The 142548-nt window shown below is 46.6% G+C and overlaps 5 protein-coding genes and 2 long non-coding RNA genes across 17 annotated transcripts in view; 4 read left to right on the forward strand and 3 right to left on the reverse strand.

The window, feature by feature from the left end:
* Positions 1 to 1511: 1511 nt before the first annotated feature.
* lrrn3b (leucine rich repeat neuronal 3b) lies at positions 1512 to 5245 on the reverse strand. The gene has a single exon (XM_084702083.1). The coding sequence runs from the start codon at positions 4911 to 4913 to the stop codon at positions 2787 to 2789; it is 2127 nt and encodes a 708-aa protein (XP_084558209.1). The 5' UTR covers positions 4914 to 5245; the 3' UTR covers positions 1512 to 2786.
* An 18331-nt stretch (positions 5246 to 23576) lies between these two features.
* Positions 23577 to 33070, reverse strand: LOC146276384 (uncharacterized). Its single transcript, XR_014762477.1, has 3 exons — positions 28571 to 33070; positions 24766 to 24861; positions 23577 to 24078 (listed from the first exon to the last, which is right to left on the reverse strand). It is a non-coding gene; the product is annotated as an uncharacterized LOC146276384 (long non-coding RNA).
* Positions 33071 to 70508: 37438 nt separating this feature from the next.
* LOC146276385 (uncharacterized) lies at positions 70509 to 73403 on the forward strand. Its single transcript, XR_014762447.1, has 2 exons — positions 70509 to 71214; positions 73121 to 73403. It is a non-coding gene; the product is annotated as an uncharacterized LOC146276385 (long non-coding RNA).
* Positions 73404 to 75105: 1702 nt separating this feature from the next.
* Positions 75106 to 78110, forward strand: tnni4a (troponin I4a). The gene is made up of 6 exons (XM_084702007.1): positions 75106 to 75135; positions 75597 to 75638; positions 75733 to 75864; positions 76635 to 76724; positions 77194 to 77361; positions 77556 to 78110. The coding sequence occupies exons 1-6, from the start codon at positions 75106 to 75108 to the stop codon at positions 77634 to 77636; spliced, it is 543 nt and encodes a 180-aa protein (XP_084558133.1). The 3' UTR covers positions 77637 to 78110.
* Positions 78111 to 81057: 2947 nt separating this feature from the next.
* cald1a (caldesmon 1a) lies at positions 81058 to 117337 on the forward strand. 8 transcript variants are annotated; one of them, XR_014762467.1, is made up of 17 exons: positions 97415 to 97564; positions 98409 to 98491; positions 104282 to 104425; positions 105387 to 105762; positions 105867 to 105911; positions 105991 to 106326; positions 107332 to 107444; positions 107691 to 107961; positions 108425 to 108565; positions 109932 to 109975; positions 110141 to 110216; positions 110331 to 110471; positions 110663 to 110755; positions 112327 to 112395; positions 112615 to 112662; positions 114206 to 114242; positions 115487 to 117337. XR_014762467.1 is itself a non-coding variant. In XM_084701631.1 (16 exons), the coding sequence occupies exons 2-16, from the start codon at positions 98418 to 98420 to the stop codon at positions 115498 to 115500; spliced, it is 1974 nt and encodes a 657-aa protein (XP_084557757.1). In that variant the 5' UTR covers positions 81059 to 81462; positions 98409 to 98417; the 3' UTR covers positions 115501 to 117337. The 8 variants fall into 8 exon arrangements, 7 of the variants coding, with proteins under 7 accessions (XP_084557760.1, XP_084557757.1, XP_084557758.1 ...); XM_084701631.1 differs by lacking the exons at positions 97415 to 97564; positions 112615 to 112662 and adding an exon at positions 81059 to 81462; XM_084701632.1 differs by lacking the exons at positions 97415 to 97564; positions 112615 to 112662 and adding an exon at positions 84830 to 85011.
* A 17056-nt stretch (positions 117338 to 134393) lies between these two features.
* Positions 134394 to 138420, forward strand: tnnt2e (troponin T2e, cardiac). Of its 2 annotated transcripts, XM_084701404.1 has the most exons (11): positions 134394 to 134411; positions 134525 to 134539; positions 134751 to 134772; positions 134855 to 134918; positions 135021 to 135137; positions 135265 to 135342; positions 135430 to 135543; positions 135746 to 135858; positions 136074 to 136164; positions 137104 to 137141; positions 138227 to 138420. In XM_084701404.1, the coding sequence occupies exons 4-11, from the start codon at positions 134856 to 134858 to the stop codon at positions 138267 to 138269; spliced, it is 657 nt and encodes a 218-aa protein (XP_084557530.1). In that variant the 5' UTR covers positions 134394 to 134411; positions 134525 to 134539; positions 134751 to 134772; position 134855; the 3' UTR covers positions 138270 to 138420. The 2 variants fall into 2 exon arrangements, with proteins under 2 accessions (XP_084557530.1, XP_084557529.1); XM_084701403.1 differs by lacking the exons at positions 134394 to 134411; positions 137104 to 137141 and adding an exon at positions 136450 to 136490.
* Positions 138421 to 139204: 784 nt separating this feature from the next.
* The window catches only part of LOC146276389 (dynamin-1-like protein), a 6251-nt gene continuing 2907 nt past the window's right edge, over positions 139205 to 142548 (reverse strand). Inside the window, exons 10-19 of one of the 3 annotated variants that reach the window (XM_084701236.1) lie at positions 142205 to 142325; positions 141952 to 142107; positions 141552 to 141641; positions 141366 to 141458; positions 141194 to 141247; positions 140910 to 140984; positions 140247 to 140378; positions 140041 to 140150; positions 139697 to 139856; positions 139205 to 139517 (exon numbers count right to left, since the gene is read on the reverse strand). In XM_084701236.1, coding sequence (XP_084557362.1) covers positions 139461 to 139517; positions 139697 to 139856; positions 140041 to 140150; positions 140247 to 140378; positions 140910 to 140984; positions 141194 to 141247; positions 141366 to 141458; positions 141552 to 141641; positions 141952 to 142107; positions 142205 to 142325 — 1048 coding nt within the window. In that variant the 3' untranslated portion in view covers positions 139205 to 139460. Of the gene's footprint in view, positions 139518 to 139696; positions 139857 to 140040; positions 140151 to 140246; positions 140379 to 140909; positions 141028 to 141193; positions 141248 to 141365; positions 141459 to 141551; positions 141642 to 141951; positions 142108 to 142204; positions 142326 to 142548 lie in introns of those variants that run through there. The other 2 variants (XM_084701235.1, XR_014762432.1) reach the window with 2 other exon arrangements.

Genomic DNA, 142548 nt, shown 5'->3' on the forward strand with positions numbered 1-142548 from the left:
AGAAACCCCTCTTTTTCCTGGGTATAGATTAAATGGTGACAACTCACCAGGTCTTTTCATGTAGGATTTCAACAAAATCCTTTTTTTCCCCCCTATGAAGGTAGCTTTAAATGTACAAATTTGCAGTAAAAAGCTATCGACAAAATTCATGAGCGCTCCAGTGGAGGGTGGCAGGGAGGGGAGGAGGGGTGTGAGGGAGGGGGAGGGTGGCAGTCAGATAGATGGAAACAGGGAGAGAGGGAGAAAAGGGGGGGGGGGGGGGGAGTAGACAGCCACAGAGAGGGAGGAATGAATTTGAGGATAACATTCAGCTTATTCACCCAAGGATGTAATCAAATCATGACTGTTCTAATAAGAAACAATATTTCTAATACCCATGACCATGAGCTGCTCCCTCCAAAATACCCTGCCCTTTTTCATTTGCTGTTATTTGAATGTAGAACACACTGTCTGAATAGACCACCTTTCTGTTATCCAGGTTAACAAAAATTATAACAGTCTTGTCGATCTGGGTTTGTGTGAAAGGCAGGCAGGAAGACAGACAGACAGACAGACAGACAGACAGACAGGGTAATTGGCAGGCAGACAGACAGACAGGAAGGCAGTGAGGCAGGAAGGCTGACAAACAGATAGTTAGACAGACAGACAGACAGACAGATATTTGATGTGTTTGCGACCACACCAGACAGCATGCTCTGTGAACTGGGAGTACACAGGCGCCGTCTCTGTGAGCGGTACCTGTGGAGGGGCCTAGTCATCCTCTGAGTGCCTGGGTCTCTGACAGATGGTCCCACTCTAAAAGAGGCCTGTCTGTTGAGCAGAAGCGCTGGCCTGATGAATGGGCCCTGCCCCCTGCCTGATAAATCCACCGTGTCACCCTGCTGCTGACTGACATCCATCATCTCTCCCCGTTTCTCCGCACACCCTCCTCTCATCAAACTAACAGAACGCGACTCCGGGGCTCCGGGGCTCAGGGGCTCCGGGGCTGGGCTTGGACAAGGCCTGGCCCACTCTGGAGGCTGTGCGCGTCGTAGCCGGGTGACTTTGCGACTAATTCTGGAGCGCTGAGAGAGTGTCTGGAGGACGAACATGTCCTTAATGAGCCGGCTAATGAGCCTCTGTCTTTGGCTATATCTGGGACAGGCAATCGACCATTGTACAACACCTACACACACACACACACACACACATACATACATACAATATATACTGACTCGTTTTTTTTTCTGATGTCTTACAACCTCATTACACACATCTGTGTGAACAGTGAGGTGGTTGTTCACAACTGAGTGAACGTCCTTGAACTGTAAAGGTTACCAATACTGGGGGTTGACAGGAAATGGTACATTATCTGCTAGGTAGAGCAATCACTAGATACATCTGAAGCTATAATCACACCAGTGGTTATAATTCCAACAGCAAAGGGTAAGAAAAATTGAAAAAATACTGCCACCTCGTTATTACAAAAAAAATTGACATTTATTCTTTTCTTTTTTTTTTATTCAGCACGTTGTTATTTATTTCATTGTGCCCACTTATCACAGATAGTACAGTCAATATAAAAATGGCTTTTAACTTTAACACCCAAAGCAAGAACATAATGGTTTTTTTTTAATGTTTATGCTAAAAATACTGCAAATATATTTTCACTAAAAGTACTGGAGTTTAGCCTGTGACTCTGTAGTTATGACATGGCTGTGTTCTGCGGTTTGTATGTGGTGATTCTGCCGAAGCTCTCCTGTCCTCTGAAGTCGTTTATGTAGGCACTTACCGAGGCTGAATAGACCCATGGCCCCTCCCCCTTCCTCTCAGCGAGATGCCACAAAGGACAGCACTCTACCCATCCGCACAAAAAATCAATCCAACATTTACGTGGGTCTGTCAAACTTCTGTCAATCATAGTCCTGTCTCATCCCCTTAGGCTCTGCCCTTTTTGAGAACTAAAAAAAAACAACAACATCTTCTTAAATGCCCTCTTGAGATACTGAGCTGTAGCTGAATTGTACTGAATTACTTTGCTTTCGTGAACTTGATCTCACAAGAATGAACGGTGTCTTTTCTTAGTTGCCACCAGTCAATACTGCCCATGTATTATGCAGACAGGTTCTGTTACATATAAAGAATATAACAATAAAATCATCTCTGCTTTAAATAGAAAAGGGGGAGAAGGGTATATTTCATCAAAAGTTGTACACCATAGCTCACTGTTATTGTCTATCCTACTACAGTAGACTTGCTCCCTGCTTGGACAAGTGTCACCTCTATCTCGTCTATGAATGTTGAACTGCACAGACGGTATTGCTTAGGACCACAAGGACAGTTCCACTACGCTCAACACATTTAACAGTCAATAACAAAGAGAGAACACCTTCATCATCGCCTTCTGTGTAGTCCTCCTTCACCCCTCTTCATCGTCGATACCATCGTCATCTTCGTCCTCGTCGCCGTCATTTTCACCATCTTTTTAATGATGTACTTCTCTGTTTATGACCCAGGGGTATGTCCACGAGTGTGTTTTTAGCCTGGTGAATTTAACTTGATGCAGCTGCTACCAGGCAGCAGCTCCTGACAGACTAGGTTCTAGCTGGGAGAGTGAATGTCCTGCCTCCACACGCCTCTCCTTCCCAATCCAATGATTTAGCATAATTATCCCAGAATGTTACAGTCAAGGCATAAAGGATGCACATGTTAAACAGAGTCCTGCAGGTTTTCCCTTTTTCTCAATGGCCTTGTCTGTTTCTCCGTGGTTGGCGCGTGTTTCTCCACAGGAGGGGGGAGCGTGGCTGTTAAAAGGCGTTGTCGGATACATTTACGACTGTGGTTTTCACCTGTACAGCACTGGGCAGCCCTCTCCCAGAGACCCACAGTCTGGTGAAGAAGGGAGGGGACAGCCCTGCGTTCTCAGGCGTCAGGGACAGCTTGGAGGGGCACTCCCCCGTATCGCTGTAGAGGTGATGGTTCCTCAGGGACGCGTAGACCAGCAGGCAGGCCACGCAAACCGCCGTCAGCAGCACGCCAAACACCGCCACCACCGCCGCGTCCCAGCGCTCCGATGCCTGCACCGCCAACTCCAGCCCCTTGGTGGTCACGTAGACACACTTGGTGTCGTGCTGGTAGTGGATGCTGCGCACGTCCACACACACCTCGTACCGCGTGTCCGGGCTCAGGTGGGTGAGGTTATAGACGGTGATGTCAGAGGGGACACGGGCGGTGAAGGCCATGGTTGGCTGGTTGACGTCTGTGGCGACGTACCACTTGATGTTGGGGGCCATGCTGCCGCGGGCTGCCTTCCAGGACACCAGGACCGAGTTGGTGTCCACCGATTGGATGTTGACCTTGAGAGATCCGTTGATAGGCTGGGGGAAATAGCCGTTCACTTCCACGGAGACGGACCTCAGGTCCGCCCCCACGAGGTTGTGGGCCACACAGGTGTACAGCCCCGCCTCTGCTTCAGTGATGTCATAGATGTCAAAGGTTCCTTCCGGGTGCATGTAGAATTTATCAGAGACGGTGTTGGGCAGAATCCGGGTTCCGAACGGGGTGATCCAGTAGATCTCCGGTTCCGGTTCTGCGAAGGCTCTGCAGTGGAGCGAGACGGAACTGCCCGTTTGGGCGCTGACGTGTCCAGGCATGCTCTCCGGGGAGATGAGGGGCAGGCAGATCTCCATCATCTCTCGGAAGTGGACCTGCCTGACGTGCTGCCCCTCGTACTCCGGAGGCTCCACGCAGAACAGGGAGTCCGGCTCCATGAAGCGCAGGCTGGTCTTGTTCATGTTCATCCAGCGCACCACGCAGTCGCAGCGGATGGGGTTGCTGTGCATGCTCACCTCCCGCAGGTTGGGCAGGGACTCCACTGTGATCCTGTGCAGAGCGCTGAGGGCGTTCCCGTTCAGCATGAGCGTCTCCAGTCTGGGCAGCTTGTAGAAGGCGTTGGGGTGGATGTAAGAGAGTTTGGGGTTGTTGGTGGCTTCGATCTTGGTCAGCTCGGGCAGGTTGCTCAGGGCAAAGCTGTCGATGGACACCAGCTCTGGCATGCTGTTGATCCCAAGCTCCTTCAGATGGAACATGTCAGCAAAGTCGCCCCGCTGGATCCTCCCAATGGGGTTCTTGTTCAGGTCCAGAAATTTGAGGTTCTTCAGGTTCCTCAGGGCGGCGTGAGGAACCTCGGGGAACGTGTTATCGTAGAAGGAGATGCTCTCCAGGTTGTCCAGGCCAGCCAGAGCGTCATCAGACAGCTGGGACAGGTTCATCCTGGTCAGCACCAGGCTGCGGAGATTAGTGAGGGCGTTGAAATTCAAGTCCTGGATGGAGACCACAGGGTTTTCCCCAATCATCAGGATCTCCAGGCCAGGCGTAGCCTCGAACCAGGCTCTGTCGATCACCTGCAGCCTGTTGGAGTTGAGGTGCAGACGCAGCAGTTTGCGGAGGCCCTGGAACGCTGTGGCGGAGATGAAGGAGAGGAGGTTGTGGTTGAGGTAGAGCTCCTGCAGGCCAGCCAGATGGTCCAGGCAGCTGTCTGGCAGCTCTCGGATCCAGTTCTCCTCCAGGTGGAGAGCCTGCAGCTGAGGCATCAGCCCCAGCTGGACGTCCCGGACGGACGACAGGTTGTTTTGGGACAAGTCGATCTCAGTGACGTTGGCCAGGTAATCCAGGGGTTTCTCGATCTTAGCGATGTTGTTGGTCTGCAAGAGCAGCACCTGTGTGTCGGCGGGTAATCTCGCCGGCAGTGAGAAAAGTCCCAAGTCATTGCAGTCGATGGTGGGGGCTTCCATGTAGATGGAGTTGGGGGAGAACCAGGGCCTGGTCTCACACACGCATAGCTCGGGGCAGTCCTGCCTCTCGTCAGAGCCCAGCACACAGGAGACCATGGCTAGCCACACACACAACCCCTCCACAAACCGCACGGCCTTCATATTGGCCAGAGACCTCCAGTAAATAATTGGTCCTTGTAGAATAAGTTGGCTCAGCTGTATAACTTCACAAATAATGAATCGTTTGTCGTGGCTGAGGGTATTGACTTTCCCCCCTCCCGCCCCACTTGTGTGGGCTTCCCAGGGAGCTGTGCCTTTACGGGAGAAGAATCCTCAACGTAAGGCCCTTCAGGCGGTGACCACCGTCAGCGATTCCTCCAGAGGCTGCGGTCAAACAGCGGTCAAGCTGACCCGGAGCGATGAGAAAGGGATGTTCGGGAAGTCGCGTCCAACTCAGCAAACAGACGGCCGTCGCCCAGCGTCGCCATGCCGATCCATTCCCATCTGCAAAACACAGCAGGAGAAAACACAGTGAGCGTGACGTGATGAAAACAGGGAAATATGACGTAGGTAAAAGGGCAGAAGGGATTTAGGTCTATTGACATTTGTTATGGGCATACTGACGCATGTTGACATTTATATTGCAGAGCCTTCAAGAAACCACCCTGGGTTTATATCTGATTGACCTTACAGGGTACCTCCTGGGACATCCCTGGTATTAAACTGACATTAGGGGGATGAGTATGTTTGGACTTAAATAGATGTCTTATTAAACTCATAAATGGCAGCTATTTGCGCTTTAAGCGTATATCTCAAGGGTCAAAACTCCTCAAAGTTTGGATGGCCTTCACCAAGGTGAAATGGGCAACCGATCAGTGCAAAATAAACAGAGTTCAATATCCACCAGAAAACCTGGTATGTGCGTGTTCATCCCAACTTGCTCGTCAATTCCTCCCTCAGTGAATGTGCACAATGTGCAGGTTCCATGTAGCATGCCGTTTGTTTGCTATTTTTCCACAGTCAGCCAGCGGTGTCATTTGTCACACATAACAACCTTTTACTGAACGGATGGGTGTGATGGCGACTGCCTGAACTTGAGCTGCACAGCGCAACGACAAACACCAGAACTGACAGATGAAAAAGAAGAGAGACTGAAAGGTGGGAGGTAAAAAACAAGGAAAGGGGAGTGAGAGATGGAAGGGTGGGCGGGCGAGGGGGAGAGGTGATGGATAAAAAAAGAGAGGGATAAGAAAGAGAGCAAGCTAAAGCGACTGGCTCGTTCCATCACCCTCTCTGTTTCCACTCGAGCAGACAGAGTGAGATGAAAAAGTGAGCATGCAGCAGAAACACTGCAGTCTGGTCCACTAGCAACACCAGGCCAAGAGTTCATTCCTCAAGCCCCTGACAGAAGGAAGGGAAAGGGGGGAGGGAGGCGCTTTGAGATGAGGCATGCATTGAGGCTGAGGAAGGAGCAAGCGAGGAAAGAAGAGGGAGAGAGAGCGGTGGAGGATGTAAGGAGGCTGGGGAGGAGAGCTAAAGGGAGAGAGGGAGGTGTGGGGGGGGGGTTATTTTTCAAAGCACCTGGCACTTTAATAATAAGCCGAAACACCCAGAGCATTCTGATAAACGTGGTTAGCCTCTTTCCCCCCTACCGCAGCCTCTTCCTGCCTCTCTCGCTCGCTCTCTCGCTCTCTCGCTCTCTCGCTCTCTCGCTCTCTCGCTCTCTCGCTCTCTCTCTCTCTCTCTTTCTCTCTCTCTCTCTCTCTCTCTCTCTCTCTCTCTCTCTCTCTCTCTCTCTCTCTCTCTCTGTCCCTCCCCTCAGCCTCTCCTCATTATAGGGCAATGCAGTTTAATCTCTGTTCTAGAAAGCAAGCTTAGCACTGTTATTCAGTTTGCTCGGTTCAGATCCTCAACCAGGCTCACTTTGGCTTCTGTGTTTAGCAATCACAGTTACACACACCCTAATGTGCTCAGGTTAACTCTTATTGCCTCCCACTCCAACATCAATCATGGTAGGCAGCCATTTTGTGTCCCTAGGGCCTGCATTCTGTTGTTTTCTCATCTACTTTTCCTGCTAATAGTTTAAATGGAAACAATCTTTGGGTATAACTTCATGTCAGTAAACAATATCTCTTATGTGATCAATACCTTTTCCTGCGGTCACAAAATTATGTCAAAAAAATGTATAGGCCTATTGCAGCGAGTATGAGAAAAAAAAGGTTCTATAAACGAAAAGCTACTGCTTTCTGAAAGCACATTTTTATTGTATTGTATGTACCTCCAGATTCAGCCAGGGTCTTGAACAAACAAATGAAATAACCAATTCACTTCAGAGGTGTTTCACAGGTTTAGGATGTGATTTATACTTTCATTACTCACGATTAATTCATTGTTTCCCTGCCAGAGCCATGCTAATATGATGTACTGGGTGATTACATCAGCATTGTAATCAGATGAGACAAAGCCATGTTTATGCTGCTTCCTAGTGTTGATTGCCTACTCTTAAGTGAATAAACTGTGGTTATGTAAATCCAGACTTGATTAATAAAAATGGAAAGTTACCATTTGTTTGTGGCAGAGTTAACACGGCTCCTAATTTCCCGGACTGTTCAATCCACTTATATTAACAACAGGATGTCCTGAACTGTGTCTGCGAATATACTGTCTTCAGACCTACAGATAATGTTGTAGATCTCTACAGTTGATGTAATTAAATATGGATATCCTACCATTCTTGCCTTCTACTGAACAAGGTTACATGTCACTGTATAACATTCAACACATTTCTACAGCAGCACAAAACAGCCCTCATTCTGGCCAATATCTGTTGGATCTACGTTGGATTTACACAACCAAGCTTCAACACTAGATCTTAAATTTGCCGTGCTCATTCAGAAACATGTAGGGCACGTCCTTTTCAGGATGTTTAATTCATAATCCTGCATTCTCTGAGCTGGACTGGTCTGGTCCGGGAGGACATTATGGGCTGTTCGCCCACTGACACCGAGTGAGACAACTGGATGAGGCACCTTGTGAGGCTGAAGTGTCAGATAGCCCAGGGCCCCTGTGCTGCGCTGAGGAGAACAGGGTGAAGGCACTGTTTAATTATGGGATGAGAGTGAGCAGGAGGACAGGAGCTAAGGGATAATACAAGTTCCCTGAGCCGGCAAAATGCTAATGGAATTTCCTATTTGGATAGGCTAACATCTTTCAGAGACCATTGGTCCATGTCTCTATTGTCACAGCATGGCGATAGAACGACCCATTAATGGTTCTAATACCTCAGTGAGGGTCTACATGTCTTTGATAGCATATAAACTCTTAAAAATGGCATATTACATAATTCATATTTAAATTACATGAATTAACTTATAAGAATAATGAGTTCAAGCCATTTCAAAGTTTGTGTGGCATACAGTGTAAAGTATAGTATAGAGAAGTAGCCTACAGCACATTGGTTCAGTGCAGTCATGCCCTATGCTCAGGACCTAGCACAGATCCAGTTCCATCAACACTAAAGACTAGCCTAACGTGTTCACACCCACCAGATTACCTTCGCCAAATCATTTGTTCAATTACCACTGAACATAGACCAGTAAGAGAAGATGGAAGGGGGAGGAGGGCCAGAGGACGTGCTTTGGTATCAATACCGGCATATTAACCTCTGTCACATGAAGGAAGCATTCATGGTCTGCTTTTAAAACCTCAGCCAGGAGATAAAAGAGGAAATCAACCATCTCCCAAATAAAGCTGAGCTGAAAACTAGAAATCTCTGTATAGTAGGAAGATCAAAATGGGAGAAAGGAAACCATCGGCAGAGGAGAAGTGTGGTTTGTTGGCATTAAGTGACAATAACTAGCATTTGGCCTGTTGTCGCCTGGACAGAGAGCGATATAGACAATCCACAGGGCAAATGCAATCACAACTAGATGGATGCTGTTAATCAGTAAGACGATGCAGCCCAGTTTGAAATGGCATAGAGCGAGATGTGGAACCAGATACTGTTCGGGATACTGCTTGTACTGTTACAGACTGACCTATAGCATTCAAACTCAGGTCTCGTGTGCACCACAAGACTGTATTAAACTGCCAAACTAAAGCCTGGGCTATAAGACAGGCAAACTCGCACGCGCACACACTGACATTCACACACAATCTAACTCGCTCACATCCACAGGCTGTGTATTGTGTATAATTGGAACAGTGAGATATGAGGACGTGAAAGCTGGTGTATTAATGTGTGTGCAGAGAGGGTCAGCCAGCTGCAGAGAAGTGTGACAGCGAGGCGGTAACTCTCCGACCAGCCGGCTCTGTTGGTTTAGACCAGAGGCTGCAGGGCTGGAGTGGACAGTAAATCCCTGGTCACAGGGTGGGGGGGGGGGGCGTGCGGGGGTCGAGTGGAGAAGAGAGGGAAACGATGATACTGGTTCAGTAGATGGTCATGCCTCCCTAACCACTTTAGAGGTTATGTAAAAATTGACATTTTCACATGAGGAACAAAACGTTTTTTGGTAAGGGGGGGCGGGGGGAGAGTGGGTGCAGAATACAGCTGTGCCATTTGGTACAGTATTGTGCCTCAGGGCGGTGATTAAGTAGTCTGTAAGGTTTCAGCTGGTGACCCGGACTGGTGCTCCATCCTGCAGAATAGTAACCCTTACAAAGCACAGGCTCGGTCTGCTGGGGAGACACAAAGGTCACAGTAAAGTGGAAAGCAGGGCAGCGGGAGAATTGCCTCTTCTTTCAGGAGAAATGGCCCTGTGTGTTGTTCAAATGGTTCACGGGGAATTTTGATCCATTGGTAATAGGTCTGAAAGGTCTTCTCCCCTCTTCCCTGACTCCCCCTCCCCCTCCCCCTCCCCTTCCCCATCCCTTTCCCTCCCTCTCTCCCTCTCTCTCTCTCTCCCTCTCTCCCTCTCTCTCTCTCTCCCTCTCTCCCTCTCTCCCTCTCTCCCTCTCTCTCTCCCTCTCTCCCTCTCTCCCTCTCTCTCTCTCTCCCTCTCTCCCTCTCTCTCTCTCTCTCTCTCTCCTCTCTCTCTCTCTCTCTCTCTCATCAAACCCATTCCTTTTCATCACGCTCTCTCTTTGTTCGTTCTGTGTCGATCAAAACTGTGTGGAGGACTCATCTCCTCCTATTCCTCTCTTCTCATAGAACACCCTGTATTAACACGTACGTCAACCAGAGATGAGACTACCTGTCTGTCTGCCTGCCTGCCTGCCTGCCTGCCTGCCTGCCTGCCTGCCTGCCTGCCTGCCTGCCTGCCTGCCTGCCTGCCTGCCTGCCTGTTTGTCAGCCTACCAGCCTACAGAATCAGCCTGCCTGCCTGTCAGACCACTAGCTTGTCTTGCTCCAAGCTTCCAGCTGCCAACCTGCACCCCCCCCCCCACCCCCCCACCCCTGTCAGAGTGCTGAATCAGCTCCTGGGTGGGTGGTGCCAGAGTGAGGGGGCCAGTGTACCTCCCCCTGCCCTTCACCTCATTGATTTACCATTACACTTTCTTCAAGGTAGGACCAGAGTCCATTAAACAGAAGCCACTACGCAGAGTGTATAATGAGGTAGGGTGCGTGGCAGGCGGAAGCGTTTCCCCTTTACACCTGCTCTTGCATGGCCGTAGATTAGCCCAGAGTCAACTGTTAATGCACAATCAATGTTGCAAATGAACCCCCCACCCCCCGCCACCCCCCCAGGCCTGGCCTAAGCTCTCTCCAGTCTCTGCGTGACATTGGGTTAAGTAAAGGGGAACAAACATGAGTTCACACACAGTTGAAAGTTCGCCAACATGGCTTACCGTGCAGGCATGCAGAAAAAACACTACAACGTTTGACATGAACACTATGCAACACACACACACACAAGAATACATGCATACATATGCATTTTGAAGTGCATTATAATGTTTGCATATCAGATTTTGAGGCAGCTTTTGATAGGGTCAAAGACATGGCAAGCATGCAAACATCTATTTCTCCTCCGACACAATCTTCCTCCCACCCCCCTCTCTCCTTTCCCTCTCTTCCTCTCTTCCTCTCTCCCTCTCTCCCTCTCTCCCTCTCTCCCTCTCTCCCTCTCTCCCTCTCTCCCTCTCTCCCTCTCTCCCTCTCTCCCTCTCTCCCTCTCTCCCTCTCTCTCTCTCTCTCTCTCTCTCTCTCTCTCTCTCTCTCTCTCTCTTTCCCCCCCTCTCTCATGCATAAACTCACACACACATACTGTAGTCACAAACTCTCTCTCACACACACACACACACACTTACTTAAAGGCATCTGCATAATGCCTCCTGTAGCTGTTCGGCAGAAGCAGAGGGAGGGGGAGGAGGAGACATATCCTTCAAAGTCACAGCCAAATTGAATGAGCAGGTGCAGATGTATTTGGTGTGCAGGCTGGGAGACAGACGTCCTGCTATCTGGATGAATAATATATGACTGGTCAAGGGGCCACATGCCTGCAGATATACGCTTCCCCTCTAACTGACACAATCAATCCTTATATGCGACTGGAAACATTTACCGGGAACACGGATCTCTTTATTATAATTTCATGGGTCTGATAATGCCGTGTCTCTCTCCAATTGTTTTCAGTAATCGGTGTAGAGCTGAGGCAGGTCACAGGGAAAGGGCTACCTGACCATGGAACAGGGGTCGGCCTGGGGCTCATTTTTATTTCATAGATTTTTGATTGAAGTGTAATATGGTGTGTGCCTATATGTGTGTGCGTGTGCGTGCGTGTCTGTATGTGTGTGTGTGCACTGTATGTGTGGTTATGTGTGTATAGCAAGTTTCCTGGAATCGCTAATGGTTTCAATCTGCCTTCGACTCGCGACCACCTCCTATAAACAATGTCACTGAAAATCTAGTGGATGCTGCCAGTGCACAGCATAAACTGGCGAGCGAGTCTAACCAACGTAACAAGGATATGAGTGTGTCCACGCATCTTGACAGTGCATCTCATTCTTCAGGAGAAGGTCTACCTGGCTTGGTGTCAGCATCAACACCCTGTTCATCTCCCCGATCCAGCAGCTCTACCGTACAGTAGAGAGGGCTGTTCAGAGCATATGAATGTGAGCCCAGAACAGATGGAGAACACAGCAGGTGAACCCGGGCAGCAGGCCTGTGACGTGTTCACCAGGTCAGGCTGGAGAGGGCCACTGCTCTACAGCCTGTCCCCTCACAGGAGCCTCCTCAGCACCCAGGCCCATCTCCACCACACTCACAAACTACCTCTGATCGGATGAAAGATTTGGTTGATGAATCCATCCAGTGACCCGCACATCTCGATTAGACACACATCAGAGATGCTAGAGCCAGGTAAAGAATACTTGGATGGTAACTGTTCAGGAACAGGAGTCACACAGGGGGTTTGTGCTTGACTGAGCGAGATTCTTCCCTTTGGCTGTTCCTGAGCTCCTATCACATACTCTCATTCAGGTATAACAGCCGATGCCACGGAGAAGCTTGTTACTGCCATTATGCAAACTAAAAGGAATTGGTTTGGAGACGTAGAATCGAGTTTAGTGAGTTCCGTCTGATAACCCGTTCCATTCTCCAGCGTAAGCAAACACACATCTTTAAACCGCAAATGCTACACACGTAAAACGGATGACATCATTTGAAAATCTAAAAAACGAACCGGTTCCCACGGACGCAGATCCCTCTCAACAAGACAACCATCGAGGAGGAAACCAAGCTCCAAATACCGTTTATCTTATAAAAGTGCATGCAGGATCGATTAGACTACTCACAAAGGAACACATTATACTGTAAGCCTTGCTGTGGAGAAATGTTTATTGATTCAATTAGATCTACCCTTAATGGGATGGGTGTTTGGTTGCATCACCTGTGTCGTCACTTTAGATGACGCATGATAAGGTGCAGAGTGAAAGGCACAGAGTCCAATAAGTACTGAACAAACAGCTGCTTTAATTTCAGAGGTTAACGTCAGGGTTACTTGAGGACTAAGCCATGTATTGACTACATTTACATTTAGCAGACGCTCTTAGCCAGAGCGACTTACAGTAAGTACAGGGACATTCCCCCGAGGCAAGTAGGGTACATGTCATTTGGCATGGGCGGGAATCGAACCAGCAACCTTCTGATAAATAGCGCGACTCGCTAACCACTCAACCATCTAACCCGCCTCAGACAACTGCACAAGCATTCCCAGATAGTCTGTTGCATCATGAAACTTCCCAGTATTCCAATGTGAGGTCTACAACAACACAATAGAACATTACAAACCATATTGAAAGCTTCCGAGCCTGTCGGATCTAAGCCCAGCTTTAAAAGATGCTCGTCATTGAAGAACAAGACAAGACTGTCACCCTCTCGTGTCTGTCGGAAGGTTGTGAACAGGGTCGTGAGTGGTCAAAGCTACATGTGGACGACGGCCTGGTCCAGTGGCGATCCCAAGCGGAGCCGGCAACAGAGGACAGAACAGCAGCTTCCCGTTCCTCTTAAGGCTCTCAAATGGTCACATGGAGTTTTCAGGCTGCCATTTTCTCACCATGACGACTGCCTGTGACCAGGCATGGATATGTTCATTTATTTTGTCTGGGTGTTAGTATACTGTAGATGTACATATGTGTGAGTGTGCGTTTGTGTGGCGTGTGTGTGTGTGTGTGTGTGTGCAGGGAGGGTGGGGGTCTGGGCTAAGACTTCCAGCTGCAGAAAGATCTAGCAAGACTATGGTCTTCCTCCTTACACCCCTATCCCTATATCTGTGTTGTTGAATGTGTTATGCACTGCACAACGTATAATGCCTCGTTTGCCTAATTATGCAACGGCCAAGCGCGCCTACGTTATGCTGGCAGAATGTATCAAAACCCTAATGAAAGTGTGTGTGTGTGTGTGTGCGTGCGTGTGCGTGTGCGTGTGTGTCGGTGTGTATGTGAAATATACTAGGCAATTCGACGTGCTTTCGTGTCAGGTACCGTGAACCAGTACTCTGACTGCAACAGGATGATTTAACGGAGAGCAGAGAACGGTGGGAGTGAAAATGAGAGGTGTTATTGAGGGAAAAGAGCTAATCTTTCATTATTTTTCTTCTAGACGCGCGCTGTATGCGTTCTCTAAACAGCGTAGGCTTATGGACCATGACAGAAAAAAACGCATATATGTCCATCCCAGTCTATGATGTTTGTATTTCTCATATCCGTGTGTATGCAGTACACTTTGCTTTAAAGGCGCATCTTGCACAGTTGCGCATATGCTTCCCTATCCAGGTTCGAAGATTATGTGTTAGCTGGGTAGGGTACAGTCCTGTCACAAAAAACATGTTCACGTTTAGAACAATTGCCTGCCTAATGTTGGCTATTTTACGTTGCTAGACAAAGCTATACCTACGGCTGGTGGCTGGTCTGAGCTGAGTAAAGACCCTTTAAAAAAATAAAATGTATATTAACGTTAATTTAGAATGACAAAATAACAGCTCGACATGAACAGGTATATATATGGTACTGACATCGATCTAGAAAACTTACCCGCAAAAGTCGTTTTTCCCCAATGATAGATAGCGTATTCCCTATGCTGTTTCCTGATAGTGCGCTGGTCCGGTGAGGAGCGAGAAAGAGCGCAACACCTCCAACCAACAATCAGAGTATTCTTGCTTTTACGCAGTTGGAGATAAAGGTTTTGTTTGTCCCTCCTGGCAAGCAGCTGCTTTCGACTTGTCGAAAAACGAAAAGTCCTTAACCGAGAGCAGTTGGAGAGTCCTCTCTCAGTCCCCCTTGTCCTTCTCCACGGTTGTTAACGGCGCATCTCGTCCTCGACCAGCTGTCATACGGAGCACATAGACACGCCGCTGTCTCCTCAGCAGTCGTTAATATCAGAACAACCCCGACTCTCTAGAGAGACAGCCAATAGCGTCACAGTTCCAACCACGGTGCTCGAAGCATTCGGCGTCTGGTTGGCTAAACAAAGCCGTCAGTCATCTGTCGAACCAGCCCTTTTCTCCGAGAGTCTCAACCAGCGAGGAGGATAAGGATGAGGGAGAGAGAGGGGAGTATGAGGTGCGGGAAATAAAATGGATATCTGTTCCCATTAGCGCTAGAGCTCGGATTGGGTCCCAAGAGAGGCTCGAACACATTGTTCTGCTAACTGATGCCTCTAAGGGTCAGAATCCTAAGACAGGGGTCAAACAGAGACACACAGCCTGTCCTCAGACAAAGAGACACATTAAAACGTGTACCACACATAACCACACTTCACTGGTGGGGTTGGGGGTGGGTCATTCAGATGTTTGGAAGGTTGACCGCTAACACCCGTTTAGACCGGGAGCAGTTTCAGGATCTTTCTTTCTTCTTGTTAATCCTCCACGAACATTTTGTTTCTTAAGTTTACCCTCCTATCACCATCCCTTCAGTGCTGGCCCGGATGACTGAACACACCATACAGTAGGGTCCAGCTGTCCATAAACCTCTCACTGTCTGGGCTCCCTACAGCAGGACACAAAGACCAAAGCACCAGCCCGCATGAAAAATGAGCATCAAATTATAGTGTGTGTTACTGTATGTGTGTAGGTGTCAGCAGGCCCTGCGTTTACTAAGTGAATTATTTATCGTCTGCCTCTGGCTCCTTTATTTAAGGACTGGCTAAATATTCCAGGGGCATTTCTTTTGTGGCTTTTCCGGCACCTTCTAGAAGAAAAAGGGGGGGGGAAGGGCATCAGAAGGCCAGTTGAATTCACTGACTGCATCTTACAGTTATAAACATCTTTACTGCTGTCATAAAGGAAATATGTGAGGCAGGGATGTGAAGCTGTCAAATCCAACAGCTGTGCTGCCAGGATCAGAGCAGTGTACTGTTGTTCAAACTGCCACACCTGTCAAAGTTATTCTGTTTTACCAAGTTACCTAGCTTTTGCCCTCTCGCTGATAGACATACAAATGTAAGACCTATATACATTGCGTGGGTGGATCCAGTGTGCGCTGAAAAGGTGTTGTCTGGAATTTTAAACGTTTGTAAGATGAGAATAGATTTTTATGGGTGTTAGTTGATGGGAAAGGTTAGAGTTACTGCATGGATTGAGTGAATAAAGTCTTCCACTAAACCAGTCATGCTTATATATCCGGCTGTGATAATGGCCATGCAGGCTTAATACAGCTTTGCTGTTTCAGGTTGTCAGAAAGTTCCAACTGCACTTTAAACACAGACTCAGCCATCTCCGACGAGGGTTCACAGCCGGTGTGTCTAAGATCTGCGCAGGTGTGTTTTGGTTAAAGCCCTAAAGAAATGACAATCCTGGCGCCCGCCAGACGGCTCATTATACTCTCATTCCCCAGACATCAGCTACCCTGAGCCAAGATAAAACACACTTGGTGGGTGAATCCTCAGTTTTTTTTTTTTTTTTATCCTCAACTATCTGTCAAAATCTGTATATATTAAACTAATGGCTCTTCATAAACATACGAAAAGAAAACTCTATTTCCTCTCTATAATTATGGTAATTTATTAAACAACACAGGGAATATTCACAGTGGATGTGTCCTTGAGAGTGATCGGAAGTAACATATGTATATGCAGGCAACATATAATTAGAATTTGTCGTGTATTATTTTAACTATAGTAATGAGGATTCAAAAAAAGCAGAACTGGTAAAATCCGGAACATGTCTGTCCTCAATACATGTGAAGAGGGGACATGAAACTCACATGCTTCACTCCAGGCCTTTTATATGAGAGCAAGTCCTGTGCTGAGATGGCCGAGAGTAGTGAGTCAGAGCAGGGGGGGGGGGGGAAATGAGTCATTACACCGCAGTGTGTCCTGAACCTCAATCTAAAACACATTTTAGGTCTTTGTGTGTGTACCAACTCAATTAATCTCATTGTGACACAGAGAAAGGGATGTGTGTGTGTGTGTGTGTGTGTGTGTGGGGAGGGGGGTGTTTGCAAGGGGAGGTTAACTGAATTATACACACACGTGCACACACACGTTAATCGTCTAAAACACAATCGGCTAGTGTGATGAACTGCCAGGTGTAATTGATAAACTACAGATAGGAAATTCACAAAATACTGCTTTTCTAATGATGTGGTCAGCTGAAATAATACAGTCCACATCCATCCTTCAAATAAGACGTGTGTTCTGGGATGTGCCTCGTCTCACCCACCATTTGTGCACCTCCACCCATGCCCCCTGCCCTCCCAAATGCCCATGTCAAAAGAAGTGTGCCTCACAAGAATCCACCTTGTGCTCGTGCAATAATCTCCCTGTTTTTCCAGTCAAAAGCTCCAAGCATTTGTATTCCTGATCATCCCCCAGCAGCACACCTACGTCTGAGCCCCATCTGAAAGGCAACACAAGTTTGTGACATAAAAGACAAGTTGTGTCCTCTCTGTGAGAGGACTCAGGTTGAGGAATAGCCTGAGGATGTTTGATATCCCCACAGTCCTGACTGACTGTCTCTCTCTCTCTCTCTCTCTTTTTCTTTTACATTCAAACTGCTTCCTTTTCTCACTTTCTTAATCAGATCTCTCTCCCTCTATTTCTCTTTTCCCCCAACACCCTCCCACAATGGGGCAAAATATCTCCATCATCCCCTCTACTGGCAGCTCTCTCACTTTATCCTTTTTTCAACCTTTGTCATCTCCCGTTCCCCCTCCCCCTCTCCCTCCCGCTCACTTTCTCCCTGTCTCTCCCTCCCTCTCTCTCTCTCCTTCTCTCTCTCCCTCTCTCTTTCTCCCTGTCTCTCCCTCTCCCTCTCTCTTTCTCCCTCTCTCTCCCTCTCTCTCTCTTTGAGCAGGTCTGCCTGGGCTCATGTCTGCAGGTTCCAGGAGGGGGGAGGTGGAGGGGCTGTCACTGAGTCTGGGCTGCGGGGAAGACAAGGGAGAAACACGGGAAACGTACAGGGAGGGGAAACGAGGGAGAAAGAGAGGGACAAGACAGTGGAAGGAGGAGTAGAGATGACAGGCCGGGGGGAGGGTGCAGAGTGAGGAGGGAAGGAGACAGACAGGGAGGACACTAGGGGGCAGAGAAGAGAGTTCTGAGAACAATGGAAGGATGAAACTACCTCCCTGCCTACACACACACACACACACACACACACTTACACCAGCTCACACTTATAAACAGGCTCCCAGTGCAGTACAGTCCAGTACAAAACAATTTCTATACACTGATAGTTGAGACAGGAAAATGACATATTAACAATGTCCTTGTTTACGTGAAGTGCTCACACCAATCCATCAAAGGTCAGGGCTCCTGATGTAGCACGCATTTTAGAATCCCTCAGAACAGGGACCTCCTGCTGGGCCTCCTCCTCAGGTCAGCCCAGCTTTGTGTCAGTGTGTTCAGCTGGGGTGTCTGGGTGCTTCAGGTCTGTGGAAGAAGAGTTTTCAAAGTATCTGTGTCACTGGTGTGCCCACATGTAGCTGAATACCCTAGCATGGGGTCTCATGATTTATTTACAGTAAGAAATAACAGAATGTGTGTGTGTGTGTGATGGAGAAAAATTGAGAAAGGGGCTGAGAGAGAGAGAGATAGATAGAGCAACATATAGATAGATAGACAGACAGGGCATACTTTTGACTATGACACTTTATGGAACTTTCCCTTCCCCTCTCTCATTCCGACCTGTTTGTCAGTATTTCCACACGGCAACATCAAATAGCCCAATCACATCAAAGCTGATCTGTGTATGTATTGTGAATGACTACGTGTGAGAGCCAGGGTGAAGCCTGTTGATCAATGCTCCATACATTCTGTTTGATGTGCATGGAAAACTTCTCAGCTAAGTGATCTCCAACAGTGAGCAAAAGCCTGACAGAAGAGCTGAGTGTCCCTGGATCCAGAGGGGAAATAGGGCTGAGTGTGCCTGGACCCAGAGGGGAAAGAGGCTGAGTCTCCCTGGATCCAGAGGGGAAAGAGGGCTGAGTCTCCCTGGACCCAGAGGGGATGGAGGGCTGAGTCTCCCTGGACCCAGAGGGGAAGGAGGGCTGAGTGTCCCTGGACCCAGAGTAGAAAGAGGGCTGAGTCTCCCTGGACCCAGAGCGGAAATAGGGCTAAGTGTCCCTGGACCCAGACGGGAAGGAGGAGAGCACCACTGACGTTTCATGTTGCTGCAGACCTGGTGAAGACCCCGCAGGACTCCTTGTTGAAGGGTTAAGTTTGTTCCTTAATGCTAAGATCCATGTGTAGGATGACCCAAGGATGCTAACAGGAGTAAGTTATTGGTTGGTGGACTCAACCAATCAGCAGTCACAGTCAGCAGGGCAATGTGGTGTTCCATCAAAGCCATGACTGGTCCCGTTGCGCAACATCAAATGTTGCCCAAATTGTGTTGGCGTCAGTGTGATTTCCTGTCTATCAAATGATCTTTCTCGGTCATTGTGCTAAATGCTAGAAGCTAAATTTAAGACAATGAAAGCCCCAGATGTGATGAATGTCTTGAATGGCTGCTGAAACGCTTCCTGTTTCTCTGTCGTTTCATTATACTCCTTTGTGTGTCCTCCTGAATGGCTGGCTGTTGTTGATTATGCAAATGAGAAGCAGAGAGCAGCATGGGTAATTATCACAGTGGAGAATGAGCTTTGGAAATTCTACAACTGCTACAGAAGAAAACCACAGGCTGTCATGTGTGTGTGTGTGTGTGTGTGTCTGAGAGTGTGTGAGGGTGTGTATGTGTGTGTGTGTTTGTGTGTGTGAGATACTGAGGCTGAGGCAGTGGTGTTGCTTACTAAAGCCCCAGGGGGTATATGAGGAAGCAGATGCATCATGGGTTTGTTTACCTTGACATGACTAGTCCTGATGTGTATCAGGCCTCTGTTGTTATCGTACACTCTCACACAGGACTGAATTGTCTGGTACACAACAGTGAGAAACCTCCCACAATCTGTTAAATCAAGAAAATAGAGACCCTGTTTCAAATGTAGTCTGAGAAACAGTACGCGTTGCTGCACATTTCTCCATAGTTTATCCATCCCATTTTATTTATAAAGTTAATTAAATTAAGGAAATATGGTTTACTCCTAATGGCCCACAGTTTTCTGATAGGATTATTCATATGGTCTGCTTAGCACCCCACGTGTCTCGGCTCCAGTCGGAGGAGCCTATCAGGGTGCTTGCTCTGTTGTGTGGGGAGCATGTGACACCAGGTGGGCCCTGGTTCACCAGCTGCCTCCTGCCCTGACTGACATCTGCAGCAGATCTGATCGGCACTCACAGGCGGACAGACATGACCAGCATCCGTATTCACTCAGGCAATGATGGGGGCAGCTAGGCGGCCAGCCCCAGGGCGAGGAGCCGTTCTGAAGACCTGAGCCCGCCCAGGGGTCCTCTCTCTCGGGCGACCTACAGGCAGCAGACCCCAATCTGCTCTGCTGGAGACAGTAGATTACTCATTAATGTGTGAGTCATAGAGAACTGTGAGACAGTGAACGAGAGGGGGAGAGAGAGAAGGAGGGGAAAAGACAAAGAATGAGAGAGAGAGAGAGAGAGAGAGAGAGAGAAAGAGAGAAAGAAAGAGAGAGAGAGAGAGAGAGAGAGAGAGAGAGAGAGAGAGAGAGAGAGAGTGAGTGCGGCGGAGTATCATCCGCCAAGTCAATCTCCCATGGAGAGGCCATCTCCCCGAGCTGCAGTGCCCAGGAAGAGAGGCAGAGGCTGGGGTGAGCTATGGCTGCGACTGCCTGGGGTCAATTAACCTCCAGAGCAGCCCAACTGGGCTCTCAGGAACAAAGGTTTTATACTTACTGACGAGGCATAATGTGTCTCCTTGTGCAACACCGGGGTCTTGCATAATACAGGTCAATGGTTGGCTGGGTGCTGAAGGCATACCAACTAGCTCCACCCCTCTCTGCTCCCCCCAGTGTCACTATCTTTTGCGGTGGTCAGAATCTCTCAAGACAAAGTTTTAGGAACCCTTTATAATAGCCTGAAGACGATGCCAGAAAACAAACTCTTACAATTCTGGAGGGGTTTAGGAGATAAGAATCCTGATTCCTGTAGACTTCTGTTCAAACAAGACCACAAGATAAATACTCGTTCAAATGGTCTCCTTTCAGATAATAAAAGCATATTTGTCAGTAGAGACAGCAGTCTTCCTCTGGCAGACAGCCAGGGTCTTCTCCATCCAGACACACAGATGGTCAGGTAGAGGACGAGTGAGTGAGAAAGGGGACCAGAGAGAGCCAGAAAGAGAATTAGAGAGTTTGTGACAGAGAGATACTGTAGAGAGAGAAGGAGAGAGAAAGAAAGAGAGACAAACAGATAGGAAAAGAAAGAGATGAATCCAGACAGAGAGAGAGAGTCTGATGGGAAAGAGAGAGTCTGATGGGTCAATTAGTGAGGTTATGACAAAGTCCATTAAATGTTAACATGATTAAAGGATTTTGTTAATACAATAATGGAAAGATGTACAGCACTGCTCTCGAATCAGTGGAAATGAAACAGGCCTCCTCCCCCTCAATAACAGTGCCAGCAACAGAAAACAGACACACATGCACACACAGGCACACACACACACACGAAGAATCAGAATCAAAAGGGATTTTATTTGCCATGAATGTTTGCACAAACAAGGAATTTACTTTGGCAAGGAGGTGCATACATCAAACATATAGGAATATTGAAACTTAAATATGTGGACTAACTATACAAAAGGAGCAAAGTCTAGCTAATACTAAGGGGGGTCTAGCTATTACTAAGGGGAATAACAAATAATAAAAAAAATAGTTAATCTAACCTAAAAAAAAAAAACAGATAGTGCAAGAGAACGATAACAAATGCACAGACAGACAAAGGTATGGGTTTGAAATCAGACACAGAAATATAAACTGAATGAGACCCAAACACTCAGGAGACAAGGAGGGAAGAGGCATGGAGAGGTGGCAAGGAGAGGTGGCACAACGGGAAGAATGCAAGAAGGAGGGGTAAGGATGGAAAGAGCTGGCAAATTGGCGTTCAGCTTTTACACACTGACAAGAAAATTAAGGGCTGTCATTCTCTCTCCATCCCACTCTATATCTTTCCCCTTTCTTTAACTCCCTCCATCTCTCTCTCTCTCCATCTCTCCATCTTACTCTCGCTCTCTTCAATGCATCATTACACCACACGGATCCATCCGCTCATAAACAACTGTCTGCTCTGGGGAATTGGCCTCAAGGCCTGGCCAGCCATTGGTGGACTGACCAATTAGAGATGCCTCATTTGCTGCTCTCTGTCCCGGTAGCATCCCAGCCGTCACCTGATTGGTGTGTGGACATCCTTCTGCTGAGGTGACCATTTGCAGACGACTCATTGGCCAAGGCATGTTCCATTTGCAGCACCATTGGAGGGATCAATGACAGTGTTAGATAATGAGGAGAAACTCATATTCGGTGGCTGTTTATCTCCAACGGACCTTTGTAGATGAATACATGACTATTACTGATAATAATAATAAATTGTATTTATATTGCACTCTATATTTAAGCAATCTCCGAGTGCTACAAAGCATATAGTAATACAAATAAAAAAGAATCAAAGCTTAATAATAAATAAAAAGATCAAGGTCAATAAATAATTAAAAACAAAACCAATAAAACACATTGATTGAAAAGCTTTTTTTTAAAGATATTTTTTTAGGTTTCCTTTGAAAACATCTGTCGTCGGAGGGGCCCTAAGACGGTCAGGGAGGGCCATTTCAAATGACATGAGACCAAGCTTGGGCCTTGAACCTGAGCTTTGCGAGGACTTGGGTGGTGCATGCGTTGGGTTTAGCTGAGGCAGGGATAGGCTATTAGGCCCAGACCACATGATGGCTGTTAAGTGAAGTACAGCTGTTGACTTGTTTATCTCAAACTAGCATGCTATCTGCAAAAAACAACTCAAGGTTTTTTATATTGTGTTTGGTTAAACTGAGGGCCGCTTAATTGAATATTTAGTCATTATAATAACACTGATCCAATTTTAAAAAGCAAGTGCCAATCATCTTCATTGGTTGAATGAATAAAACAAATACACACAGAGACAGATGCTCATTTGAATTCACAAAATATGTTATACTTAAATGCACACACACACACACACACACACACACACAAACACACACACACACAAACGGAAGACTGCTGTGCTAGTCAATTAGCAATGAAAAACAATTTTCATAACTTTTCACTGTTACATAAGCTTTATTTGTCTCCTCTGACAATGGCCACGGAGGGGAGCGAAACAGTGACCAGCTAAATGTGCTACTTTCATCCAGCTTAGCGCTGCAAATGGACCTCATTGTCTTCAGAGGAATTTGATTTTCTGCCATGCTGTGGCAGCAGGCAGGGTCCTTATCAACAGCTCTCAGGGTAGGGAAGGAGGGACTGGAGCTGTGACTCAAACCAACCCATGAGGGAGAGTGAAAGAGGGACAGAGAGAGGGTAGAGAGAGAGGGTAGAGAGAGAGGGTAGAGAGAGAGGGTAGAGAGAGAGGGTAGAGAGGGAAAGACAGGAGGAAGGAGGAGAGAAACTAGATTATCAAATAATATTGCAGAGACGTTTACTTCTCTTTACTCCCACCAAGATACGAGCCACAGACACACCCACACACAACACCCACGACACAGACACACACACACACAAAGACACACACGCGCATACACTGAGCATCCTTTGCCAGTAAAGCCACTGACAGATCTCCCAGTGGAGCATCTTTTTATACGCTCTAATTTCCACTGTTATCTTCTATGGTGCTCAGAGCCAAAAAGAGCATGTTTTCATCAGCTAGATAATGCCAAAGAGTTTTGAGTGGGTGTGTTTGAGAGTGCGTGTGTTGTGTGTCCTCTCATGACAGGACCTCTCCTCTCCTCTCCCCTCCCCTCTCTGTTGTGATCATGACTAAGAGGAACAGACGTCAGCCATCTCAGCCTTGTCACTCTGCCTCCTTCTGAATCTGTCATGCATGTCACCATGTCAATGGAGAGTGTGGGGGAGGAGAGAGAGTGAAAGAGAGAGAAAAGCAGGAGGAATAAAAGACAAATAGAGAAGGCACAGAGAGACTGACATCCGTTAGTGCTGGGGCCTTGTCTCAGGAAGTGCTGGAGTACAGTTCCTCTCCACACCTGTCACAGAGGCTGGTACAGGCCGCCCCCCTCCACTCCCCCGTTGATGCTAGGGTGCCTCAGAGGCTAGGTTGTTAAGTTTGTCTGGCCAGACAACGACCCATACGGAGGGCTGAGATTACAGAGTAGTGAGTGGAAGGAAAGCCTGGGAATTTTATGTAAAAAAACATCCATGATTTGTGTTCATGTGTTTGTGTGTGCATGTGCGCATGTTGGTCTGCTCACTTTACTGCAGCTCCTCCATCTTCTCATGGGGATACTGTTGTGTTTCTTTCACAGTGAAGAGTTGTGGAGATGGCCTCTCGGGAATGAATCTAGGAATGAATCCGAATATTTTGAGTGAGACTTTTCCACCCACTACAGCCAACACCAACACCATCATAGACAGAGCTAACTTAGATAATAGAGAGTATGGCTGGCACTGATACACAACTACATCTCATGATTTCCCTAAAAGTTGCCATATTTTTGTTTTTGTGTGTGTGTGTGTGTGTGTTTACTGTAAATAACCAACCACAGTAATGATTCTTCGAAAAGCCAAGCCCTTTCATCTTTTCCATGTGGGGAAGATGACATATTGAAACTGGTAATGATCTGTAGGCTATATGTGGACACTTGCCACACACACACAGACACTCTGCAATGCATCTCTCCTAAGCTTCACCATGTCTTCAACAGTAAGAGAGATGTTCCCATAAAGCTTTGGATGAACTAGAATCTTACTGCATAGAAACGCCTCCCATCACTACAAGTAATGAAGCGGCTAACGACGCGGAGGTGCTAACATCCATGGAGCTGTGGAGTGTGTGCACCAGGGCTGGATTTACCACAGGGGCATATTTCATTAGAATAACCTCAACTCATCACAGGCGAGGGCAGTTTTGATTAGGGCCCGTAAGATGAGAGAGTCTTTTAAAGATGGAGGGCCAGGAGTGTAAAAGGCCTGTTGATAAACGCAGGGCATCATAACGGGAGAAGTCTGTGGGCGTATTTATACCAACCTCCATTAAAAACTCTAAATTAATGCCAGGGATATGAGCACACACAGACACACACCACGTCCGTGAAACCTTCGAGGACGTTAACACATCTCTGGCCTGGAGAAAAAGAGAGAGAGAAGAGAGAGAGAGAGAGAGAGAGAGAGAGAGAGAGAGAGAGAGAGAGAGAGAGAGAGAGAGAGAGAGAGAGAGAGAGAGAGAGAGAGAGAGAGAGAGAGAGAGAGAGAGAGAGAGAGAGAGAGAGAGAGAGAGAGAGAGAGAGAGAGAGAGAGAGAGAGAGAGAGAGAGAGAGAGAGAGAGAGAGAGAGAGAGAGAGAGAGAGAGAGGAGAGAGAGAGAGAGAGAGAGAGAGAGAGAGAGAGAGAGAGAGAGAGAGAATAATGATTTATCTGTTTGCTGTAGCCAAATTACAGTAACAGGCTGCATTCAGTGTTAGCTAAGAACCTTACCCACACCGCAACTTTGGCAGCTTGAGAGAGATTTCAGGGTCAAACAGTATGCACATACTGACCGGCAAGACAATTTGCTAATTCATTAAGAAGTTAATGATACCTCTATCGTTTCATGATGGAAGTTCTGCAGTATCAAACTGAGTGTGATCATCTGAAGGGTCATCTGCTTACAAACTTCCAACCAGTCTTACAGTAAAAGCAATTAGACATCATTTAAGAACCCTAAACTTGAAAGTACAGAATATTTTAGAAGAGTACAAATTCCTAAGTTAAAACGATGAGTCATGTGAGGCTGGAGTCACATGGTGCTGCTCTACGTTTCCATCAGTCTGACTCTGTAACCTTGTAGATGGAGATTAATGAGGAGTGTTAGCGGCCTCGAAGGCTATCGCTGTCCCGCTTGCTCTTTAATAGGCTCAGCTTCTACGTCGCCAATTATGTCGTTTGTATTCTGCCTGCTGGACGTGTGGGCCGGGACCTGCCCACTGGCAGGAGATGAGTTGGTGAAGTCTAGGGGTCATTTGGACGAGGCAAGTCGGCGTCGGCTACTGATGAAGATCCGTGGGGACAACATGGATTGTTGGTGACGACTGTAGTCCAATGTTAAGAAGCTGTGCATGTGTGTTGAGTGTGTGTGTGTGTGTGTGTGGAAAGGATATTATGAGAGAAGCATGGTGAAATATCACTCGACTGGCTGAGTGGGTTTAAGATTTAAAAGACAGTTGTGATGCAACGAGTTTGCAAATGTCAGGGTCGCATGAGGACACTTTTAGAGTTTCCCAAGAAGGTAGATGAGCTCATACTTCATGAAACCATCCAATAAAAAAAAAGGAATCTTGGTCACAGAAGTGGTGTGGGAAAGCAGTGAGAAGGGCAGACTTCAATGAGGTTGTCCTTTGGGTTGATTGCTATGTACCTGTACAGGGTACACAGGAGCAATTGTACACCATTAATGCACTTCAGGGTAATTATTGTGAACAGCCTTCCATCCCCCATGTGTTCTGCTTCAGGGCCAGGGTCATTATATTACGTTTTAATGGTTAGGATATTTTATCTGCAGAGCCCTCTCCAGCCAAACTATCTTGTCATCTAGGGTAGCGAGAACACATAAAAGGTAGGGAGTCAGAGAGGACCTATTGAGATCAATACTAGTGTAATTGGTAGCTTCCACTTAAATGTTTTAGTGTCGGGATGGTTTCCCACTCGTGTCCTCTTCACGACAAGATAAGACAATTTAGCAAAAAAGTCTACTATTTCATCTTCAAGCTTTAAAGCTGAACTTTTATCTAGTATCCATTTGGACTGTGTTTGCCTTTGATAGTGTTCAAATGACACAGTGTGATTGGGACTTCTTCTTCAAAAGACATTCGCAATATAGTTTCGTTGATGGGTTCTTGTGGTACTTCTCGTAGTACTTCTAACCCTTCTAATTGTAAAAGTTCTGCTATTTCTCCACTTTTTTGGTATCTTTGTCATGTCATCAATTTCACTGTTGAAAATTGGAAGAATAAAATATTTAGGTTGCTGAGAGTTGTGATAAGGATTACAGAATACAACATGTGAGAACACTGTACCAAGTAGCTTCTCATCCTTATGACATCAATAAAAAAAAAATAAAAAAAACTTGGCTCCCAAAAACTGACCTGACAATAAAAATACAAAACAAAATGTTACGATTGTTATTATTATATATTTTTGTTTTTATATGAACACTTCAATGCACTCAGTTTCATCTGTAAAAGAAAAGAGATGCAAGGCATAGAGCATGCAGCTGTTCTCCAGCATCTGAAGTCTGTTCCTGTTATTCCCTTAATGGGTGCTGTCATCAGATTAAAAAGCAGCAGAGTGCTGTTCCATTAGCCACTCCATAGTACTCTCATTAGCGATAGCTCGCAGCACTGGCATTACCAGGCAGAGCTACTGCAGCACCACAATATCCTGTCCACGGTGGGGATGTCTCTAGTGTAAGTATGGTTGTAATTAGCTACAAAAGACACACAAATGTCAAGACGTCTTTGATAGTATGTTTTAAACAGAGATTAGAGGTTGTCCAGTCAGTGTTGTCTGATGTGTCTAAAGGCACAATACAGTCGTAATTTGTGTCCTTAGTACTGTCACCATCAGTGTTTCCCTGGAAAACTAACCAAACCTGCTAGACTTGTCTATTTTTACCCATTTTTAAATAAAACTCATGATTGTTTAATGAGAAAGCACCCTTGATGTTCGTAATGCTCCAGTCAGAAGAAAACCTGTTTGTCTTCTGTCAGGTCTGTTCTCGTTCAGATGGAGTCAGCTGGTCAGGGATTGGACAGAAAACCCTCACATGACAGGAAAAGAGAACATGATTTTAAGATGTATTATAAATCATCAAAAACCTGCTTATCTCCAGCCCCCAGCCTCCAGCCTCCTTCCTCCAGCATTCAGCCCCTAGCCCCACATCCCCCCAGCCCCCAGCATTCAGCCCCCAGCTCCAGGCATTCAGCCCCCCAGCCTCCTTCCCCCAGCATTCAGCCACTAGCGCCCCAGCCTCTTTCCTCCAGCCCCCAGCCTCCAGACCTGTCTAGGTAGGTCCCAGTAGAATAGAAAGGGCTTGTGGTACTCAGCCTCTTCAGTGGTGGGTTCTCTGCTGTCACCACTGATCTCCACTCTGACTGCAGAAACACTGCTTCTGACGGGCCTGGGTAGGTGGACGTCCCTGAGCATCTGTTCTGCGCTCCCTCTCCCCCTCCCCCTCCCCCTCCCCCTCCCCCTCCCCCTCCCCCTCCCCCTCTCTCTCCCTCTCTCTCCCTCTCTCTCCCTCTCTCTCCCTCTCTCTCCCTCTCCCTCTCCCTCTCCCTCTCCCTCTCCCTCTCCCTCTCCCTCTCCCTCCCTCCCTCTCCCTCTCCCTCTCCCTCTGACTACTTACATCTTCTTCCTTTCAACACCACTCACTTTTTCTTTGATTCTGGTCATTCCTAGAAAAACTGAAGCCACAAAATAGTCTGGGTATCTTGCACTAAATCATTTTTTCGAGGTATTTTCTCCTGTTCTATCACAACGTAAATTTGCTTTGTAAACACCAAGGAAATTAAGCAGATCAACAATATTTTACAGTTAATGAGTTGACATGAACTTGGATCAAGTCAGCATCAGAAAATTACCAAACCAAAGCAACATCTTGTCTTCACTGTGAGAGGTGACAAGCAGGAAGTTAGGGCCTGTGGCCACTTCCAAAATAATGAGGAAGGAATTAATTCTGCTTAGATTTTTTATTCTGCCAGACCACAATTAATCTCATCAGTAAACAAAGCAGAGGTCATCTTGTTTTGGAGAACTCCAATTAGAGAGTAATAAGTGCTAATCAGACAAGCTGCTCACCAGCATCTTGGTGCCTTTCAGCGCTGTGAGCTCTCCGGGGAATATTCTGCCCTCCGAGCACACACACACACAATGTGCCCGCACCAGCCCCTGTGATCCTGTGTTAAGGTTTAGAGAAGGAGAAGAAAGGCCTAATTAGCAACAGCATTCATTAGTACGTTTTTCTTTTTTCTTTCTTGTATGTGTATGTGTCTGCGCATGAGGCAATATGTGTGTGCATATAGTATTCCATGTGTGTTCCTGTGTGTGTGTGTGTGTGTGTGTGTGTGCGTGTGTCAGACAGAGAGGCAGCATGCTTCTGAGTGCACCTACCTGGGGAGGATAGTGTTTGTGTGTGTTTGCATTGCATCCATATTTGTGTGTGTGTGTGTGTGTGGAGAGAGACTGCATGGCATGGTTCTTTCTCTGCAATGTAGTTCACCGTCCCTTCTCCAAAGTGGTGTGATGTGGTGTTCCTTCCAGAAGTTGAAGTTCAAGGGCCACACTAAGGTGAGACTTCTGTAGAGGAGTCCACCACTACCCTGTAACACTGGCAGGCGTAGGGTAACAGGGTTCAAATATCTGGAATAGATGGCAATTTAACAAATGGGAACTGGTAATTATCAATCTATTTCAACATTAATCGTCATACTCCAAAGTGTAATTGATCTTCAGGGCTTAGCCCAGATCTCAGCTTTGCTTCACTTGCTTTCCTCTCCTTCTCTCGAGCTACTATTGCAACCCCAGGCACGTCATTACAGTTCCCTGCGGTTTCTTGTCTGACACACACACACACACACACACACACACATGCACACATGCCAAGCCAGTGGCCATGAGATTGGCCTGAGGGGAGGGGAACCCTCATCAGGTAACTAAAGCCTTCCCTATCCTCGCTCCAGGGTGCCCACCAGACCTGGATGGGCCCACTGGCATGTCAAACCCCCTGGTGATATACAGCACAGTCCAGACCCATCAACCACCAACCCCTCTCAGCTGCTGATAATTATGAAGTGTGTGTGTGTGTGTGTGTGCATGTGAGTGCATTTGTGGGCGAAGGGGTTGTCATTATAACTTAGTGTTTATGGCACACTCTTACTTGAGCACAGCAGACATTATAGGTGATTTGTGAGATTCATCTTTAGAAACTCTGATTCCTCTGTACTCTGCCACGCCCAGCATGCATAACGACACACCAACAACCTCAGTGCTAACAAAAGCATGCTGGTTATTAGTATAATCTTTGACAGCCATACCTCAAGGTTATCGTTTTTAGCTATCCCCAGATGCCAGGACCTATGGGGTTTAACAGCTGGTCTATGTGCCAAGCTTTTATAGTCTAAAATGTATTGTCATTTTAATAGTTTTCCTCAAGGTGTCTTTGGCAGCAGTAAATTGCAGGGTCTGTAATCATTGTTCATCTGTTGCCATTTACCTGGTCTGATGTTTGTTGTAGAATGGTTCATTGATCTATGTTTTTTTCATCCTGACAAGTATATAATAACAATAGAGAGCCAAGTTGTCAATGTTGCAGCTAGAGAACAAATGTTAAACGTTCACCACCGTTACAAGATTCCTTTTTTTACCAGGTTTAATGAGGTTCAAGAGAAATTGTCTCTCTCACATTCTGTTAGATGTGTTTCACATTTTCAAATTGGACAATGTCTCCCCTAAGGGCTGTTTATCATTGTTTTACAGTTGCTCTCAAAAAGAGGATCATGAAAGAAATAAAGACTTATTTGCTGACTCCCTCAACTCTTTATGTGATGCTTGCAAAATAGGTTGCCTTTAAAGTTTGTCTCTTTTATTCGTATTTTTTGGGCTTGTTAGCTTCTTTCAAAGTACCCACAGAGCTATTGCCCTAATACCTAAGACTGATTAAAAAGAATGTAACCTCCTCTTGGATTACAATGCTTCCAATTAACAGCTGGTTAAGTTATTTAGAGTAACACTGCTGTTGAATTTGAATTCAGTCCATAGGGGGAAACCCTGCACTCAGTGGGGAGAAAGAAACTCTTATATCCCCCTTAATTAAAACACCATTTGTGCTTAGTCCCAGCTATGAAGTTGTCTTTGATGGTGCTTTTGTCAATTAAAACTGAATCCTGTGGAAGATTGGATACTACTCATTACAAACAGGTTATGCTCAAGGACATGAAGTCTTCAGATTTGTGAAGAGGGAGTCACGAGTGAGAGACACAGGCACACGTAGATCCAGGATCAGGAAGTCAAGCTTGAATATTTGTTTCCTCCTCGTCCTCTTCCTCCTCCTCCTCCTCCTCCTGCTTCTTGTCCCTCACCTCCTCACAAAACCCCCACACTCGTTAATTCATCATTTATTGATCCCAGAGGAGAATTTTCTTAGCCACCAGTTGACATGGCCAGTAGACAAACTGTACTGCACACAGAGGAGAGGCCACTTCTGCAGACAAACATGTTCATCCAGACTCATGCCGAATAAATGTTTACCTACCGTAGACAACGGCAGAAATAGATGTTCGCCCAGACTCGCACTGACATAAACGTTCAGGCAAACATAGATGTTACTCTTGTGTTATTCCAGCTGTCAGAACCTCCTTCAGGTGTTCCTCCACGAGGCAGACACTCAGCGTATTCTCATGCCTTGTGCCTACATGCTCGTCACGGCCCATTAAAGCTTGGCCGCTGAAACACCAATACAGCATTTACACACTTCAGAAAACCTAGCCTGACCGAAAGAGAAAGGCAGCATGCATATTTCACAAGGGAGCGTTTCTTAAACAACCCACAGAAATGTGGAATGCCTGCACTCATGAGGATGATAAGCAGCATTTCCATTCCAACCTGGGGATTCTGGGATGCACGCCACACCAGGGTAATGAGCGGATGTTGGGGTAGAATGACGTGAAAGAAGTGATTCTGGTCTTGAACATTCCAGAAGAATCTTTGATGACAATATGTGATCTACCTTTGTCTGGTGACTGAAAAGTCTGGTCATAAATCTGTGATGCTCCTCATCCCAGTAATGGAAGTTAATTTCTTGTTTGCCCATTTCTGTACATTTTCTCTATGACATTTATGGCCATTCTCAGGTTCCAGTGACTGCACAGAGGAGAAATTGATACGAGCTGTTTGATATTCAACCACAGATTCAATATTGTTAATTCCACTTTTGGCCCAGAGAAAACATTAGGCCATGACTCAGCCCGACAGCCTAACAGCGGGGTAAATCTGAATGAAACTACAACTTAAGGAGGTCCTTCTGACATTACTCACCTGCCGACCTGTGATTTCTCATCATGCATTCCCATCCCAGTCCATGCAGACTTCCAGGAAAAGACGACCTTCCCAGTACAGAGGTGGCATAGGACGAGATTGAAATGGAAATCGCCAGGATGAAACGGATCCACTGTTAAATCCTCCGTTTGACGTTAGAATAGAAGGATGTGTGGAGAAGGAGAAGGAAAAGGAGGAGGAGGAGGAGAGGTGCCTGTCGTTGTCCTGGGTAATATCATTCATGGAGGAAAACAAAGAGGAGATTTGCGTGTTCACAGGGCGAATCGCAAGGCGTCGGCGCCAGGATTGACAGTTTATTTAAGAGGCCATTAACTTTACATACACTGCTTTGAAATGAAATATAGAGCAGGTTACATCTGAGGCCCCAAGGCTCCATATCCCAGCATGCAACTGTCTGTGACTGTAGCTGGTCGGGCAACTCTCTGATTGCTTATCTCTTGCTACATCATCACTTTATTGGCTGGCCCGGTCTAGGATGGGGGCTAAGGAGCATTTACATGATGTTGTTTCTCCCCTGACCATTCAACAGCTAATAACAGCTGTATGAAGTGCTTTACATGGAAGCAACACTTGGCCAATCAAGCGTAACAACAACCATTATTTAATCAGTGCCTATTCCAGTAAGAGTGTGGAGGCCCATTGATGTAAGCCAGCAACAAATATATGTACTTGAATGGCAGTATCTCATTGAATGTAATGAAACACTTTTGTACGTCACAGACAACATCGTACCACACACGAGCAGTTTGCTGTAAACACACCATCCATTCCTGGTTTGCATGGTTACTTGTGTTACCCAGTGCTGATGTTTGACAGGAGCTTCCTGATTGGATGGATGGAATTCCACCGCTGTAAGCGTTGCTTAAGTGGTGTTGAGCCAATCAAGGTTGGTCGAGGAACCGCTGAGTCAGCACTTTGGGCGGGCCGCCATCTCTTTGGCAGGGCTGAGCTGATTTAAACCTCTGCTGAACCAGGGCTCAACTTTCATTAGACTCAGTCATTATTCCTCTCCGCTGTCTGACAGATGGCATTGTGGGATATCGGATTTTTATGGCAGGTCATCTTTCATATCCCATTTCTTTTCCCATTTGATGAGAAGTTCTTGGTCCAGTCAAATTCATTCAGCATTTTGAGTATTGATATTCTCTCTCCCTTTCCCTCTCTCTCTCAAGCTCTCTCTCTCTGCATTGGATTTTTCCCGTAATATTCTTTCCTTCTTGGCACTCTTCTGACACCGATGCCTGTCGTCCAGATGAGAAGTAAAGTAGAATAAAGTGCATGAATAAACATGGAGGAGGATAGGGGCTCTCCCTTTATCAATCCACATCGCAGGAGTTCACAATAAATCAGTTAATGTAAATAGGTAGTAGAGGATTGCATCTCTAAAGGACACCAGTAATAAACCATGTCGTAAATAAGGTCAGCAAGCTATGGGATGAGTGTAATCGTCTTGGAAAGTACATGATACAGGCAAGCGTGTTCTGGGCCAATGACGCAAAGAGTTCCGGCATCTCAAACACTTTTTGATGTAACCAGCTGTCAGTTGTACGTGGGGAGGTCACCAGGGCTAATGGAGGTCCTCAAAGGCACAATGGTCAAATAGCTCTCAGAGGTCACTAGGGGTCGTTAGAACTCAGGGAGGTCACACAGCAAAGCTAAAGGCTGGTCGTTCTTTTTCATCATCTGTTGGGGAGACAGCTTCTGATTGGAGGACCTATGTAGCCTATCCTGTGTGTGTGTTCAGTCAGACCTGATCTGAGAGGGCTTCCTACACCTGTTCCCCCTGGAGACCTCACTGACAGGCAGACAGAGAGTCAGAGAGACAGACAGACAGACAGACAGAGAGACAGAGAGACAGAGAGACAGAGAGACAGAGAGACAGACAGACTCAGACAGACAGTCAGACAGACAGAGAATCAGACAGACAGAGAGAAGTGCAGACAGACAGGCAGAACTGTGCAGGAGGTGTGAATCTGCAGTGTCTGAACGGTAATCCCAGGCCCTGGGTATGTCTCTCTGTGGAACAGGCTGAGAGCTAGGCAGAGCGCCAGACATAACATTCTCTCCTGTACAAGCTGGGAGCGATGGCTAAGTAGATCTGGGAGATGAATAACTCTTTATCATTTAAATATGACTCGCTTCAGCAGAACCAGGAGATATTGAAGCTGGGTGGAAACGAGTTCTTTGTCGCATTAAAATAACAAATGCCTGGCTTGAAAACCAGATTTATTAAAACACCCTCCTAAATGACTTTACGGGCAACCTTGATTTGAGACAATCTGGTCAGAGAGTTTGTGAAGCATGAAGGAACAGATTTGTGCCGCATAGCTGCCGTTGTCTTGGCGCAATATTGCAATTTGAAGAGTGATCAAGCATTATGTAATAGAATAGAATATCGTTCTGTTTAAATGCGGTTTGAAGAACCATACTTACTTCAAAAAAACTCTAGCGGCAGATGGTCAAAGAGACTAAACTAACAGTTCAGAACTTCTGCCGTTTCTTTCAATAATTTTTATTCAGGATGTTCCTAAATCGATAGCGTGTCACACCATCATCCTGTAAAATATTAACATCCCCTTCTGATCTCAGCGTAGCTCTGCCATCTAGCATGCAATCTGTATGGAAACTGATAAGCCTGCAGGGCAATACAACATCCCAGCAGACTGGGGCAGTGGCCGTCTGTCTCTCCAGCCTGCTCCCAGAGGATCAGGGCAGTCTTGATGGACTGGGAGGGTTTAACGGAGCGCGTCACGGTCAGACAGTTGGGGAAAGGGGGGGGCTGGGGGATGTGTGTGTGTGTGTGTGTGTGTATGTGTTGGGGGTGGGAGGGGTTCACCAGGCTAACGGTGTGTGAAAGAGAGGGGGCTCCATAGTGTAGGCTTGGGCTGGCTGGGCCTGCACCCAGAGGAGTTCTGATGTTCAGCAGAGCGCTGGAGAGAGGGAGGACAATACAAAAGGGAGAGAGTGACACACACAGAGAGCGAGAGCGAGAGAGAGAGAGACAGAGAGAGAGAGAGAGACAGAGAGAGAGAAGGAGGGAGAAATAGAAGAGAAAAACAAAGAGGAAAACACAATGAGGATCAGAGATAGAAATAATGGAGGAGGCTCTGTGAGGAACGTCAGCTTGCCATGATCTCCGTTGTCCCTTGCCCTGAGCCCTGGAGCTAAGCTGCACAGTGTGGAAAACAGTCCCATTGGCTGGGAGATGACTCCCGGCGTTGTCCCACACACAGGACAGGAGAGGGGAGGCCAAATCCCATCACCATGGGAACGGGTCCTCCAAGGTCCTTGGGAAACTCTTCAGTTGAGGGGGAAGAAGAGGGCAAGTTAGTGTGTTTGTGTGTGTGTGTGACTGAGTGTGTGTGTGTGTATTGCACCTTGGCTGGCGTCCCCAGCTCTGCGCTGAGCGTGTGGTTGAGGAGAGGGCTGTCAGGGTGTCAGGCAGCCCAGAGGAAGGATGTCACGCTTGGCTGCGCCCAGAGATTAGACAGCTGACAGGGCGGAGCTCCAGCCCTCGGACCACGCCGTGTTTACGGCGAAACACAAGAGGGAGAGGATGCTGATAGGCTGGCCAGAGGAGAGTTGGAAGCCTCTCTCTCACTGTCATATCAGTCCCAGAGAAATGAATATATTTGCATAGAATACAAGCTGGGGTGCTCAGCCTCCTTGCTCAGGGGACGTGTGTGGCCTTGGTCTCGTTGGCAGCGTGGTGTCTGAAAGCAAGGCTCTCTGACCAAAAAGAGGGATCGCCAACCTTTTGTTTTTATTTGAGTCTTTACTTGAACATATTCTCCTCCTCGCCCCCTGATATTGATTGAACTTTGACACTCTTCATTAATTTCTTTTCATGCCTCCGGCCTACAGGATAAACAAACAGATCCATACCTGTGACTGTGCGTCAGATGAACTCATTTAGTGTTCTTGTCAATATATCATGGCCTAATGTAGCATGAATACAACCTCAGCCTATGATTCAGAGATGGGTTGAGGTTAGTAAATGGAAAAAAGCAGACGATTTGATTCTCACCCAGAAGTTCTTGTCACTTTCCTCCCACCAGTCAGATTTTTATTTTTTGCCCACGGAACATGTTTTCAAATGCTGGGTGCATACCCTTCATTCTCTGCCTGTCACTCTTACGTCTGAACCGACAAAAGCTATGTGGAGAACTGGAAGGACAAAAGGCAGCTCTTTGAAGTGCTGCAGCTCACAGAACACGCTGTGTTATCATGTATCAAAAGATCTGTCAGCTCCAAAATAACAGCATAGAACCCCGGACAAGATGCTAATTTTTTAAATGTTGCTAATTAACAAAGAAATCCTTTTTTCTCTATGTGGATGTGTTTTTTTTTTCCCCACTGGAGACAAGGATTCATGCTGTTTTATATCAGTGTAAAGCTGCTCTTGTCTGTTCCAACGTAAGGGTTTAGATAAACAAGTTGTTCTTGAACCATAGTTCACCCTCGTGTGATGACTTTCCTCTGAGTCACTCAGAAAACTACAGCACTAATGAGGTCCATTGTTTAATGTGATGGTCCCACTTGTCTACCACTGGTATGAGAGAACATCAATAGAGGCCAGGACAATCTTCACTGGGCTCTACTGCTGAAGTGTTGTTTTATTCAAATGGCTGCCAAACTCCAACTGATTAGTCAGTGGTAAATAATTAATGACAGAGTTGATTTGAGGAGTAAGCAAGTCTTTGTCATCTCTAGTGTATGACAGTATGCAGCCTGCTGTCCCACCAACCTGCCCAACACAAGTTTACAAAAGTTACTTACTACCCCTCCTACCAACCTGTAGGAACCCAACACTATAGGCTGTCCCCAAGAGAGGGCAGCGGACACTAGTGTTACTGTCCACTGTCAGTCTACCAGGTATGACATGGAACAAGAGTGTTTCCTCATTTAGGAACAAGGTAAGTGAGGGTGTGTAAAGGCCCGTCAGAAGAATCATCAGGAAGGTCTTTAAGCGACACGAAATAAAGAAATTCACCTTCACTGTCATTATATTGTAGGTGTAAGAAATTGGTATTTACATTTAGTAGATGCTCTTATCCAGAGCGACTTACATCCAGCCCACACAATGTCATTTTTGCACAGCAGGGAATCGAACCAGTAACCTTCTGATTTGTAGCCCGATTCCCTAACCGCTCAGCCATCTGACTCCCATCTTTATTCCCAAACCTTCCCTCTCCTCATACCGGGAGGATTTCTGGACAGAACTGAGAGAATGATCGAATTAAGTTTTGTCTAAGACCATAATTGCTACTCTGTAATTGGAGAGTCAGCTAATTTGATCAGGAATCTGATTGGATCAGAGTCAGAGGGATGAGAGTGCATGTGTTGCGGAGGCTGAAGACTGAAGACTCTGGTGTGGTGAGGTGTAAAGAAGTACCCTCAAATGGGAATAGTTAATGACCAGGAGCTAATGTGTGACTCATACAGTACACACACACTAACAAACTCACACACACACACGTACGCACGCACGCAGGCACACACGCACACACAAACACACACACTTTCCCCCTGGTATGAATGAGTCACTAAACAGGTTCAATGTTTTGGATGAGAGTAAAGGACGTTACATTAACTATTGACGTGTCATTAATAGCAACATTGTAGTTAAATACATTCATTATTTTATTAGTAGGAAATGTTTTTGTGAAACACATTCAGTAATATTTGCGCAAATAAACTTAGCATCCTTATAGCAATCAATAAATCAAATGATCTGACCGTAAAATCAAATAAATCTAACATCTATGGTCATTGCAGGACTGAAATCAACACAATAAATCATTGTGCTTTGACCGAATGCAATGATTGGACGGCATAGGGACCAAATGCAATGATTGGATGGGTTACTTGCCTGTCTACCGACCTACATTCGCACACTCTGCAAGTGCACTCATTCAGGCATCTCGGCAGGGATGCCGTATAGGGGGGAAAAGTTAGGACGATTATAAGGGCCCCTGACTGACAGGGGCCCCCCAAAAAATTGAAAAACTAATAGAAATGATAAACTTTTCTTTTTAGTTTTTTTCTTTATGGGTGGCGCCCTGCATGTGTTTTGAGGGAGGGGCTTTGAAGGGAGGGGGTGAGATATCATTTTGGGTCGGATACTTTCAAACTCAGTCAAAAACAAATAGTTTTGCAAGTTATACAGTTAAGCATATTTACATAGCCAGTTGCTTGAGTGTTTGTGTTGTGAGAAAAACACATAGGGAGAGAGTGTCGTTGTAAGTACCTTGAGTTAACTGCTTATGAATGTTGCATTTTTCCTGCATTATTTACCTGTGCAAATCACTTCAAATTAAGCCTAACTGTTGTAGTAATTTAGTAAATACTTAAACTGTTTACACGAAAAGTCTTCCTTTGTCCTCCCGTGTCAAGAAGAAATCAGACAGTTGTATCTTCGTTTAATGTTTAATGTTGTTTACATCAGCAAGTGTGTGCATGTGTGTGTGTGTGTATACAGGTGAATAGAAAATAATATTACACAAATATAATTTACACACGTCTGTAGATGTTTATAGTTATCCACTGTATATTTCCGTTAAATGGATAAGAAACGTTCCTATTTACTCCATGTCAGGTGAACCCCTCCATGACAAAAATAAATGTGGCAACAGCCTGCCCTTTTCACTTCCACATCAGTCCAAGCAGGCATTTCTGCAGTGTACAATGTAGGGTGCAATGTCCAGCGCGGAGCTGCAGTGTTTTTTCGTGGTCTACATGCACTCATCTGTCAGAATCTATGAGGCAGTGTTGTGCCTCCAGGGGTTTCCTAAGGGAAGCAGCATCATGCACGGATTCACTGTTGAACACGAACGTGCCCAGACTGGGCCGTGGAGGACAACCCAACGTGGCCAGGCCCTTCTGAGACTGACGTCCACTTTGCTACCGTTCCTGTATCCATTATTTAGAGTGACAGGAAGAACGGCGTGCTATGTTTTGTTCCCCAGTGCCACCTATCAACATGCATTCGAGATCAAACTCCATGGCAAGAGCATGCTTCAGCGCTTGTTGAGATTTACTTGGCCTGGGTTGTGCTATTAATAGGTAATCTGTTGTGATTAAAACATGACCATGTTGGCAACATAGAAACACAAAATGGGGAGAAAAAAAAGGTGAGACTTGAATATCTTGTGGCAAAAAATGATCAACAAAAATTGTGCTTTTTTCTTTTCTTGTTTTCTGCCTGTTAAAAAGAGTGGTCACTGCTCGTGTCTTCAGAGTATTTCATCTGAGACAAATGGCTCATAAGTTGCCTTCCTGTCATTGTGAGGTGCCTATTACACAAACTCTCTCTCCAGCCTCCCTGCAGGTAGAGCTGCAAAATTGAATGATGCAGATGTCATTTCAACAATCTATTACAGAATGAGTTGTGAGCGCATACACAACTGATGTGTTCAACTGTTGTTCTGAAGCGGAATAAATAATCCACAATGCAGTTTTCACATTGAATGTGAATCTCACATGTCACCATGAATTTCAACAACAGGTTTGATTACTTTGGTCTAAGTGTTGAGATGGAACTGAAAGCATTGTTTGCAGTGTGGGTTGATTGCCAATTTATAGTCACCGTTATACAGTGGGTCAGAAGGAAACTTGGACCGTTTTAACTGCTGCAGTGCAAAGGGCACTTTTTCAACTATGTGGAAAGGAATGTCAGAACTTATTTCCCTAAAAAAGGAGATAATGTTTATGCACAAAAATGTAACATTTTGATACAATACTTTTCAAATATTTTCAATCCTCCCTCTGGGTTTTTTTGATTAGCCAAAGACAAAACTGTAAGATTTTTTTATTTTATTCTAGGATTATCCACATACAGTAAAGATTGCCTTTTTAGTGGAATCCTAATAATAGAATTAATAATAAGGAGACAGACCTTACAGAGTGAAGAACTCTCAATGCAATAACATTTGTTTGTTGTAGGTTCTTTCTCACTTGGATATAGGAACATTTTAATTATAATAAAAGTAGGCAGTAATGAAGTCCTTGAAGTAAACACACAATGGTGACATTTGGAGAAAAAAAATTCAGAGATATTATATTTCGTCTCACATTAACCATAATCAGTGCCGTGAGACAATATTCGTTTTGGAGTATTTCTGTGTGTCTGAGAGCAGTTTCCCCAACTCCCCACTCATGCTGTAAAACGTTGCAGGACCTGCAGCTGAGATGGCTATTTGGGCCTATTTATCTCCAGTTCAGTAGCCCTGAAATGGCATTTAAAAGTTTTATAGTGCGTTTCATGAAAGGTCGGCATCCCTCATTGGACAGTCGGTGTTCACTGGACTGTACTGTACTTTGCAAGTGCTACCCCTACACACACACACACACACACACTCACAGACATACACACAAGTCGAGATGCACACAGCACTACATACACACATACACCCACCTCGATAACCCCAGTTCCCTGAAGGAGGGGTAGTAAGTAAACTTGTGTGGGCAGCCCAGGCCAGCTTCTTATCCTCAGTAGCTTACCTAACTCTCTCCAGCCTAGCCAGTAGCACTCAGGCCAGGCACAGAACAGACAAACACAACGGGCCTGCTGTTTCCAAGCAGTCAGCATACCTGCAACGCTGTGGTAGCTATACAACACAAACGTGCATACTCTACACCATGGTTAGTGCATCCATCCATCCACCCATCCATCCACCCATCCATACATACATACATCGACTACAGTGCATACACACTGTACATGCATAAACATGGAAACACACAAACATATACATACAAAAGTATTTATAATACATACATACTGTGCACACGTGCAAGCGTGCATAATGTACCCAAATACATACATGCAAAAAGACAGACAGTCAGGCAGACATACAGACACACATGCAAACACATACACGGTCTAACAGTGGATCTTTCATTAGCTAATGGACAGGTGGCACCAAGCCCCCTTTACTGAAAACTCCTTTTGATTCCTCCCTGTTCTATGATCTACACTCTCTGGGCACTTCAGTTTGCAGAGCAATTGCTGAGCTGTGAACTCATATAAAACGACATCAGTGATAAGAGGTTCAGACTTCATCAAACTCTACAGTGAGATCTGACAGGAACGATCAACCAGTAAGTAGGATCATGTATGATCTAGTGTGTACTGTTATGTTACTGTACCTGTTCTGTGGTACTCCAGGAAATGACTGGTCTCATGTGGAACATAACATTAATATTACTGTTCTAATCATACTGTGGCTGTGATACACTCTTTACACAAACGCATCACTTCGGCTGCACATTGTTATGTAAAAGCTGTGCTCTCCTTTACGTAAGGAAGATAAGCACAGTCGAACTAACCACTTTGTTCTTTTTCATTATACTTTTCATCTGCTCTTCATTTTCTCAGAGGGAGAGAGTGGCTGATATTGAGGTTAAAGGTTGACTTTGAAACGATTGCTCCGATTCATCAACTTGTTTTCAATCTCCCCGCCCTGTGAGGGGGTTATTCTTTATTAAGTGGACCTCCTTAGGGCTGTGAGCTGAGCACCCTTGTATCCACAACTCAAAGGATGTGTCGTTGTGTCGAATCAAGCGAACCAGGGCTTGAGCAATGTCTGTCCACATTCAACACATATCCTGTGGATCCCAGATCTCGACTGTAGTGTTGTACTTGTATGCAAAAGCTGCAAATGAGATCTCTTCTTTTCACCTGTCCGGTTTAGAAAGGTGGGACGGCTCACATCAACCACATGAGATAACTGTGCTGCTCTGTCTTCGGTGATGGATGAGCAGCTTCCAAACTGCAATATTGGCAGGCCAACAATCCACAGCACTGGTGCTGAGTATTTCTCCAGAGAAATATAAAATACGGTCTCTCAAGGACATTGCCTTGCGAGAGGAGAAGGGAAAGAAGGGGAGGGGGGGGCGTCAGAGGCGGGGGGGGGGGGGGGGGGGGGGGGGGGATGGAGTGTTGCAGAGGGCTCGGTTCTGTTTGGCTCCCCAGCTGTTTACTCTCTGCCGCAGTGCCTGTAAATCTGCCTGAGCTGAAGTATCTTGGGCATCATCTCCAGAACCCGTCATTCCCCAAATTACCTCTCTTTCCCCCACTCTGCCAGGGCACCGTGGAAACGTGTCTCAGTCACCTGCCTGGTGACACGAGGATCCACGAGCAACCGTCCTCCATCCGTATCAGGACAAATGAACACGTCGGACATTTGCCTCCCTAACAGATGAAAAAGGTCATGAAATTTCCTTCCTAGCTGTTTGCCATTCCCCTGAAGGTAGGAGATTGGGGCTTTTAGGATTTAGGCAGAGATGAGAGGAGTACTGTCAAACTTTCATTTTCAAAGGAAGCGTTGCAAACATGGAACCTGTCAAAGAACTGCTGGGTGCCATGAGGTTGAATGCTGCCTTCTTCTACCAGGGTATTGGAGCGAGTTATCAAAACATCAGACAGGTCTTGAGGGGATTCAAATCTGCCAACTGTTATTCGCTTGCTTCTCTAAGCCCTGTATAAGTGTGTGGAGACCCTAAAGGCCTGCCTGGGGGCCTCCTCCACATGCAGTCATTACCCTGACACTAACTTTCACTGAATCAGAGTGTTTGAAGGGCTTTCTCTCTCCTCGCTATCCCTAATTCTGAAAACTATTGATTTTCTTCGATCGTATCTAGCCTTGTATTTTCAATCAACTTCTCTCTCTCCCACTTGGTTTTTCTCCTTCCCTTTCATGCCTTTGGCTGTCTAAATCTGTTTTTTATTTTTGCAGGCTGGCACAATCGTGATTGTAAACACACATCTACTCTCAGCAATTATCAGTGGGGCAGAGTGGGAGAGAAATTGATCCGGCAGCAAGCTACTTGGTAAACAAAGCCTTCTTCTCCCTTGTGTCCATAGCAATTATGAAGTGTAAGAAGAAAGGGATGTGGCAAAGTGATTGCATGAGATATAAAAAGATAATCATAAACAGTAGCCAGTATTAGCTTTTTGGGGGGTCCAAGAACACTGTAATTAGTTGTAATGTTCAATCACATACCTATCTTGTTTTTCAACGGAGACGCCTTTGGTGGCGAGACGCCCTTCCATGATCAAGTCACGACCAGAGAGAACCATGGCCTTCCAACTGAGTTTGTGAAATCCACTGTGTCAAATCTCTTGAGGTCACTGTAACGTAATTGTATGGAATTTTACATGTGAAATGTTATAGACCACACAGCAGCTTCAGGTGTAATTCATTTTCATTATTTTGCTGACTCGGTTTATCCCATAATTTCTCTCCCTCATCCTGTTAGACCATCCCTGAAAGCCCTGCACAACGTTCAATGTCTTCATCAGAGTCTGATTCAGAGCCTGATATGGAAGGTATCTGAGCACAGCGCACAGAGATGGATATATGAATGCCATTCAGAAAACAAATGGATCTTTTATGCTTGTCCTTGAGGGGCGAATTATGGTGACATTGGTTACTGTCGACTGGTTACTTTTCTCAGGTTCCATATCCTGCAGAGCGCCAGCGGGGAAAATGCACTCAGATGTGCGGAGGGAATCACAGTGAAATGGGCTATTATCTTGATGTGTTGTTTTAGAGGCCATGGAAATGGAAAAGGTTTCTCTCATTTGCCCAACAGTAATCAGGTGATAGTATTGTCACAGACTGTCCCAACAACAATCTGTAGATAGCACACAAGTGCACCACAGCAAATGTAACAACTGGAGTGCTCATTTTACTCGTTGAGTGTTTATATAGGACCACTCTTATTATCCCGCTGTGATATTAAGATTTTGAAATTTGCTCTATAGAGATCAGGTGGCTTTGATAGACATATCAACTATGGTGACATGGCGAATAAAAATGTGAACTGTCAGGACAAATATACAGTATTTATCACAGAGAGATCTAATACATCTTTGTTAATCTTACATTAGGTTTATTCAGCAACAGGAAAGTGCTAATTGTATGTGTGTATTAGTTATCTGAGGAGCTGCAGCATGTACAGTACAGTGATGGGACATGAGACAGTACAGCCATGGGCCTCTGTGTGTCTCTCTCTGTGTGTGTCTCTCTCTCTCTCTCTGTGTATCTCTTTGTGTGTGTCTCTGTGTGTATCTGTGTGTATCTGTGTGTCTCTCTATGTGTGTCCCTCTCTCCCCCTCTCTCCCCCTCTCTCCCCCTCTCTCCCCCTCTCTCTCTCTCTCTCTCTCTCTCTCTCTCTCCCCCTCTCTCTCTCTCTCTCCCCTCTCTCCCTCTCTCTCCCCCTCTCTCCCTCTCTCTCTCTCTCTCTCTCTCTCTCAGTTCACACATGAGTGATAGGGACCATCTGCCTAAAAGACCACTGTCAGCGGAAAACATAAAGGACCAAAAAGGTTTCAATTATCAATATACCATTTAATACATCGCCTGTAGGCCAAACAGGCTGGCACTCCGACAGGCGGAGATGGAGAATGTTATTCCTCAAACACATCAGCAGTAAACTACAGCGCTCCACGCCAGCCGTTTGGCAGGGCACATGGAGCGGTTCAGAGTTGAGTCTATCCATCACGCCATGTTTAGAACACGCTGAGGCGGCAAAATGATTCTAATGCACGGCCAATCACATCGGTGCATGTATTTTGTGACTGCTAACGTGTCGTATTCCAAAGAGAGATGTCTTTGATTGCGATCGTTGGGAGTTGCCGCACCACCACACAGCATCACAAGGGGTGTATGCACGGTATTGTAGTTGATGTGGCTCAATTTTTACAAAAGTGTGGACATGTGCCGACAAGCATGGGAAGGAAGGTTTTATATGATTGGTTGTGTACAATGTCCTGGCTTTGTGTGTTTGCTGGAATTTTGGCTACATTTCCTGGATAAGATGGAAAGTAAACAAACTGTGGTTTTTAGAGTCAGTTTTTGAGTTGAACGTTTTTATTTTTGGTTTGCATGCAGTATGAATACAAACCCTTTCTCTGATGCTACTAATGACTTTAACTAAGAAGACAATGATGATGTCATATATGAAGAAGATATTATGTTGATTATGGAAATATTCTCCCGCTCTCTTTTACCACGCACTCACCCCACCTCTCTATCTCTATCTCTCATCCTACTTTGGTCTCTTTCGGAACATGCTGTTTAAAGAGATTTTTGTAAGTGTATCTTTTGTGAGCAGATTCTCTTGTGCAGAACAAAGAGATAACTTAACACAACACATTTGAGAATGCAGCACTTAACCTACACACTATTTATCCAAATGAGAATGTATATAGTACAGTATCAAGTACACCAGGCTCAGATGATTATATATTTAGTGTATCTAAACTTTTAATTGTTCAAAAAGACTAAGGATCAGGCACATTCTAATTACAGTAATAGATTAAATCAGCTAAGAGTTAAGGCCACATGATGCAGCAACTACAATGGAGTCTACTTCTGTTGATCCAGTGCATCTATTATGCATTTTAATTTCCCTCCTCCGGTAAGTCTTTCCCTAGTGTGGCTGACACCATGTGCACCTGAATGAACTAAGTCATAATTAAAAAGGAACAAGTGAGAAATGCAATTAACTTTCTATGCCCATTCATGGTTCCGTTTCACGTCTTTTCCAACTACAAAGAGAGACATGACAGTCGTACATCAATACGCAATGATCAGTTCCTGTACTCCTAAAACGAAAGCCCCTTGTTACAGACCAGGTATTACAGACTTCAGGAGAGGCGGCAGTGCACTTTCTTATTTCCATAAAGTTGACCACATTTCTACCTAGTAGGAGCTGCTGGTGGCCCAGTCCAGAGTACATTTAAGTGTGTGTGAGTTATGCATCCAGGGATGTGGTAATCTGTGTTATTTTTGCCAACATCTGCTCCAGAGCCGCAAGGTTAAAGCAGCCTCTTGGGGATCCATGATTGTTTGGAGCATATGTTGTTTATGAGCTCACTGTGAGCTTCAAAAAACCTACGATGCATCTGGTCCAATACCATCAGGGAAGGGAGAGCGTTAACAAAAACTCAATGCATGAAAACAGTTGCTTCATTTGTTGAGATAGCAACTGTAAACAATGTGTGTTTATGGTACTAACAGTTAATTACAAGCAATTGTTTAATTAAACAATAATTTATAGATTATAGAGTATTTTGTTTTGTTTACCTCTAAGAGATTATCCAACCTGTATGCGGTATCAGCATGAGAGTGCAGTAAACCTAGCAGACGTTTCCCCAACCGTTAAAGTAAGTTGAAAATCATCACTGAAAAGGACCGTCACAACAAACAAAACAAAAAAAAAAACTGTCAACAGAGGTATTTGGTTGTGTGTTGTTATGCCAGGAGATGTACGGTGACTACTGTGTGTCTGGTTGAACAGCAGCAGCTGGGTCTGGAGCGTCCAGATTGCAGCCTGGTCCACTGAGAGGCTGCTCACGTCCTGCCAGGGCGGCTCTGGGGCACGCCAAGTCGTCAGCCCAGTGACAGATAACTAAAAACAGTTCTGTCCCGAGGGGAGCGCAACAACATCAATCTAATATGTGCCAATTTGACTTTTTCCCCCTTCTCTTCCCAAGGACAGGCTACCACCTGGTGAGTGATCGGAGTTTATGTGCATGTTTATGGAGATGGAAGCTCCAGAGGGTTGATGTGAGTGATAGGCTCACAGCTCCAGAGGAAGAGAGGCCCTACTAAAGAAACACCTCAGAAGTCATTCATCAAACTGACACATACAGCAGGGCCATCTGAGCGACCCTGAGTCCTCGACTCCATCAGGAGGACATTAGATCTACCTGCACCACAGGTGGAGGCGACACACAGACAGGAAACACACACATAGACACGCGGATACATGCAGAGAGGGTCGAGCAGATTGGTCAGGACACATCTGTTTCAAGGCTGATAAAATACTGCGCTCAGCGACGATTCCCATTTTGTTGTGTCATTCTCACGGCACAGCCTAGAGTCGCTTTGGATTCCATCACACTGGTGGCAAGTCTATGAAGGGCAGATTCTATTATGCAATGGTGCTGGTCGGTGGGAGATATTTTCACCACGTGAGGAGACGCACCACCAAGCTTCATAGCACACGTACACAGTTAATGTTGACCCTTCGTTCAAATGTATTGACTGTGGACTTGGCAAGGATTACATCGCGCATTCAAAATGAGTCTTACATACATTCCTGCACTTATTATTCAAGAGCGTGCATGCGTGGACAGAGACTTCTTCTTCTTGAGTGCTGCTGGTCGAGATCCACGTTCTTGTACTGAGAATACAGAGGTGCCCTCTGCTCTCCTCACTTCCTACATGATAACCTCCGTTCCCGCTCTCCGTATTCATTCTGACACGTGGACATAAACCTCCACCCACCCTTCCCTGAGACTATTTAACCCACTGTAAGGGAGAGACTGCTGGCTGGGTGGTTCACTCTCCTCAAAGGCCCTCTCCATTTGTTTGAAATGTAATTATGCTAATCATTATTGAGGTCAGAGGCAAACCAACCCGTTTTTTTTTTCCTCCACCTTTTCTTTTCCCGATTCACCCTCATCTCTGAGCAGCCTAGCCTTTGAGAATAATTATCCTTAAAAGCATATCATTTAGGCCCTTTAGCAGAGATGAGGTGATTAGGTGACAGAGGTGTGTTGATGATGATGCCCTTTAAAATGTTTTTTTTTTTTCATCAGTGGTGGGCGTATGATGTGGATGAGTGGACAAGCAGTGGTATATAGTGCAGAACACACTTTATTAGAAAACAATTTGTCTTCTCCATTTTGTTTCATGAATACTCTCTAAAACTTAACCGAAAATGAACACCACTGACGCTGCATTTGCAGGGATAATCAAAAAGCAAGTAAATAAATATATACTCAATCCAACCACTGAAACCATATTTAGTGTATTTCACCAAGCATGGCTGGATCAGTAATTGGGCAGGATTCATAATATTTAGCGGAATTGCAGAGCTCTGTATCAGATGCATGTGGCTCTGTGTGTCTCCCTTTCCTCATCAATCTGGTCCCTTTCAGCCCCCGCTAGGTTCACCCTGGGATAATTAGGCTTAAATGTTCCTCTCTGCCTCTGTAATGGCACTGCTCACCATTCTTGGACCATCCAGAGAGGGGTCCTGCCTCAGGCCCAGAGCAGCAGCAGTACTGGATGGAGACCGAGGGGCCTAGAGGGAGTTGTGCTCTTTCTTTCCCCATGTAGACTTCTGGTTGGTGATGAAGATGTAGGATTATTAGGGTCATAGGAAGTTGTGATTTGATTATGAACAGACAGTATGTTGCACTAACCATATCCTAAGGCATTTCAGGATATTACAGTAATGAGCAATGCAAATGTGTGGAGGAGAAGACATGTTGCTGTACGTACGTGTATTTCAAAGACAAAAAAGAGGGAAGAGCATGTAATCTTTACTTATTTTTTCTATTTTTACAGCACATCCACTCTCTTGACTCAGAGCTCCACGTTTGGAAGCGAGGTTATCATGGCTGTGCTTCAGCCTCAGCGCTGCAGAGCTGGATAATAATACCATCTGGCCATGTCACAGGGAACGTGGATTAGAGTGTTCCAAAGCCAGCAAAAGGAACCGTGAGGCCAACATGTTGTTTCCAGAGGTCGAGCACATTCTGTGTTCCTGCCCTCCTGCCCCTTCATCACTGGGACAGCAGCCCAATTCTACTCCCACCATCTCCAGCGGCCCGCAATTCAAGGAAAAGGCCTTTCAGAACATCTGTTACTGGACATATAGCATTCGACTTTCGGCCTTTACATGGCCAGGACAGTGTTTGATATGAATCGGGAATGTAAATTGGAGGAAGCCTCATGTTGGATAATAAAACAGTTTCTGACGGTTTTATTTATAGATGAAAACATGTATTGTATTATACAAATGTTTATTTACAGATCGGTTTTGCTTTTACCTGATGGTTGACTCTCATTCTCTTCCAATTCAAGTATTCTTTGTAACAAGTCAGTACTGGAAAGGTACCCCCAACTTGTAATGTTTTATTTTCTTCTAGCAAGGACAGCTATGAAGCTGTATCCAGCTTCCATCCATAATGTTTATTGGAAACGACACTGCAAATTAAATGGCCACATTACATAACCTATATTATAAGTAGGTTGCAACTTATTAATTCACCAATGTTGTTTTGCTGTGTAACAGCGCGTCTCCCGCTCCCCTCTCTCCCACCCAATCACAAGGTCACAGCAGCATATTACTTGTTTTACAAGAGCCACGACCACTTTGCTCGATTTCGTTTAGTGTCATTTATTCAGTTATTGAGAATAGTTTACTTGTGCTTCAGATATTTAATGGGACTTGTATCATTTTTAGCCTCCTGTAGCGGGTGGAAGGACTGGATTGCTTAATGTACCGAGAAGCACAAAAGTGTTTTGATAATGTTTAATTTAATTTGACCAGAAGGCCCCCAGCAGTAGTGTCTCTTCTCAATCTCTGCCAGCTCTCTTAGTTTCTGCTAAGACTGCAGCTATTACCATGTGGATACCTGAGCTGCAATACATTTGTATACTGAATTAGACTCTGGAGACAGTAATTGGTCATTGGATAGAAGATAAAGCATTTATGTGAGCCGTCCATCAATTGGTGTGCAATTTTATCATTAACAGCAACAAAGTTAGGCAAAAAATATGGGAAAATGTTCATTAGAGGTACAACTGTCATGACAAAAATGTACAAACAGCTCATCTGTCTCTGTCAGAGTAGCTTGGGCAAAAGGTGTGTTTTTTGTGCTCTGTCTGTGCTGAGGAGAGAGCAAGAGAGAGGGGAGGGGGGGAACAGAGAAAGAATAAGAGAGCAAAAGAGAGAGGGGGGATGGAGAAAGGATGAGAGAGAGAGAGGGGGGATGGAGAAAGGGTGAGAGAGAAAGAGAGGGGGGATGGAGAAAGGGTGAGAGAGAAAGAGAGGGGGGATGGAGAAAGGGTGAGTGAGAAAGACAGGGGGGATGGAGAAAGGATGAGAGAGAAAGAGAGGGGGGGATGGAGAAAGGATGAGAGAGAAAGAGAGGGGGGATGGAGAAAGGGTGAGTGAGAAAGAGAGAGAGGGGGAGGATGGAGAAAGGATGAGAGAGAAAGAGAGAGAGGGGGAGGATGGAGAAAGGATGAGAGAGAAAGAGAGAGAGGGGGAGGATGGAGAAAGGATGAGAGAGAAAGAGAAAGTACAGGGATCTATTGGGCAGAGGTGTTGAGATATGGAACCCATTACAGGGCTGGCAGCTCTGGCCAGGCTGAGGACACTGAGGTCACCACAGTGGGACTTGGCCACACAGGCACACTCTTCTAGCAAAAAACACAGGCAGTGTCCAGGTTTACTCCACACTCCTCCTCTGCATGTCTTCGTCTGTTATGTCTTTATGTATGTCCATGTGCATGGATATACATACATGTACATGGACATACAAATGTAAATTTAATGTAAATGTGCAGCAATAAAACATGATTCTGTATGTCCACGGTGACTTTGCTTTAGGGAGACTCAAGGTTTTATGAAATATTTAAAATAATCTGACCTTTGGTGTGTTTGCCTCCAACCACACTTACAAATACAGAAGAATGTTTGACGATGTACACATACTCTTAATCCTTGCTCTTATATGAGAGAAGCTCACCTTTCTCAAATGAGTAGTCTAATTTAGAGAATGGTGTCGGCTGAAGGGTTCATGTGCTATGGAATGGGATTAGGTCTTAGACGATGAAGAGGAGAGTGATTGGAACAGTGCTGCCTAGGAATACTACTATTGTGTGTCATTAGGATTGAGCTCAACCACACAAAGACAGTTAATTTATCTGACGTGCTCATGAGAAGATCCCCTTCTTTCCATGAACTGAGAGTAAGGCTGTGTCTGCGAAGACTCATGTCATTTTGACAGCATGTGAACGGCAGCCCATTAATTTTGGCAAGACTGTGCCGCTGACTGCACTGTCATAATGAACTAAACACTTTTGAGAACGCTAGCGAGCCACTGAAGTGTTAAACATGCGAGCACGCAATTAGTAGCAATGACGTTGAACTTAATTTAACCTGCAGGGAGAATGTTGTCCTTCCCGCGGGAAGGTTGGATGGATTGGAACAGCAGATAAACGTTAGGAAGCCGAAAGACTGACAAGCCGAATGAGATCTTGGTACGTGTCAATGAGGCCATGACGCAGAGCCCAAACACTTCTCTTAATGTATTCCATTCCTGCAGCTCCTCAAATGAAGATAGGCAGTGTGTTGGACAAGAAAAAAAAAAACAATACATAAAAACAGATAATGATATCTACAGACATCAGAGTGCCCTAAGCACAAAGAACGTCTGTTATTGTCCTCATATAACTGTCCTCATATAACTGTCCTCATATAAAGTGCCAGTCATCTGGTGGAGCAAAACTAGTCCAGTGGCTAAGCCCAAGGCAGGGGTGAAGGAGAGTACACAAGGATGAGGACCAATCAGAAGGATGCGATGAGAGAACAGGGGGAAGAAGCACTCCAATCAAGTAGGAGGGATAGGCACCAAGTAGAATGACATCTGTGATGAACAGTTCTTGAAACTATTGAGATGATGTCAGCAGAACGAGCATTCAAAGTGACATAACTGTTTTCTGATTTCTCTACAGCTGCATCAGTTATTCATAATTCCAAAACAGGAAATATGTTTTAGAAATATTACTGAAATTCTGTTTTAGGTACTTTGGCATGTTCATCAGAATTATAACCACACTACACTGAAATAATGAGTTCAACAAATAAAACATTTATATGCTGACACAAAACTGTAAGGAGCTGGATTGATAAAACTCACATCTCACCTGTGAAACCATTTCTGATTACATTGCAAATCTTTCAATTCCTTACAATCCATTGTGTCACACACTTTCCTAAACTACTGTATTTTTTACATACATATTCAGCACTTCTTGTGAATTGATTTGTCTTATTAATTGACTGAATCAAATTCATATGAAATCAAATCACATGAAATCCTGATCTGAATAAAACACTAATGGATTGAGTGAGTGAGGGTGAAAGTTGCAGCGTTTGTCCTTGAACCCAGTAACAATAGCTGGTAGTAGTGTGCCATGAGTCTCCAGGGGCGGGTAGGATTAATCTATCTGCCAATCACACAAGGTACCGGGCCTGCTCATTGGCCCCCAGAGTGTGTCATAATTAAGATGGTGTCGCAGTAAACCAAGAAGCATTTGGTGCATAACAAGACAATACTTCTAAAGTAATTACCATGGACACAACTGGTGTACCAATGTGCTTTTATGTAATTACCTAAGTGACATTTCTGCAAAGACTTGGCAAAGCAATTCTAGGAATAGATTTTAAGGGGTGTTTGGCTGTCACAAGTGCTCTCCTTACCCACGTTGTTCAAAATCACTCTCTTTCTAACAGTTTTAGCATCGATTCAGGACCTGCATGGTTTAAGTGTTCAATATATTGTACCGACATCTGTCTTATGTAGTATTTTCTGAAATTATTACAAATGAATTATATTTTTTAATGTGATGGCAGCAGGTTGGATGTGTATAAATGTGTCTGACTGTGGATGGATGTGGATGACTGTCTGGATGTGGATAGACGTAGGTTGTGTGGGTGTAGGTCAATGTACAGGGAACGGGTGCGGATGCACGTGGATGTGTGTGGATGTGGGGGTGTGGTGCCAGTTGGTATGTTGAGGAGCTATATTAGGGACTCAGGGTAATGTGCTTTCGTGACAGAGACTTGGCAGGGAAATGAGGCTACCTTCCTCTTGGGGTCCGGTCGGTTTTCAATGATAATTGAAAATAATGTAAAAATAGTTGTCTACAGCGAACCTGGGTGGACTCTCGGAGGACAAGGTCAAACCTTCGCCTTTTAGTTTAATTTCCGCATGATTAATTAGTGTGGAAAGTCTGGAAGTAAAATTGTTTTACAAGTTCTGGAGAACATTGTACCATGTAACTGAAACCTGTCATCAGAGGTGTGTCATGTGACCAGGTCTGGCCTGGAACTGAGAAACATCCCGGGACTTTGAAACGCAGACCGTCTCCCGACCATGTATTACTATTATATATATTTAATTTTGTTTTGCATTATGACGCGGCCAATCGGGAAATCTCCCGACTCTCCCGACGACCATTCCGACCCTGCATGTGAAACATAAAACATGTCCAGTATATAGTATGACACCTTGGATGTTGTTTTACAGCACATCATTTAGCAGTTTTCTTCCATGGTAATTGTAAGATTGATGGGGATCAGTGCTTCTGTTTCAAAAGAAGAGAGGCATGTTTTAATAACAGAGGGTTGCCACCAATCAGATGTCAAATTCCAACTAGATCAAGAGACATACTTTGTTGCTTTGGACACAAGCTTAGCACCAGTTTGACATATATGACACAAAAAATATGTATATAACATTGTCTTGACTAACAGACGGTTATAACACAGAATATTCACTTTATCTCACTAGGTAAATCTATAGAAATCTTTGAAAAGCCAATAATCGTTTTAGGAAGCCCAGACATGAAAAATAAATCGTACAAAGATTTTCCACTAATCTTGGGAATATGATTCTAATCATAAAGTTCAGTAGGATTACATTCACAAAGAACCAGATTACACAACAACATCATAAATCGTCTTAAGTAACTAACCATAATTCTATAGTAATCTAATAATTCTATCAGCACAAACAGTGGGATTAAGAAACCTTTAGACTAATCTAGCCTGTCTTGAATGCAAAGACATAACACCATGTGTTGTGTGTAAATGTCTGTAGTATGGTGACTGAACCCCAGTCTTCCCTTTTCCAGTCCCAGGGATCTACCACTCAACCAAAGAGGCACCACTGTGCGTTTGAGAAAAGTCTGTTTTCTCCCCCACAGACTTTCCCTTAACTCTCAAGTGTGAATCTCAGCCATGTCGGTTCAGGTGTGAAATCTCTGTCGGACCAGACATCCCCAGGAAGAGAACGCCAGCCTCAACATACAGTGAGTCTCAACAGGGAAAGCGCTGATAGAATTAAATAAAGAAATATTGCACTGAGTGGCTTAATCCTATCATTGATATCGGAGAGAAATATACCAGCATCAACAGGTCCTGCGGTTCCCAGTTAAACCTGGTGGAACAGGTGCCCACAGAGAGAGCACTGCTCTCTCAATTTCCTGCCGTGCCAAATGACGTTGTGTCCTTGGGCAAGGCACTTCACCCTACTTGCCTCTGGGGGAATGTCCCTGTACTTACTGTAAATCGCTCTGGATAAGAGCGTCTGCTAAATGACTAAATGTAAATGTATCACAGACGTGCCCTCTGGGACGAAGGAGGCTCATTAAAGCAGAAACATGTTTGAGTTTTTTTGTTTTTTTTTTACTTGCTTTTAATCTTTTGTCTTTTCCATCATATGAACGTTTCAGACATCCACGCATGTTCTATCTAATCCCACGATATGCTTTTTCTATGCTGTGAAAATTACAATAATGACCATTATGATGTTGATGGCACAGTTAGCCATGTGCACTACTGTCAAGGGCAAATTATCCATGTATTGTACAGAATGTACTGAAGAGGCTTCACACAGCGAGCTCATCTTGGTTCTGAGCCTCATTAAATCAGAATGCTTCCAGTGCCTCTGCAGGGGAGAGGAGGGCGTCACATCATCCAAAAACATGATAGCCACTGCAATGAGGCCATGACCAAAGCAATTGTGATTGTTTTGAAATGGCCTCCCCCACAGACAGAGCCGTTCCTCTGCTCGTGATGATGGCGTGTGCGGCTGCTGGATCAAGCTGACTCACTCCAGCACAGCCCAGCCATATTGCTGATGTGCAATAAAGTAGAGCTCTAATTGCCAATTAATCAGGAGTTCATCAGTGCTCATTAAGGTGCACTTAGGGAGGCCATTGGAAGGTTGTGTAAGCGTTATATGATGTTACGCAACAGCCTGGTTTACAAGGAGGTCATAACAGGTTATATCTTCATCTCCTCCACAAAGTCTGCAGTTTGGCAGGGAAATACTACATCAGCTGTTTGCCAACTGTACTTGGTGTGAGAAAGATGTAAACAGTGAGAGCAAAGAAGTGAAAGGAAGAAAATCAGAGAGACAGGTAGACTCTCATATTGAAAGCAATGTACGAAAGACCATGATGAAGGTATTCCGACAATGAAACAGTCTTCAACACCAAGTAAAGTGCACAACATAGATTCTTATTTTTCCTTGCCTACAGGATAACAAAAGTGTGCTTTTGTTGAAGAGCCTCGAATCGTCCTCTACACTGACACACAGAAAAGATCTACAAATCAGTTTTCTCTGAGACAGTTTTACTGCAGCAGTAACTCTCTCACACACACACACACATCAGCCATGCAACTCTGCCGCGGCGCCAGGGTTGCTAGGCAACACCTCTAGGCCGGCTCCCCTTGTAGCTGACCTGATTAGTTAATTGTGGAATGTAAACTGAGTGAACGGAGAGATCGTTAAAACAGGAACTGATTCGCAGGAGCTGGCAGGAAGCGTTGGAAACCAAGACAACTGGCTGGTTTGCTTGGAGGCCATGTGGGTCATCACAGGATCTGGTACAGTTTGCACCAAAAATCTCACAACATGTAGTATTTGGTTTTAGTTTTGGATGTTGTTACTGTCGTTACTGAGGAGTACTCCACACGTCGACAGGAACAAGGCTGGCATCTTCCGTGTTCTACACCACGGTTGTAACTAACTTGATTCACCTTATAAACCAAACAATTGATAGATTTATGTGTGCTAGGATAGGATTGAGTTATAGGAAAAGGTGTCCGATGACAGTCATTTGAATTCTATCAACAGCCAGTTGAGAGAACAATATGGTGAAGAATCATCAGTTCTAAAACTAAGCTGACGTGCGCCTGTGCCAAATGGAGATTACTCCATGACTTATAATGAATACAGATTCAATATAGAAGTATGTGGGGTGCAGATTTATTATGAGAAACATCCTGTGAAATGAATCTTGGGTCATTTGTCGTCAACAAGTCCTAGGAATGGATTTATCTCTGAACATCTTTTGTCAGGCGTTGCCATGCAAAGTCTCCCCGGCTCAGTCGGGTGATGCAGGCAGAAATAATCTAGTTAATTGCTTGGATGCAGATAATATGAAGTAGGAAATTTGAAGATTCCCAAGCTGTACTCAGTTAGCTAATTAGCCTTAGTTAACAGAGAGTTGCTTGCCTGTGACAGGGTGTAGTTTCCACAGGGACTGTCACAGGCATGTTCACTTTCTGCTGGGTGTCCTGCAGTATGTTGTTTTTAAGTCTAAGGACAACATTGGCTGCATTATCGGTGAATATTCGCCTATGCGAGAACCCTATTGACAGTCAAATCAATTATTTTGCCACTGTGGAAACATAGGAGGAGAAACTCTAACTTGGGCCAGAAAATGACCTTTGCCTGAGAGTCCTGGCGAGAAGTCATTGGTAACCCAATTAAAAGGAAATGTCACGCTGGTAATTATGCCTCACTATGTGAATCATTCTCAGAAGGGTGGCCGCCCAGATTGGATGGAGGGAGGTGACATTGAAGAGTCTCTCTCTCTCTCTCTCTCTCTCTCTCTCTCTCTCTCTCTCTCTCTCTCTCTCTCTCTCTCTCTCTCTCTCTCTCTCTCTCTCTCTCTCTCTCTCTCTCTCTCTCTCTCTCTCTCTCTCTCTCTCTCTCTCTCTCTCTCTCTCTCTCTCTCTCTCTCTCTCTCTCTCTCTCTCTCTCTCTCTCTCTCTCTCTCCCTTTACACTTTCTCTTTCTCTCACTCTACCTCCCTTCTGGTGATGAAAAAGGGAATGCTTGTCAGATAACCAGCAGCCCTCTCAGTGAAAGAAATAGATGATTCTTAATAAAGTTCTGACATTTGAATCTCAATTTAAATCTCAATACACCATTCCAAAGCCAAGAAAGGTCTTCATTCAGCAGCACACAATGTATGCTCTCACATCCATCCTGGCTCCGCGTCACCTTCGGAATCCACATCCTACAGACATCGTATCAACAAGTCCTTTCGTGCATTGATCTGGTGTATCCAACCCCAACTTTTAACCCTGCAGTGGCTAATCCAATGAGCAGAGTAAAGAGTATATCACAACCCGCTCACCATCACTCATCCTACAATCACTGCCTCGACAGCACAGGCTCAGTGACATGAACATGAAAGACTTCAACCTTTTCCTCTTGTTGCAGTGTGCATGAGAAGAGGCCAGATGGCCGCCCAGTCCCTCCTGCAGACCAGACGGGCAGTCTCAGCTCCGCGGCTGCACAGCTAGCCTGGCCTTTGTTCCAGAGCTAAGGCAGCTCCTGATGCCTCTTGTCTGGTGGGACGCTCACAGACGCTCATCTGACCTGGTGACCTGTTTCAGTCAGACTTCATAAACAAATGTTTGCAAACACAGACGTGTTTCACTGTAGCTTTGTTGTGAATGTTATCTGGACCTGATTTCTTGTCTGGAAACATTGACTGTCATGGAGACACAGCTGACATGATTACATAATATTTTGTTGTTCTTTTTAGGGGGCTAAAATGGCACTTCTTGACTGGAAAAATGGTGTTCTGAATTACCTACATGTACTAACTGTTCTGAGTAACGTTCTCTCTATCTTGATCTTAGTCAGCTTGAATTGGTAGACAGTTTGATCAGGTTGGAAGAAAAGTGGTTGTACAATCCTGCTCTATGCATCATCAAAGGATAACTCAAACAGTTTCTAAGCATACCCACTCTTCCCGGTAACATTTTGAAGGCTGGTTTTAGCAGTAATGGCAGTGTGAAAATCAGGGCCTTGCCTCAACACCATTATAGAATCTCATCAAAACCAGCGAAAGAAACAGTCCTTTTTCCAGACATCCACGATTCAGATTCACCTCCTATGTTCTTGCATCCAACTTCTGATTGGCTTATCTCCTTCGTTATAGAGAAAGCGGCATTAAACGTGTTGGCCAATCTCTTTCATGTATTGTTCCTATCTATAATTGCTTCTTTTCCTGAATATCATGAGGACAGACTCCCATGCCTGGTAAATGTTATAGGTCCTGAGTAGATAGAGGGAGCACTGGGGGAAAATGTCACTCTTTGAAAAATACAACAGGTTGACATTCTTCCTGTACAACAACAAGTATGTTGTCGGTTTCTCATTCAATTTTCCAAATTTCCTAAAAAACACATATGGTCTGGCTACAATAAGACATAACGAGAGAAGCCTGGATTGTGACAAGGCGAGGATAACTCCTCTCCCTGATCTCCCAGGTATTTCCATCAGTACCATGAAAACAGCTATGGTTGATTGCAGCCTGGTCCTGTGACAGATGCTGTTATAGGAACCTGGCAGAGCTTCAGAAGGTTGGATTAGAGTTAAGGACATTTGAAGCCTCCTTCTGTTTTAATTAGAGGATACCTCTAAAAAAAATAGAGAGAGATGCTTGGCCGTGACATTGCCATAGAGGGAGACTCCAAGGGGCAGATTAAGCCTGGGTTTGCAGGGTTTAATTCTCTCTGAACTACCGCAGGCCTCTCAGATACTTACTGTAAGAAGGGTTTAAGGGTTGGGGTTTACGCCTCCCTCTGATTGCTTTGATGTCTAAATGTGATTGCAGTAATGTGTAGATCATAGAGTATTTAGCATAGTGAGAGGGATTGTAGGCATGGAGGTAATATGTGGAATGTCCTACCTGTCACGTTATCCTACCTGTTGAGAGTGAATGATGTGTTCACTCACGGTGTGCTGTATCTTTAAGTAAAGCAATGATTGCTTTATTGTGTTCTCTTGAAGAAAACTGTATTGTGGAGAAATTACTGTGTAAGTGTAGAGCTAAGAGATGAGCTTTCTTAAATTGTCCACAACAAAAAAAAACATGCCGAAACTCCATGATTCGTAATATGGTAGAGGTCGCTCATTTGCAGTACATGTCCACAAATAGTTCTGGCCAAATTGTGTTCATAGCCTCTGTAATTGTCCTTGTTTGTAGGGAAAGACCAGCCTCACCCATGTGCGCTCCACTTGCTCTTCCGCTGTCTGCTCTCGTCTGTGAGAGAGAGAGAGAGAGACAGAGAGAGAGAGAGAGAGAGAGACAAAGCCTGAGAGAGAGAGAGAGAGAGAGAGAGAGAGAGAGAGAGAGAGAGAGAGAGAGAGAGAGAGAGAGAGAGAGAGAGAGAGAGAGAGAGAGAGAGAGAGAGAGAGAGAGAGAGAGAGAGAGAGAGAGAGAGAGAGAGAGAGAGAGAGAGAGAGAGAGAGAGAGAGAGAGAGAGAGAGAGAGAGAGAGAGAGAGAGAGAGACCAGGCCAATTTTGTGTCTCCCTGGAAGCTGAAGAAAGGCCCTGCAGCTGATGTCTACTGGTTGGCTCAGAGGGGAGTGTGTCTAAACCAGTCACACGAGACCCAAGATGAGGCTGGAGTTACTGTCACATTGTATTTTCTGACGGAGACATTATATTTCTGACATCTATGGTAGCTCCTTTAAATAATGTCCCATCCCTTCATTCAAATCGCTCCAATCTTTATTTGAAGACAATATATGTCCCACTTTGCCTTGCATGCAGCCTAGAGAATCTTTTCCCTCCATGGTCACTGAGGACTTGGCCTATTCACTGACCTCCCACTGTTTCAACCTATTACCTGCCACAAGCCATGTAGCATTTACCCAGCAGAAATAAAAATGCAGGGACACACTCTTCCATAATTTATCAGAGAAATTAAACAGTGTTTATTTTGGCTTAAACTGTGGCTGCGCGAGTCTCCTGTGCTATTCATTAGCATTGGCAATTTCCTTTGTGCAGATGGGGAAAGCAGGCTGATTGAATTCCAAATTAAAAATTAAAGAATTGCGAGAGCAGAGCAAACGAACAGTCCGCTGGCTGTAGCTGCTGATAAGGTGTCAAGAAAGGTATGAGAAATGCTGTGTGGATGAAGGCGGAAAACAGTCCCTACCTGAATATGAGACACAAGCTGTACTGGCTACCTGTATTTTCATATCACTGCAAGCTTAAGGTGGTGGACCTTAAATCATAATGTATATTCTATGACTTGTTCTTGACCATCAACATGCAGTCAACCTGTAATTTCCTGCAATATTTCATTTTTCATTGCTGCATGAATAAAACATTTCTGAATCGGGACCGAAAGATAGCACTGTGTGTCAATTGTGTCATAGAAATGTATAAGCTACAGTCTTTAACATTAATCAGGAGACTTCAGAAAAGTGTTTCTTTTGGTATTTCTTACAGTACCCTGGATGTAATGTAATGTAAATGTAAGGATGGATGTGTGAATTGCACAGATCCACCAAAGATGTATTCAAATCTAGATAGCTAGATGCTAATAGATACTGGCATTTTGGCTCATCTAGTCTGGGTACCACTGACAGAACATGGCAAGAGACCAATAGATGCAAGACTTTTATCATCAGAAATGGAACTACGGAACTTGGATTCACCAGATTGAATAACAGAATCCCTGCCGATTGTTGTCCCCTTCTAATGTTACAAACAGACAGAGGCTGAGAGCTCATTTTACTGCTGCTGTGCAGTGCATTTTTCGAGGTAATAGTGTTGAGCACGTCATCTCCTCTTGTCAAGTGTTTGGGATTCATCCATTCATTTGTAAGGGATTTGTGTGTCTAGTCTACTGGTCTTCTTACCAGTGCCCCATTAGCACATCAGCAGGACTCAAATCACCCACCGTCTCACTCTCAGTGGTGGATCTGGGATAAGTAGTTCCAGTACTGTGCGCCTCATGGATTATGATGATGATGTCATCTCCCGGCTAATAGAACCTAGTCTAATGAAGCCGAAGCACATGATGATTTATGATGTCAAAGGTAAATTCATTTTCCGAAAGAAAAATACACACTCCCCGACAAGGCCCCCTGTCAACTCTGCGACACTCCTCTGAGCTGAGAATTAATATTAGGATTGAGAAAGAGCATGGATGGTGCTAGGCCTGATTAATAAGAGTTCTGTCTCTGAGTGTCACTGAACGCTAAGCTAATTACAGCCCCGAACGCAGAGGTCAAACACAACACTCTTGGAAGCACTGCTGAATGCAAATCCTAAAAGCTTTGTGCAGGACATCAGAGGGATTTAAATACAAAATATTTTTAAAATGAAAGGGCCAATGGGCTATCAAACTCAGACGAACAATTTGTATTATTGTTGAAGAGGTCTAATGTCATTAATGTATTCGGGTATAGGGTTGGGGCTAGGCCTGTGTCCACGTAGAAGTCGAGAGCAGTAGGGTGATTAAACTCATCCCCCCAAAATTATACAAAACTGTGTGAATGCTTTCTTATGTCATGGTTTAAAAAGATAGGAGAAAAGAAGAAGGGAGGGGAAGGGAAAGATAGGAGAGTAGAAGAGAGAGGGGATAAGATGAGAGGAGGGCAGGGGAGGGGAGGGGAAAGGAGGGGAGGGGAAAGGAAAGGAGGGGAAAGGAAAGGAGGGGAGGGAGGAGAAGAGGGGAGGGAGGAGAAGAGGGGAGAGGAGAGGAGAAGAGGGGAGAGGAGAGGAGGGGAGAAGAGGGGAGAGGAGAGGAGGGGCGTGGAGGCGATGGGAAGGCAGGGGAAAGAAGCATGCATTTTTAGATTTCTACAAATCCTAAGTGGCACTACAGTACCTACTGTAGGAATTGCAAAATAAGTGCACATTCGTCAAATGAGATCCCTGACTGTTATGGAGGCAAGGCGCTTCATGTCCCCAGTGAGACTGTGCCTGGCAGTAAAGACATTTTCAATAGGCTCTAATGCGTTTTGCTGTCTCATAACGTTTAGATTTGATGCCAGGAAGCCCGCTGAAGGGCAGGTATGGGCTCTCCCCCCACGGCACCACATCTCTCCCTCTCCCTCTCCCTCTCCCTCTCCCTCTCCCTCTCTCTCTCCCACTCCTTCCGTCTGTCTCTCCCTTCTCTAGTCATCTCTCTCTCTCTGCCTCCCTCATTCCCTCCTTCCCTCTCACCTCTGTCTGTCAAATCTCACAAATGTGATATTTCCTTTTTCCACACAGCTCTTTCTCTGGTCAGTTCTGCCTTGTAGAGGCGAACGCTACTCACCCAGCACCAAGCCGTGTCTCTCCAGCACAGGAGGCATGTCTTCAATAAGCGGCTTTCATCACCTGTGGCGATCAACCTTTACTGCGTTGTTTCATTTAATTGAAGTCATTTTAATTAGGTTTCATTTAATTGGACGTTGCTCCTGTTTTTGGCCCGAGGGCGTTGTGCTTGTTCCATATGAGACAGGATGACTCTCATGTCTCGCTAATGGTGATGGTGGGGTTGGGAAATTGCGTAGGAAAAGGGCAGGTGACAATCAACACATTGTTGGAGTTATGACCTTTTACAGGTTATCACAGTTTGGGACAATGCATGCAGTATTATAGGAACACTATTCTATGCTCCTGTACAGAAACACACTCACACACACACACACACACACACACACACACACAACACATACACAAATTACATACACACACATGCGCACAGAGATATAAACACACACAGAGCCTTTGAGCCTTTCATTTCGAAGGAGTGCCTGTCTGAGACGACAGGAGGACGAGGAGGTGGTCGTGGTGGAGGAAGAGGAGGAGCTGGAAGAAGAGGAGGAGGAGGTGGAGCTGGAGGAGGTGGTGGTGGAGGAGGTGAAGGTGGTGAAGGAGGAGGAGGAGATACAACCACACACACATTATACACAAATTATATATATATATATATATATATATATATATATATATATATTATACACACATGTTTAGATGACAGATCTAAGATTTTCAAGTTTTCCATAGGTATGCTCTCACACAATCCCCCGTCTTCAACTTGTGTAAACATACTATCTGTGTGATTGTGCGTGTGCGAGCGTACATTTGAAAGTGTGTGGAAACTCTCAATATTCTGAACACAATTAGCAGTCGGGCAGGGCAAATTGAGCTGATCATCTTTGATTAAGTCAGGACCTCAGGCTCCTGATAGGCAGACTACAAAGGTCATTCAATGTAATCTGATTGGTCACTTCCCTGTAATATGTCTGGATATGGTGCAATGCTGGAATCCTAAACAGATCGAAATAACTTCTGAGTTAAAGATCGAAAATCAGATAGGCCTTTCTCATTAAAATAATTTCTGTCTCGAAGATTTAGTGAGTCATGTCTGATCTTGCGTTGGCATTTTGTGTTTTGTTTAGATAGTAAATAAATACACAGAACTATAAACTGCATATTAATGAATGAAGAGAAAGTACAGAAAGTGCTCTTACATAAACCATACTTTGTTACACTAAAGCTGTTCAGAAGTTACAACATTAGCATGTTGTTCTCATATCTTAAACTACGGCTAAGGTCAATAATTTCCAGAATTTCCCCATTGTGGGACGAATAAAGGTATATATTATCTTGTGAAACTGAAATGTGAGGACATGTGTAGGTGTGGAAAACAGCTGTCTCTGACAATCAACAAGGAGTCTGAAGTTCAAGGGATAGCTCAATTCTTGTTAGATTTCTTTGATCTGTAAATGTAAATGTTCAAGTAATTGTTAAAAACAAAACCCTTCTGAGTTTTATATGTATGCCATCAAGCTCAAAAGAGTTGTCCGCTTTTGTGGTGCTTCAGAACAATCCCAGGTTTCCAGTTATCTAATGAACCTTCCTCCATTTAAGTAATTTGTCCAAATTTGTTTTACAAACATGAATAATTCATTCAAGATGCGGTAAGTGTGCCTCACAACATCATTGTTCACAAAGCTTCTAACCAAAGACTCTTCTAGAGAGATATCAAAGACTAGTCTGTAGATTCACAGAAACATAATTTAAATATAAGCTTTTAATCTGAAGAGAAATGACCCAGAGGAAGGGGCTGTCTTCGCTTGTCGTTTCATCAAAACGGAATCTCCTCGGTAATGTAGGCGGCTATAAATAAACATGACAAATGTGTCACAGATATGAGTGGACAGACAAACAGAGGAGTGGATTGTATCTACACGCCCGAGCGGGACAGAAAAGCTCCGATGCGCTCTATGACAGTGAGGTGTTGAAGGCTGAGATGAGGTTTTCCTTGGCTCACAGTACATCTGGTTTCACATTACACTTCACATGTTCCCTTAGTGCGGATGGCCTATTGTGGGAGAGAAAGGGATTTTCAAGATTGCGAGTAACGCTTATTGGAAACTCGATAGCATTGTGTTGGAGGAGACCTGTGAAGCATGCCAGGTGATCTGGAGGTGTAATGGAAAGCCAGGGACTTCCGCTTCCAGAAGGTTCATGCTCTGCTTCATGTTGTGTTGTTCTGGTGTAGGCGACTAAGATTCCATTCTGGAAGAGAAAGAATTGGAGTCTTGTAACAAAAGCACATTTACTTTAGAACACTTTAAAGAGATTGAAATTTGTAATCTGTATTTATTAGATCTCACTGTTTTCTCTGAAAAATAGTGCTGCATCGCAATCTTGCATTGGTGAATCCTTTCTTTTGTCAACCCTGGGCACAGAAAATAAACAAGAACCCTACATATACCGCGGCCTGCAAATGGCAGGTTTTCAACAGATGTACAGTACGAGACAAAGGCACACATAAATAAGAAACACCTTTCAAAATTCCCCAAAATAAAAAATCTCTGTCCACTGAGAGCTTGTAACAATGCTCCACCTCTCACTAGAATACAAATAAGCAACCGCCGAAGCCAACAAACAGAGAAGGTTTGAAGGACACTGATCTCTGATCTCAGAGTTAAAACAGAGGCTTTTCCCAGCACACAGTGTCTGGTGTCATAGCCAGCCTAAGAGACCCTGAGGTAGAGATTGCGTTTGGGGCCTGAGGTCTCCCAGTTACTGAGTCCTGGCTCCATATTTCAGACTCGCTGAGTGAGGTCAATGAAGCACTAGACGTGAATACGGTAGCAGAAAAAGAGCAGAGAGACAGGCAGAGACAGAGACATAGCACAGTACTGGGAAGGAAACTCAGGAATGTGGCTCGCATTTCTTTCTCCTCAAGGATTTGAACTTACACACGTATACACACACACAGAGAAATGGATGAAAGCCCCACTACACCGACATTGACAGAGCTAAATTACCCTGGCCTTCTGTTATTTGACAAGTGTTGGGAATGCTCCCCATTTGCAGAATTTCACAGCACAGATATACTGTAGACAACTAAAAGGAATTCATATCCAACCCTTGTGTGTATGTGTGTGCTTGTGCATGCGTGTCTGTGTGTGTGTGTGTGTGTGTGTGTTTGAATACCATCCAGACTCAAGTTTTTAACCATGCCCTAGCTGCTCACTTCTATTGTTACAGAGGTCGATACACCTGTGGAATCTGATGAATATGAAGTCATAAGTGGTCTTCTTTTCCACTGATATGTCGTGTTCAAGGACACTAGCCAGCATTCCTCCAGCTACTATGACCAACAGTGAAATGTGAGCGCCACCTTACTTTGTACCTCGTTATCTTTCTCCCTGTCTCGTCCCCAGTATTGATAATTGCTTTATATCCCCCTGCCCCCATGTGAATCAGACCCTATCTAAGTATTTTGAATAACGCAATATGGGTGGGAGGATGGTGGTGGTGGGGGGGGGGGATGAGAGAGTAAGATAGCATCTCTCTCTCTCTCTCTCGCCCAATCACATGGCAGCCCTTGGCCAAGGCAATGTGTTTGGTATTCCAAATATAGTGCAGATTAAACTTCATACCAAACCACAAAGGACGCTGTACCCAAATTGTCTAGCTCCATTGTGGATGTGTGTGTGGGTGTAACTGTGTGTGTGGGTGTAACTGTGTGTGTGGGTGTGCGCGTGTATTGGAGTACGTCATGATATAACCGTATCACAATGTCCAGAGAGCAGGGAAGCTAATAAATTTATACAAAGGACTCTACTGTGCTTGGCTCAGATTTGCTCTTCTCTTCTGCACTGGGAGAGACCGACTGTGATTGTGTACCATGAATGAAGGTGTGTGTCAACCAATCGTAACACCGAGACATCCATGCCACCAGTGGAAATATTGTGTGTGTGTGCCTGCAGTGTGTGTGTGTGTTTGTGTGCCTGCAGTGTGTTTGTGTGCCTGCAGTGTGTGTGCGTGTGTGTGTGCCTGCAGTGTGTGTACGTATGAGTGTGTGAGTGGATCTCAGTAGAAGAGTGTGTCAAGATTGCCAGACTGTGGGTCCTTCCTGTGAGCTGTCATGTGGGTTTCAGTTCACCTCCGTTTTGAATTAAAACCATATTTATTAGCTTCTTGTCCTCGAGTGTCTTGATGAACGACGTGTCGAGGGATGGATGTCTGTCGCCATCAGGGTTCCTCTCCCCCCATCAACGCCCACACTCCCCAATCATACCGTAACAATAGACGTTTCGGTCTTATCATTTTATTTGCTGCAATATGTGCAGACAGAGAGTAATTTGTTCAGGGTTATAAGCTAATTAGCAGACACCTTATGGTTCCTGTAGGCTAGAGCTTATGTTGTTCCTGGATGTGTGTCTAGGGGGAGTTATGGGAAGTGAAAAGAAATAGAAGAATTTGTGTACCACTTCATCAACAGGCTATTCATCCAGGACCGAAATCTCATCCGACGTAACGGTATTTACAGATGAAACGAGACATCCTCATTTGGCATCACTTGATTTGAACGTACATTCACGTGAATGTAAATCGTTCGTTGTATATGATTAGCAGGATGGAGATGCATGGCAGCATCTCTCCCCTGTCCCCTTTCTCCAGCGGGAACCCTTCATCATCGGCTCTCCTGAGGTCTAAAGCCTGACCCCCCCCCCCCTGCAGACTGGGTCAGAGGTCAGCCTGACCCCCCCCCCCCTGCAGACTGGGTCAGAGGTCAGCCTGACCCCCCCCCCCCTGCAGACTGGGTCAGAGGTCAGCCTGACCCCCCCCCCCTGCAGACTGGGTCAGAGGTCACTTCACCGACGGCCACATCTTAGACAGCCAGGTGTGCCTCCCCTGACCTCTGACTCAATCTGATGTGACCCTGCGCTACCCTCCGCCGTCAGCCTTCCCCCCCCCCCCCCCCTCCTCACCCTCCTCTCATGTCTCAGGCACCATCAAGTCCCACGACAGCATACAGCATTTCCTCAAGACTCCCAGGCCCCCTGGGAGTGGTGCATTTGTGTGTGAGTGTTGTGTGTGTGTGTTGTATATGTGTGGGGGGGTGTTCATGTGTGTGCATGTGATAAATGGCACCACCCACACACAGCCAGATGTTTATGTACTAGAGTACATTCGAGCACGAACACATAATCCCTGCATGAGTGTTAACTATAGATTCCACTGTTCACAGCATCCTGCTTTAGAACATCACAACAATGCACAGATGGAACTCCACGATAAAGCCTTATCTTTCCATTCTATTCTGTGTTTGAGGGATATGAATAAATCTATCCATTCCTTAGAGTATATGGGATGTGGAGTCCTTGTGGTTTGCTCTGTGGAGCCCCTCCAACTTTGTTTACATATTTACAAGGCTCTCATTAAGAGTCAGCGTTCAAAGCTTCTTCCTCTCATTCCGTCTGCAGTCCATCAACGCTTGACCCAGCGAAGCCCTGCCCCCTAGTGGTTGAACTGAATTACGCACCACTGCATGTTGGAGTGCCAGTCCAAGGACAGAGGAAGGCACCAGAAGAGGTGCTGAATAACAGTGTGATGCCATAACTATAGACTGATGAATGTTTGCTCTACTCAGAAGACCACACTGATTGACTCACTCACACATGAAAGGCCCTGGCTTTCACACACAGCCAACCTTGCCTCCCTTTCAGCTCTCAGAGGAATATTTCAAATGAATTCTGGGTAGCTGTAATCCTAAATGGCTTCTAGCTAAAAGCACACCTTAATTGCTAGCAGTTGGAATGGAATTTGTGGAGCTTAAGAGTCGCTGGTGTGTGGTGGTTTACCCAACCATGGTGTCAGGATTACTCAGCACAGCCAGAATCATACATATGGAAATTCCATCACCTCATGATCCCCACATTGAAAGAATCCGAGAAAGAAACTAGCATAGTGAAATACCCACCATGCTGTCCTATTTCTCCACTCGGCTGGATTGAGGGCAGGGAGAGGGAGAAAGGGGAGCATCCTGTATTTATCTACGTATCCCCCCCACTGAGAGAGGTGGGCTTGGAGCAGAGCTTGTACCCGTTGGTTTACAGATGCTTCAGAGTCCTGTTCAAAGGGCCCCTCTGCCGAATTGACTCCTCGCGCGCTGATTGGTACGCCGCTCGGTAAATATTTGATGGCGCGTCCTCTTCGTGTCTGAGAGCCTGGTATCATCTTCCCACAGTTGTTTTTAGGTCAGACTGAGACATTGCCTGGGCTGCTGTTTTACAGAACGGGACTGGGGGGGAGGGAGGGTTGTTTGAAATGTGCCCCAGTTCAGAGGAAGGCTTTGACTTTGTGTAAAGTGTGTCAAAAGCTGGTTGAGGGATGGAGCGAGCGAGCGAGCGAGGGCCCCCTGCCTCTGACGCTTTGCTCCTGTGGAGCTCTCTCTCTTCCTCTCTCTCTCTTCCTCTCTCTCTCTTCCTCTCTCTCTCTCTTCCTCTCTCTCTCTTCCTCTCTCTCTCTTCCTCTCTCTCTCTTCCTCTCTCTCTCATCCCCCCCTCTCTCTTTCTTCCCCCCCTCTCTCTCTGTCTCTCTCTCTCGCCCTCTTTCCTTCCTTCTTTCTTCTCATATGAGCCTTTCATCCACAGTGAACCGTACTGTAGAAAAGAGCAGCCAAGGCAACACCCCTAGAGAGTGAGGAGATGTGTTGTTGACACACTGACTTCTGTGTGCTTCTATGACTGGGTGCCCACCTGTAGGTGAGGGGGTGAGGTGAGGGGGTGAGGTGAAGGGGGTGAGGTGAGATGAGGTGAAGGGGGTGAGGTGAAGGGGGTGAGGTGAGGGGGTGAGGTGAAGGGGGTGAGGTGAAGGGGGTGAGGTGAGGTGAGGTGAAGGGGGTGAGGTGAAGGGGGTGAGGTGAGGGAGTGAGGTGAGGGGGTGAGGTGAAGGTGGTGAGGTGAGGGGGTGAGGTGAAGGGGGTGAGGTGAAGGGGGTGAGGTGAGGGAGTGAGGTGAGGGGGTGAGGTGAAGGGGGTGAGGTGAGGGAGTGAGGTGAGGGGGTGAGGTGAAGGGGGTGAGGTGAGGGAGTGAGGTGAGGTGAAGGGGGTGAGGTGAGGGGGTGAGGTGAAGTGAGGGGGTGAGGTGAGGTGAGGTGGACACTGCACCCAGTGTGAGGCGTGGCCAGGATTGTTAGTGTTGAGGGGGTGGGGGAGAAGCTATCTACAACAGGATGGTTGGTTGGGGACCCAGTTAATAGGAAATCGTTATGTAAATCCAATCTAATTCAAATGAGACCCACAGTACTGTAGTCTTAGACACACACAGGGAGGCCTGTGGTAAATCATATTAGAACTGCAGCTCATTGGCATCACCAGTGTTTTTATTCAGGAAGGATATTAGATGCCGTCTTTCAATACATATTCATACTATTAACATGGGTGTTTGAGGACAGATGTTGTCTGTGTTAAATGTCATGAGGCCTGAATCTAGGCCATGTACTTGGGCCAGTATAAATAATTTGTTTTCTTTTAGCAGTAGAATCAATGCAGGATCCAGTCAGAAGGCTAATCAAATTCACCTCTTGGATTATTTCCAAATACTCTAAGGGGTTTGATCAATGTATTTGATGTGTTTGATGTCGGTTATTATGCAATATTTGAAATTGATGTGTCAAATGACTTGACGGAATTGACCGAGAACCCCGCTCCTGTGGAGCTCAGAGGAGAATAAACAGCCACTAAGCTCTGGGTAATTCCTCTGACTGGTGTTATTATCCCGCTGGTTAAGAAGGGAGCTACGCAATAATAATGACTGGCATTTCTCTCCATCTGCACGAGCCGCGTTGAGACGAGCAGAGTCAAATCAAACACGCGGCGCGTCAAATCACTCCAATCAGCAACACACCCGACAGCCTATTAAACCTCTTATTATACCACCACACCTGGCTTAGTGTCAGATCAGACACACAGACAGCCTGTCTCAACCCTACCCACAGTGTCCAAATACTGGAGGTACGTTTGTTTTCATCTAGGCTATTGGGTCTGCTCCATGGCCTGAATCAAGCGCACCCACCGACTGATACAATAGCTGTGATCTGGGACAAGGGTCTGTTATCTGATAATTGTGTTGGTTTAACCCCCTGCAGAAGCTGAGTGGTTAACTATGCTAGAAACGACCTGTATGCGGAGGGGCACATTGAGATCATAGTGACCCCCCCCCCCCCCCAACCCCCCCACCACCCCTCTCAGGAGGTGTTGTGTTCCCCTGCATCACACCACACCACCAGCTGCTACTGAGCTATTCTGGACCCGGGAACAAGACCAGGAACAATAGCAGGCATACCTGCCTGACCTGTGTCCTGTTTGTGCTCGTCGATACAGAAGGGAGTGGGGTTGAGGGACGAAATGTGTATGTGTGTGGATATAGTTGTGCCTTTGTTTGTTGGTACATGCCCTCTAACGTTCTATTGTGGGCGGAGTGAGGTCAGCAAGGCTTAGGACACAAAGTTCCAGTCCTGTAGGCTCTGGTCTGGCAACACACACACACACACACACACACACAGAGTTGATGGATTTGTGCTTTCGTGGGACTACAGAGTAAATGCACATAAGCACACACCCACACACGTCATCTTCACCTGTAATTAGCCCCTCATCGCTGCTCTGGTCTGATCTCATCCAAGGGCCTGAGGCACCGGTGAATCACAGCGGCGGACAGCCTCGTAAAACGCTCCATTAAGCAGTTATGAGTCTTTATGAGCCTCCACCTGACCAGCCGAGCTGTGTTGTCTTTGGAGGGGTCATCACCGGAGCAGCTATGAGCGTCCTCCAGCAGGACGGCCCCTGGAATGACTGCTGGGACTTCCCACCAAACAGGACCCCCACTCGCAGACACACAAGGTCCTCGAGGCCGAAAGAACATGGAGGACATCTCTGCGAAGGGAGGAGCTGGGGAGAGAAATGGATGGCTCCAGATGCTTAGAATGACCTCTTGAAGAGGTCTCTCTCAAACCAGGTTCATCTTCCACAGCACAGCGTCTGCTCCATCAGTTTGTGTGTTCGTGGAGTGATGTAGAGGGGTCTGGAGTGTTCCTGTGAGGGAGTTTGGAACAGGGGTCGGACCAGGGTTGAACAGGAGAGAACAGGACAGGTGTTTTCTATGGCACAGGTAGGTCAGAGCGGAGGTAGGACATTGATAGGACACGAGTAGGTCATGGGTAGGACAGCTCAGGAATAGGGGAGATGCCTTGAACTTGGCGTGCCTGTGATGCTCTCTCATGTGACCAATGTGGAGCCGAGAGGCGTTGCATCCGAAGGGACTATTTTAGCCAGCCCTGCTCTCAGAGGGGGAACACAACCCATAAATCAATCATTCATATTCACAAACAGCTTTCTGCCATCCAACATCACGGCAAAGCTCATACTGGTTTCTTTCTCTACAGGTAAGTGATCCGATTGTGTAGGGTAGATACAAACTCTGTATAATGTAAGGGTTCTGACAGAATGTTTGTTGTGATAAGAGTGATCAGTAAATAGCCATGTAAGAATGTTTAGTTTTTGTTTGACACTTGTTCTATTGTTAACAAGAGGGTTCTGTACCTGATGCTTTCAAGTCATCATTCTCAAAGTTTACGATCAGTGTGTGTGTGTGTGTGTGTGTGTGTGTGTGTGTGTGTGTATGTGTATGTGTGTAACCTCATTCTAACTTGCAAGGCTGATGTGTTGGAGGTCATAGCCCATATCTTCCTTACAATCTTGACATTTCCAACCAAAACTGAATTTATAATTTGTATTTTATTCTATTAGAATATTGTATTTGAATAATGTAAGAATGTTGGAGCACAACATTGAGTGTATTTATGTGTGTGTATGTGTGTTTCCATTTATGTCTGCCTCACACCAACACATGTAAGCCCTCCAGAAATGTGACTGTATGTGTGTGTGTGTGTGTGTGTGTGTGTGTGTGTGCACGCGCTCAGGTTATGCATTTGTGTGTGTGTGTGTTAACAGAGAGCTAATAAGGCCTACTGAAGTGTGTCACAGTGAAGGTCACCAGTTCGATCCTTCTGTGTAATGTCAGAGAGCTGACATTAAGGCAGGCAGGCGTTTCCTCAGTAGGATAGCAGCGCCTTGGGAGATGATGCCCCGCAGCACCTGTGTGGTGGCACTTAGCTTACAGGGTGTAGGAGCATACGGGGGGTGAGAGATGGCTAGGTGAAACGTACGGGAGTGGGGGAATGGGGGGGGGGGGGGGGGGGAGGGGGACCGGCTGTAATCGAAGGATCTTCTTTGAAGCCTTTGTCCTCCTCACCTCTTGTACCATCAGACGATTCCATACAAGGACCCTATTAACGTGTGAGTGACCTCCTCACCTCACCCCCCCCCCTCCATCACCCTTCACCCCCCCCCCCCCCCCTGGTTCTCTCAGACAGGCTATGATGAGTCACACCAGGGCATCCAACCAAATCCCCAGGTCAACAGACCTGGCTACTGTTGTCGGCAAAGCTACTGTGGCCCAACTCTGAGCTGTCGACTCGATGACTGGACACAGTAGACTGACAGACTGGCATACTACAGACGGACAGAGAAAGAGAGAGAGAGAGAGAGGGGAAGATAGAAAGAGAGAGAGAGAGAGAGAGGGGAAGATAGAAAGAGAAAGAGAGAGGGGAAGATAGAAAGAGAGAGAGAGAGAGAGAGGGGAAGATAGAAAGAGAGAGAGAGAGAGAGAGAGAGGGGAAGATAGAAAGAGAGAGAGAGAGAGGGGAAGATAGAAAGAGAGAGAGAGAGAGGGGAAGATAGAAAGAGAGAGAGAGAGAGAGGGGAAGATAGAAAGAGAGAGAGAGAGAGAGGGAAGATAGAAAGAGAAAAAATTGAGAAAAAGAGACAGGGTGAAGGGTAAGAGACAGACAGCTTAAAGCGAGAGAAAAATAAAAATCACAGGGCCTCGCTACAATTACAGCCAGATAATCATCCAGGCTGCAGTCCAATAGCTGCAGCTATGAGTGTGATTTGTGTTCAATTACATCGGCTCGTAATGTTTATGGGTGCAGGACAGGGATGGCGCTAACCTATTGGATTCCTTTTACAGTATATGAGAGAATCATTGCTGAATGTAATATTGCTACCTGTGTGAAAAATGATCCAGTAGATAGGTTTTATGTGACCTTAAGGAAGGTGTCATTTGCTACACCCTCACGTCATATCCTAAAGGCACAACACGTGAATTTACATCATATCATTATCATGTGTCACAGTATCTCACACATTCCTGTTTCAGTCTGTGACGGTTATATGACGTGATCATGGGGATTGTGTTGTGTTGTGTCTGCCACGTGGTGCCCTCTGTAGGGGGGCACTGCCAGCTTGGCTCTGCAGCCTACTGGCTCCAGGCTTCTAACAAACACTGACCTCAACTATGTTGGCACTCCACCAGGGACTCTAGCCCAGCACAGCCATGTCTGAAGGGTAAGTCTCTCCACTGTCAATCAGCAGGAATTATTTTATTTTCACCCTGTGATGGAACAAAATAACCACCTCTATTTTTTTGGCTTGTTTGTCTGTCTTCTTTTTTTTGTCTTTGTCCTCTGGACGTCATTTGTTTTCTGATTTCCTTCACGCTTGGCGCAGACCGGTGAGTGTTTTGAAGATATGGATCCACATATCTATGCCCTGTTGTTGTTTGCCTGTGAAATAACAAAACAGGCACCTTAAAAGGAACAATTAAACTTACCAAAATTGCTCCTTAAATTTAAGTAACAGTGGAATGGCCCATGAATAAACATTTTTAATTTTAGCCATAAAAAACTGCCCACTGTGCACCATGCCTGTCTAATTACCCTAACAACCTGCCAACAACTAAAAGTGCTACATTTAGAAATCAAACATTTACTGGCAATTTCAGAACACCAATGGGTATTGTGTAACCACTGCCCTGGTCAGGAGTTAATCCACTGCATAATGAAGAGTACTTGTACTGTACTCCACTTAGGTTAGAATAGGTTATAGGGTTGACATAGGTTTTATGTGCATTAAGGGTTAGTATAGTGTAATATTTATTGTTATCTGTAATTTAGGAAGTTTTAGTATTAGGGTTGAATCTGTATATTTAGGAAGTTTCACTTATTTAAGCTCAGCATATATGTAAATAATGTTCTGTGTACTTATATCTTATGTTATGCCAGGTGTATATAGCACATACACAGAACAACACAAGGTCGGACTGGGCACTGAAATTCTTAAGACAAGACAACGCAAGCACCTGGCATAACATAACATATAAGTACACAGAACATACTTTATATAGAAAATAAAAGACTTGACCTTGAGAGGCCCGTCCAATAAAATCACACTGCACTCAACTCCACACGACCACTAAGCCGCAGGGCAGCCCCGGCCTCCACAGCCCAGGCCTCCACAGCCCCACAGGGCCTCCACAGCCCAGGCCTCCACAGCCCCACAGGGCCTCCACAGCCCCACAGGGCCTCCACAGCCCCACAGGGCCTCCACAGCCCAGGCCTCCACAGCCCCACAGGGCCTCCACAGCCCCACAGGGCCTCCACAGCCCCACAGGGCCTCCACAGCCCCACAGGGCCTCCACAGCCCCACAGGGCCTCCACAGCCCCACAGGGCCTCCACAGCCCCACAGGGCCTCCACAGCCCCGGCCTCCACAGCCCCACAGGGCCTCCACAGCCCCACAGGGCCTCCACAGCCCCACAGGGCCTCCACAGCCCCACAGGGCCTCCACAGCCCCACAGGGCCTCCACAGCCCCACAGGGCCTCCACAGCCCCACAGGGCCTCCACAGCCCCACAGGGCCTCCACAGCCCCACAGGGCCTCCACAGCCCCACAGGGCCTCCACAGCCCCACAGGGCCTCCACAGCCCCACAGGGCCTCCACAGCCCCACAGGGCCTCCACAGCCCCACAGGGCCTCCACAGCCCCACAGGGCCTCCACAGCCCAGGCCTCCACAGCCCCACAGGGCCTCCACAGCCCCACAGGGCCTCCACAGCCCCACAGGGCCTCCACAGCCCCACAGGGCCTCCACAGCCCCACAGGGCCTCCACAGCCCCACAGGGCCTCCACAGCCCAACAGGGCCTCCACAGCCCCACAGGGCCTCCACAGCCCCACAGGGCCTCCACAGCCCCACAGGGCCTCCACAGCCCCACAGGGCCTCAGTTATCACCTCCACCGGCCTGGGTTTACCCCCTGGGTTTAGCACCCCACACTCTGTAATCTACAAAGCAGCGGATGGGCCTATCAGCCCCTTGGGGACTAAGTCCATCCAGCTCATGTCCACATGAACACAGCAAAACACAAATCCCCACTCCCTCCATGGGCAAGAGCGTGGCTCTGGGAGACGAGGTGAGTGTAGGGTGGAGGTGGAACACCTCGACTGAGGCAGTCCTAATCACACTAGACATCCTGAGCATGGTCCCCAGCCTGTCTGTAATGAGCCCTCAGTATGCAGGTGAGCTAACATCGTTAGCCCGGCTAATGGAGTCTGCTCAACAGTTTTTCGGTGCGAGAGAGAGAGAGAGAGAGAGAGAGAGAGAGAGAGAGAGAGAGAGAGAGAGAGAGAGAGAGAGAGAGAGAGAGAGAGAGAAAGAGAGAAAGAGAGAAAGAGAGAAAGAGAGAGAGAGAGAGAGAGAGAGAGAGAGAGAGAGAGAGAGAGAGAGAGAGAGAGAGAGAGAGAGAGAGAGAGAGAGAGAGAGAGAGAGAGAGAGAGAGAGAGAGAGAGACAGAGACAGAGAGAGAGAGACAGAGACAGAGACAGAGAGAGAGAGGAGGTCTCTGACTATGTCTGTTCTGATTCTTTGTTTAAGAAAAAACCCAAGTACTCAGCAACCCGCAGGCTACTACTGAAGGTATTGTGGGTCTGATCCACACACACATACACTTAAAATGTATTGTAATGGTAAAAGACTATTAAAGATGCTCTGTTCTGTTCCCTGTTAACAGACCAAACTATTGAAAAAGGCAGACAGCTTGTTGGCGGAGGAGGCGCAGAGACAGATCGAAGAGAGAGAAACCACCCTAAAAGAGAAAGCTCCGCCCCTCAAACTATCTGGCCTATCCGTACAAGAGCTCCAGGTTGGTGGCCAATCACAGACCTTAGTTGGGAAACATACACCTGCACAACAAGGAGATTTGACTGTGGTGAACAGGTCTAAACAAGATGTCAGAAACAACATTTATCTGGAAACAATGCTGATCAAAGCCCCTTCAAATCTCCCTAATGACAGCTTCACTGCAGACAGACAGTCTCCTGTCTGATCCAAACACAAATAACTGGGGCATTGACAGACCACTGGCACGTCAGGGGGTGGAGGTTGTGGGTGGAGGTGGGGTGGGGGGGTGGGAGGTTGTGGGTGGGGGTTGTGGGATGGAGGTTGTGGGTGGGGGGATGGGGTTGTGGGTGGAGGTGGGGGGTGTGGTGGGGTGGGGGGTGGGGTGTGAGGTTGTGGGTGGGGGGATGGGGTTGTGGGTGGAGGTGGGGGGTGCGGTGGGGTGGGGTGGGGGGTGGGGTGTGAGGTTGTGGGTGGGGGGTGGGGGGTTGGGGTTTTGGGTGGAGATGGGGTGGGGGGGTATGGGGGCGTGGGTGTATATGAGCAGGACAGGTTGACACTGAGCCAGTGAAGCTCTCGTCAGGACTAATCCCTGGTGCTTTACTAGAAAACACTCCCTTCATCTCTTTCACATACGCCAGAACAGCTCCACACAGCCTCCTCCTGTCTGTCAGCCTGACAACTGACTGGAGTCCCAAACCTGTTGCTTTTAAAGAGCTTTTGATGAATTTCACACACTTATTGAGCAGTCCTTGGTGGCTTAGATTAGATTGAGTGTGTACTTTGTGTTCACAGGACCTGTGTAAGGATCTGCACCAGAAGATTGACGTTGTGGATGAGGCTCGCTACGATATAGAAGTAAAGGTGGCCAAGAATGACAAAGAGGTACTCTCTTTGTGATGGAAATGAACCTAAAGTTTACACTCTTGGGTTTATGATTCACCGAAACGCACTGTGTGATTACCTGAAGTCTTTGAAGGCAGCTCTCCTTCTTCCAGCCTTTGAAAATATTTACATCTCAATAGCTTTTCTCTTAGTAGCTCTTCTCACCATTGGCTTGTGGACCGATTTCCCAGGCAAAGATTACAACCATTCTAGAAATAAAAAAGACTTCTGATATAAATGAGGCTTATAAATGAAAAGTCATTGTTTGTATTTGTGCTCAAGTCGAGGCCAGGCTGACGTGGCCTGCCACTCAACTGCATCAATACTTTGACATTTAGCTTCACATTGTGAGCAGCTCTAGTTGATGGATTGACAGTTGGTTGGTTTGACAGTGCTACCAGACAGGCTGTTGATGAGGCTCTGTGGTGGGGTTTCTGATGTCTGATGTCTGACGTGTGGCTCCGGACAGATCGAGTCACTGAGCCAGAAGATGTTTGAGCTCAAGGGACGTAAACGACCTAACCTTAAGAGGGTGAAGAAGTCCGCTGATGCTGTGCTGGGGGCTCTGACTGAAACCAAGTCCATGAAAGCAGACTTCAAGGCCAAGCTGAAGACTGTGAAGAAAGAGGAGGAGAAGGTTAGTCACAAAAAATATATATATATATATTCAAATGTGTGTCTTGTTTTTGCCTTGGAATTTAGAAAGTACCTACCTACTTACCTACAGTATAGCAACAATAGATGCTCCTAATGTTGTTCATAATACATCATGTGCTTCAAGCACAACTTTTCGCTGCTTCCTGTCTACATGATTTGACTTCCTGTCCACAGAAAGAGGAGACTGACTGGCGTAAGAACGTGGAAGCTTTGTCAGGGATGGAGGGCAGGAAGAAGATGTTTGCTGCACAGTAAGAAACACCAGACCAAGGAGAGCCTGTTTGAGCGTGACTTGGGGACATAGCTAGCAGCTACTCTATCATTCATCTATTGTAGGAGTTCACCAAAATAAAACGTGCTGTGCTGTGAGGATTATGAAGTGTTTTAAAATGCAGAGGATGTGAGAGACTGACAGAACTAAGCAAACTTTTTGTAACAAAATGTCTGTGAGAGAAGTTGTGATTTTTATTTTGCTGAGAGTTTTCTGCTTATTTATGGTCGGGGATATTACAGTGGACAGACCATGTGGAACAACCTAATATTGTACTTTCATCATATCATTTGTGTAAATACATTTGATTTTTTCTGACATCAAGCAATCGTTATGTGAAGAATCAATGTGTGTGTGCCTGTGTCATTGAGATTTATCATTGATTGTCTTTCATTTGATCCATAGACATGATGTAACTAAGCATTGTGTATAAAACAATAAAATTCATAGCCTCTGTATTTCCTCATTTCACCTCTCTTCTTCCCAAACTCAGATAAGTTCTCCCTCTGGGCTGCAGATGGGAGTATAGGTCATGACGTTGTACTAAGTTGGTTGAACTGAGGAAACATGACCGTTATCACTCTATTGTAGGGCTAACTTTTTCCCTCACTGTCCCAGAACCGTCCCAGAACCGTCCCAAAGTGCAAAATGAACTGTCCCAAACTGAACTTGACCTGTCCCAAAACGTAAATCCTTGTGTTTTTGCATGGGTTGAGGTTATTTGCGACACAATTTAAGTAATCCATACAGTCGTGAGGCTCACATCAATATCTGATTTTCAATGTGAACACATATTTAACACAATAAAAGGCTGATGTATAGATTTAACTTGTTATGCATAATGATCACGGCAACATACATCAAGCAGCATCACTGTATTGCTTTATATAATTATAACACCGACATGCCTACTTATTGTACAGTACAATAGTTTATTTGTGCCTGCAACAAAACGTAAAGTTGTGTGTTAAAAACGACACAAACACAATAATCTCATTAATAACAATAAACTAAAATATAAACAACCGTCCGAACAAGACGAAGTAGGCATGATCAGTTTGAATTTGGATACCTTAATAGGCCTACTGTAAATGACAGTAGCGCTACTACTGTAGGCTACACGGATTAGCACTAGCTGTTACAGACTCTGAAAACAGGGACTGACTAACGATGGAGCAATACACCTTATTATCGCCTCCCGGTGGGAGTGTACATTGGCGGTTATGCCTCTGACAGAGCTTGCAAGACCACGTCTGTTACACTGGTATTGTAGTTTGCTCATTTCACCACCAGGGGGCACCCAATACGAGACACGGTCCAATGTTCCAGAGTCGCCACAGTCATCAATGGAGATTAACCCTGACTTAAGATCTGCACCTTAAAATGTGTTTAACTCAGTCAATGAGTCAATATATGTAGATTTTCTGTGTAACTTACTGGATCCATACTTGGTCCAATGTGAGGGATGATACAGTCTGAAAAGGGTTGTATGTTTAAATAATGTGGCCGATATTTGCCTTATTTGATAGGGAAACCATTTAAAGCAAATGTGATCAGTACAAACAAGAGATAGTGTTGATAACCAAAGACTGTGAAAGTTACAGCACATTTACCACACTGGCCTCTTGTAAACTGGTCCAGCACAAAACATGTCAGTGTTTTCCTATGGATCGTAGGCGACATTATGACCCGCTGAATAGCAGACACTCATATTAATGTACTTTTTTGCATTTTATGATCCACAGATGGCCATGCTCTGATTGGGTGCAGATGCGGTATCCGTGGTGATATCAAACATCCCCCTCGATGTAATATCCGACCTGGAGGTGAACCCCTGCTTCAACGAGCCTTGTTTCACTGCTGCTGTGGCCTGTGTCACTCTGACTTACACTGACACTGCAAAGAAGCGAGCCTTGCAAACTCTCCTTTCTATTACCTAAAACGGCTGGTTATCGCGGGCAATTTTCAACATGCAGTTGTGCGTGAGATGCTTTGAGTGTCTACAGTATAGAGTATCACCCTCCTAGCCAGGAAGTCAGATGAGAACCAGACAATTGTAGTGTCCCATCCTCATTCTGCTGTTAATGATTGTCTGCAGAGTGACGGCAATGAGTCAGTCTTCTTCCAGGCTGACAACACCATACAGCAAAATCACAGGTGTTACGTTTCAAGCATCCGTCTATATTCGTCTATTCGCATGTATTCAACTCTTCTGTGTCAAATTGTTGGTTGGATTTAGGATACTCACAGATAATCTTTCTATTGGTGATACATATTATGTTCACCTGATGTCTGCTATAATGACTTGTTGTCAGTCCTCTCTACAGAGGAGACCACCCAGGTCTACAGAGGCAGGTCGGTTTCCCTGCCACGCAGGTAAAGCTCTTACCACAAGCTCTATGCATAGCAATGCTCATCGTTACCCGGACAACAACATAGCCATGTTTAGCTCTGGAGAAGTCTTTGAATCTAGGAAGCCCCAGTCTCCATATATGTCCATGAAGTCGTATTGACAAACCCGCTTGCTCATGTTGTAACTCCATCATGAATGAGGTAAACCAACATCTACTGTGCTGTGCTGGACACATGATGTCATCATGTAAATGTGGAACCTGCCACAACCATTATAACCTGTATAAACAGCCCAACATCCAGGCCCCGGTGGATCATCTAGGGAAATGATGCAGCAGGAGTTTGACGGTGCTTTAAGGTCCAACTGGGCGGGGTTATGTGTCTATCTGAACATGTTCAACTGGAGAAGTATTGACAGCTGTGGCTGAACTTCAGTTTCTAATCGTTGGGGGGCAGGCTTTAATATAAGCCGCACAGTAGCATGTTTGCTGTTGCGTGTGGCATTGTTGCTGCGAGGGATGTACATTTCTGCTCTAGTGAACTAATGTTCTTAAGCACATCCTTTGTCTTGGTGATCATTGTTGCAACCATGGGACAAAGAACAGTACCCCTGTTCTAGTTCACGTAAAACAACAGCTCTATTGTGTTTCCAGGTTGGCCCTGCATCCTCAAGCTTGCTGACCAACAAAAGGTCAATGAGGAGAGGGATGGAGGCCTGGTGTGACGTGTGGGCTGGAGCTACTGGGGAGAAGAGGGACTTTTCCATGTCTGTGCACACGCGCAAACACGCGCACGCACCCACACACGCAGTCTCTTTCTGTATCTCTCTCTCTCACACACACACACTTGAGTTGTCAGAAGTTTAAAGTGCTTTTGTATCTGCCTGTATCAATCAAAAGCACATCCAGTTATACTTCAATACATTTTACGCTGCCTCTAAGTGCTTGTGCTGACGGACCCTTTTTCGCCAAGATTAACATTTCATATGATCTTTCCTGACGTAGGATTTTCTTCTAGAGGCCCCGTAAAGGATAACCAAAAAAGGGCATTCTCGCCTCAAAGGGAGCTCTGGCTGCTTGCTAAGATTCCAAAACTTTCACTCCGTCAGTATTCATATCTCGACTTTAGCTCTCTGAAAACTGGAGGGTTTAGTTCATAACTTGTGCACTCGCTTCTAAACGTTTATTTTTTATTTTTTGTCTTGGCTACTTCAGTAACCGTTTAGGTTGGTGTTGCAATTAAAGCGGACCGCGACGATGTTCAGAGCGGGCCAGCTCATATGAGAGATGTGCGATTACTGTTTAAAGGGAGGGGCTTGCACAGTCCTGTAGTAAGCTATCATTGAATCCTGAGAAAACCGAGGCTCAACTCTGTTCCTCTCCGCTAACTGGCCTTCCTTGCGTTGTATGTCTGCGGCGAACCCGAATTAAGAACAATAACTGTCACTCAACTCAACAGGTAAGTGCTGCGTCTTGAACAAGTAGTTTGCAATTGCTTTATTGTTGGATCGCATCAGAAGAAAAGTGTGCAGGCCTGGACGGCCACAATGCTTTGTATCCTGTAGTTTCACGATTCTCTGACCACTGTAATTTTGTTAAAAAGCTATGAATGCACATCAGCGGGCGAAGTCTATCCCATTACACCACTGTAAACTACATGCATCATGTGAAATAAGTTGAACATAAATCGTAAGCTAATTTACACAAACTTACGAACGCTTGAGCTGTAGTTTGTCTGTAGCAATTGTTGGAGGCCTTTTAACGATTATTCTATTTTAAAAAGTAGTGCTGTTCTCTCTGCTCTGTCGCCTACTTTGCTTCTAATCCTTATCTGAGATGCGAGCAAAGACCGGACTCAGGTGGGCCTCGAGCTATCTCCGTAATACAACAACATAAAAATCCAAGTTTACCACAATATGGTTTATACGCAAGCAGTTGGGTTGAGGTGATGATCAAATCGCATTTGACATAAGAAATCAAACACCTACTGTTATGCCAAAGACGTTCTACTGTGGGTTTACTGTTTTTTTAGTCGTGCAGTATGCAGGGCTACTCATCACAAGAGCGTTGTGCTAGACAGCCTCGGATACACCGGGACGCGGGGGGGAGCACCTGTTTGCGGTGTGTACTTCAATTCCTGCATCACGGGAGTTGAAGTTCTTTTTTTTAATCTCTCCAAACCGTGTTGGAACAAAGAGCTGCTATACCACCAGGTGAATCCACAACGTTTCAACGTCACATCCCTCAGTCCCTGAAGCAAATCTGCCTTCATATTCCACCTCACCTAACTGTTCTCATGTTAGTCTGTCTTTCCGATCTCTCTGCTTTCAGCCTGCAGCACTGTCAGTGTGTGTGTGTGTGTGTGTGTGTGTAAGAGTGTTTGTGTGTAAGAGTGTGTGTTTGTGTGCCAGAATGTGTGTTCAAGTATGTGCGTCTCCAGCTCTATAGGGGCTGAGATTTCTCTGAGCAAGACAGGGCAGTAATTGTCCATGAAACGGCATCTGATAAGTCTGCCGTGTTTGTGAAACATGCAGGGAATGCCCTGACCTTATAAGGAGCAGAACCAACCTGGTGACAGCTGATTGGAATAGCCTCTGGAATGCATAACAGCTCAGGGTCTTCAGGCTGAGAGGGGAAAGAGAGGAGAGAGGAGGAGGAATCTGGAGGTAATTCGTAGCAGTGATAACAAGGGTTTGGCAGCATGGGCTAGGCCAGGCAGGATGTAGGGAACACTGCCCTGTGTTTCCGGAGTCTGATGCCTGGCCTGTGCACTGCGGTGAGGGCTCTTGTTACGCTCTCTCTCTCTATCACTCTCACTGCTTCCCTTTCTTTTTTCTTTCCGTCAATCAAGCTCACTTACTGTTGGTTTCTATCTATCTATCAAGCTGTCTGTCTCCCTCTCTCTCTTTCGCTCTCTCTTTTTCTACGACTGTTTTTGGATCAGCTCTGTTCCCAATCGGAACCATTGTCCTAAACCGCGCAGCTGGGCCAGGGGTGGAGAGCAGGGAACTGACATACCCGAGGCCTGGAGGTTAAAGGAAGAGGGTTAGTTTCGTGAGTCAGCCCAGAGTTGTGGCCTCAGACTCAGTCCTGGACGCAAGGCTGGACCTGGAGCAAAGGAAGTGGCTGTGGGCGTTATTGGAGCGTTTATTGTGGTGAAAGAGTGTTAATGTGTCTCAAGGTAATCCTCCTGACGTCCCTTTTGTCACTGTTCATGTTTTTACAGTGATAGACTATATCAAATAGTATATTGCATACGGTAATATAGCTTTATTCAGGGGAACAACAAACAAGGGTGTTTGACCGGGGCAGAGGGGTTCTTCCAATAAGTAGCTTTCACTGGAAGGTTCTGTCACAGAGAGGTCACAGGAGAACGTGTTCACATTCCTATTCTTTAGGTTCTGTTCTGAAAATATTGTGATTGACAGGCAGTTGGGGAGCCAGGGAGAGAGTTCTGGATGGGGGCCATGGTAGCATACTCCCTTTCAGTCCTCTCCAGCCTGCTCAGCCTTTCAATCCAATAGCATGTAATTTGAATGCACTGTACCCAGAACCGCACACTAGGTTCAATAATATGGTGAGGTTGGAGCAGATTCAGGGTGGAATAGACGGAATCTGTGTAACTCTGAACTGGGTGTCGTTCAGTAAGTGGGCAAATCGGGGCATTCCTTGTTTGTGAAGTCAGAACTGGCTCGAGCTGAAACTCTAGATTCTATTTATTTAGGTTAAAATGTGCAACTAGAGGCTTTCATATGTTTGGTTAGTAATATATAAATCAAATAAAAAATTCCTCTCACTTTCTTTTTTCATATCTTTCCTCTGATGGAAATTCCTCTCTCTGTAATTTAGCTTTGGTTTGTTGTTCTTCGTTATCCAGCTAGGTTCTGCCAGAGAACGGTTCTGCATCAGAACCAGTGCCAGGATGGGTTCTCATGTTCCTGCAGTGCTGACGGTCCTGTAGAGTAGCATGGAAGCCAGGTTCCCTCCTGGGCGATATGGAAGGAGGCTGTCATTATTCACTTGTGCTTGATTAACAGGGTTCAAAGTCATTTGTTCTGGATGTCAATTAGCTCGGTGAGCTAAAGCCTGAAACTGTAGCTCAGGGGCAATCATTGGAAAGGTTTCGGGGCTTAGACGAGGCTGGGTATGTTCTCAAAACATATTTTTATCCCCCTCAAGACACTTGTGTACTCTCGCTCAACGCCCAACACTCTAATAGTCTGAATGCCAGTGTTGATAACAGGCACCTTAAACACTCATACATAAGTTTGCCAACAGTGTAGGCTTCTCTCCAGAGGTCCAACCACAGTAAAAGGCTATGTTCACATCCAGCTGTTTTCACCCAAACTGTCTTTAAATGGTTGGTGTTGCAGGATCTCCCTGACTCCGACCGTGGTCTTATAAGGTAAAACTCTCCTGTTTGCCCTCCAGGTCTGGATGCTCAGCATCATGGGAGATGGCGGATGCTGAGTTCACCATCCTTCCTCATCCATCCACCATGATGTCATTCCTAAAGACTGTTCTTTAACTAGAGCACTGTGTGTGTGTGTGTGTGTGTGTGTGTGTGTGTGTGTGTGTGTGTGTGTGTGTGTGTGTGTGTGTGTGTGTGTGTGTGTGTGTTGGAGAAGCAAGACATTGGCCCCTGGGCTTCTCTTCATCTGATAAAGCCAGTACAGGAAATGTCTCTGGGAGCTGATTGGCTCAGTGCTTTCCTCTGGCCTCCTCACTTTGAGACCCGGGCCATGCCAGCGTGTACCTCAGACTGCTCCAGTCTCTCTTCCAACCAGCACACTTCAGTCTGCATGATAACTCATGACATTCTTTATGTGAAGGCTCTTCAAATTGATTGTTAATATTAATAATATCCCCCTAATCCCCCTTTTTTTCGGATGGCCCTTTTCTTGACCATCCATCTCTTTATCCTCCTCTTCCTCCCCCTCTTCATCTTCCCACCCCAGAGGCCCCTCCCCATCCTCGTCCACAGCTGCCCTAAGCCAAACAAACACAGGTAATCACATGTTTAGTCCCATATTGTACTATAATGGGGTACTCAGGGCTGTGTGTACTTAGTGAGGTAGGGGTGATTGGGGTGATGTGTGCAAACACTGAGAACAGTGAAGTCATGTATTTACAGAATTAGCTAGGTTAGCTTGGGATACAGGGAACAGACACAGCAGTGTGTGGCTTATAGGCCCTGTGGAGGCATAGGGAAGGTGTGTGTGTGTGTGTGTGTGTGTGTGTGTGTGTGTGTGTGTGTGTGTGTGTGTGTGTGTGTGTGTGTGTGTGTGTGTGTGTGTGTATAGGAGGTAGGAGTGTGGTTTGCCAAAGGGGGAGCGTGGTGATTTCATGATGAATGCAGGCTCTCATGGGATGCAGTGTAAGAGGACTCCTAGGTAACCAGCTCTTGGGGACTGACCCCCAAGTTCACGCTCTGGCTCGTGTGAAGCACTCAGGCCTTACATGGTAACATGCATCCAGCTCGTACCTCCACAGCATGGATCAGACAAGGTACTTGTGTTTGTGTGCGGAGCTGAGCCACATAGCTAGCTAGCAGGACTCAATGCAGTATCACTGCATTAGGATCAGTACGTGAGCTATATATTTTGTCATAGTCTCTCCATCCATCCTCTGTGCCTCTTTCTCTCTCTATCCGCCCCCCTCCATCTCCTTCTCTCTTTCCACCTCTCTCTCTCCTGAGCGGGCCTGCCAGGCTACAGCTTTCTGGCAAGGGGAGGAGCAGTAGTTACTGTTTAAGAGAGCATTTATAGAGTGTAGTGACTAATCAGAAGCATACCCAGCTATTTACATGCAAGCCTCAGAGGGAAGCTCAGGAATGCAGCGAAGGGAAAGAAGAGCGAAGGAGCGCGCGCCTCTCCTCCTCCATGTCTTTCCACTTCACATGTCACTGCTCCTCACGGGGGGGGGGGGGGGATGGGAAGGGGGAGGGGAGAGGTGAGGTGAGGTGGGTAGGGCAGGGTGAGGGGTGGGGGTTGGGAGGTTAGAGAGGGGGGGTGAAAGAGGGAGGGTGAAACTGATTAAAGCTGAAGATCAAAGACTTAAAATGGCTGACATGAAGCCCCCCCTCTAACACACACACAATATAATTTTGATCTGTGCGTGTGGGTGTAAGAGAGAGAGAGAGAATGTGTATGTAGTCTACCATTCCATGGATCCTGGTAATCTATCCACATAGGAAGAGATGAGCACAGAAGGTTAGTTTAGATTTGAATCAGTACCCCCTGGGTGATTCATCATGTAGCTTTGGTTTGTTGTTCTTCATTATCCAGCCAGGTTCTGTCAGAGAACGGTTCTGATGTAGAACCAGTGCCAGGATAGGGATGCCACATTTTGGCATGGTCACAAGCAGTCCAGAAATACAGCCTTTCAAAAAAACAATTTTAATCAGACACACTCTGTAGGGAGAGAGGTTGGCATTGAACAGACTCTGACCTCCATTAGAGACCTGCCAAAGGTAATTGGGCAAAACAATCAATCACAAATATTATTAGATGCCCATTAGATGCCTGTTACAATTAAATAGCCAGACCTGGGGATAGGTGCAGGGACAATGACTGGATAGTGGCATGGCTGGAACATTCTGCAGGGTTACTTTCCTACAAAATAGATCACAGAAATGTATATATTAATGTCAATGTTTAATATATTGAATGGAAATTTCTGAATATTACTGCAAACATTACATTACTGCAAACATTTCTATTAAATGCAGTGTGTGTATATGTGTACTGTAGTGAGTTGAACATTAATCATCCCTGAGTGCTGGTTCATTATCAGCTCGTTAGCACTAATGATGAAGTTATTAGTAATGGAGAAGTCTAGTCTCGTTAATGCTGACATGAAGGGGGAGGAGTCAAATGCAGCCCTGTATTATGTGTTCTTCACCTGCAATCTGGGGAAAAGATTGAGAGGGTGGTGTATTGGCTGGATAGATGGAGGGGTGAGGTATATGGAGGGGTGAGGTGGATGAAGGGGTGAGGTGGATGAAGGGGTGAAGTAGATGGAGGGTTGAGTTAGATGGAGGGGTGAGGTGGATCAAAGGGTGAGGTATATGAAAGGGTGAGGTAGATGGAGGGGTGAGGTGGATGAAAGGGTGAAGTAGATGGGGTTAGAATCGAAGTAAAGGGGGATTAAATGGGAGGGAGAGGGGTGACAATCTGGCTGGCCTCATTAAAATCTGCTTTAATGAAACAAAACACAGAAAGAACAATGAGGTGTTGTTATGGCGAGCCTGGCTCTATGTCTGGGTCTGTGTGAGCCTGGACTGGCAGCGTTTCATGGGACAGTGTGTGTCTGGCCTGCCCCCCCAACCCCCACTACACACACACACACACACACTATGACAGCCGTCTAGGAGACCACCTGGGATAATGGAGCCATTAGTTAAGCTTGGAGGTAATGACCAGTAATGGTACACCACCAGAGAGCCTGGACCCAGGCCGGGGAACTGCCCCAAACACCCGTCACTTACACACCTAGGTAAACACAGCAGGAGAGGATGAAGCGTGTGTGTATGTGTGTGTGTGCGTGGTGTAGGCGGAGATGGGTGAAGTCCCTAGACAGCCCACTGGCAGAGGAAAAGCTTGTGGGCTTGGACCCGGTCCTGTTCAGAGACTGGGTCTGTGTTCTTATCTCATTTACAGTTTAGCCACCAGCTATAAGAGGACCCACCATCTTCTCACCACAACCTGAGAGACTACCCCCCAACACCAAGGCTCAATTATTTACAATTTCATGCTTGTCTGAGATATGTGTTATTCTAATAAATGTAGGAATTAGGTGGTTTAAATACCATACGTTAACCTCTTGAGGTAGAATTTTATCCTCCATTAGGCAGCGAACGTCCCTGCAGCTTGATGGGAACCGTGGTAGAACAGTGTTGGTAGTGTGTTACGTGTCAGTGGTTCAACGTAAGCACTACTATAAAAAGACTTTATGGTTTAGAATTGTACAACAATGGCACAATGCCGATATGTTAAATTAACTGAGACAGTCAAACACAAGAAAACTCAACACGGAGCTTCCTGGACCACTGAGAGAGACAGACTGACAGACAGGAAGAGAGATATAGACAGTGAGCGAGAGAAAGGGAGACAGACAAAGAAATTGAGGGACAGAGAGAGAGGGGCAGAGGGGGAGAGAGAGGAGTCTTTGTTATGTGTTACTAGAGCTCTAGGGTTTCCTGGAATTTTCTGGCAGTGAATTCTTCGGTCCCATAACCGCAGAGAGACAGGAGGAATGGTGAGGCTTCCTGACAGAGAAACAGACAGACAGACCTCCTCGACAGACCCCTGGACAGACAAACGTGGAGGAGAGGAGAGAAAGCGAGAGAGAAAGCGCGAGAGAGAGAGCGAGAGACCCACCTCCCTGTGTACCTGGTAGATTAACGAGCCAGCCTAGCCCTAGGAGGCCACACACATCCCCCTCCTCCCCACCTCCAGGACGCTGGCCGGCTGCCAAGCTAAGAATAACAGCCCGCAGAAATATGCTGCTCCGACATGAGCTGTGCTGCGGAGTTAGATGGCCGTAGAGGGCGAGGCCTAGCGTGGAGAAGACTGGAGGCACGATAAGGGTTGTGTCTGCTCACTATGGAATGTTTGGTAGTGAGACTGAGGACTGAGACGCCCCCCATGCCCGCCCCCCCCCCCCCCCCACACACACACACACCAGTCTCAGAGCTGCCCCCTGTCTTTTATCCTCTCTCCTCTTTACATGAACTTGCGTCGTGAAGTTCTCCTGCCGCTGGTGTTTTAATACAGTTTGTTTTCGTGGTGAACCAGTGTTTCCTGCAGAAGACCTGTCTCACCCTCTCTCGCCCATCTCTTCCCTATCCCCTCACCTATGTCCTGTATTCTGGTGAGGTCATCACTTGGCGCTCCAGTCCTCCTTATCTCCTCTCTCCTATCTCCCCCCAGGAATGCTACCCCTTAGTTTGAAAGATCTCTTGTCACGTAATACCCTTGAAATCTTCAAACAGGCGCATTCCTCCAGCTGATTTACACATCTGAGCGTCGTTCAAACCAGAGGTTGGACGGAGTTATACGCACCTCCCAGGGGAGAGAAAGTGTCGGACTGCAGTGCTAAGATTAGGTGTGGGGAGTAGGGGTAGGGGGTCCATCATTTTTGGGAGGTGGGGGCAAAACAGGTCCCGTCCAGCCAGTGAAGCAGGATGTAGGCTACACAGGGAAGGCCAGGAGCAGATGTAGGATGTGTCCTGGGGGCTGTGGTCCTGTCACTCGAGGGCTGGAGGGGGTAGAGGGCTGGTGTCTCCTTGGCCTGATGGTGACTCCCATGTTTCCATGTAAGGCATGACTGGAACATGATTCTCCCTGTGTGGGACCGAGTGTCTCGTCACTTTATCTTTACCCTTTTTTTTTTTTTTTCCCTGTTCTTTTCTGTTCCTGAAAAACTTGGTATTTAATGGAGCCTGTCAGAAATGTTCAACAGATACTTTACTCTTTTTTTTCTTTCTTCTTCTTACTTCTTCTGTGTTTGCGTTCTGGGCCCAGGGTCATTTATATTATGGGATGGCAGGTGTCCGGAAATATGTCTCTGCAGGAGGACAAATCCTCTCGGAGATAGAGAGGAATGGGGAGATAGAGAGACAGGAGGGGAGGCGTGGAGGGAAGAGGTAGAGAGGGTCATTAGTCAAGCTCTGGGTACTAAGTGTTTGACTGGGTATTTGTTCTCTTGGTGGGGAGCATTCACTCACTAGTCTGTCAGGTACGTCTCCGACATGCTGTATTGGTATGCAGAACAGTATATACATTGGGCCAAAACAGATCGTTTGAGTGCATTTTGACAGCATGTGTTCTAAGCTGCTTTCCAGCCCTGCGCTGTAGACCAGACTGATCAATCCAGCCCTGCGCTGTAGACCAGACTGATCAATCCAGCCCTGCGCTGTAGACCAGACTGATCAATCCAGCCCTGCGCTGTAGACCAGACTGATCAGTCCAGCCCTGCCCTGTAGACCAGACTGATCAGTCCAGCCCTGCCCTGTAGACCAGACTGATCAGTCCAGCCCTGCCCTGTAGACCAGACTGATCAGTCCAGCCCTGCCCTGTAGACCAGACTGATCAGTCCAGCCCTGCACTGTAGACCAGACTGATCAGTCCAGCCCTGCCCTGTAGACCAGACTGATCAGTCCAGCCCTGCCCTGTAGACCAGACTGATCAGTCCAGCCCTGCCCTGTAGACCAGACTGATCAGTCCAGCCCTGCACTGTAGACCAGACTGATCAGTCCAGCCCTGCCCTGTAGACCAGACTGATCAGTCCAGCCCTGCCCTGTAGACCAGACTGATCAGTCCAGCCCTGCCCTGTAGACCAGACTGATCAGTCCAGCCCTGCCCTGTAGACCAGACTGATCAGTCCAGCCCTGCCCTGTAGACCAGACTGATCAGTCCAGCCCTGCCCTGTAGACCAGACTGATCAGTCCAGCCCAGCCCTGTAGACCAGACTGATCAGAGACGGACGGCAGAAACGGCTCAGCTCAGAGAGCAGCGACGACGCCTCATGACAGGGGCTTTGGAGTGTATTTATTGAGATTAGCTGACACTCTGGCGGTTTGGATCCGAACCGCCAACGTATTATTTCAGGCGGTTTCGTAAGAGCGTGAAACTCCTGGAGCTAAAACCCTCCCAAACTCTAGCGAATACTCGTGGAAGGAGACGTGGCTTATTCATCACTCTGTTCTCTGTCGGACTAAACCTCCTTTCATCTCCTAGCCTAGGGTCTTCTACATCTGTGTCTCGGACTTTATTTGACTTTATCAGCCTGTGTTTTAGTGTTTGTCAGCTACCCTGCTAGTCCCACAGAGCAGCAGCCAAACCTATGCTAATAATACTCTGTGTTCGTGACATGGTCCCAGAGATGCCAGTATAGAGGAACCATCACTCATGGAAGTCGGACAAAAAGCCAACTCCAGCCCTCCTCTGTGGTGTGCGTGCGTGTTGCTGTGTGTGTGTGTGCGTGTGTGTGTGCGTGTATGCGCTCGTGTGAGAGCTATATCTCGCTGCACAGCATGTTAGAAAGGCACTTTTTTTTCTTCAGTGAGGTTACGGGAAAAGGAGCTTTTTTTCCTTCCATATTTGGTCATATGGAGCGCGGCCAGCTGCAGTAGCCGTTTGATGCCGTACAAACATCCACGTTCTGTGGGATCCGTTCTTTTTGGCCCTTTCCCCTTCCCATAGAGTCTGATAGAGGCTGCGACTATAGTAAGAAAGTTGGTTTTCAAAGCACAAGGCCCCAAACCTCAAAGGAGAAAAGATTGCCCTTCTAAACTTGATCACCCCTCTTAAACCCTTCTGTGCATGCTGTAGTACATGTAGATAAAGTCAACAGTTTCCCTTTCAGAGGAAAAACATTCTGAACTGTATTATATACATTATCTAGTAAAAAGCTTTTTTACTGACATCCACTTGAGATTGTTGAGTCTCGAGTGTATATCTAGTGGAGGAGAGCCCATATGCTACCCTACCAGCAGAGGAGCGGACTGCATGTCGCCTATTCACAGCCCTGATGGACAGATGACTCACTGGCCCCATCGTCACTAATCCGCAGACAAAGCTTTTTTCACAACCCTGTTTGTAGAAGATTTGACTTGATTCCCTGGCAGGTCACGGTGTGTGTGAGAGTTCCTAGCAAGATGTTGACTTGTTTATGGATGCAAAGAAAAAACTGTTCAGATTGAAGCATACTGTGGATGAAGCGTGTGGCTCGGTCCTCGTGGCCGGTATCTCTCTGGTATGGAAAGTAATTTATTTGTTGATAAAAAGTACATCATGTTTTTATGACATGTTAATGTTAATGTTTTAAGTTCATGAAGGGTGTGTTCCAGTTGTGAACAGGGGTGAAGTGCACAGCCTGAAACTTAACAATGTGCTCATGAATGTTAAAAATAGATGTGATTCATGGTCTAAATATACTAGAATATATCTCTCCCTCACACACGCACGCAGACACACACACACACACACACACACAACAGCATCGTCAAGCCAAGACCAGGTTATCTCCCTGCCAATGGAAAATGTCTTAACGCGTCCACTCTGTTCAGGACAAAGAAAGGAGTTCCTTATCAGGATGATGGAGTGAAAATAGAGAGGATTGCTAGCCATGTGTTTTTGTATCGAGTAATTATGTGACTTATAATGAATACCTGTGGGATAAGATCATGACAGCAGTTGTGTCTCTGCAGTAGTTTACAGTTGTGGCCAGTTGGCTCTGTGTCCTGTGTCTTTCAGGGTGTTTCAGGGTGTATCAGGTTGTTTCGGGGTGTATCAGGGTGTTTCAGGGTGATGAGTGTGTTCCAGTGTCTCCATCAGTGTGTTGAGTGAACCCCTCGGTGATCTGGGGACCCAGCGTTCAGGTAACCTCAGCTGGCTGGCTGGCTGTCAGGCTGGCTGGCTGGCTGGCTGTCAGGCTGATTCACAGGCTGAGGAGTCCTGGAGAGGAATGTGAACCATTGTCTGGGAATGCAGGGCTTTCCTTCTCCTTCTCCTTCTCCTCTTCCCTCCCTCTCTTCCCTCCCTCCACTCCTCTTCTTTCCGTCAACCCATCGTGTCCTTCTCCTCTCCTCTTCGATGGAAACTTCCAAGGCGGGGAGCAGATTCCAGATCCAGTGTATTTCTTCTTTTTCATCATGTTTCTCACTGTGCTCCGCTTTCTATCGCTCATCTTCTACTCCTCTGCCTCATCCCCCTCTTCCTCCTCCTCCCACTTTTTCAGGCAGCCGTGGTCAGCAGCAGAGAGGGGTGGAGGCAGTAGTTTGGGCTTGTCCCTGGTTGACCTGCCTCCCCCCTCAAAAAACATGCCTCTCATCCACAGCTCTGCCTCAATAAGGCTGCCTTCGATTATTATTAAATAACCATCAAACGCTTGATTGTTCTTACCCACTGTAATAAAACGCCAACTGTGGACCAAATCAAATGCACTTCAGATACTTCCAGATCCATTCATGTAATCAATCCTCGTCTTTGGCCCCCAAATCCGCTCTCAGGACCCTCGAAGAACAGAGCCTGGTGACATTCACTGAATTCCTTCTGGTTTGAGCGTGGCCACATGTCTGTGGGAGTGAGAGTTAGTGTTGGTTGAGAGGGAGGCAGCATCTGCAGCAGCTGGTTTAGAGATCGAGCCGGAGCTCCGATGGCTCTCGCCACCTCATATCCTGTCTAGGACGTGTCCTAGCTAAAGCCCTGCAGTTTGACACCACAAGCTGGAAGCTGGCTGCCTTTGGCATCAGGGTGTCTGGGTTGTGCAGTCAGACACACACACATGCATACACTCAACACACACACACACTCGCCTGCTGTAGGTAGTGGGTATGGGCACAATGTCAGCAACTGCCAGCTAGGCATGTCTTTATTTTTTTGAAGAGAGAGAGACAGAGAGAGACAGAGAGAGACAGAGAGACAGACAGAGACAGAGACAGAGACAGAGAGAGAGAGAGAGAGAGAGAGAGAGAGAGGAGAAAGAGACGGAGGAGTTGAAGCAAAGCGAGCTAGAAATCTTAGCCTTTTATTACCAGAAACTAGGGTGGATTTATGTGTGGTTCTCCAGGTCGGTTCCAGGCTGTGTAAATACATTGGAGCGTCAGACGACTGAACGTGTGAGAGGAGATGCACTTCACACAGAACCAGAGCCGACCACAGACACACACAAATGCCCTGAGAGAGAGAGAGAGAGAGAGAGAGAGAGAGAGAGAGACAGAGAGATGCATGGAGGCCGTTGGGTGCTGAAGTGTGTGTGTGATGATTCAGGGCGTCTTGGCCCATTGTGGTGGTGCTGAGAGGTGGAGCAGACAGACCCGGCCTTGTGCCAGCGCAGACACCTGGGACACCTCTCCCACCTGCTGCCCAGCGCACCTGCGCCGTCACCATGGCAACACATTCTCCGCTGACCTGCAGCTACAGGCCTCTCGTTGACCCAGAATTCCTTTCCTAGCCTCTCTTCTCCTCTCTCCTCTCCTCGGTCTCCTTTCCTCTCCGTACCTGACTTCTCCTTTCTGCTCCTCTCCTTCACCTAACTTCTCCTCCCTGTCCAAATATCTCCTAATTCCTCAGCTTTCCTAACTTCTCCTCCTCTTTCATCTCCTGCCGGATCCTCTTTCCTAACGTCTCCACACCTGTCCTTTCTTAACCTCTCCTACCCTCTCATCGGTTCTTCTCTCCTCACCTCCACCTCTATAGAAGAGGAACAGTATGTTCCTGTGTGCGGTAGGGTTGTTCATATCATGACAATGTTTGTTTCCATGGCTTTTCGTCAGTAAACTGAGCAGTACTAACACAGCTCTGCTGGTGCTATTTAAGGATGTATTGACAGAAATTCTTATTTGGGAGATTGGTTTGTGTTGGCAAAGTAGGTCTATCTCCCCGCCCCCTCTCTCTCTCTCTCTCATTCTTTCTTTCTCCCTCATCTCTTTGTCTTTTCTCAACAGTTGAGAAAAGAACGGCTATGATCCAAAAACCGGTGGGTGGCATTGTAAATATGTTTTCTTTTAATTTTTTGGACTCAGTAACAGGAAAAGCTGTCTCCTTCAAACTACCCCTCTCTCTCCTTTGGTTAATCCTAAAGATTCCCCTCTCTGTGGTTCAGCCTAAGGGTAGACCTGGACTGTGCTTGTATCTCCTCTGCTTTCACGCAAAGCTAACACACACACACAGAAAAAACAGCCCACTGTTTTCAGCTCCGGTTGTCACTTTCAGTGGAAGAATTTTAACTGTTGTTTCTGTTGACAGAACTGTCATGGCATGACAGCTGATGTCATGACTTCACCGCCTGTGTGGAATTTTCTGGAAGGGCTTTAATAGTCAGGAGAACTATTGAAGGGCTGGGTCAGGGTCTTTTACTAACACCCAAGGTTCAATAGCAGCATTCCTTAAATAGCTCAAGAGACATACTGCTCAGATTGATGTGTTTGTCTAAAAGTTAAACAGGATGGAGTGAGTAAACTGAGTATCACTCTGACAACTCTCACAAACAACAGTGGGGCTTGTCCTCCATGCAGCACGATGGCCAATTACATTACATTCTAAACATACAACCATACTCCCACAATTGCCGGTGGCATCATTTAAAGGCTGCACCGACCTGCTCTCCTATTGGTTGTTAGGTTGTACATGTATGTTCAAACTGCTTGTTGCCCTTTCTCTGTGTCCATATATGTCCATATGGATGGCCATGTCTCTATGCGTGTGCATGTAAGTTAGCTAGCAGCCAGTATGGGTGGTCTGCTCCAGAAACACACACAACTCTACATTTCAGTATTTTACCAATGACCCTCCCTGGAATGCATGGGCCTCTTGTAGACACTGTGGTTCCATGCAGATGAGGCAGGGCATGCTGAGAAGCAGTTTGACCAGTGATGTCCTAATCTCCAGACAAGATCTGCTGGGCCAGCTAGGGGCTATGGGACAGGCACAGTCAAACACGCTTGAGAGTCCAAATGCCCACTGGGCTTATGAATGTCATATTCCTTACTATCTACCAATCCATGGTCAGACTGGCGTGTAGTAATAAGTGTAGCTAGCTACAGTAACGAAGTCCTGGCGCTGTTTCTAGGAAGTGTATGATTATGTTGTTGGCTTTCAGGTTTTTAGTTATTGCTCTCATTTAGCCTAATTACAGTTGCACGAAGTGCCAGAATCCAAGTGCCAATTTTCCTCCCGCTGCAAATGGCATAAGTGCATCTAAACATAGCTAGCAAATTCTTGCGGTTTTGGAACTATCTGCTCTGATAGGAGAAGGGGCGGGATGGAGAGAGGGGGAGAGGGCCAGGGAAACCAGACCTGTTTTGTTTAATTCTTTAGTACAAGTGAGGATTCTGGGAGAGGTAAAGCTAGGAGAGGGGAAAGAATGGATAAAGGAGGAGAGAAAGATGATGGAAAAAGGAAAACAGACAAAAAAGAGAAGGACATTGCTTACAAGAAATAAGTTGGACAGAAAAACTTGCAGAAAGAAAAGAGGGAAGGATGGGGACAGAGAAAGAGAGAGGAAGGGAGAAATGGAGAGTGTTACTGTTAGAAACATGGGTTTAGGAGCACACTGTAACTCCTCTGTCCATGCTCTTCCTGTTCCCGTGTGTGTGTGTGTGTGTGTGTGGCAGTTGGGCACAGTGGAGCAGGCTCAGTTCTGCAGCACACACAGGAAGTCTCCAGCACTGATCCCAGAACAGATTCTCCAGCCAGCCACTGACAGCCACTGACAGCCCCGTAAACACGACAGGAAACACGGGAGAGAGGGGAGAGAAAGAGAGAGGGAGAGAAGGAGGACAGAGGAGGGGGGGGGAGAGAAGGAGGACAGAGGAGGGGGGGGGAGAGAAGGAGGACAGAGGAGGGGGGGGGAGAGAAGGAGGACAGAGGAGGGGGGGGGGAGAGAAGGAGGACAGAGGAGGGGGGGGGGAGAGAAGGAGGACAGAGGAGGGGGGGGGGAGAAGGAGGGTAAGAGGGGGGGGGGAGAGAAGGAGGGTAAGAGGGGGGGGGGGGAGATGGAGGGTAAGAGGGGGGGGGGAGAGAAGGAGGGTAAGAGGGGGGGGAGAGAAGGAGAGAGGGAGAGAAGGAGGGTAAGAGGGGGGGGGAGAGAAGGAGGACAGAGGAGGGGGGGGAGAGAAGGAGGACAGAGGAGGGGGGGGGGGAGAAGGAGGGTAAGAGGGGGGGGGGGGAGAGAAGGAGGGTAAGAGGGGGGGGGGGAGATGGAGGGTAAGAGGGGGGGGGGAGAGAAGGAGGGTAAGAGGGGGGGGGGGAGAGAAGGAGAGAGGGAGAGAAGGAGGGTAAGAGGGGGGGGGGGGAGAGAAGGAGGGTAAGAGGGGGGGGGGGAGAGATGGAGGACAGAGGAGGGGGGGGGGGAGAGAAGGAGGGTAAGAGGGGGGGGGGAGAGATGGAGGACAGAGGAGGGGGGGGGGAGAGAAGGAGGGTAAGAGGGGGGGGGGGGAGAGATGGAGGACAGAGGAGGGGGGGGAGAGAAGGAGGGTAAGAGGGGGGGGGGGAGAGATGGAGGACAGAGGAGGGGGGGGGAGAGAAGGAGGGTAAGAGGGGGGGGGGGGGAGAAGGAGGGTAAGAGGGGGGGGGGGAGAGATGGAGGACAGAGGAGGGGGGGGGGAGAGATGGAGGACAGAGGAGGGGGGGGGGAGAGAGAAGGAGGGTAAGAGGGGGGGGGGAGAGATGGAGGACAGAGGAGGGGGGGGGGAGAGAAGGAGGGTAAGAGGGGGGGGGGGGAGAGATGGAGGACAGAGGAGGGGGGGGCAGTGAGACGGGGGTTGGAGGAGAAGGGGGAGGGAAGACATGAGAGAGTAGAGGGGGAGACGACGAGATACGAAAGACTGCAAGAGAGCGGGAGATGGAGGGAAAGAGGGAGGGGTTGTTGGACAGAAAGAGGGAGGGGCAGAAGGAGAAGAGGAGAGGCAAGCGTCTGACTTCTCAGGCAGTGGACTATCTGGAGAGAGACATTGCTGTAGATGGAGCGTTGTAGCTCTGTTGGCAAACAGTAGAGACAGGCTGATATGGTACGACAGGAGGGAAGCTAATCACTAACTGCTAACTACTGCTAAGGTAGGGTTCCATTGTATTCCACTGCCTTGTGGTTCGCGAAGCTACTGTCTTGTCTGTCTACTAGACTGTGGTTCAAAGGCCTGTACTGAACTGTACTGTACTTGTTGAAGTTGTACTGTTTTCCTAGCATTGTGTCTGTAGATAGAGTTGTACTGTTTTCCTAGCATTGTGTCTGTAGATAGAGTTGTACTGTTTTCCTAGCATTGTGTCTGTAGATAGAGTTGTCCTGTGTCTGTAGACAGGGTTTCTGGCAGTATTTCTGCAGGGGGAGAGTGTTGATGTTCAGAGTGAGGACTGTCCTGGGTGGTCCAGCTTCTCTGCACTCCTCACTGCTCAGTCACGTAGCTAGCGGGATATTTTTACTCTGTGTCTTTCTAGCTGATTGGGTTAGCTTCCTGTCTGCTTGTATCCCTTCATCATCGCCATCCTCCCTCCCTCACATTCTCTCTCCCTCACATTCTCTCTCTCTCTTCTTCATACTCTTTCTCGTCAAAACTGTTTCACTTTTAATCCTGGCTCAGAGGCAGTAGCCAGTGGTCAGTACATACTTGTGTTTCCAGAACTTGAAAACAAGTTTTCCCTGTTTGAGTCAGTGCACACTGGTCAAGGTAGTTGCTAAACATGTGTGAGGCATCAATAGCTAATAACTTAGATGCCGTAAGCATTGTTCACCCATCCATGCTGTACTGTAGACTGCCTGTTGACCTCCTGTGCGTGTGAGTGTGTGTGTGTGCCTGTGTGTGTGTGTGAGGACTGGCAGATAACCGGACGGGATAAACATCCCCTGGTCCTTCCCTCCTTCCTTCCTGTCTGTAAACTAACACACGATGATGTCATCCTGCAGGGCGTAACCATGGACGACGACTTTGAGCGCCGCCGTGAGCTGAGGAGGCAGAAGAGGGAGGAGATGAGGCTGGAGGCCGAACGGTAAGACTACTCTTCATCATCTTCATCTTCATCATCATCTCTTATTCCTTCTGCTGCCTCAGGTCCTCGTGTAGCTGCGGTGGTTGGAGGACCACTCATTACAGTGCCCATCTTCGTCAAATGGGAGACCTCGCGTTTTCCTGTACATGTGACTCAAATCCTTTGGCTACGATCGAGTTGAATCAAAATCCACACAGACGTTAAGTCTGCCGTAGCACACCTCGAGTCCTCATAGAAAGTGCTGGCTCAGCATGCAAATCAGACTGACCCTGCCTCGTCCTCATTATGGAAGCTGCAGTTCCATCAGTTGGTCAGAAGGGGTGCAAGTGGCCTAATCATCCCCACCTGGCCTGATGACCTCAGTGCTCTCTCCTCTGTCCATATATGGGTCAATGGCGCTGCCTAAACAGACTGGTTTTGACTGTGCTGCTACTTCCATCTGTTAAAAGCCTCCACAGTACAGTACCCGAGGAGAACAGCCCTATTACATGGTCATAAAACACCACCGACATCAGACAACTTTGTCTAGAGGATGGACATGCAAATGTTTCTCGCTGTGACCTGTGTACATAGTACAATGTACAGGGGCTATGCACCGCTCATGAGCTGATATGGACACTCGACAAACAGAGGTCGAGTCTTTATAACCCTTCATCAGATATGCTTCTGCGGTGGCCATGTTTACTTCCCCAGTGTTGATAAGCTAATGATGGCGTTCCAGGGCAGTTGATGAATGGCTGGAAAGCAGCATCTCATGCATGTAAGAAGTGTGTGCGTGTGTGTGTGTGTGTGTGTACGCTGCAGCTTTTGGATGCTCGCTCTTGGCTTTGTCATACAGTCAGTGTTTATTTGAACATTGCTGAACGCATTGTGGAAACTGACGTTTTCTGCCAGAAAATGTACTGACCGGGATCATTAGTTATGACTTAGCTCATATCTCATCATGGTCATGTCCACTCACGTCCAGCAGATGTAATCTAGTGTAACGTTGCTGGCGTGCTCTCTGATCCTGCTTGTGTGTTCACCATCACCCTGCTTTGCTGCCCGCTCGACTGGGAATGTGGGAGACTGTTTCATAACGCGCCTCCAAGTCAGCGCTTCGGCTTGTTTGTCTGAAATATGGCAGAAAGTGTAAAGTGAGAATGAGGGAAAGCGAAGAGAGAGAAAGGGAGACAATGGACTGAGATAGAAAGAGAGAGTGAGCAAGAGGAGGATAGGGGAAGTTTTTCCATGGTGGGAGTATGTGCACAAGTTCTTTTTTTTTTTTGGGGGGGGGGGGGGTTCAGCTAAAGGAGTCATTTCAGTTGGCAGGCAAGACTGGAATTCTAGTTGAATATTGTGTTATTGATAAAAGATCTCTCAATTGAAATGTTTACATTTTTGTCAATATGCTGTAACACACAATATGTACATGTCACACATAATCTAGCTAGTCAAAAGTACTTCTGCCTTTGGCCTCTGCTTAACCACCACCAACTTGTAAATATGCTGCAAGAATGTTAAACTGTGTGTGTGTGTGTGTGTGTTTATGATATGAGTAGCAAGACTGGCAGATGTCTTGCTTTGATAATACATGTTAACCGGAAAGGTGACCAGCATTGACTTTGTAGCTGAGCATCACAGAGCTGTTTAATGAACTACAGCTTGGTTGGGCATAGATGAATCTGACACTTGAGACTGTGTGTATACATGCATACATGTACACCAGTCTGGACCAGCCAGGGGCGATGAAGCCTTGACGAGCAGCATTTACCTCCTTTATCTATGGGAGCCTAGATCTAGCATCCTGTGTGTGAGAGTGTGTGTGTGTGTGTGTGTGTGTGTGTGTGTGAGGGTGCCTGGCCGTTAGGAGGTCCCTGTCCCTGTTCTGTGTTATGTCAGACTCACACCAGTCTGCTGACAGTGAGGTTCCATCAAGCTCGTCATGTTATGAGTCTGTCTGTCTCTCTGACATGGTGCCCTTGTCTCACAGCAACACTGTTTCTCACACCGGACTGTGGACTGGTCCTTGCTGTGTCCAAGCAGCACCCCCCCCCCCCCCCCACACACACACACACACACACACACACACACACACAGGAATGTTTTGACTGCTGTTTTTACTTCCCTTCCAGAAGAGAAGTGGACATGGAATGTTCCCCAGTCTTAGCAGTGAGGGTGAGCAGCACCCCAGCAGGCCTGTGTCTTGTGGAGTGTCTGCCCCTGAGCTCCAATGACATGTTCCTCACACTGTCCAGCACCGGGGACAAGCCAAGGCCTTGTTTTAATAGGGTTCCCATAGGAAATGAATGCGAGAGAGTTTTGACTCATGTCACTGAAACCAAGGATTCTGACACAACGTTCATGAATGAAAAACATGACTTCAAAATGATGCATGGCATGAGAAAGTCATAAAACGCCACAGAGTGAAACAAAATCTCAGAGATAATAAATAGTTAATCCCTGTAAAGATAAATAACTTTGAATGACCAAACTCTGAGATGTATTTATCTGTCAGTGGAGCGCAGCACACTCATGTGCAGCGTCCATGGTGCAGCAATGGTGCTTCCTGGTGTTGGTGTGGCCCCGCCCCGCCCCTCCACATCTGCTCCAGCCCTCCTGAGAGACCAGGAAGAGCTCAGGAAATAACAACCATCCTCGGTGAATGGGCCCTTCCAAACATTCCCGTCCTGGAGAATGGACCTGCTGTCTGTCCTGCCCCTGACCTGGGGCTGATCTGTCAGGGCCTCTGGGCCGCGGGGGGTGGGCGACGTGCTGGATCTCCCCCTCTCACGCATCTGCCTCTCGGGTCAGTGTTTGATGACGTGCTCCAGCGATGAATGGGCTTCCCCTCACACCTGACCCCAGGCTTCTCAGACTGAGCTGCAGCCTCAGTCCTGGGCTGGGACGGTGTAGTAGACCAGCAGCAGCTTGACCTCAATCTGGACCAAGAGGCCAGAATATACAACGTCTCTCTACCTCTCTCTCACTCTACCTCTCTCTACCTCTCTCACTCTACCTCTCTCTACCTCTCTCACTCTACCTCTCTCACTCTACCTCTCTCACTCTACCTCTCTCTCTCTACCTCTCTCTTTCTACCTCTCTCTCTACCTCTCTCTCTACCTCTACCTCTCTCTCTACCTCTCTCTCTCTCTCTACCTCTCTCTCTACCTCTCTCTCTACCTCTCTCTCTACCTCTCTCTCTACCTCTCTCTCTCTACCTCTCTCTCTACCTCTCTCTCTCTACCTCTCTCTCTCTCTACCTCTCTACCTCTCTGTCTACCTTTCTCTCTCTACCTTTCTCTCTCTACCTTTCTCTCTCTACCTTTCTCTCTCTACCTTTCTCTCTCTACCTTTCTCTCTCTCTCTACCTCTCTCTCTCTCTCTACCTCTCTCTCTCTCTACCTCTCTACCTCTCTGTCTACCTTTCTCTCTCTACCTCTCTCTCTACCTCTCTCTCTACCTCTCTCTCTCTACCTCTACCTCTCTCTCTCTACCTCTCTCTCTCTCTACCTCTCTCTCTCTCTCTACCTCTCTCTCTCTCTCTACGTTTCTCTCTCTACCTTTCTCTCTCTACCTTTCTCTCTCTACCTTTCTCTCTCTACCTTTCTCTCTCTACCTTTCTCTCTCTACCTTTCTCTCTCTACCTTTCTCTCTCTACCTTTCTCTCTCCACCTTTCTCTCTCTCCTCTCCTGTCCTTCTCTTTCCCCTGTTGGCCTCTTCCTCTCACCTCTTCCCTCTGTTCTCTGGGCCAGCTTCTCTCTGGGCTTGGTCTATGGAGGAAGGAAAGTGGCTTAGTTACTGGGGGAAGCGTGGGAATGGGTCAGAATGTCTGATAGGGTACGCCCTCTCTCTCCCCCTGTCCCTCCTCCCCCTGTCCTCACCCTCTGAGTGCTTTCTTCCTCCTCCCTCTCTATTGCTCTCCCCATCCCCCTCCCCCTCTTTCTTCCTCCTCCCTCTCTATTGCTCTCCCCATCCCCCTCCCCCTCTTTCTTCCCCTCTCGTCTCGGGGAGGTGAAGAAGTCTTTTCTCATGGGGCTCTCGCTGCCTAAAATGTTTTCTCTTAACATTTCTGAGATGTTTTGCTGTAAAGAAAATATTTGGACATATTTCTGCTAATGTTTCCGCTGAGTGGCTGTGTGTTGACTGGAGGTTTTGTAGTGAGTGTCGTTAAGGAGGGGTTTACTGGCCCTAGCGTTAGTCCTAAATCAACTTTATTGTTCGCATTATGAAACAGAACGTAGTCGCAAGTGTAGGTTTGGGGCAGTTAAACAAACACAGATCTGTTTACTGTGAGGGAATGTGAGCACGGGGTAGACATGTCATAAAACAATCAAGTTGGTTTCCAGCCACAGTATTGTTTCCACATGCTCAACATGTTGGTGTGACGACAACTTACATAAGTGGCTCTGCTCGTGCCGTGTTGAGGAGAGGGAGAGAGTGCTGCAGCTGAGGTGTGTGAAGCATGTTATTAACCGTCTGTCGCCGCCTCAACAGAGGGCTCCAGTCTGAGACAGACCACCCAATGAGAGACGACTGTCGCTGTACAGACAGACGTACAGACGTGCCTACCTGCAGGTTATTAAACAAACTGGCCTCTCAGACTCCGACTGCAGACGGAGATGTATGATCTGGAATATATGATAAGATCTCTGCTGGCCTTTGCTTGCTTTCATATATGCTCTCGCTCGCTCGCTCTCTCTCTCGCTCGCTCACGCTCTCTCTCGACATGTCTCTCTCCATCTGTCTCGATCTCTCATCCCCCATCTCTCCTCCCTCACCCCTGGACCTACATTCTTCCCAGAGATTTGTATCTCTCATGCAGGTCTCCAGGAGGTCGTGGGCAGGAGGATATTACATCGAGGCCTTCTCTGGTCTGCCCGCCCACAGGTCCAGGGAAGTGATGGACAGGAATGCTGATTCACTTCTGAGCGGCTTGTTCTTGTTGTCCTTCCAGAGAGCGATTTTACCGCCCCCCTCACTTCTCGATGGAGGGTGTCTGTTCTGTTGTATCCTGGGGCTTGTCTCTGTTTCCCAGGACACCTCCGCTGTTTGGGGGACTGTTCTCCAAAGACGGGTTCTCTCTGGAACCGCTGGGTCCACTCCAACACCACTGGGAACATAGCCTGCCCGTAGTCTCCATGAGGGATTCTGCTACAGAGACAATTGAAACTGTTGGGAAATATCTAGTTTTTCTGTGAGAGATCTGGTTTTGATGTGAAACATCAGATTTTGCAATGAAAGATCAGGTTTTAGTATAGAAGGTCTGGGTTTGATGTTCCAGATCTGGTTTTGATGCGTTTGCTTCTTACTAGCTCCATTGTGTCGGATTGATAAGGGAGTTTATATCTATATTTGAGAGCCCAGAAACACACATGCATACGTGCTGACTCGCACAGACGCTTGTACTCCCCCACCCCACACACACACCCACCCACACCATGAGTAGTGTGAAGGAGTGGGAGAAGTCTGATGTGGTGACATCAGGGTCCCCTAGGTGGAATCTGGGTGTTGACAGTTCTATTATGTCAACGTTCCAGAAGCGGTTCTCGGGCCAGAACTCCAGGATCCCCTCTGGTCTGTGGCTCCACACCTGGCCCCAGCTCAGGCTGCTGTCAGCGTGCTCAGCCCATGTGTCTGTGCCTGACCTCAGGAGGAGGACGAGGGAGAACACACCCAGGCGGCACTCTCTCTCTCTCTCTCTCTCTCTCTCTCTCTCTCTTTCTCGCTCTCTCGGTCTCTCTCTCTCGGCTCTTTTGAACGGCCATACACGTGGAGTCAGCTGCATGATCTGTCTCTGTCTGTACCAGAGTGGCCTTCCAGAGGAACGATGAGGATGAGGAGGAGGCGGCCCGGGAGAGGAGACGAAGGGCGCGCCAGGAGAGGATGAAGAGCAGGGAGGGGGAGGAGTCTAGCGGGCAAACAGACACCTTGGCGATAACCAACAGCCACAGGTATTAATAACACACACACACACACACACACACACACAGGCACAGGGCTCCCCTCAGCCTGGCAGGGCTGGGAGGTGGTTAATAATAGATGTGTGTGTAACCCTGATCCACAATGGGAACAGCAACATCATGAGGTCAGGTGAAACAGAGCCCAATCACAGAAAACCCTGTCTTAAGACTTTTGTACTCTTTGAAACACCGCCCAAAAAATGTTTTGTGAGCCGACTCAGGCCCTTTACTATCTACAGACCTCTGACTGCCAATCAAAGATAACACGGCTGAAGCCCCGCCCTGGGCCCTGCCTCGATGAGGTCATCGACAGTGGGACATGGACATGGTGGGAGATGTCTGACATCCAGACAGACAAAAACAGCTTTGTAGTATCAGCGTTTCCTACCAGTGAGGTCACACAGACACACACACACACACACACACACACATCCGGTGGCTGTGGAACAGGCCTGGGACTGTGTGATCTGCTATTGTTGATTGTGTGCTGGCGATATGCTAACGTTAGGCAAACAGTTGGTTCAGCATATCTACTTTATTGCTGTACTAGCAATGTCAATGATGTTGACAGGTCTTCGACTCTCTCTCAGTTCTATATTTCACACTTCTGACAGGCAGCAAGTGTGAAAACATTGTTTGGTCAGAGATGGTGCCCCGGGAAACTATGCAGAGTGGACATGCAATCCCTTAACAATATCCTCTAGTGACCTTGTGCTTATCAAAAGCACCTGCAACAGACTCACACACCACCTTCCTCCAGCGTCACTGCTGAAATCATGAGAACTGACGGAGCTCCTAGTTCACAAACAAATTCCAACAGATCCACTGTATGAATAACAGACCAGATTTCACACCTTGAGGTGTGTGAGTGTCTGGGCTTGTGTGTGTGCAGGTGCGTGTTCACAGCCTCTGTGTATCTTGTGACTGAGGCGTGATCTCTCCCTCTCCTCAGCGTGACGGAGAGTTCCGGAGGAGGAGGTGGAGATGACGAGGAGCAGGCTCTGATGGAGCGCATGGCCAAGAGGGAGGAGCGACGCCAGCGACGCCTGAAGGAGGCGCAGGAGAGGCAACAGGGGGCGGACGCCCACGACAACAACCGCGACTACGGCGACGCGGCGGCCAACAGCGCCGAAGAGGAGAGGCCGCTCGGACGCAGGGGGCGCTACCCCGACAACGAAGAGGAGGAAGAGCAGGGGAGGAAGATGACGATGACGCGCGACAGAGAGGAGGAGGAGAAGGAGGAAGAGGAGGAGGCTGTCCCAGAGGAAGAGGAGGAGAAAGAGGAAGTGGAGGAGGAGAAGCCCAGCAGGGCTTACATGAGAGAGCAGGTCAGTCTATTGGTCTGTCGGTCATCCCCTTCGTTGAAATGTGGCTTTTAGCTTCTCCACGTTTGTTTTGTAAACATGTTCCAACTCCTTGTTTACCCCCGTAGGAGTCCTGTGAGGAGAAAACTAACATGTCACACATGCAAAACGAGGTACAGTTGTTGGTTGGTTGATGTGGCTGAGGCCTGCTGGGATGGAGATCCTTTCTGAGTCTCTATCATTCTCCCCCAGGACCAACAACAACAGCTGAACTCTAACTCAGTATTAGCACAGATCCCAGGTCAGCATGAGTCAGATGAGGAGCAGGCAGGAGGAGGAGAGGAGGATGAAGGGATAGAGAAAGAGGAAGAGGAGGGGATAGAGAAGGAGGAAGAGGAGGAGGAGGAGGGAATAGAGGAGGAGGGGATAGAGGAGGAGGAGGAAGAGGAGGAGGAGGGGATCGAGAAGAAGGACGAGGTTAAAGAGGAGGAGGACAGACTGCAGGAAGTGGGAGAGAAGAGGGAGGGCAACATACGAGCCAGAGAGCAGCAGGAAGACTGTGAGACAGCAGAGAATGGCGTGGGCCTGGTAAGACATCAGGGTGTGGAGAGGTGTGACTGCACCCAGGAGAACCTCCCAGTCTGGAAGAGGGCCAGCCCTGGGCCAGCCCTGTTCACTGTGCACCAACAGCAGCATTAAAAGCAGGGTTCAACTCATATCAACTGACTAGAGGAAAGCTCAATTCATAGTATTGAGCCCAGACCCAGACCAGAACCCATTGATATGGTTCCCAGACTGGCGTCTCTACCCCAGGGCTGGTCTTCATCTGTAGAGCACCCCCCCCCCTCCCCCTCCCCCTCCCCCTCCCCCTCACCCCCAGCTCCAGGCAGGGTGAACAGACCTCTCCCAGACAGTGAAGTTGTCCATGTTCACCGTGTGGTTTGCTGTGGTGGTTACGGAGCCTGCGCGAGAAGGTGTGGTCACGACCGTGTGGTCATCTGTAATGGCGTTCTCATGCCATGCCATGAGTGGTCAGGGTGCGGTCACGGTCACAGTGTGCTGCATGTCTGCCTCTGTTGTGTTCTGCCTCGACTCCATGGTAACTAAGGGGAAGTAGTTGACTCCATATTTCAAGTCTGTATTTCAAGTCTTGAGTTTTATAATTAGTACTGTAACTACACACGGGGTCGATATACATGTAATCAAGTCATTTGGTAACAAGCAGGTACATGCTCTTCAGCAGAGACAGTGCCAATGCAGACAGCTTCAAACTTGACAGCTCTATTTATTAAGCAGGGAGAAAGGGATGGGGTGACTGTTGGTGGGGGAATGGGGGGGAGGGGTATGGGGAGTACTATGAAAATGATAACTAAATACACTGTTGGAGTACATGACCTGCTAGTTACTCTGGAGTAGGGGCTGGCTCATGTGGCCTGAGATTCTGCATAACACCTCACACACACACACTCACACACACACACACTCACACCCTTGCTTTGCTCCATGTGTGTCACCGAGTGGAACCACTGTTGCTCCCGAACATTGGATGACTTTCCTCCGCTGCGTGTTGATTGGCTGGTTCTGTGGCTACAGGTGTCCCAGAAGGGCGGGGCCAGGGAGCAAGGGGACTGGCAGAGGAAGCAGAACGGAAGCCTGCATGAGGAGACTCCGCCCATGCAGAACAGGAAACCAGAGAGAACCCTCAGGTGCAGTACAGAGTCTCAGTGGCAATGGCGACATGACAACACACATCCCACACGCACACACACACACTCAGACACACACACACACACAGGCAGCAAGTGTCCTGGGGCAAAACTGCTGTCTTTGACACGGGTCACCTAACCCACCAGACAGAGCACAAGGACACCGTGGACTGAAACCCTACACGTACTGACACCTGAGTAAAGGTGTGTGTGTGTGTGTGTGTGTGTGTGTGTGTGTGTGTGTAGTCGCGGCAGCATGCGCGGCCCCGAGCCGGGGGTGGGGGAGGATCCGGACGACGCGGCGACCCGGCAGGAGGCGGAGCGCAAGCTGGAGGAGCTGAAGCGTCGCCGCGACGACGCGGAGGTGGAGGAGTTTGAGCGGATGAGGCAGAAGCAGCAGGAGGCGGAGCAGGAGCTGGAGGAGCTGAAGAAGAGGAGGGAGGAGAGGAGGAAGGTGCTGGAGGAGGAGGAGAGGCAGAAGAAGCAGGAGGAGGAGGAGAGAAAGGCACGAGAGGAGGTGAGGACGAGAAGCAAACCCTCTCTCTCTCCTTCTGCCCCTCTTCCTTCCCTCTCTTTCTCTGTTCTTCTACCTTCTGTTTCTTCCTTCCTTTTTCTCCCTCTCCCCCTGTCCCTCTCTCTCTCCCTCCCTCTCTCCCCAGACAGTGAGCTAGATAAAGTGGTGTTCTGTGTAACACCTGGTGGAGATAACAGCCACTCCTCTCCGTTCGTCCTGCTTCCCCGTGACATCATCTTGCTGTTCTTCAGACTTATCTGTCCTCCCCCCTCCGTGTGCAGGCGATAACTCTCCTGTCTGTCTGCCATCCTTCTCTCCGCTTCACCATGACCTCATACTCGCATACAGCAGCTAGCTTAGTGTGTGTGAGTGTGTGTGTGTGTGTGTGTGTGTGTGTGTGTGTGTGTGTGTGGGGACGAGTTGAATCCTGGCAGCGACTGACTGTTTGCCTCCCTGTGTCCGTCAGGAGGAGAAGAGGAGGATGAAGGAGGAGATCGAGAGGAGGAGAGCCGAGGCAGCCGAGAAGAGGCAGAAGGTGGAGGACACGATGGAGGGAGGAGAGGCCAAGCCCTTCAAGTGTGTCAGTCCCAGAGGGTCGTCTCTCAAGGTCAGACCCCCCCCCCTCTCCAGCCCTCTGTGACCCGTCTGGCCACGCCCTCACAGGGCCACGCCCTCACAGGGCCACGCCCTCAGAGGGCCACGCCCTCACAGGGCCACGCCCTCACAGGGCCCTGCATTTGCAGTCTTCTCCGTAGACTTCCTTTTTCTTCTAACCCTGCAACAGAAACCTGACACCTCAACCCAATCGCTGTGGCAATAAATATTTGTCATGGAAATGTGGGTTTAATCCACTTAGATGTGAGTGAACAGTCCAACTTCGAATCAGCTCTCACGCCGTGAAACCCGGGGGGGATTCACAGAGGAGAGGAGAAAATCACATTACTGCCATTTAGCTGTAATGACCATCTGGTAGTGCTGGCTAGCCTAACCTCTCTGGCTTGTGTGCTTGTTGAGGCTCCATGATTAGGTTTAGCTATGTGTGTTTGGTTGTTGTGTGGGTAAACATTAACCTTGTCCTGCGCCTATTCCTCCTCACAGCTTTACTTTGTCGTCATGTTTACTGTAGGTACAGCTGTTTGTGTGTGTTTCTTCTGCAGTTCACTTTTTACTCACCTTTTCCTAAAGATGAACACACCCCAAAGTGATGTGTTGATCTTGTTTGTGCTGTGATGCAGTGCTGTGTCTGTAACTGTTCCCGGTCATCTATCTCTGCACTGAAGGCCCATCCGTAGACGTAAACTACAACTCCATAGCGTCTACGATAGCTTCCTGGGGTGCAAACCCGTCCTCTGTGTTCTAGAACAGTCCGAGGACACAGGGTTCCGGAAGCTGGAACTGCTGTTGAGTGAAGCCGGATAGATACTAACAGTCCAGTCTCTCAGTGGGGTCAGGCTTACGCGAATGCAGGAAAACGATTAGGGTTAATAGGATAACTGGAAGCGCCTTCGTACGCCTGCAGCACCACACAGCATGCATGAGAATGGCCAACTTCCTGACCGGGGTATTTTAGGAACTCCCACAGCACCAACTCCCACAACCAGGACCTCCACCTCCGAGGGGTGGAGGGGAGATGGGGGGGGGGGGGGGTTGTGGGCGGATGGGGTGAGGGTGGGAGGGAGGGGGGTCGTGGGATGGTGGTATTTTCCTCCAGGGGTACTTGTGTTGCCCCTGTCCCAGCCCTGTAGGTGGTCTGTCATGAACAGCAGCCTTACATTCTCACAAGTATGGCCTGGGAGATTCACACACCGGGCAGTCAAACAGCCAAACCATACCAGAGAGCTGTCAGTCAACAGTGTTTGCGTTTGTTTGTGTGTGTGTGTGTGTGTTTGTGTGTGTGTGTGTGTGTGTGTGTGTGCATGCGTGGGTATGTACTGACTCCTCATTGACGTCTTTCCTCTGACCTTTCCTCCCAGATCGGTGAGAGGGCAGAGTTCCTGAACAAGTCGGCTCAGAAAAGGTGAACACACTCCACTGTGACACCACACTGCAGCAGTGCAAAACACCAGTCACACCATGCTGGCTCTACTCCTGGTCTGACTTTGTGTTGTATGCCTTTGTGTGTGACTATGTGTGTGTGTGTGTGTGTGTGTGTGTGACTGTGTGTGTGTGTGTGTGTGCGCAGCTCTCTGAAGCTGGCCCACTCCCCTGTGGTGTCTAAGATCGGCAACAGGCTGGAGCAGTACACCTCAGCAGCCCAGGTAGGAACCCCATCACCATCACTGTCATCATCCAGGGCCCACGCTGTTCCCACCGCCCAGGCTAACCCCGTGGCTAACCCTGTAGCTGCCCCTCTCTCCTCCTCCCTCCTCCAGAGGGAGAACAAGGACTCTCGCTTCCCTCGCTCCGGGGCGGTGGACCTGCCCATGGTCACAGACGGCATCCGCAACATCAAGAGCATGTGGGAGAAGGGCAGCGTGTTCACCTCCCCTGGGGGGGCAGGGGGAACCTTCAAGGTAGGTTTGGTCTGTGTGTGTGTGTGTGTGTGTGCGTGTGTGTGTGTGTGTGTGTGTGTGTGTGTGTGTGTGTGTGAGGGAGGGAGGGAGGGGAAGGGGCACATTTGACTGCCGCTTCCTGTTCGGCCCCCGTTGTCGATGACGACCAGGCGTCTCTGACCTTTGACCCCCCCCGCCTCCTCCCCAAACAGGAAGCAGCTGGGATGAAGATAGGCGTGGCCGGCCGCATCAACGACTGGCTGAACAAAACCCCCGAGAGCAAGACCCCAGGAGGCCGGCCGGCGGTAGGTCGTCGCCGCGGCAACCCCTGCCCCGTCTGAACTGTGGGAAAACATATTTCCTCGTCCTCTCCCACTGCAGTAAACTGCATAGGTCAACCCATCCTCACAGTTCCCTGCATGCTGCCGTCACTGTGACACGATGAAGGACGTGTGGAGACGCACGCACACACAGGAGGCTGGCCGGCATGCTACCTTGCAGGATGTGAGGTGTACAAGAAGTGCTCCCGTTTAGCAGAGTGTGTCAGTGGAGGCGTGTACACTTGTGGGCCTCAGCTAAAGCAGGCAGTGATCGACTATGTCTGTATAAACAACCCCCCCCCCCTCCAAAAGTGCGAGGTCAGCTTGTGTGTGGTGATCTCACTGTCTCTTAAACCTGGAGCGGCAACAGGCGTACATAGCCCAGGCATCACAGCTGTGGACGTAATGATGAGATATGGAGCTTAACATCCACTTTATCTTCCATGGTCTGACTCTATCACTGGGAGCTGCCTTGTCCTCATGATGCATGGAGCTGTAATCACCTGATAGCCCACTGCTGCTTGGCGCGGGTGCTAGATGTGGCCTGGCTCCCCCTGGTGGACATAAATCACACTGACGTATGAATACAGACTCCCCAGAGCTATCAGGGCAGAAGGTATTAGACGTCTTGTCATAAGAGTATGTGATATATAGTCCCATATCCGTTGTGGTGTTAGCTTAGCACTAGCTCTGTGGGTGCTGTCTGGATCACATGCAGGTTATCAGGGACCAGGCCAGACAGAAGAATCCAACTCTCTCACTGTTCTCTGGAAATGGCCACGTTCCAATACATCCATACCTAACCTTCCCTTGCCGCAGTCCTGTACCCAAGAACTGTAATGCATTCCCTGGGTCTGGCCTTGTTCCAACACGTTCATACCTCCTCTTCACTTGCCCTTGTCCTGGACTCCAGATCTGTGTTTATTTGAAGGCGTTGAGGTTTTTAGCTGCCTGTATGTTCATACCGGCGCAGACAGTCTGAGGTACGAGGATATATGAATGGAAACTAGCACAGCCCTGCCTAGCACAGTGACCATACTGGACTTTTCTCTTCACGTTGGCGTGATACCACTCGTGGCCACCGGAGGCCCTGTTACTATGGTGATACGGGGTCGCTGGAGGAGCGAGCGAGCGAGCGTGGTGGGATCTGCAGTAACATGACACCTGACTCAGTCTAGTGTGTAGCTGTGGGTGGAAGTCTGACTTCAAATGTGCGTGGATATCTGTCTCCCTCTAGTGGTCTAAGCATCTGAAGCAATGACTGTCGGAAATGCACTGTTATAACTTGTGTGTATCTCCTTTCTTCTTCTCTGCTAGCTATCTCCTTGATAGTCTCTGTCAGCTTCTCTTCCCAATGGACCTCTCTGTCCTCTGCTCTGTCAAAACCTTTCTAGGCGCCAAAGGTATTGTAGATAAAGCAAAATGACTTTTCTTTCCAAAATTTCAGTCCAAGTTTCATTCAACTTGTCCCAGTGTGATAAGAATTGTATTCCCTCCCTCCCCCTCTCTCTTTCTATCTCTCTCTCTTTCTCTTTCCATCCCTTCCCCTCATCCAGGACCTAAAGCCAGGTGATGTCACCAACAAACGGAGTCTATGGGAAAACAAAGGAGCTTCTCCTACCAAGGTAAAGAGCTCTCAAACACACACCTACACACACACACACACTCACAATCACTTTCTCCCAGAAACATCTCTCTGAGCGTGGAGAATCAGTTCGGAGCTCTGAGGAGGCTGACCAGATCATGTGACATGACAAATGGTTCTGTTTGTCAGCTGACTGAGACCAGTATGTTTCTCAGCAAAGGGGAATAACCTTTTGTTGCTTTTCTTTTTGTTTTTAAAGATGTCTCTTAGCTAGTTGACTTCTCTTCCATCTGGAAAGCCTGCAGAGGTAAAAAAATATATATATAAAAAAAGACCCCTTCTCCTCCCTGCCCCACACCTGGTCTAGATCAACAGTGTCACAACTCTGCTTCTGCCTCCACTGCTCACTGGCTGCAGGTGAAAGGTGCTCCTCTCCTGTGTGTCAGCCAGTCCCCCCATGGGCTCTGCACGCTCTGCTCTCAGCCTGTCTGCTGCTCTGAGGCGGTTTCACAGGTGCTTCCACACAAACGGCTGCTCTCTGAGATGTCTCCTATTTTTGTCGACGTTCCGTATGTGTCCTGGCTTCCACGCTTTGTCCCGGGCAACACCACAGCCCTGCTTATGGTGTTCATAGAGACCCCTTTATAGCCAACCATGTCCATTAGAGGCTACTGTGTCTAGAATATGCCCGCCATCCAACTCCTTCCTTTTCAGGCATCAGTCAGGGCAGCTTTGTGGTTCTGGTCCTCGGGCCTTCATCCTGGCAATGTTCTGGTTCAGAGGTGCTGGAGGTATTGCAAGCCTGCCAGGCAAGGAATAGACACCACTTAATGGTTAGTTAGCGTGATGCAAAAAAACAGGAAGGCCAAGTGAGGCATTGGATGGATAAAGGTTTGTTCCTGCTATAGATGCTGTGTGTGTGGGTGTGGCTCCAGCACTGGGCTCTGTAAAGGTCCGAGTTCACTCAGAAACGCCGTGTCTGAAACAACTACTATAAACTCTACTGTTTGGTGCTGACTGGTGTTTCTGCTCTCTATAACTTTCTCTCTCTGTCTCTCTGTCTCTCTGTCTCTCTCTCTCTCTCTCTCTCTCGCTGTGTGTGTCTCTCTCTGTGTCTCTCTCTCTCGCTGTGTGTGTCTCTCTCTCTCTCTCTCTCTGTGTCTCTCTCTCTCTCTCTCTCTCTCTCTGTGTCTCTCTCTCTCTCTCTCTCTCTCTCTGTGTCTCTCTCTGTGTCTCTCTCTCTCTGTGTCTCTCTCTCTCTGTGTCTCTCTCTCGCTGTGTCTCTCTCTCGCTGTCTCTGTCTCTCTCTCGCTGTCTCTGTCTCTCTCTCGCTGTCTCTGTCTCTCTCTCGCTGTCTCTGTCTCTCTCTCGCTGTCTCTGTCTCTCTCTCGCTGTCTCTGTCTCTCTCTCGCTGTCTCTGTCTCTCTCTCGCTGTCTCTGTCTCTCTCTCGCTGTCTCTGTCTCTCTCTCGCTGTCTCTGTCTCTCTCTCGCTGTCTCTGTCTCTCTCTCGCTGTCTCTGTCTCTCTCTCGCTGTCTCTCTCTCGCTGTCTCTCTCTCGCTGTCTCTCTCTCGCTGTCTCTGTCTCTCTCTCGCTGTCTCTGTCTCTCTCTCGCTGTCTCTGTCTCTCTCTGCGTCTCTCTCTGCGTCTCTCTCTGAGTCTCTCTCTGCGTCTCTCTCTGCGTCTCTCTCTGCGTCTCTGTGTCTCTCTCTCTGTGTCTCTGTGTCTCTCTCTCTGTGTCTCTCTCTCTGTGTCTCTCTCTCTCTGTCTCTCTCTCTCTGTCTCTCTCTCTCTGTCTCTCTCTCTCTGTCTCTCTCTCTCTGTCTCTCTCTCTCTGTCTCTCTATCACAGGTGTCAGGCCGAGGAGAGGCTAAATCAGTCACCAACGGTGAGTCCTTTTAGTTTCTTTATAAGAAAAATAGAAATGGGGAGAGAAAGAGAAGGAGAGAGAGAATGGAAAAAGACAGTGAGCGAGAGTGTTATCTAATGTGTTTCACGAACAGAAGCCAGAGGTTATGGTGAACCCGACAAGACAGGAACGGGGGGTCTGGTATAATTTACAGACCAGCATGTGTCCCTGCAGTCAGGGCTAACCCTAACCCCCCCCAGGGCCCAGCCTGTAGTAAATCACCAGGCCGTGCCACAAGCTTCTGCTGGCTCTGCTGTGTGTTCAGATGCCAAGCTGGCATTGTTTGCTATTTTTTACAGCCCCCCCCCAACCCCCCCCCCCCCCCACCTCCACCCACTGTCCAAGCAGTTCGGCCTTCAGGGATACCGTACGTGCCTCTGTAATGTGTCGTTCACCCAGAACCCCCCCCCCCACCCGGCCCACTCCCGTCCCTGACCTGGTGTCTGTTCCTGGGCCCGGGGGCTGGGGACAGCTTGCCTGGCTGGGTGTGCAGCTGGGCCACCTGCTGAATTGTCACATTAGGAGGTGGGCTTGTAGTAGATTAGCAGGCCATGCTACACCATCACCATGCAGGAAGACCAGCGGGGGAGGCAAACAATGTGAACAGAAGATGGGCTTCTGTTTGGGTCAGTGTTGGAACACTTGTGGTTGTAGTGGAACACAAGTGGTTGTAGACTTACAGACACACACACATACTGTATGACAAGGCACACACACTCAGACACATGCACTCACTCCTATTTGACCGAGGCTCATCTTACATAGGGTGTTGATGAGTGAAGGACAACATGTTTGTCAGGTATTTACATGGGAGCCAAGGCTAGGACCCCAGGGGAATCTCACACCACATCCCCACACACACACACACACACACACTATCCCCTTGTATCTTGGACTACAAACATTTGAACTCTCATGATCTACTGTTACCTAGGCAATAATGACACGCAGCTAAACTCAAACTGAGAAAAAGAAAGTAAAGTAACAGTGCCAGGCAAAATCCGTGTCAGATGCAAGTCAGCCAGCGTAATACTGATGTCCCAGTGTGTGGTGCAACCTCTGCATGGGAGGTGAGATAAATCAAGTGCTCCTTCAGGTCTGATGTGGGGGGGTTTGACATGGTGACCTCCCAGGCTGCCCAGGGCAGAGTATCCTGCAGCATTACTGGTGTCCGACATGTGGTGTGATAGACTTGTCTCTTTCCTCCCACCTTCTGTCATCAGGCATGGGACACTAATGCTTCAGAGAGATGATGCAGGCGGGACCAAGACAATCCTAGACTCTTCTTTACTATGTGCATGTAACCAAAGCTGCCCTCCCTGTCCCAGCCACCCCTGCAGAGGAGAGGAGACACAAGTCACATCCAGGACCTGTGCTGGGAAGTCCCAACCATCACAGCACACGACCTTTGCACATTGAATTTACCTTTCTAAAAGAAAACAAAATGCTGTGAAATTTGGACGTTTATGATTCTATGATATTCTTTTTTTTTTTTTTTTGAAATTTAAATTAGATGTATCCCTTGACCCTCAATCGTCTTTCATTTGTTTTGATGAGATAGAGATCGCTCTTAAAGATGACTCCATGTCTCAGTGTTACAAAGAGGGTTCAACATCAACTCTGTCAAAAACACTCTCCATCTCACCACCTTTATTTATATTTCAGGCAGAAGCTTCACTCATAGATATTTTATACCTGGTCACCAATTCAGGACATGCAGACATACAGGAAGCACTTCATGATCCATCTTATTTCACTTTTATATGTATTATCAATAGTGCAACAATGGTCTGAGTAATATATGTTAGCATATACATGTTTTTGATATATGAAAATCATACTGTAACCTATACTACAGCTTTATACTCTAAATGTTTTGCTTTTGTACTCATAAAATGACTACCAATCAAGAAAGGGGAAATCAATGGAAAGTAAAGAAATGATAGAAACATTAAGAAGGCCAATATAGCTTTTACTATACTATTGTCATTTTAATTTATGTTTTTTTTTTTACGTTTTTGTCTTTTTTTCTGGGCAGATTTTTGTAACTTTTTACTGTTGTTTATAACTTTTTAATTTACAGACACATTCCACTTCGTACACATTCCTCTGCCTATACACTAGTTTTGGGTTTAACAGATTAACTTCTGCAGGAAGTGACATCACCGAGAAAACACACGCTCTGCTCTCAGAGGCACCTCGGCTCTCTCTCACTGCAGATCTGTACACCAGCTGAACCAGATCCAGCTGGACTGAACCAGATCCAGCTGGACTGAACCAGATCCAGCTGGACGATTTAACCATCCACTATGGTCATAGATCTACTATTTTACACTTGTGTAGCTTAGGTATTAGTCAGCTTGGTCTCTGTTGGCTTGTCTAGGCATTGGAAGCTTGTCTAGGCATTGGAAGCTTGTCTAGGCATTGGAAGCCATAGACATAGGCACAGGCTAGTTACATAGTACTGTTAACCACTAAATCATCTTCTTGGCCTTGTAATCTGACCACTGGTAATAGCATTTAAGCGCAATGTACTCCTCTGCACTGTACTGTTGCCTGATACCTACTAAGTGACGATTTGGGTAACTGCAGTATTTTTATACTTCACTTTCAGTAATTTAGTTAATTATCTTTCACATTCCATTTTTTCATTTTTTATTAATGCATGACTTGCTTGGTAAAGGGTGTGGCGGGTTGTCAAAGGCATTCGATTGGTCGATGATTTGCGCTATACTATGACACAACTGTGACAATCACATTCCATGACTTCTGGCGTCCAGCAAGGGGAAGTCTGACCAAAATCTTTTTTGTTGTGTTTCTGTATGTGATATTAATAATAATATGTTAATTTTCATATTTTTGCTATTTGATGTTTTACTCTTTCTGTCTTTGTATTTCCATGTTAAACACCTGCATGTATATGTAGAAACCATGATCCTATGTAGTGCTCACTATCTGTAGTGTTCAGACCCCTCTAGTGTGGTGGTAGTAATGGGTTGACCCATGCTGAATGAATGTTTTAAACATTGTACCGCTGACCCAGCAACAGAAATAAAACCATACAAATATTAAAATGTTGCCCGATCTGTCCATATATGATATCGGTCAGGGCATTTAGGACAATGCATTGTCTACTGTAAAACAACATGTAAGGTTTTAGGTGGGAAACATTGAAATACTAATGATGATGTAGTACTCTTGTCCAGTGGAGAACCGTGATACCGATACAGCGCGCACACAGCATTAGGCCTACATGAAATTGTGTTGGTCAGTACGCACTATTTGAGCCAGCCCTTCAACAGTGGCACGGCAGCCGAAAGGTTTTTAAATAACATGGCCTACCTTTGATGATCTTCTCTTGAAAACAAAGTCCATTCTTTTGTCCTTTTGGATGAATTGGTTGATGGCTGGGTCATCAAAGCAGAATTGTCAAGAGAAGAGGCAAGACATCTTGATTATAGTGGTGTGTGTGTGTGTGTGGGGGGGGGGGGGGGGGGGCATTTGAGTTTGTGTGCGTGTTTGTGTAAGATAGTGTTTGTAAGATAGAAAGAGAGAAACAGTAAAGAATTGATTTTACAAAAGCACATATCTACTTTATTTTTCTTTGAGACCTTGCTGCACTCTTTACGGTAATCGTGCATAATGACGTTGCGTTGGTATAGATTGACCAGTCATTCTGTTCAACACTAACATATAGGCTAGGCTAGGGCTACAAAACAGTGGCACGGCGGCCGGAAGAAAATCAGTTGGCACGGCAGCCAAAATTTTTAATAACATGGCCTACCTTTGATGATCTTCTCTTGAAAACAAAGTCCATTCTTATGACTTGGTGGTGGTGGTGTGTGTGTGGGGGGGATGGATTTGAGTTTGTGTGCGTGTTTGTGTAAGATAGTGTTTGTAAGATAGAAAGAGAGAAACAGTAAAGAATTGATTTTACAAAAGCACATATCTACTTTCATGTTCTTTGAGGTACAAAACAGAGTTGGGTGAACTTGAGATAACCGGACAAAGTTTGCTAAGGAAACTTTGAGTACAGGTCAGATGAATAGGGAATAAAGAAACAACGTCACAGCTTTCTCTGTTATTACATCCGTTGCATCCATTGCACAAAGCAGTAGAGAACCGTGACTCTTAAACCTTGGTCCTCTGACCCCAATTACTCGTCAGAAAAAAACACGATACAGCGCGCACACAGCACTAGGCCTACATGAAATTGTGTTGGTCAGTACGCACTATTTGAGCCAGCCCTTGCTGCACTCCTTACGGTAATCGTGCATAATGACGTTGCGTTGGTATAGATTGACCAGTCATTCTGTCCAACACTAACATATAGGCTAGGCTAGGGCTACAAAACAGTGGCACGGCGGCCGGAAGAAAATCAGTTGGCACGGCGGCCAAAATTTTAAATAACATGGCCTACCTTTGATGATCTTCTCTTGAAAACGAAGTCCATTCATCTTATGACTTGGTGGTGGTGGTGGTGTGTGTGTGTGTGTGTGTGTGTGGGGGGGGGGGCATTTGAGTGTGTGTGCGTGTTTGTGTGTAAGATACAAAGAGAGAAACAGTAAAGAATTGATTTTACAAAAGCACATATCTACTTTCATTTTCATTGAGGTACAAACAGAGTTGGGTGAACTTGAGATAACCGGACAAAGTTTGCTATGGAAACTTTGAGTACAGGTCAGATGAATAGGGAATAAAGAAACAACGACACAGCTTTCTCTGTTATTACATCCGTTGCATCCATTGCACAAAGCAGTAGAGAACCGTGACTCAAACCTTGGTCCTCTGACCCCAATTACTCGTCAGAAAAAAACACGATACTGCGCGCACACAGCACTAGGCCTACATGAAATTGTGTTGGTCAGTACGCACTATTTGAGCCAGCCCTTGCTGCACTCCTTACGGTAATCGTGCATAATGACGTTGCGTTGGTATAGATTGACCAGTCATTCTGTCCAACACTAACATACAGGCTAGGCTAGGGCTACAAAACAGTGGCACGGCGGCCGGAAGAAAATCAGTTGGCACGGCGGCCAAAATTTTTAATAACATGGCCTACCTTTGATGATCTTCTCTTGAAAACGAAGTCCATTCTTATGACTTGGTGGTGGTGGTGGTGTGTGTGTGTGTGTGGGGGGGGGGGGGGGGGCATTTGAGTTTGTGTGCGTGTTTGTGTAAGATAGTGTTTGTAAGATAGAAAGAGAGAAACAGTAAAGAATTGATTTTACAAAAGCACATATCTACTGTATTTTTCTTTGAGACCTTGCTGCACTCTTTACGGTAATCGTGCATAATGACGTTGCGTTGGTATAGATTGACCAGTCATTCTGTTCAACACTAACATATAGGCTAGGCTAGGGCTACAAAACAGTGGCACGGCGGCCGGAAGAAAATCAGTTGGCACGGCAGCCAAAATTTTTAATAACATGGCCTACCTTTGATGATCTTCTCTTGAAAACGAAGTCCATTCTTATGACTTGGTGGTGGTGGTGGTGTGTGTGTGTGTGTGGGGGGGGGGGGCATTTGAGTTTGTGTGCGTGTTTGTGTAAGATAGTGTTTGTAAGATAGAAAGAGAGAAACAGTAAAGAATTGATTTTACAAAAGCACATATCTACTGTATTTTTCTTTGAGACCTTGCTGCACTCTTTACGGTAATCGTGCATAATGACGTTGCGTTGGTATAGATTGACCAGTCATTCTGTTCAACACTAACATATAGGCTAGGCTAGGGCTACAAAACAGTGGCACGGCGGCCGGAAGAAAATCAGTTGGCACGGCAGCCAAAATTTTTAATAACATGGCCTACCTTTGATGATCTTCTCTTGAAAACGAAGTCCATTCTTATGACTTGGTGGTGGTGGTGTGTGTGTGGGGGGGATGGATTTGAGTTTGTGTGCGTGTTTGTGTAAGATAGTGTTTGTAAGATAGAAAGAGAGAAACAGTAAAGAATTGATTTTACAAAAGCACATATCTACTTTCATGTTCTTTGAGGTACAAAACAGAGTTGGGTGAACTTGAGATAACCGGACAAAGTTTGCTAAGGAAACTTTGAGTACAGGTCAGATGAATAGGGAATAAAGAAACAACGTCACAGCTTTCTCTGTTATTACATCCGTTGCATCCATTGCACAAAGCAGTAGAGAACCGTGACTCTTAAACCTTGGTCCTCTGACCCCAATTACTCGTCAGAAAAAAACACGATACAGCGCGCACACAGCACTAGGCCTACATGAAATTGTGTTGGTCAGTACGCACTATTTGAGCCAGCCCTTGCTGCACTCCTTACGGTAATCGTGCATAATGACGTTGCGTTGGTATAGATTGACCAGTCATTCTGTCCAACACTAACATATAGGCTAGGCTAGGGCTACAAAACAGTGGCACGGCGGCCGGAAGAAAATCAGTTGGCACGGCGGCCAAAATTTTAAATAACATGGCCTACCTTTGATGATCTTCTCTTGAAAACGAAGTCCATTCATCTTATGACTTGGTGGTGGTGGTGGTGTGTGTGTGTGTGTGTGTGTGGGGGGGGGGGGGCATTTGAGTGTGTGTGCGTGTTTGTGTGTAAGATACAAAGAGAGAAACAGTAAAGAATTGATTTTACAAAAGCACATATCTACTTTCATTTTCATTGAGGTACAAACAGAGTTGGGTGAACTTGAGATAACCTGACAAAGTTTGCTATGGAAACTTTGAGTACAGGTCAGATGAATAGGGAATAAAGAAACAACGTCACAGCTTTCTCTGTTATTACATCCGTTGCATCCATTGCACAAAGCAGTAGAGAACCGTGACTCTTAAACCTTGGTCCTCTGACCCCAATTACTCGTCAGAAAAAAACACGATACTGCGCGCACACAGCACTAGGCCTACATGAAATTGTGTTGGTCAGTACACACTATTTGAGCCAGCCCTTGCTGCACTCCTTACGGTAATCGTGCATAATGACGTTGCGTTGGTATAGATTGACCAGTCATTCTGTCCAACACTAACATACAGGCTAGGCTAGGGCTACAAAACAGTGGCACGGCGGCCGGAAGAAAATCAGTTGGCACGGCGGCCAAAATTTTAAATAACATGGCCTACCTTTGATGATCTTCTCTTGAAAACGAAGTCCATTCATCTTATGACTTGGTGGTGGTGGTGGTGTGTGTGTGTGTGTGTGTGTGTGGGGGGGGGGGGCATTTGAGTGTGTGTGCGTGTTTGTGTGTAAGATACAAAGAGAGAAACAGTAAAGAATTGATTTTACAAAAGCACATATCTACTTTCATTTTCATTGAGGTACAAACAGAGTTGGGTGAACTTGAGATAACCTGACAAAGTTTGCTATGGAAACTTTGAGTACAGGTCAGATGAATAGGGAATAAAGAAACAACGTCACAGCTTTCTCTGTTATTACATCCGTTGCATCCATTGCACAAAGCAGTAGAGAACCGTGACTCAAACCTTGGTCCTCTGACCCCAATTACTCGTCAGAAAAAAACACGATACAGCGCGCACACAGCACTAGGCCTACATGAAATTGTGTTGGTCAGTACGCACTATTTGAGCCAGCCCTTGCTGCACTCCTTACGGTAATCGTGCATAATGACGTTGCGTTGGTATAGATTGACCAGTCATTCTGTCCAACACTAACATATAGGCTAGGCTAGGGCTACAAAACAGTGGCACGGCGGCCGGAAGAAAATCAGTTGGCACGGCGGCCCAAATTTTTAATAACATGGCCTACCTTTGATGATCTTCTCTTGAAAACGAAGTCCATTCATCTTATGACTTGGTGGTGGTGGTGGTGTGTGTGTGTGTGTGTGTGTGGGGGGGGGGGGGGCATTTGAGTGTGTGTGCGTGTTTGTGTGTAAGATACAAAGAGAGAAACAGTAAAGAATTGATTTTACAAAAGCACATATCTACTTTCATTTTCATTGAGGTACAAACAGAGTTGGGTGAACTTGAGATAACCTGACAAAGTTTGCTATGGAAACTTTGAGTACAGGTCAGATGAATAGGGAATAAAGAAACAACGACACAGCTTTCTCTGTTATTACATCCGTTGCATCCATTGCACAAAGCAGTAGAGAACCGTGACTCAAACCTTGGTCCTCTGACCCCAATTACTCGTCAGAAAAAAACACGATACTGCGCGCACACAGCACTAGGCCTACATGAAATTGTGTTGGTCAGTACGCACTATTTGAGCCAGCCCTTGCTGCACTCCTTACGGTAATCGTGCATAATGACGTTGCGTTGGTATAGATTGACCAGTCATTCTGTCCAACACTAACATACAGGCTAGGCTAGGGCTACAAAACAGTGGCACAGCGGCCGGAAGAAAATCAGTTGGCACGGCGGCCAAAATTTTTAATAACATGGCCTACCTTTGATGATCTTCTCTTGAAAACGAAGTCCATTCTTATGACTTGGTGGTGGTGGTGGTGTGTGTGTGTGTGTGGGGGGGGGGGGGCATTTGAGTTTGTGTGCGTGTTTGTGTAAGATAGTGTTTGTAAGATAGAAAGAGAGAAACAGTAAAGAATTGATTTTACAAAAGCACATATCTACTGTATTTTTCTTTGAGACCTTGCTGCACTCTTTACGGTAATCGTGCATAATGACGTTGCGTTGGTATAGATTGACCAGTCATTCTGTTCAACACTAACATATAGGCTAGGCTAGGGCTACAAAACAGTGGCACGGCGGCCGGAAGAAAATCAGTTGGCACGGCAGCCAAAATTTTTAATAACATGGCCTACCTTTGATGATCTTCTCTTGAAAACGAAGTCCATTCTTATGACTTGGTGGTGGTGGTGTGTGTGTGGGGGGGATGGATTTGAGTTTGTGTGCGTGTTTGTGTAAGATAGTGTTTGTAAGATAGAAAGAGAGAAACAGTAAAGAATTGATTTTACAAAAGCACATATCTACTTTCATGTTCTTTGAGGTACAAAACAGAGTTGGGTGAACTTGAGATAACCGGACAAAGTTTGCTAAGGAAACTTTGAGTACAGGTCAGATGAATAGGGAATAAAGAAACAACGTCACAGCTTTCTCTGTTATTACATCCGTTGCATCCATTGCACAAAGCAGTAGAGAACCGTGACTCTTAAACCTTGGTCCTCTGACCCCAATTACTCGTCAGAAAAAAACACGATACAGCGCGCACACAGCACTAGGCCTACATGAAATTGTGTTGGTCAGTACGCACTATTTGAGCCAGCCCTTGCTGCACTCCTTACGGTAATCGTGCATAATGACGTTGCGTTGGTATAGATTGACCAGTCATTCTGTCCAACACTAACATATAGGCTAGGCTAGGGCTACAAAACAGTGGCACGGCGGCCGGAAGAAAATCAGTTGGCACGGCGGCCAAAATTTTTAATAACATGGCCTACCTTTGATGATCTTCTCTTGAAAACGAAGTCCATTCATCTTATGACTTGGTGGTGGTGGTGGTGTGTGTGTGTGTGTGTGTGTGTGGGGGGGGGGGGCATTTGAGTGTGTGTGCGTGTTTGTGTGTAAGATACAAAGAGAGAAACAGTAAAGAATTGATTTTACAAAAGCACATATCTACTTTCATTTTCATTGAGGTACAAACAGAGTTGGGTGAACTTGAGATAACCGGACAAAGTTTGCTAAGGAAACTTTGAGTACAGGTCAGATGAATAGGGAATAAAGAAACAACGTCACAGCTTTCTCTGTTATTACATCCGTTGCATCCATTGCACAAAGCAGTAGAGAACCGTGACTCTTAAACCTTGGTCCTCTGACCCCAATTACTCGTCAGAAAAAAACACGATACAGCGCGCACACAGCACTAGGCCTACATGAAATTGTGTTGGTCAGTACGCACTATTTGAGCCAGCCCTTGCTGCACTCCTTACGGTAATCGTGCATAATGACGTTGCGTTGGTATAGATTGACCAGTCATTCTGTCCAACACTAACATATAGGCTAGGCTAGGGCTACAAAACAGTGGCACGGCGGCCGGAAGAAAATCAGTTGGCACGGCGGCCAAAATTTTAAATAACATGGCCTACCTTTGATGATCTTCTCTTGAAAACGAAGTCCATTCATCTTATGACTTGGTGGTGGTGGTGGTGTGTGTGTGTGTGTGTGTGTGTGGGGGGGGGGGGGCATTTGAGTGTGTGTGCGTGTTTGTGTGTAAGATACAAAGAGAGAAACAGTAAAGAATTGATTTTACAAAAGCACATATCTACTTTCATTTTCATTGAGGTACAAACAGAGTTGGGTGAACTTGAGATAACCTGACAAAGTTTGCTATGGAAACTTTGAGTACAGGTCAGATGAATAGGGAATAAAGAAACAACGACACAGCTTTCTCTGTTATTACATCCGTTGCATCCATTGCACAAAGCAGTAGAGAACCGTGACTCAAACCTTGGTCCTCTGACCCCAATTACTCGTCAGAAAAAAACACGATACTGCGCGCACACAGCACTAGGCCTACATGAAATTGTGTTGGTCAGTACGCACTATTTGAGCCAGCCCTTGCTGCACTCCTTACGGTAATCGTGCATAATGACGTTGCGTTGGTATAGATTGACCAGTCATTCTGTCCAACACTAACATACAGGCTAGGCTAGGGCTACAAAACAGTGGCACGGCGGCCGGAAGAAAATCAGTTGGCACGGCGGCCAAAATTTTTAATAACATGGCCTACCTTTGATGATCTTCTCTTGAAAACGAAGTCCATTCTTATGACTTGGTGGTGGTGGTGGTGTGTGTGTGTGTGTGGGGGGGGGGGGCATTTGAGTTTGTGTGCGTGTTTGTGTAAGATAGTGTTTGTAAGATAGAAAGAGAGAAACAGTAAAGAATTGATTTTACAAAAGCACATATCTACTGTATTTTTCTTTGAGACCTTGCTGCACTCTTTACGGTAATCGTGCATAATGACGTTGCGTTGGTATAGATTGACCAGTCATTCTGTTCAACACTAACATATAGGCTAGGCTAGGGCTACAAAACAGTGGCACGGCGGCCGGAAGAAAATCAGTTGGCACGGCAGCCAAAATTTTTAATAACATGGCCTACCTTTGATGATCTTCTCTTGAAAACGAAGTCCATTCTTATGACTTGGTGGTGGTGGTGTGTGTGTGGGGGGGATGGATTTGAGTTTGTGTGCGTGTTTGTGTAAGATAGTGTTTGTAAGATAGAAAGAGAGAAACAGTAAAGAATTGATTTTACAAAAGCACATATCTACTTTCATGTTCTTTGAGGTACAAAACAGAGTTGGGTGAACTTGAGATAACCGGACAAAGTTTGCTAAGGAAACTTTGAGTACAGGTCAGATGAATAGGGAATAAAGAAACAACGTCACAGCTTTCTCTGTTATTACATCCGTTGCATCCATTGCACAAAGCAGTAGAGAACCGTGACTCTTAAACCTTGGTCCTCTGACCCCAATTACTCGTCAGAAAAAAACACGATACAGCGCGCACACAGCACTAGGCCTACATGAAATTGTGTTGGTCAGTACGCACTATTTGAGCCAGCCCTTGCTGCACTCCTTACGGTAATCGTGCATAATGACATTGCGTTGGTATAGATTGACCAGTCATTCTGTCCAACACTAACATATAGGCTAGGCTAGGGCTACAAAACAGTGGCACGGCGGCCGGAAGAAAATCAGTTGGCACGGCGGCCAAAATTTTTAATAACATGGCCTACCTTTGATGATCTTCTCTTGAAAACGAAGTCCATTCATCTTATGACTTGGTGGTGGTGGTGGTGTGTGTGTGTGTGTGTGTGTGGGGGGGGGGGGGCATTTGAGTGTGTGTGCGTGTTTGTGTGTAAGATACAAAGAGAGAAACAGTAAAGAATTGATTTTACAAAAGCACATATCTACTTTTATTTTCATTGAGGTACAAACAGAGTTGGGTGAACTTGAGATAACCGGACAAAGTTTGCTAAGGAAACTTTGAGTACAGGTCAGATGAATAGGGAATAAAGAAACAACGTCACAGCTTTCTCTGTTATTACATCCGTTGCATCCATTGCACAAAGCAGTAGAGAACCGTGACTCTTAAACCTTGGTCCTCTGACCCCAATTACTCGTCAGAAAAAAACACGATACAGCGCGCACACAGCACTAGGCCTACATGAAATTGTGTTGGTCAGTACGCACTATTTGAGCCAGCCCTTGCTGCACTCCTTACGGTAATCGTGCATAATGACGTTGCGTTGGTATAGATTGACCAGTCATTCTGTCCAACACTAACATATAGGCTAGGCTAGGGCTACAAAACAGTGGCACGGCGGCCGGAAGAAAATCAGTTGGCACGGCGGCCAAAATTTTAAATAACATGGCCTACCTTTGATGATCTTCTCTTGAAAACGAAGTCCATTCATCTTATGACTTGGTGGTGGTGGTGGTGTGTGTGTGTGTGTGTGTGTGGGGGGGGGGGGCATTTGAGTGTGTGTGCGTGTTTGTGTGTAAGATACAAAGAGAGAAACAGTAAAGAATTGATTTTACAAAAGCACATATCTACTTTCATTTTCATTGAGGTACAAACAGAGTTGGGTGAACTTGAGATAACCTGACAAAGTTTGCTATGGAAACTTTGAGTACAGGTCAGATGAATAGGGAATAAAGAAACAACGACACAGCTTTCTCTGTTATTACATCCGTTGCATCCATTGCACAAAGCAGTAGAGAACCGTGACTCTTAAACCTTGGTCCTCTGACCCCAATTACTCGTCAGAAAAAAACACGATACTGCGCGCACACAGCATTAGGCCTACATGAAATTGTGTTGGTCAGTACGCACTATTTGAGCCAGCCCTTGCTGCACTCCTTACGGTAATCGTGCATAATGACGTTGCGTTGGTATAGATTGACCAGTCATTCAGTTCAACACTAACATATAGGCTAGGCTAGGGCTACAAAACAGTGGCACGGCGGCCGGAAGAAAATCAGTTGGCACGGCGGCCAAAATTTTAAATAACATGGCCTACCTTTGATGATCTTCTCTTGAAAACGAAGTCCATTCATCTTATGACTTGGTGGTGGTGGTGGTGTGTGTGTGTGTGTGGGGGGGGGGGGGGGGGGGCATTTGAGTGTGTGTGCGTGTTTGTGTGTAAGATACAAAGAGAGAAACAGTAAAGAATTGATTTTACAAAAGCACATATCTACTTTCATTTTCATTGAGGTACAACACAGAGTTGGGTGAACTTGAGATAACCTGACAAAGTTTGCTAAGGAAACTTTGAGTACAGGTCAGATGAATAGGGAATAAAGAAACAACGACACAGCTTTCTCTGTTATTACATCCGTTGCATCCATTGCACAAAGCAGTAGAGAACCGTGACTCAAACCTTGGTCCTCTGACCCCAATTACTCGTCAGAAAAAAACACGATACAGCGCGCACACAGCACTAGGCCTACATGAAATTGTGTTGGTCAGTACGCACTATTTGAGCCAGCCCTTGCTGCACTCCTTACGGTAATCGTGCATAATGACGTTGCGTTGGTATAGATTGACGAGTCATTCTGTCCAACACTAACATATAGGCTAGGCTAGGGCTACAAAACAGTGGCACGGCGGCCGGAAGAAAATCAGTTGGCACGGCGGCCAACATTTTTAATAACATGGCCTACCTTTGATGATCTTCTCTTGAAAACGAAGTCCATTCTTGTGTCTTTTTGGATGAATTGGTTGATGGATGGGTCATCAAAGCAGAATTGCCAAGAGAGGAGGCATGACATCTTGATTATTGTTGGACAGCTTTGGTGGGACTTGGTGGTGTTGTGAGTGGTGGGGGGGCAAACTCCAACGAGACGACATTTCACGTGTGTTTGCACCTTTCCCCCCCCCTTACATTACTGTTTACAACGATGGCAGGACTACTTGGTTTGCGCTGCCTTCTCAGCTTGAGAAATAAAAGTTTTGGCGTGTGACTTGGTTGAAATGCGTCTCACGGCCAAGTTAGCGGCCCATGATTGTGATTGTGTTCCCCACATCTGTCATAAAGTTAGCGATAACAAGGCCCGCCTATTTATAGGGAAGATATGATTGGTCAATTTTAGCGTCAATGGAAATGAGTCTTTCATTGAACAATAAAAACTGGCCCTCTGTAAATTCATAGCTGGACACCAATCACAGAGCTGCATAGCATTTTCCTCCCAACAACGGAAGCTGCAAAATTCTGATAGGGTGACAAAAGGCGATTTTTTCTCTCTTCACATTCCAACACAAATTGAATAGGCAGGATTGAAGGGTTTATTGTCAGAAACATTGTCTTTAGATTGTCAAATTATGACTTGATATATATATATATATATATATATATATATATATATATTGGGATATAGCCTATATTAGGCCCTCTCTGAGGGTCTAGAGGGCCCTGACTGTCCCCCCTGCTTATGTCTATTCTGTCCTAAATGCATTAACATTTTGCCATTCAGCAGATGCTCTTACCCAGAGCAACTTACAATAAGTACAGAGACATTCCCCTGAGGCTAATAGGGTGAAGTGCCTTTTCCAAGGACATAACGTCTTTTGGCACGACCGGGAATCAAACCGGCAACCTTATGATTCACAGCCCGGGTCCCTAACCGCTCAGCCATTTGACCCACTCTGAATAGTTACAGGTCTAACAAGTAGAACCCTGGACGAGTCATGCCAACAGGTTTCATTGTCAAGGTGTCATATATATAGTATGAGAGCTTCCTCTCCATCTAACAATAGACTTCCCTCTCCCAGCCAATCCAGAGACGCAGGGGGGGTCACATGGGCGGGCAGGCCTGTATTATGTGAGTCTGTGCAGAGTGATTGAGATTATCTGGTTCTGGACCTGAGAGAATAGGACCATCTGCCACCATCAACTCTCTCTCTGTTGGACCCCCAGGTAAGGCTGATCTAACCCAGGACTGGTGCTGGCCCTCCCGGCGCTGTGAATGGGGCTTTCTGGTGGCTTCTGGTAGTGCATGTGGCCCTGGATCTTAGTTTGGCCTGGGCCAGTAGAGAGGGAGATGCAGCTTGTTTAGATGTAATAGAGTTGAGAAATGCTGTACTTGCACCGCTTGATCAAAGAGGTTTGAAACCAGAGGTAATATGAAGAGGTGTCTTTGATTCGATTTGTTTGATTGGATTGATCTGGTGCAGCCTGGAGGTGTGGGTGCTCTGATGGCCTCTGGTAGAATGGGGTGTTGGTAGATTGCTTTGGGCTTTGGCGTAATGCTGCTTAATGCTGACAGCAGCAGCCACAGCATTCCTGCCCCTGTCAGAGAGTGTTATTCCACAGTTCCTGCCAGGCTGGGGCTGACCACACACACTAAAACAAACACACATTTAATATTGACGTCCACCAGTCCTCAGAGGCTATGAATTCTTTCTGGATTTTCAGTTAAGACATGCTGAGATGCATTTCCAACACTGATGATCCATCTGCAGCTCTCTCGCCCTGCTGTAAGCTCTGTCAAATAACTCTGACTGGAACATCTTACTCATCATCACACAATCCTTTATTATCACACTATCCACGTAGCCCTCCAATAGAACGTTACGTGCTGTCAGAAGGGTTTTATGCAGAATCCGTTAACAGTTTTTGAAACGGCGTGGCACAACTGTGTTTTTGTTGCTTGAGAGATGTACGGTAAGTTCACTGTGAAAGGGAGCTACAGACGAGACGAGAGGGATGTCAGGACCAGGGAGAGGAGGTCAAAAGAAACAGATGGGCTGCAAAGTAATGATTTTCTAGCCTAGGTCTCAAGAGCAACGGCTACTGTCACAGCTAAGATGAATAATACTAAAACTAGCTCCAAGCTCCTCGCTCCTCGTGTCAAACTGGGATCAGTATGTAATAGGATGTTTGCTGATGACACTAGCTGAGCTGATGGCTGGTGCTGCATGTAGCTAGTTTCACCGGCTGTCCACATTCACAGCTCTGAAATAGCTCTTGGGAGGGAGGGAGGGAGGGAGGGAGGGAGGGAGGGAGGGAGGGAGGGAGGGAGGGAGGGAGGGAGGGAGGGAGGGAGGGAGGGAGGGAGGGAGGGAGGGAGGGAGGGAGGGAGGGAGGGAGGGAGGGAGGGAGGGAGGGAGGGAGGGAGGGAGCATAGAAGTATTGTCGTTGATTTACAGAGCAGCCTGGACCACATGAACCAAGCTCGTTGTCTGGGAGAGACACCTCACACCTGTTCAGAACCCTACTTTATAGTTCCTATGAATAGACCTCCTCAATAGATCAGACTACTGACACTGGGTTTACGATCATATGATCTACTTCTCAATGGAAATATGTCAGACAATGTAATTGTGCACAATAACATTCTGACATTCAGAGAGTTAAATATAGAGATTTATTACATGTTGTATCTGCTCCTGTCTGTTATGATGCTGACCTTGAAGTTGCGCATACACATGTCCAAAAAAGGCTTAAACTCTAAAGAGTCTCAACAGCATTGTTAGAACAAAACATTGATGCATACACAGGCATATTGTCCTTGACATTAGGACATTACCATTTTAGTCTGAAGTTGTGGTGCTCCTTAGAATTTTCTGGTTTAACACTTTTAAGGAACTTTAAGTGATATAGTTTGCTGTATGTCAGTGTATTTAATCATAACACCTAATTAACCACTAGAGTTGTATGGTAATATATTTGTCTTTGTGGATCTCCTACATGCAGGTAATCCAGCACAATCATGGCTGACACAGAGGAAGTTGAGGAGGTCCAGTAAGTATAAACTATTTCCAAAATGCCTGTACCCTCCAAGCAGTTTTCAGACAAAACTGACATATTAATTCTGTGTATTTCTGTTTTGTTTTCCAGGGAAGAAGGTATAGTAAGACTTCCTTATATCGAGACTCCCATTCTTTCTGGCACACAGTAGATAACTGCTTCAGGCTTCCTTGCTTCCCTACATGCTAAATTGCTGTATGTCTACCCAGTGGTGGAGGCAGCAGAGGAAGGTAAAAGCATGCATGGCATATGGGCTCCGGCAGCTGTATATACCCTCTAGCTGTCTGTCCATAGCTGCTGTGTGCTGTGTCACTGTGGGAGGCCTCGAGTCATTGACACCCTTGCATCATATTTGTTTGTGGGAGATTGAGGAGTTGTCTTATGGACATAGACCCTTTGATACAGAATGGGCCGTATTTTGAGTGTCTTACTTTGTGCACTGTTCATTTGAATGCATCAAATGCTCTGTTTATTTGGTCGATGATGTACATGATGAATACTGAATGTTGTGTCTTCCTTGTTCTGTGGATGGACTGGTCACATGCTAAATGGGATTTGTAGACACGTGTTACCCCAAACCCACTGAAGCAGTTCAGGATAGTCCATGTCTTATCACTCTAGTCCATCAACATATCATTGTCAATGCTTTACACAGTTTGCACTCTAGAAAGGACCTCAATGTTCTGACCAAGGTTGCATGAGACGCTTGTAATTCCAAAGATTCCAAAAGTCCAAAGATCTTTGGATGAGATTCACTTTGAACTGAATCTGAATGGTTTCCTCTTGCTCAACTTGCCATACAGTACATAAACTCTGACTCTTAATTCTTAATGGATTGTCTGAACAAAGCGTTGTTAATACACTAATCCGTCTCCTGAACAATTGTGGAGGCCCTAGCAGAAGTAGGTAAAGCTTGGCTCCATGTTGGCTATGTTGTGCTGTTCAATGCATATATATTGTCTATAGCAATAGTCTTTAGGTTACTCAGAGTGTTATGATCTTCAGAATGCATGGCAGCTTCCAGCTTTCCTAATCATTCTTGTGTTTTTGCTGTAGCACCCGCACCTGAAGTAGAAGGTAATTCTGTTCAACACTCATTCATTTATAGTTTTTTTTTTTACAATTACCTAGCTGACACATAGTTGTGTACATTGTGTATTATATACAGCTGAATGGAATATGGTTTACTTTACAAAACATAATGCAATACTGTCGTACTTAGTAATACTTTGTCTGCTTTGTGCTTCATTAGCTCACTCAATAATCTTGCTTTTTAACAGAGCCACCTGCTGAAGTAGAAGGTAAAACCATTGGCTTGGTTGAAATGACATAAGCAGAAAATATGTATTTCTTTACTCCTCTCTTACTGACTAATCTACGACTTTACAACAGAACCTCCTGCTGCTGTAGAAGGTATATCTTTTAACTGCTTCACATTTTTAACACGTTTTATCAACATATTTTAAGCATTAACCTTTTTTTTTTATCAATGAACTAATCATTCTCATGCCTTCTACCATAGAGTCCACACCTGAGGTAGAAGGTACGCATGGCTCCTTTTTTTTGGCGCATGCCGGTATGGATGGTGCTCCAGTATAGCTGCTCAACAGGCCTTTTAACCCACTGCCAAGGGTCCCTTTCTATTATTGTCAACTAGGAACTTATGTTATGTAGTCCAACTGTCATGTCAAACTATAAATAATTGCATATTGTATAAAAATGTGTCACAGGCTTGCGGTGTTGTTCCCTGGTTTTGACCTGCAATTTAAATCATTCTCTTTTTATTTGATATTTATTTCTGATGATGTTGATGTCCTTCTTTCACTCTGACTAACGACTTCACTTTAGAACCGCCCCCAGAAGTAGAAGGTAAATGCATATTTTGTCAGATTTCACACATAAATATCACTGCAGTGCTTACTCTGGCACTTAAAACCATGTAAAATAACTATACTGAACATACTCTGCCTCATACAACACTGATGAGTTGTCTTTTCCATACTTCATCATTGGTGGATTGTCGTCCTGCTTCAACGATCCACCACTCATATACATATCCTTACACAAGAACCTGCAGTAGAAGGTAAAACACCAACGTCTATTTTTGTAATGATCTCAGCTTTCAAATTACATTGAGCCTGTGTGTATTTCAGAAAAGGTTTAGATAACAAGCTTTCTGCTCTCTGCCGCTTTTATTCTAACATCTTCACAACAGAGCCACCACCTGTTGTCGAAGGTAAAGCTTCTATTTCCATCTACTGACAAATACATACAGCATGTGTTATGATGTTTATTTGTTTTCATGCTTTGAATCCTCACTAATCAGTCCTGTGCTTCCCTAACAGAACCACCCCCGGCCATAGAAGGTAACGGTTTCCTTAGCTCTCTTCTATGAGTACTCCAGCAATAGGCAACAATCAACAGACCTTTTCTGCTATACTATCAAATATGTACAAGTGACTACATAACCAGCGGCCGTCTGATGCACTTATCTCTCTCGCATCCTTTACTATAGAGCCTACCCCTGCAGAGGAAGGTAACTGTTGGTTTGGCGTATCTAAGCTACTTGCAGAGCACTGTCATTTAACAGCATGTCACTGTCGTTCTACTGTATACATGAGTGCACAGTGTCTTTTTAGTTTACCCCTATGTGTCATGATAGTTTTTGGACGTACGTTTACACCGTCCAAAGATATGGCTTCATGGTGTGCCTAAGCTGTGATAGGCATACATTCATTGATGACATATGATTTGTTTAAAAGAATAGCTTACAATTACTAGAGGACCTGCACGTTTTATGTCCATTTCATCCATTGTATTTTAAATATACTTGTACTCCATGATCCATACTCCAAATATACTCCATGCTCACTTGTCTGTTGACTGTCGTGTTCAAAATATCACTTACACAAATGGATGCATCCTAAGCATGGACACTTTATCTTTGGCGTCTAATAGCTGTTCCATACCATTCTTGTTCATACCAACTGTCAGAACATTGAGTGTGTCTCAGCATCACTCCATCCCTTATTATCTCTGCTGTGGATGCCAAGTCTGTATACAATTTTCAAACTCCTTAATGACAGGCTGCAAGTAGTATTTAAAGGGATAACTCAATAATCTGTTTTTTGGTTTCTTTTAACTCTGCTCTGTTTATCTTCCGGCCCCTCTTATCTGTTGGGCTTCCATCTACAGAGGAGAAAGGTATATCAATGACCAATAACGACCCTTCAAATTTTTGTCTACATATCAATCCTTTACCATGTCTGTTAAGATGATTGATTCTGGTGTTCTCTTTATTTCCAATCTTCATTGACGCAGTCGAGGAAGGTATGTCTTGGTCCTTTTTTTTGGATCATTGATGGATTAAATGATTTCCTGTCATTGATAACACTTCCTGTTGTTGTTTTTTGGTCATGCTCTGCTGCTCTGTGCAACCAGGAGAAACTCAAGGTGAGCGTTGCCTCTGATTTATACCGTAACCTAGTTACGTAATGAACTTACCTCTGTATTTGATTGTCTCAGTCTAAGATCAGCCCTCTTTTCTCTTTTTGTCTCATGAACAGCTGAGGCAACTGAAGGTAACTTCAGATGTAGCTTTGAAAAATATTAAGTTTTGAAAAAACAGCTCTCGATTTACTTTTCCAAACCTATATAGGTATGGGAAAACTGTTTCAAAACTTCAAGATTTTTCAAAGGTAGCTGGGCCACTGAGACACTGGGACCACTCTACACTTGGGCCTTCTCTACTTTAAATTAAACCCGATTGCTTTGTTTTCTTGTCATTTGCAGATGAGTCGAAACCCAAACCAAAGTAAGTGTGATGGTGCACATGACCTCTGGACAGGAGGTACAGATGTCACTGTTGCAGGCTTACCAGGATGTCTTTTTTTAAGGATGTTTGTGCCAAACATTGCTGCCCCCAAGATACCCGAGGGGGGGGACAAAGTCGACTTTGACGTGAGCGATCACGTCATATTACTTCTTATCTAAAATATGTAGAAGCTAAAGTAATGTTATGCAAAACACCAGTCACATCCATGTGTGTGTGTGTGTTTCCAGGACATCCACAGGAAGCGCCAGGAGAAGGACACGGCGGAGCTGACGTCTCTGATCGAGGCTCACTTCATCCAGAGGAAGAAGGATGAGGGGGAGCTCATCGCCCTGGTCAACAGGATCGTACGTCCTCATCCGTCTCCCCTCTCGCCTCACCTGTCCACCTGCACGACCTGGACACCCACACCAGACTGACCAGCGAGTCTCAATGGTGTCACGTGACCTTCTTCCTGTGTGCGTGTGCGTGCAGGAGAAGCGTCGCACGGAGAGAGCGGAGCAGCAGAGGATTCGTGCCGAGCAGGAGAAGGAGAGGCAGGCTCGTCTGGCGGTGAGTCGGTCAGCCGTGCGACAGCTCTGAGGCCTTGTCGCTGGGTCTGACCTCTCAAGTTCCTCCCCCATCGTCTCACCCCTGCAGGAGGAGAAGGAGAGGAAGGAGATGGAGGAGCAGCGGAAGAAGCAAGATGATGATGCCAAGAAGAAGAAAGCTCTCACCACCAAGACTCACCAATTTGGAGGAGTCCAGCAGAGGGTAACTTTTCACCCAGCACATACTCTCACACATTTGATTAAGGGCCTGCTTTTTGCTTGTCAGGCAATCAGTCTTATTATACGGTGCACAACTGCCATCTAGTGGAGGTCTAAACTATTGTGTCTAATTTATGTTTGCATTTCTCTCTGTAACTTACTCTGTCTCTGTCTCACATTCACTATCATTTCCTTTCCTAATACAGCAAGAAGGCAAGAAGGGAGCCAAGAAACAAACAGAGAGAGAGAAGAAGAAGAAGATTCTGGCTGACAGGAGGAAGCCACTCAGCATTGACCACCTCAGCGAGGACAAACTCAAGTAAGCCCTGACCTCTCACCCCTGACCTCTCACCCCTGACCTCTCACCCCTGACCTCTTACCTCAACACCTTGTGTTGGATGACTTATATCCACATTGAACACAGTCCATGTTTGAAGTTGGCCCAGTGCTCTCTCAATGAACGAAAGCCCAAGTGGAGCACCAGCAAAATCACATGTCCTGACTGCTTGTCTGCTATTGGATGGTTCCCTGTAGGGAGAAGGCCAATGAGCTGTGGCAGTGGATGATGGAGCTGGAGGCCGAGAAGTTCGACCTCAGCGAGAAGCTGAAGAAACAGAAATATGACGTGAGTTGATCAGACACGAGACAGAGAGCAACGTTATTCAATGTTTTAATTCTTTATCCCCCTCAATGAAAAAGGCCTGATGATGAGAACGCTATGGTTAACTTTGGAGACACGATAAATAAAAAAAACTGCTACACGCACACCACACTCAAAATACACAGCAGGAATTCTGATGGTGGTAATAAAAAGCCACAAGATTGATTCAGTGCTAAAGAGTTCCTCTGTGCTGGCCTGCGTGGCTGTCTGAGACTGTCCTCTCTGAAACCTGCTGTGACCTGCCTGCAGATGAACGTGTACCAGACTCGCATCAACGAGCAGCAGAAGTTGTGAGTAGACGCTGCCGAGGGGGTCACCTCGTTCGGTTGTCTCGCCGCGTTGCCCCATGTCCCGTAGCGCTCGCTTGAGTGAGACGTTGCTTGTTTGTTTAAAGTCGGGGTCACGTTTACCTGCCAGGCCACCTGGTCAGATGGACTTAAGGTGAACAGGTTGGATGACAGGGGATGGTCTATGGAAGTTGAGAGGTTATTTGCTGGTGTAGACACAGAGGTACTGTCTGTTCAAGAAAGTAGTAAACAACCCTCCAGGATCACAGCTGGACAACTGAACCAACCACAGGTGAAAGGGATGTGGCACGTGCTGTCTCTGATGACACATGCTACTGTAGCGGCAAGTGAACAAAGACTACCATGCTCAAGTGGACCTCAGTCAGACCTCAGGTGAAAGAAGCGCTCTGTAAGGCCAAGTGAGGAGGATGGTTTAGGCTGTGTCCCAGATCTCTCTGGGGGGGGTCTCCTTCCAAGTGTATGTGTGTGTGAGTCTGTGTGTGTGAGTCTGTGTGTGTGAGTCTGTGTGTGTGAGTCTGTGTGTGTGAGTCTGTGTGTGTGAGTCTGTGTGTTCGTGCCCCGGTCTCAGCCAGCCTTCGCTATGTGTCCTCCACAGATTAATCAGCTCCTGGCCAGAGTTCAGGACCACCAAAGGTAAGATTCAGAGTCACACTGGTCACTTTCTCCTTTAAACCGCCTGGGGTAGGCAGGTCCCAAATTGAGATTCCCAACATTTGGTTTAAGAGCAACAAGCCTCACAAATACAATCAGGACATTGTAAACTGGGGGTTGCCCAGTGCCAATTCAATCGCTGGGCTCATTTTCTTGCCACGGCTCTAAGACCTGAGGGAACTAGGAATGGTATGGGTCCTATTGCCTACTGTGTATCTGCATCCCTTTCCCTCAGACCTAGAGTGGTGTGCAGAGGCTCAGTTGTTTTCCAGAACATTCTCTATCCTGCCCAGCTTCACCCCCAAGGCATTTTAAGGTCACATGATCCCAGGTGGGGTAGACTCTCATCATGTAACCCAGCCTGTCATGTGACAGAGGAGAAAGCGTTAGGATCTTGGTGCTGGATGATCCTAAGATGACCAGTCTGTTCTGTGGCTCCTTCTTTGATTCCTGTCATTCATCTAGAAACTTCCATGTCAATTCACATTGACATCCTCCAAATAGACAGCCCTTTATTCACACCTTCACTCCTTCATTCATCCCTCCATCTAGAAGCTAGTAGTTTGGTCAGATCGTGATCCTAACTAGCTGAGTTGAGTGTTCTGTGTTTTCTGGAGAACGTTCATGGCAGGTAACAAGTTTTCTTTTCATACTATTTATAGTCCAGGCTACCAGGTAAAAAAATCTTTTATACTTAAGGGTAATGATAATGGTGATAGTTTGCGAGCAGAGCAGAGCTTCAAGGTAAGACAGCTAACAATAGGACACGATCACCTGCTACTCATGATAGTCCTCACTAACCCCCGTGGTGCGTGTGCAAGATTTGCCCTCCCTCTCCACCAATCGCATGACTCCCCGAGTATGGCTCTTTTCTAAAGCTATCCATTCTCCCTCACTTTCGGTTTACTTTCTCTCTTTATCTCTCCATTTTCTGTTGACTTTCCTCTTTCTTTCCGTTTTCTCTCAACCTTCAAAGTATTCCTCACACCAATTTTAACGTTTATCTATCCCTGATCCAACAAAGATACACACGTGCCCTGATTTCTGGATTATGTGTTGTTGAACAGTGCCAAAGGCAGAGGCAAGGGCAAGGCGGGCCGGCTGAGGTAAAGACAGACAGGAAGCAGGAAGCCTCCAGGAATCCAGAGGACCCATATGGGCTTATTGTTGTTGTTGTCACCGTACACGCTAGTGATGGAAATGTCCAATTGCAGTTTTCTGTACATGTAGATACAAACAATAAAGAGATCATTGCTTTTGATTGTGATTTTCATTTATAACCTGTGTAAAGGGATATTGTATATATGAGCTCATGCCAGACAAAATGTCCATTATATTAAAATATGAGCATCTTGCGCCTTGTATAGATGTTTTCTCGTAACTCGTAAGAATATGAAATAAACTCTTACCTCTGCACTCTTAGAGATCATTATTAAAGTGGAGGAGCCATGACAAATCAGTTATGTTGCATCAAAATCCTCCTATATGGTACTGCCTTGAAGGCTGTTTCCACAAAGTACCAGCGCGTTTATAGTTCGCCATGGATCAGAGATATTTGATGCCATCTCTGCTACTTAATAAACACCACAGGTGCCAAAACAGCACTAAGCCATTTCATTTTGGGAAGTAAAATCTTTTTTAATGAAAAACAAACAGAGCACCATTTTACATATGAGCTGCACACATGTACAGTAAACACCAAAGATGAAGACATAATCACATTTAAATAAGCACATTTATAAATAAAATGCAATGTGGGCTTACAGTATTTAAGTGTTCTCTATACATGAAGTGGGATAAACAGCGTATGAAATCAAGCCAAGTGAGTTCCGTAGTATTTCTACAGGGTGCATGGCTGGTGTTCTTTTAATGTAGGTCGCAGAGAACAACCCATTCTTGAAGGAATGGAACTTAACGCAGGCCAGTGGTTTCCCTGACGTCTAACCTCCAAAACACAGTAACATTTACATGAGGGATCATTTTGTAAGAATGACACGGTTTAGCCTTCATGAACCCCTCCATGAAACCCTGGTCCTTAATTCCTAAATGTTCATACTACCTAAACCGCAATAGTGCACTTTAACAGAGGAATCCTTCTGTCTCTCACAGACATAGTATTTGGCTTTCCCATACACAATATCAACATCCTCCCATGACTCTAAACGCTGACAGTTTATATACTCTTGAATGTAACTGTGACAACAGTGCATTTGAACATTTGGCAATTTGGAGTCCTTTAGACAAGATGAATAAACGTAGACCTCCTTCCAGGCATGATAAGAAGATGGGCGGAGCAGGTCCTCACCACAGGTGCGTCTCTCTGATCTCGGCAATCACCTGGCTAGCCTTCTGCAGTGCCTATGGACACAGGAGACGGCCTGGTCAGCCAGTACAAAAGCTATGCTACACTACGTGACAACAAATAACATCTCTTTACGTCAACAACGTGCGGTAAATTGTGAATTTTCATAGTATTCAAAGAGGTTCGAAGTCTGAATACTGATTGGTCTAGGTGAGACGAGGGGGAGTTCCCATACCTGCAGCATATCTGCAGCCTCCTTTCGTCTCTGGGCCATGTCCTCCGACTCAGTCAGCAGGTCGTTGAGGAGGCCGGACTTGTAAAGTTGACCAACCAGCTCGCTCTGGAGGCTGTCCTTCACGTGGTTCACCAGGAAGTGCATCACTGCCTTTGGCACACTGGCGGACAAAAGATGGGGTTTTAGGGATGAAAGGATGGAGAGAACAGAGAAGTATTAGTTAAAATTGAGGTAGAAGATGAAGTAAATGGTTTGAGGGAAAAGGGGGATGGAGAAGAGATTACAAGTATTTGTGAAAAGCAGGAAGGCAGGTGGTTGACGATGAGGGGACTGTGATTGGTCACCTGTCTTGGATATTCTTGCGAACGATGAGGAAGTAGGATTTAATGAGGCGCTCGATGACCTCACAGTCCCGCTGCTCCCTTGACGACAGCTTCCTGGCAACAGGCACCGGCTGGGGAGTGAGGGAGGGTGGAAGAGCTTCAACAAATGACTCAACAGAATCCCGTCCTAGACTTTTGACCAACAGAATGCCTCCATCTTTGCTTACCACGTCCAGCAGGTTAACAGCTCCTTTCAAGGGGCTTCCTGGTCCGGAGGAGGGGGCCTCATCTCCCTTCTTCAGCATGCCTCTCCAGTTCCCAGTCCCCTCCCCTTCTCCTGGGGGGGCAGCTGATGATGCCTGGGGGGGAGGGGAGAGGGGGGAGAGGGGGCACAGAGCATGGAATGACAATCTCTAAAGCTAGCAAGACTGTTAGCGCAGTTCACCATCTGCAAGGTTGTGTCCTTTTTGAATCATGGCCAACACCACAGCCAGCCTGATTAGTGCCAAGCTGAACAACCCAACGACGGACACCTCAACTTTCCCGGAAAGCAAGAGATGAGTGTTAATACAGGATGATGAACAGCAAGGACAGCAGAGCACGGCTGGAGTGTAGAAGGTCAGACAAAACATCGACCTAATGTTGACTACAAGATGCATGATAGTCAGCTATCTTGAATGCTCGACAAACAAAGCTGACACACACACACACACATACAGTACAAATCTCTATCAGCATCAGCATAATAATCACTACCAGACTTACACCCTGCACATATATCTGAACACAGTGTTTTTGTGCTATACTGTAGCATGACACTAGATTAGAGCAGGGACCATGCCAACATCCATGCCCAAGCCCAGACACAGCCAGCCAGGGGTGGAGCCCACCTTGGCACCCTCTGCTTCCACAAGGCCAGGGGGGTCGACTGGGAGGGGGGACTGGCCTGGATGACCTTTAGCAGACTAGGAAAAGGAGAAGAGGAGGAAACCAGAGAGAAAGAGAGAACTGAGGGGAGGTGAAGAGCAGAAAGAGTTGCAGGGACATTGACCAGGTGAGTGTGAAGCTATAGATGGATACAGGAGATGAGAGGGGGAAATGCAAAACATCAACGACTCCATCCTGGCTGTATTCTACCGGGGTACATTAGTGGGTGCTACAGTGCAGTGTTTACCTTGTCCCTGGGAACTGACGTGGGCAACTCTCTCATCCTGTTCCTTCGGGCCTCCTACAACATAGTATCCATGAACACGACAGTTTGGAAAGATGCTTGGTGTCACAACCTTATTCAGGCTTTTATTTTATCTTATGTGTTGCAATGAATGAACAGAGAGGCAGTCAGTCACCTCTATGTTGTTGTTCATGACTCCACAAGCGTCAGCAAAGTCTGGGTGCTTGGTGTTGATGTAAGCCAACTCTATGGCAACCAGGTTATGAACCTAGAACAAGACAGCCACAATCAGACTGATAGTGAGACGGACATACTTTAGAGTCTAGATGCGGGTCATCTTCCTGCGCCAGGCCGGCCTCACCATCTCGTTGGTGACGGGAAGCCTCTTCCTCAGAAGTGACGTCACCACCTCCACGATGGCATCATGGAGCTTAGGGAACCGCAGAAGCTCCTAGAGATCACACACACACGCCAGGCAGTAAATAGTCAGGGGTTGTTTGTGTGTGTGTGTACGTGTGTGTGTGTGTGTACCTGTGTGTGTGTGTGTACCTGTGTGCACATGTGTGTGTACCTGTGTGTGTGTGTGTACCTGTGTGCACGTGTGTGTGTGTACCTGTGTGTGTGTGTGTACCTGTGTGCGTGTGTGTACCTGTGTGCATGTGTGTGTGTACCTGTGTGCGTGTATGTACCTGTGTGCATGTGTGTGTGTACCTGTGCATGTGTGTGTGTACCTGTGTGTGTGTGTGTGTGTGTGTGTGTACCTGTGTGCTGTAGTTGCTGCAGTGCTGGATGATCCTCTGCATCTCCTCGTGGACCAGCTCCACACAGCGCAGGCTGGGCTCCTCCAGCCGCTTCACCTGCTTCTTCACCAGCAGCTCGAACGACACCTCCGGCACGAACAGGGAGGGCCGGGGGCCCTGGAGGTGGAGACAAGAGGGAGATACACTCATTCACCCTGTCTGAGCCTGGGGGGGGTTCCCCTGTAGCCAGTCGACCCCCCTGTGCAGGACTGACCGTGGCGTTCCGGATGGCGGTCAGGATGTCGAGGGTGTTAAGGCCTCCCAGAGGGTCCACAGACTCCAGCGTCCGGCCAAACGTCTCGTGGAAGATGTAACAGATCCTGGCTCCACCACACCTGAAGCACAGAGAACAGCACCAGGTTTGACTCGACGATAGGACTGTGGTGGGAACCAGAGTCCAGCAGACATCACTCACATGACCTGATAACACCTGTCTGGATAAAAGCGTCTGCTAAATGTAAATGTTTCTGACCGGACCACAGAAGGACAGTCAGGTAGTGAACATGGCTATGAAATGAGTCTCAAGCTGCTGCAATTGCATTGTCATCTACGGCGGTA

The sequence above is a fragment of the Hypomesus nipponensis genome, chromosome 7, assembly GCF_054491055.1.
Source record: "Hypomesus nipponensis isolate SF chromosome 7, ASM5449105v1, whole genome shotgun sequence".
NCBI classification, from domain to species: Eukaryota; Metazoa; Chordata; class Actinopteri; order Osmeriformes; family Osmeridae; genus Hypomesus; species Hypomesus nipponensis.

What these genes read in the sequence shown, in the direction of transcription:
- lrrn3b (XM_084702083.1), bottom strand. Translation starts at nt 4,913, where the DNA reads ATGAAGGCCGTGCGGTTTGTGGAGGGGTTGTGTGTGTGGCTAGCCATG.
- tnni4a (XM_084702007.1), top strand. Translation starts at nt 75,106, where the DNA reads ATGGGCAAGAGCGTGGCTCTGGGAGACGAG. An exon ending in GCGTGGCTCTGGGAGACGAG is followed by an intron (nt 75,136 to 75,596) that starts GTGAGTGTAGGG and finishes TCTTTGTTTAAG; the next exon opens with AAAAAACCCAAGTACTCAGC. An exon ending in TGGCCAAGAATGACAAAGAG is followed by an intron (nt 76,725 to 77,193) that starts GTACTCTCTTTG and finishes GGCTCCGGACAG; the next exon opens with ATCGAGTCACTGAGCCAGAA.
- cald1a (XM_084701631.1), top strand. Translation starts at nt 98,418, where the DNA reads ATGGACGACGACTTTGAGCGCCGCCGTGAGCTGAGGAGGCAGAAGAGG. An exon ending in AACAAGTCGGCTCAGAAAAG is followed by an intron (nt 109,976 to 110,140) that starts GTGAACACACTC and finishes GTGTGTGCGCAG; the next exon opens with CTCTCTGAAGCTGGCCCACT. An exon ending in GGGCAGGGGGAACCTTCAAG is followed by an intron (nt 110,472 to 110,662) that starts GTAGGTTTGGTC and finishes CTCCCCAAACAG; the next exon opens with GAAGCAGCTGGGATGAAGAT.
- tnnt2e (XM_084701403.1), top strand. Translation starts at nt 134,856, where the DNA reads ATGTTTGTGCCAAACATTGCTGCCCCCAAGATACCCGAGGGGGGGGAC. An exon ending in AGAGGCAGGCTCGTCTGGCG is followed by an intron (nt 135,343 to 135,429) that starts GTGAGTCGGTCA and finishes TCACCCCTGCAG; the next exon opens with GAGGAGAAGGAGAGGAAGGA. An exon ending in CTCAGCGAGGACAAACTCAA is followed by an intron (nt 135,859 to 136,073) that starts GTAAGCCCTGAC and finishes GGTTCCCTGTAG; the next exon opens with GGAGAAGGCCAATGAGCTGT.